The sequence below is a fragment of the Callorhinchus milii genome, unplaced genomic scaffold (genome assembly GCF_018977255.1).
Source record: "Callorhinchus milii isolate IMCB2004 unplaced genomic scaffold, IMCB_Cmil_1.0 Scaffold4, whole genome shotgun sequence".
Classification (NCBI taxonomy): Eukaryota; Metazoa; Chordata; class Chondrichthyes; order Chimaeriformes; family Callorhinchidae; genus Callorhinchus; species Callorhinchus milii.
This window is the reverse complement of record NW_024704745.1, coordinates 70,701,676-70,823,571: the sequence shown is the minus strand read 5'-3', so window position 1 is coordinate 70,823,571 and position 121,896 is coordinate 70,701,676. Positions and strand designations below refer to the sequence as shown.

The window sequence follows — 121,896 nt, the reverse complement described above, 5'->3', positions numbered from 1 at the left end:
GTTGCCAGGGATCCCAGGTCCAGTTCTGCCCCAAGGTAAAATTGTCTATGCACCTCAGGGTTTCCAACAGTCACAATCCCAGTACCAAGCTCCGGCGCGCCAGATGCTTGCGATATCGGAAGAGTTTTCACCACAATGAAGTTTAGCGGCCCCACTGACTCCCCAATCCCAATCCCGTGGCTTTTCTAAACACTCAGATATCCCGGATCCCTGTATTCGCTTAACTGTAGATGGGGAGGTAAAGACGTTGCTTGTCGATACTGGGGCCACTTATTCAGCTTTGACTCATTCTAACTCCGTCCAGCAAAGCGGGACTGTAGCGGTTGTTGGCGTATCAGGAAAGCCTGTAGAGATGGCTACGACCCATCCAGTTGAGGTGAGGGGAGACATAGGGGAAAGTAAGAATGAGGGTTACCACCAGTTCCTAGTAAACAGTGAATTGCCGATCAATTTGTGTGGACGGGATTTGCTGTGTAAAATGGGAATAATCATTAAATGCGCCCCAGATGGAATCACCTTGCTGACGCCTGAGCATGAATACCCGAGACTGTGCTCCCTTGTTTCTCCCAGTTCCCCAAAGTTACAATCCCCAGGCTATTTCCGTTGGACATTGTTAAATCCTGAAGTATTAATTCATGTCATGCTGTTTTATAAAACAAACTTGCTCCTTGAATGCTATTACTTGGAGCATACATTGTACTTCCCCTTTACATTGTACAGCTTTTTACGTAAAAAGTGGAGAAGTAGATATAACTCGGTTCGAAGACCATGTGAGAATTGCTTCCACTTTACAGGTTCACTCCCTCTATTTAGGGCCAGAGGGTATTGCGGCTGCATGCACTCTGGAAACAGACGAGCAGCCTTACTTTAAAAGTGAGAACTCTAACCCTCATGTGACATTGCGGGTAGTTGAGGGATACAGCCCAAAAGACTTAGGAACGATGGTTAGAAGGGCGAATTGGTCTACAAATTTTACTGAGCTTCGCCCCGACGTGTTGTACGACCCGTGCCTACGGGTTTATAAGCTGTGCGTCGGTCTGCTCTCGCTGTTCTCGGTATTTGAGTTTTCTCGCCACACTCTGTCTCACCACATCCTGCCTGTTTTGGCGGCAGAGCCTAAGTGGTTGAAAGACATAGATTCTGCTCTATGGACGTTACACCCAAATGATGTGGGGAAAATACTAACGGCGCCCCCCTTTAAGGTTCAGGTTCACCCAGAAAAACCCCTTCCCTATCGAGCGCAGTACCCCCTGAAAAAGGAGGCTGAGGGGGGAATACGATCAGTTGTAGAAAGCCTGTTAGATCAGGGAATCATAATAATAATAATAATAATAATAATCCTTGCATTTGATATAGCGCTTTTCACGTCGGGAGGACGTCCCAAAGCGCTTCACAGAACACACTGTAAAGTGAATTGACTGTATATTTGTGGGCGAACGCGGCAGCCAATTGCGCACAGCAATGTCCCACAAACAGTCGTAGATTGAAAATGACCAATTTAATTATTGTTTTTGGTTTTTGAGGGATTATTATTAGGCGTGTGGAGTAAGGAAACTTGCCCAAGGTTTCGCCCTGCCTGGAATTGAACTCAGGTCTCTCGCTTGCAAAGCGAGTGCTCTAACCACTGAGCTACAGGACTCCACAAATCATCATAAAATACCGTAGTCCTTGTAACACACCCATCCTGCCAGTACTCAAATCGGATGGGAAGCAATGGCGTTTTGTGCAAGATTTGAGAGCTATTAATAATGTAGTAATCCAGTGCTGCCCTGTGGTGCCTAATCCTGCGACTATATTAACAGCCATTCCTGCTGATTCAGTTTGTTATTCTATTGTAGACTTGTGCTCTGCGTTCTTTTCAGTTCCCATCCACCCAGAGTCCTATTGTTTGCCTTTACATATAAGGGTGAACAATATACTTAGACAAGATTACCCCAGGGGTACTGTGAGAGCCCCACTATCTTTTCCCAAACTTTGCGGAATGACTTGCAGGATTTAAAATTCCCAGGGAAGTCTACCCTGATCCAGTATATGGACGATCTACTGATTGCCAGTCCCTCTGTGGAAGATTGCGAAAAAGACACTAAATACTTATTACAACAATTGGTTGTGAAGGGACATAAAGTGGCTAGGGATAAATTGCAACTTGTAAGACCACAGGTCCATTATCTGGGACATGACTTGTGTCAGGATACCCATCAGCTATCCCCCGATAGGATAGAGGGTATTAGGAAAATTCCTAAACCAATCACGATCAGATAAATGAAACACTTTTTGGGGATGGCCAACTACTGTAGACAGTGGATTAGTGATTACGCCCAGTTATCCAAGCCATTGACGGAGATGACTAAGCCCACTATCACAGTGGAGCCTCTGGTGTGGACAACGGAGGCAGAACAAGCCTTTGACCAGCTCAAAACAGCTTTGCAAAGTGCCCCCGCTTTAGGCATTCCTAATTATGAGAAGGTATTTAACTTGTTTGTGCATGAGGTTGGAGGATTCGCGCAAGCGGTTCTCACTCAAGAGCACAGGGGTGGACAGCGACCGGTTTCATATTTTACCACAAAACTGGATCCGGTTGCTAGTGCTCTGCCGGGGTGCCTGAAGGCGGTAGCTGCCACTTACTATGCGGTTATGCAAGCTGAGGGATTAACGCTGAATCATCCCCTTGTTGTGCATGTTCCACACTCGGTTGTCATGCGACGCAACATTTAACGAGTGCCAGAAGTAGCAAATACGAGGTGGGTCTGTTATCCAATCCAAATTTGACTATCAAGCGTTGCACTGTTTTGAACCCGGCAACTCTTGTGCCCGTAGAAGACGAGGGAGAACCCCATGATTGCCTAGAGGTTATAAACCTAGAGACAAAACCGCGACTAGATTTGAAGGAGAGTCCCTTACACAATGCAGAGTGTGAGTGGTTTGTGGATGGATCAGCATGCAGGAACGAGTGTGGTCAGCCCTGTGCAGGATATGCTATAGTGTCAGCTGCTGCTGTCATAGAAAGCGACTCATTACCCTCCACCACATTTGCGCAGGCTGCAGAACTAACCGCCTTAAAACGAGCATGTGAGTTAGCAGAAGGAAAAATGATTAATGTGTTTACTGACTCTCGCTACGCGTTTGGGGTGTGTCATGATTTTGGTCAACTTTGGAAGAATCGAGGGTTTCTCACCTCCAGTGGGTCTCCTATTAAACATCGAGAACTTATAGTTAATCTCCTTGCCGCATTATTGCTACCAAGGGCAATTGCAGTGATAAAGTGTGCAGCCCACACAAACCAAGCTGACCCAATTTCTAAAGGTAACGCTTATGCAGACGCAGCTGCTAGACATGCTGCTTTAAATAAACCAGCGAAAATGTTGATATTACAACAAGCTGTCGAGTACCCCTCTGTAACTGATACAATGCGGGATGAGATCTTTCGGATTCAGTATGAGGCCCCTCTGGAGGAAAAACAAAAATGGGCCCGTCTAGATTGTTTTATTAATGATCTGGGAATTTGGGTCTCAAATGAGTTAAAGGTGGTTCTGCCACGAAAAATGTTCCCATGGATGGCACATGTATTACATAACTTTACTCATGAAGGAACACAATCCATGTATAATTGGATAACGAAGTCGTGGTTTGCCCCAGGTTTAACCCCCTTCCTCCAGCAGGTTGTAAAGCATTGTGTTACATGTCAGATATTTAATCCAGGTAAGGCTGAGGATGTGACTCCGGCGTCTCATCCTCCCCCTCAAGGTCCCTTCGAACACCCGCAAACGGATTTTATTCAGCTACCAAAGGCTGACGGATATCAGTATGTGTTGGTAATCATTGATATGTTTTCCAGATGGATAGAGGCTTTTCCCTGTAGGAAGAATGATGCCACAACTACTGCCAAAGTGTTATTAAGAGACATCCTTCCTCGATTTGGTATTCCATCACGCCTTTCCTCCGACAATGGGCCTCACTTTATTGCTGCGGTAATAAAAGATATATGCAAAATGTTGCAAATCAAGCAGCATTTACATTGCGCGTATCATCCCCAATCTGCGGGAGCCGTAGAAAGGGCAAATGGAACATTAAAATTGAAATTATCAAAGTTGTCCGAGCAGACAAAATTAAGTTGGGTTGCCGTGTTGCCACTAGCTCTAATGCAAATGAGGAATCATTCAAATGCTAAAAATAAGTTGACTCCTCACGAGGTCATTTTTGGAAGAAATGTGCCTATGATCTTTTCTGCACGCATACAGCCATTGCCTGATGTACATGCCCTCGAGGAAGGGATGATGCAATATTGTATAGCATTGACTAAAACCCTGTCTAGTTTTCATTCACAGGTTCGAGCGCTCCAACAACCTCAGGCATCTGATCAATGCCACAAGTTTCAACCGGGTGAATTTGTATAGGTAAAGACTTTCAAGCGTAAACACGGACTAAGCCCACGTTGGGAGGGACCATTTCAAGTCCTGTTGGTGACTCATACCGCTGTAAAGGTTCGCAAAAGATCTACGTGGATTCATGCCAGTCACTGCAAACAAGCCACAGTGGACTCCGGCCAAAGTGAAGAACTGTGAAATTGACACTTCCCGCCCTACTCTGAACAGACTTTGTGTGACTATGAAGTGGCTTATTCTGTGTTTGTTTTTGTTTTCAATTTTAAGCCATGTTTGTTGTTTTGCTTCTTGGGACTAGGCGCCTTGGGACGTCCTCCTGACGTGAAAGGCGCTTTATAAATGGAATCTTGTTGTTGTTGTTGTTGCTTCGAAAGTAGGTGATCACCAGCTCTTGCTGTCTTTTCACCGAGACCATGTCATACTGTACAATGCGAGTGAGCCTGTGCGCTGTTCTTCTGCCATATGTTACACTAATTTACCTCTAGAGGAGCGAACTTTATCCTCCCATTTTGTGTTGCATCCTTTTCTGGCCTATATGTCTTCTGCCTCTATACGCACTCTCAATTGTTCCCGGAGTTCTATTCGCTGCACCCTTACCAGTAATCTCATGATAATGTGTTATTGTACCGGTTTATATGCATGTAAGTTTAATAATTCTTGTTCATTTTGGAATATGCTTTCGCGATTCCCCAAAGCTTACCAATTTGTGTATATGAGTCTAGATTTCAATGAGACGGCAACTAGGATTTATAGCGAGCTACCACCGAGTTGACGCCCAGCTCTTAGCTCTTCTGAAGATCCAGTTGTTCCCGTGCGCAGAGGAATTTTTGGCAATTCTCTGCCTAAAATTACTTCCCCTCCTTTTCAGTTGCAATGTTTACGTTCAGATGCTCCTGACTGTGAGCCAGCACAAAACTGCAACCCAGCATCATGTGTGTGGGTTATCCCCTCCGTCGGTCCACATGGGGTATCCCATGATGGCGTTCCCGTTGTCTGAATGTGAAATTTGTTCCCTTTTCTACCTACAAATAACGCAAACTATTCCTTGCCCTCCATTACATCCTCAGTTGCAAAAATTGCAGTGTGGTCACCAGCCCTGAAGACCGCGAATGTGTAATCGTGACTGCGGAAAGCCCCCTAAAATTGGTGCGGCCACTACAGTCTACAGGATTCGCATTCTGCGTTGAATCTCTTACTGGGACTGAGTCACTTGGGTTTTTGGATTCTCATTTCTGTAATACCACCTACCCTTACGCGGCGGAGGATGTTCCATCATCCAGTTTCAGGGATTGTTCGGGTGGCTCTACCTTTAAGGGTTCACTGGATGCTGACTTATTCAATTACTCAGCGTTGCGCCCTATCCCCGATTCATAAGAATTTTTATTGGGTTTGCAATTCTACTGTTTATGCTTACCTTCCGGCAAATTTTAAAGGAAGATGTGCCCTTTCTCATTATTTTCCCATGATCCGTTTGACTGAAACCCTGCCATCTGCCCCAGGCCCACAGGTGTTGAACGTTTCGAATCCGTCTGTTCCCCGCCATGTCCATCGCTCTCGCAGGGCTGATCCCTTTCATACGCATGCCCAGACCCAGTGGAATCGCTTTCTTGGGGCCCTTCTTCCCTTTTACGGGGTGATGTGTACCCTTGATCAGATTGCTATCCTGTCTCAGGCTGTCTCTTCCTTGGCCGCCGAAACATCCGCGGCGTTGGCCCTTATTGGGAAGGAAATGTCCGAGATTCGCCTTTACACACTACAGAACCGCAAGGCCCTTGACTATGTCTTGGCTGCGATGGGAGGAGTGTGTAAGGTTATTGGCCCTGAATGTTGTATAACGATAGATGATTTTTCTGTGAAAATTTCAAATATCACCAGAGATTAACCAAACGGGGCAGGATGCGGGTAATATCATTATTCATTCGGGCAGAGGACTATTGGATTGGCTGAGTAATTGGTTGCAGAATATGGGAGTGGGTTGGTTAGGAAGTATAGTCAGAATTTTGTTAGAAATAAGTTTAGTTATTGTGTTAGTCTTTGTTTTTGTAAAATGTGTTCTCATATGTTGCACCCAGTGTTGGCGAAAGACTGTGAAATCAATGATCCCCCAGTGCCTTCGCCTTGCTTCCTCCCTTTCCTCCTTCAAGGCCGGTCTCAAGACCTTTCTCTTTGACCGTGCCTTCAGCTCCCCTCTCGACTCTCTACCCCCTCCTCGCTCCCTAAACTTCCCTCCCCTCACCCTGACCATTTCCCCCTTGCTCGGGTCCTGACTCAACTGTACAGCGCCTTGGGACGTCCTCCCGACATGAAAAACGCTCAATAAATGGAATCTTGTTGTTGTTGTTGTTGTTGATGGCTATGCATTCAGTCCGAGTTAACTACCACCTCACTCCCACCCCCTCATGCGATGAGCTAAGTTATGAGATGGAAAGTTTTCATGCTACTTTCCCGGATTCCTTCTTGGAAATCGAAAAGTTCATCCTAGGGAGCCTACCTGGTGCCCTGTTACTGAGGGATGGTGAGTTATCCCAGGGATAAAAGGGAGGAGTGTGGAAAGTGTGGGAATGTAACATCTTTGGGCAATCGCAAAAGTTACAGAATAAGCAAAGGCAATGAGACAAAACATGTTTTCGCATTTGGTGTAAGCTCAGCTTTGTTTTGGTTTCGCAACTATCAATGTATATGTTATTGTGCTAAGGAACCCGGGACCCATATCTCTTTTTATGAAAGAAAGACATCCAATTATGGGAAAATGGAACATGTATAAAGGTCAGATGTTGTTTTTCTCTGGTGTGCAGTGTGGGGAGCAGTACCTTGGGAGAGTTGTTGCTACCGTTCTGCACCTCATATATATATGAAATAAAGCTTTTTGAATGTATACCGCACTGACTCCGTGTTGAGTTTTCAGGTCTTTAAGAGCAATCACACATCGCAATCTGGGTTTAACGAGTAGCTTTACTATTTCACTACGAATTGCGAGCTAGTTGATTTATGAAATTTAATTTACTTTAACTTTTAATACCATTTTTTTTATGTTAAATATATCTAATACTTTATGTTTTCCTTCTGTTTGCTATCATTCCTATAATGCTGTCATTTTTCTCTTTTGTAAATGCCTGCACAGCTTCTATTTTCATATTTCCTTCTATAGATTGCCTTCTTGTAAGTAATCCACCCCACTCCTCGATTAGCCATTTGCTTTTGATATGCTTATTAAACCTGTCATTACTCTTTTGGATGGCTATTAGGATATCCTCTTACGTAATCTTTCATTTAATTTTTAGAAATTTAGAATTGCTTTAGAATTTCTGCTTGTTTGCCTCTCTACAACGACTCCTAAGTATACTGAATACTTCCTTTTAAGTATTTACTTTTCACCTCCCTATTTAATGCATGCAACTTCATCCTTTGAAACAATCCCTTAATTCCTGTTCAGAACGTTTTTAGTCGGTATGCTTTCCTTGCTTATGTATATGCTGCTACTTTATCTACTAACATTTGCTCTGAGATTTGTTCTTTTCCAGTTGACCTGTGACTTTGTTACCATTTCCTTCAAAAGACTGTACTATTGTAAATTCTGTTATGTGGTTTACAAACGGTCTTACCTTTTAAAACTGATGTCTCATCCAAGGTATTTCAACCACTCATATTCCAATGATGTAAGCTCTCTTAATTTATACACCTAAACAAAATTGTACAACATTAAGCATAGTTGGAGGGTGGGTGGTGCTTCAAAATGTGGATGTAACCTACTTTCATATCTTTAAAATTAACATTCTGCATTTTAGAATTAAAGGTTTTAAAAAATATATAAAGGGCTTTCTAATCAATGTACTCTCCCTTGATATGAAAAAGATTTATTTTATTGGTGAGCGAGGTGAGGCCTGCTTACTCCCATTAGCCAAATTAGACAAAAACGAGTCCTATAGCGGAGTGGTTAGAGCACTCACCTCACAAGCGAGAGGGGCTATCAAATGCAAGGATTATTATTATTATTATAAGTTAAAATAGGGAAAGAGGGTTGTCTCTGCAGACAAGCCCTCATCCACCTCAACACAATTCTTCTAGGCTCCAAATTATCAAAGCACAGTGCAAATCTGAAACTGTCTTCATGACCACTTCATGACTTCATGACTCGGGTGAGCAAGTCATGTGACTGGATCGCCTCTCAGGCCCGGCCTGAGCCTTGCGATCAAGTACTTAAGTGAGCTTTGCATTCCAGTATCTCTGATTCCTCTTTGTGAGGGCAGATCAAACTCCTCAGATGGAAATTACTGCAATACTGATCCTAACCAACAGAGGATTGAAGGCATAGCTGTTGCCAGGAGCTCAATGTGGATTCCAGGGATGATGCTATATCCCTTGTAATGAAAAAACACTATAAAATTCTACTTTTACTTGCCTCATTCATGCCATATCCCTGGAACCCACCTCCTCATGCATTAAGTTGTCTTTGATTTCATCTGATTTCAAGTGAATTCCGGAGAACCTTTACTGAGTTTGGTGAAGCTTGAATTTCAAGGGAGCCTGACAACTGATCTTGAGGCACACCCCAGGTAGTTAAATATTGTACCAGCATACTGTGTACTCACTGATAATGAACTTTCCTAGACTGCACAGGTCTAGATCTTCCAGAATGTAGATGTAAAAGGGCAACAAATCTTTCCTGCCCATAGTAATTCTGTAAGGCAGTTTATAAGGGAAGCCTTTTTTTTATTGAAGAGTATATTCTGGCATTCCTAAGTTTTTCTTTTAAATTATATAATTTATTTCAATAAAGAAATAGTGGCTGCAATGCTTTTTTATTCCAAGGGTGTTACTATACCACAACAATTTCAAAGTGATCACTTGATCAGTAAGTAGAAATGACAGATCACTTCCACAATGTGTAAAAAAAATTGTTAGGCGACATAAAGATACTTTGGTGAACAGAATAAATAACAAGGAGTTAGTACTTTAGTACTTTACTACTGACAATTCAAATGTATTTCATCTCAGATTTCAAATTATGTTGGAATGGGATTGGGGATTATAAAGATGGTATGAGTTTGGATCCCCGGATAACATACTCGGGTTATACAGTGTGTCAGAGGAATGAAAGGTGGTAAAGGGTAGGATGCTGAACTCATTTAAAAATAGACTCATTTAAAAAGCAGATTGATGCTGTGTGTGAGTGTGGGCGGGGGGGGGGGGTGGGGGCGAGCAGCAAGGTGGATGTTCTGGAAGGATTAAATTGATTGAGTCGAAGGGCCTTCTTCATCCAAATCAACCTTGCGATAGGTGAAATTGATCAATATTACTTGAGACACACAACATTTTATATAAGAGCCATGGAGCATGTTGTACGTTGACAATTGCACTGAGTATCTTGTATGTCAATGGAATTTGGGCTATGTTCATCAAGAACAATGTAGTTCCTATACCAATTGCAAAGCAACAGTGCTCTCTAGATGGTGTGAGCTTCTATGTTTAATGCTTTAAAATGCTCCTTAACAATAATGACAATAATAATCATTGCATTTGATATAACACCTTATCCGGTCTTCAAGACATCTCGAAGAGCTTCACAGAATATACCGTAAAGTGAATTGACTGTATATTTTGTGGGTGAAATGCAGCAGCCAATTGAATACAGCAGTGTCCCACAGTCGTGGATTGAGTGACCAAATTCTTTTTTTTTCTTTTTTTAAGAGATTGTTACCCCCGGAAAAGCGATCTACCAATGGACTAACAACCGAATTCCTGCTTACTGCTAGGTAAACAGAGCCATGTGGAGTAACTTTTGTAATGCTTCACCCTGCAAATTTTTATGTAAGGTATTTATCTCCCACTTAAGATATCGTGGGAGAAGGGAACACGAAACACGAGTCACTGGTGGGCTGAGGAGAATGTACAGAACCATACAGTCTCGAATTGCAGTCCTGTTTTAAACTGAGTAATTTATTGTGCTCCGAGCAACCTGCTGCTGCACAGTATAGTAACTCAATGAACCTCCAGCAAAAGTAAAGACTGCCTTAAACAAACTCTAACTGAAGCTGGGAAGCTCATTAGTAAAGGCCAATGAATTGGGTGGCATGCAGTACTTCTCTGGGATTTGTGCAAATATGCATAATGAATCCACAATGGATGAGAGCTAACTTTCTTTAGTCAAACGTTAACAAGACCAAGGCCCTCCTGATTGGCTCCCATCAACACCTGCACACCTCAGGCACAGACAAACATCACCAGCCAAGGATGCTCACTCCACCTTACTAAGCTAGTCTGGAACCTTGGCGTCTTATTTGACCCTCAACTATCCTTTCTACCCCACATGCGTCCCCCACCTCCGCAACATTGCCCGTCTCCACCACTGCCTCACACCACAGGCCACCGAAACCCTCATATACGCATTCATAACATCCAGGCTTGACTATGCAAACTCACTGCTTGTCGGCCTCCCCAACTCCTCCCTCCATAACCTGCAGATCATCCAGAACTCTGCAACCCGTGTCCTCTACCACACCAGGCTCCATGACCCTATCAACCCCATCCTCGCCCATCACACAGAGGATACAATTCAAGATCCCCAAACCCACAACCCACTGTTTCCGTTCCACTATTGGTGGCCACGCTTTCAGCCATTACACCCCAAAGCTCTTCCCCATCTTCAGGTCTTGCCTGAAGACCTTCCTATTCGACTGTGCCTATGGTCACTTCCCCTCCCACCGGCTCGGCATTGTGCTCCGCCACTGTCAAGCGCTCCAGGGAGCTACCCTGCATGAGGGGTGCTATATAAATGCAAATTGTTGTTGAAAAAGAGCTTTCTCTTCTTTTTGGGGGTCAACAACAGCTTTTAACATTCAGTTCCAGGTGAACTGAAGCAAAGGTATAGCTGTTGGTATCTGAGGGAGATCTTCTTTTGGTAACAGCCACCAAAAAGTGTCTAGTTAATCTCTGAATGAATGTCAATGATTTAGAACGATATTGAGGCTTTTCCAGATGGTGAACTTGTGATGCTAAAGGCATTGTATTGTGGTTGTCCATTTTAAACATGTTCGATCTGGTGATGAAGTCAGGCAGGCATGATTTGCGGGTAACAGGCAGTGTTGCTAATAATCCCTGAAGCACAGCTGGTGACTTGCAGAACCTGAACCATCTGATATGGTAGTGTGGTAGTTTCAGTAGTTCTGGAATAGACTTATATGGTACAATCTTGAGTAATTTTGAATTTTATCTTCAACGATTCATGGTAAATACTGAAAACATTCACTCCAAAATTTTGTGTACAATCTATTGCTTTCAACAGCAAACAATTAGGCAATAATCATGAGAATAAGCTTCCAAAATGCTCTAGAATATTTTGATCTCAATATTTTGAGATTTCCAAACCTGGTCATTTGTTGTGTCATTTATCTTCTGAAATTATTTTTATACATGAATTAGATAAACCATAAATAATAATAATCCTTACATTTGGTATTGTGCTTTTCACGTCAGAAGGATGTCTCAAAGCGCTTCGCACAATAAATATACTGTAAAGTGGAGTGGCTGTTTTATAAGCAAATGTATATATTAGATTAAATATTACATAAAGAAATACGGATCCATAATAAAAATAATAAATAAAAAGCAGAGATAATTTTAAAGGTACTTGATGGGCACACAAAGCAGCAGCACAAAATTAAGGCAGAGTAAGAAACTAACATATTTAGTATGTATAGAGGAGGTAGCATTGAAGAAAACACGGGGAGTGATATCTTCTACTCCATCTCGAATATGACACTTATTTATGATGCAGGTCAACTTCGGTCACACCTCTTCCTCCGCTACCTTCTCAAGCCCCTGCATTCTGGTTGTCGCCCTGCCCACAGAACAGAGACAGCGCTTGTCAAAGTCACTAATGACTCTGCCTTCCTCTGCCTCATCGTCCTCCTGGATCTCTCTGCCGCATTCGACACAGTCGATCACACGTTCCTCTTCCACCACCTCTCCTCCCTCATCCACCTTAGAGGGACCACACCGCATGGTTCGAGTCCTACTTAACCAACTACCTCCCACCCCGCCCGGTCACCTGTGGGTACCCCTGGGCTCCATACTTGTCCCTCTTCTTTTCCTTATCTATCTACTCCCTCTGGGCGATGTCATCTGCAGAAACGGGGTAAACTTCCACATGTATGTGGATGACACACAAATCTACTTTGCCTCCTCCAGTACCAACTCCAGGACTGCCAATGTTCTATCAGCTTGTCTGGCAGACATCAGGGCCTGGACAAGTATAAATTTCCTTCAGCTGAATGTGGACAAGACGGAAGCCATACTCCTTGGTATTCAGTAAAGCAGCAGATATCAGAATTGGATATTGAGCATTTTACTTAAATGGCATTCAGTATTCATAAATCAAATTTGGTGCAAGTCTCCTTTAATATTATAACAATCTATACTAATGTTAAAGTAAGGATGACACCAATATTTATGTTTTCCTATAACAGTTATCCTATGAATTTCTGGAATGTCCAATCAGTATCAACTAAAAACGGGGTCGAGATTACAAAAGCTCATTCAGGAACACTATCAGCCATCAGAGAGTAGCGGCTATCATTATATCAGTCTGGCCTACGTACAAAGCATTCCAGAGATGAAAGGATCGTGACCAAATCCAATGCAACACTTGAAGATTCTTGAAGGGTTTTAAATCATTCACAATGTGCTTTTTCAAGAAAAGCTGGAAACTGCTTAATGGCTTATTTGTGCATTTATTAATTTACTTTACCAGAGTGAATACACCTCCAGAGAATTCACACTGAGCATTCACTTGCAAGCCAACATGTGTGTTCTTTACATATTAATTGCTGCCTTACCATATATAGCATATATAGTTAGGATCTAATGCACAAAATTAATACATTTGGGAGAATCCAACTCTTTACTCTCCCACCTACCTCCATATACAGTATCTATATATCAACAAAATTACATTTTGTATAGCGCCTTTCATGTCGGAAGGACATCCCAAGGTGCTGGACAATCAAGTGTTCTGGACCCGAGCTGGGGAGGGGAGGGATCGGGGAGGGTGGAGGGCAAGGGGGAACGAGGGTAACCGAAGGCACGGTCGAAGAGGACGGTCTTGAAGGAGTCGAGAAGGGATTTGAAGGAGTCAAGAAGGGTCTCGAACAGGTCTTGAAGGAGGCAAGGGAAGGGCGAGGTGGAAGGATTGCGGGATGGAGTTCCAGAGGGTGAGGGCAGAATGGCTGAGGGCCCACCTGCCAATGGTGGGGCGGGCAAGGCGGGGGGCATGTAGCAGGCTGGAGCCCACTGACTGGAGGGAGCGGGTAGGTTGGTAGGTGGCTAAGAGGTTGCAAAGGTAGGGGGAGCAAGGCCATGGAGAGCTTTGAAAGAGAGGACCGGGATCTTGAACTGTATCCTCTGTGTGATGGGAAGCCAGTGGAGTCGGGCGAGGATGGAGCTGATAGGGACGCGGAGCCTGGTGCTGGAGAGGACACAGGCTTCAGAGTTCTGGATGATCTGCAGCCTATGGAGGGAGGAGTTGGGGAGGCGACAAATAGGGACTTTGCGTAGTCGTGCCTGGATGTTATGAATGCGTGTATGAGGGTCTCGGAGGCTCTCATGCGCTGGGAGACAGTGGCGGAGCCGAGCGATGTTGCACACGTGGAGAAAGGCGGAGCAGGTCATGGCATGGATGTGGAGATGAAGGTCGAACAGGACACCAAAGTCCTGGCCCCGTGAGATGTAGAGTGCATCCATCTGTCTATAGATAGATGCACACGTACATTTTTAGCTTTGGGTAGAAATTAAGAGAAAAACATAAAATGACATTTAAAAAAAAGCTTTGCTTTTCTCTTCCTTTCTACAGACATCAAACCAGACATACCTGGATATAGACAAAATGGAAGCCATTCTCCTTGGCTCCCACCAATGTGTTCTCACCTGTGGATCCTTCACCTCCCCGGCCTACCCTCAGACTCACTAAGCCTCTGTGCAATCTAAGCATCAAGTTCGATCCTCATTTGTCCTTTCTATTCCACATTTGGTCGCTAACTAAGACCACTTCCTCCCCTCAACTACTCCAATCCATCAGCAGCCTTCAGATCACACCTGAATATTTTCTTCGACCGTGCCTACTCTTTCCTTCAACCCCTCCCTCTCCACTTTCAATTACCACCTAAAGACTTTCCTTTTTGATCGTCACCTCCCCCTTCCCTCTCCCCTGGCTCAGTGTCAGACTCCGACACTGTCAAGCACTCCGGTACTCTACCCCGCGTGAAGAGCACTATATAAATGCAAGTTGTTGTTGTCACCCCCCCTTTCTCCCCGGCTCAGCTTCAAACTAGTCCATTCCTAAATACTTTGAGACACAGACCCCCACATGAAGGTCACTATATAATTGCAAGTTTTGTTGAAGACTTATCCCCGCCCCTCTGCTTCCCTCCAATGGATTTAAATAATTATTATGTTTGGTGATGAACTTTACTGTATTTAGTTTTGTTGGTGTTCAATTCAATATGATCACCACAAGTGGCAAAAATGGGGGATGATAATGAATAAATTAAATGGCTATACATATTTATTCTTCAGAAGATTCTGCACAATGATTGCCAATGAAAGTAGCATGTGGAGGGCAGGGCCTCTGCCTCTTTGACTCTCTCTGGCTGCGTCTTTCTTCCTCTCTCTTTGGTTGCCACTTTCTCTCTCTCCCTGCCTGCCACTTTCTCTCTCTCTGGCTGCCACTTTCTCTTTCTGACTGCCTCTTTCTTTCTCTCTATCTGGTTGTCACTTTCTCTCTCACTGGCTGCCTCTTTCTTGCTTTTTCTCTCTGGCTGCCTCTTTTTCTCTCTCACTCTCTCTCTTTCTCTCTGACTGCCACGTTTTCTATCTCTCTGGCTGCCTCTTTCTTTCTCTCTCTGGCTGCCTCTTTTTCTCTGTGTCTGTCTCTTCTCTGTGTGTCTGAGTCTTATCCCCTGAATATACCTGTAACAAATTGACACTTACCTTTGCATTGCTGGTTCAGTCATGCTGCATGGTTAAATAATACTCCTGGTGCCCTGATGAGCATGGGTTACACTAGATTGTACTAAACATCCACTTGGACTAGAATGCAAGTTCCTGCCTACAATTTTCTCCCTAATCCTCTGCCAAGAATGCAACGGTATGCAAGTTTCTACCAACAATTTTCCACACAATTTATTGTCCATATCATTAGTGTATCATGTCCAAAGGAACAAGTATTTCTCCACAGGCAGGAAACAATAACCTACCAGGGTATAATAATGATCCTTGAAAACATCTCAAAGCATTTCACAGGTAATTGCTATCAAGTGGCATCACGGTATTATTTATAGACAGATACAATGGCTAATTTGCACACAAGGCCTGCAAATAGCCAAGAAGAGAATGAGCAATTATCTAGAGATTGTTTGGCTAGGAAATCAGCTGACACTCTCCTTTTAAATTGTGTCATGGTATCTTTAACATCCACCTAAATTAGTAACTGAATCTCAGTTTTCTAAAACACAGTCTTAAAGCCAACAATGGAGTAGACCGTACCCGACTTATCATGAGTAATAAGGTGGAAATAGTTAAAAATTGGGGGGAAAGGGAGCAACAACTTGCATTTATACAGCGGCATTCACATGGGTAGTGTCTTGGAGCAATTAACAGCGGTGTAGTTTGAAGCTTATCTGGAAAGAGAGGTGTGGTGATTGCAGTTGAAGAGGAATGTCTTCAGATTTCAAGATGCGTAATGACGGAGGGATTGAGCAGGGCGTTCCAGAGATTTGAGTATAGTGGTTAAAAGCACAATCGCCAATGGTGGAAAGGGGATGAGGGACATGCAGAACACCCAAGCCAAGGTAGTAGGTAGTGTAAGCAAATCGGAAAAGGGAGATGCAAGGGTGTGAAGTGATTTGAAACAGTGAGGATCTTGAAAATGATAAGTGAAGCCTGGCAAGAACTGGGGAACATCTTGGGAATATAAATTATGTAGTGACCATAACATTATATAATTGAATATCGAGGGGAGGAAACAGCAGCTTAAATCAAAGATTAGTACTTAAACAAGGCCAACTTTGAAGGGACAAGCAAAGAATTAGCCAGTAGGTAAATCAACTGACAAACAGTGCAATCTATTTCAAGAGATAATTAGTAATAATAATCCTTGCATTTGATACAATAGCTTATCACGTTATTGAGGCATCTCAAGCCCTTCACAGGATATACTGTGAAATGGATTGATTGTGTATTTTGTGGGCGAAACGTAAATACCAAATCCACTATATATCCGTTTGCCCACAAATATACAGTCAATTCACTTTCCAGTGTACTCTGTGAAGCGCTTTGGGACGTCCTCAACGACGTGAAAAGCGCTATATCAAATGCAAGGATTATTATTATATAAAAAAGTTGTACTTCTGACATGAAGCAACCATGGTCAAAATAAACTACCATCGGATTTAAACAAAAAAAGGCCTACAAAAAGGCAAGGGGCAGTGACCGAGAGGCCCACAAAGAGCAGCACTTCCTGCAGATGGCAAGCAATGGTTAAGGTAGTAATTTTGGTGATAACCTGGTAAGTGGAATTTTTTTATTGCAGGAGGTGGCTTGATCTGTGCCAGAAGCCTGGTGTGGAGCGATTCCTGTACAAGTACAGACTGACATCAGACATGTGGAGAAACGCACCCGTGCTCAACCGGAGTGTGTTGTAGCAGAGGTCGCCCTGTATTTAAAGAGTCAGTGCAAATACATGACATAGTATTTTCTCTTCAACCGTGCCTTCACCTCCCCTCCCGACTCTCTACCCCCTCCTCGCTCCCTCCCCTCACCCTGACCATTTCCCCCCTGCTCAGGTCCCAACCCAACTGTCCAGCGCCTTGGGATGTCCTCCCGACGTGAAAAGCGCACTATAAATGCAATCTTGTTGTTGTTGTAGTATAAGTGAATCGCAGATTTTAATGCTAAATTATTCAACTGGATACTACAGCAATGTATTACAATATCTTTGCGAACAACCTATTCTAGAAAAGAGAAAATGTTACAACATTTTAGATTTGCAGGCATTGTGGCTTTTAGTCCCAAGACTTACTTTATTTGGACAAGTTTTGTTAATCTTTATAGGTACAACGGTAACAATAACAACAACTTGCATTGATAAAGCAGCCCTCATGCAGGGTAGTGTCCCAGAGCGCTTGAAAGTGGCGGAGCAAAACTCCAAGCCGTGGAGAGGGGGGAGGTAACCGTAGGTACAGTGGAAGAGAAAGGTCTTCAGGCACAACCTGAAAATGGGGAAGGAAGGGGCAAGGCGGAGGGATAGAGGAAGGGTGTTCCAGAGTTTTGGGGCGTAGTGTCTGAAAGTGCGGCCACCGATGATGGAACAGAGGACACAAGGGACATGCAGAAGGCCAGAGCCAGTCGAGCGGAGGCAGCGGGTTGTGGGGAAACCGGTCGGAGAGGTCTGCCAAACATTTGCTTACCTTGCGTAGATGTTACTGTATTCACTGCAGTTTTCTTCTGGAGCAATTACCGCTAGACAGACGATAATATTTCTTGTGCACTATGTGTTTCACATGATAACTGGCAAAGGAAAAATACATACATACAAGAATAAGCAAATAAGTATGAGAAAAGATTAACAAGTACTCACTTGCCAAAGGTTTAACACTAACCTTAGCTGGATTCCAGAAGATTGTTGCAATTCACATTCCCTAAGAAATGAGGGAAAAAAGTTCAAACTTTAGATTGAACAATCACCAAGCCATAGTTCAATATAATATTTTGGACAAACATAAGACATCAGAAAATTAATAGTTTGTTTGACAACTGTATTGAAATGAAACATGCCCAATATTAAAGTTAATGCTAAAGAGAGTGGCAAATAAGAGAAAAGATGCAAAACAATATGTTAAAGACGTTATAAATGAATGAGTAAATCTGCCCATTTCTAATTCAGATGTTTTGATTTTCAAATCTGCTTTGGTCAAACTTTTTTGATGTAACTGTACAATAGGTTGTAAAAAGCATGATCCTAGATGTCTCCACAGAATGCAATGTTAATCTAAAAATTTTATATTGTTGATACAGCTCTTGAAATGTTTAGAACTAAAGGAACAAGAATATGATACAAAAATCTACCTTACCCGAAATTTTTTTTTAGCATCATTACATACAATTCTTTGGAGGTGAACAAAGATGATTTGAAAATATTTAATCCAGTGATTAACCAGGATCAAATTCATTACTATACCTGCATTACTAAGTTAGACTGCAGCATTAATATGATATGCAACAATTTGATGTTTATTGCTTCTTTCAAATGATACCATAATTTCACAAAATCAACCCTCATACTAATGCAACTCTATCCATAAAAATTAAAGAAAAACTGGAAAATTTGTTGCAGCTATCCAAAGTGTTATTCATTCAATAAATACTGGCACGTCAAATCTTGTTAGTGTGTTGGAAAACCACTCGTACATTCATAATAAATAAAAATATCTTTTGCATTTCATATAGTACCTTTCAAAGATTTTAAAAGAATGTGTAACATAGAAACAAGCCACTCGGCCCAATCAGTCCGTGCTGGTGTTTCTGCTCCAAACAAGTCTTCACCCACACCTTACTTTCTTCCATAAACTTCTACACCACTCTCTCTCATCTGAAGGTCTTGCTTCCTCTTGATATTTACCTGCTTCAAACACCGCTTCAGGCAGCGAGTTCCACAATCTCATTATTCTGTATGAAGAAATTTCTCCTAAATTCTTTTAGTTGCCCCAGTCACTATCTTTTATAGTTGTGTCCCTTGGTTATAGACTCCCCAAACAGTGAAAACAGACTATTTTTATTAACCTTATCAAACACTTTTATAATTTAGACACCTAACTTAGGTACCCCATTACACATCTCTTTAGTGAAAAAGGCCAAACCTATCTAGTCTATCCAGATAGCAGTAACCTGCCAACCCTGGTTTCTTCTTCATAAATCTACGATAATAATAATCTTTGCATTTGATACAGCGCTTTTCACGTCAGGAGGACGTCCCAAAGCGCTTCACAGAACACACTGTAAAGTGAATTGATTGTATATTTGTGGGCGAACGTGGCAGCCAATTGCGCACAGCAATGTCCCACAAACAGTCGTGGATTGAAAATGACCAATTTATTATTGTTTTTGGTTTTGGAGGGATTATTATTAGGCTCTGTGTGGAGTAAGGAAACTTGCCCAAGGTTTCGCCCTGTGCCTGGAATTGAACTCAGGTCTCTCACTTGCAAAGCGAGTGCTCTAACCACTGAGCTACAGGACTCCACACAAACGATGTGCTCTTTCCATCACTGTTGTATCCTTCTTATAGTGTGCAGACCATAATTGAACACAATGCTCTAAATGTACTCCATTCGAGGTTTTGTATAAATTCAACACTACCTCCATACTTCTATGTTATATCATTCTGGATATAAAATCCAAGACCTAGTGGCCTTTTTATCGCCTCATTCTCTTCTGTAGCTACATTTAGAGTTCTGTGGATCTGAATCCTTTGCTCCTCTTTAGGTTCCTCGACTATAGATGGTTCAGTTTTCCCTTCAAAGTGAATTATTCACATTTTGCTACATTAAATTTAATTTAGCATCTGTCTCCCCATTCTGCTAACCTGTTTATGTTTTCCTACATTCTTCTGCAATACCCTTCAGTTTACCTTGCCCCTCAGTTTGGTGTCATCTCAAGTTTTGACACATTTCCTATATCTAAATCCAAATCATTTATGTGTATGGTGAACAGTAGGGCTCTTAACACGGATCCCTACAGAACACTACTTGTTACGTCTTGCCAGCCCAAGAAGATATACTTAACTTCTATCATTTGCTTTGGATTTCCTAACTATTCTTTAACCCATTCAGCTACCCTTCCCATGATTCCACGTTCCCCTATTTTAATCATGAGCTTATATATATACTATTACAGTATCACATAAGTCATCAGTTGGGACCATACATTTAATATGACTTATGCAAAGTATGAGTTATATCAAACTTGCATAAGTCGTATCATATATGACTTACGTAATGTATAAGTCAGATTTTATATGACTAACAAATAACAAATACACAAGTACTGAACTGGCTGGTGACATTAAGGCAAGGTTTCAAATTGGACTTTTTCGGACCATTTTCATATACTTTTCAACTTGTTTTATTATCTGTCAATGTTTTATTTGAATGTTCCTTCCCCACCCTCTCATTCACCACGTGATCAGGTTACGCTTTTTACTCTCTCAGCCTCCCGCCTGCCGGGCATGACGACGTTGATGTTACACCCTCGAAAGGGAGGGCACGAAGAAGGTCGGGGTGGGCATATGCGGTGTTCTGTTTGAGTAGGTGCGGGAAACAAAGTTCTAACCCGGAAGCCAGTAAATTTGGGAGCGGCGTTACCTGGTACCTATGGAAACGCAAACGACGATCACCCACCATCCCATACGTTTCTTGGAGAGCGAGAACTCAAAGTCGTCCTTGGGAAAGGAAGAGGCTGATCTCAGCCTTTTTGCCTCCCAATGAATTGACGTTCCACGTGACAAGGGAGAAACCGAGCTTCTGAGATGTTCTTACGATTCTGATGTGGCGAGACAGTCGAGGCAGGTTGAGGATGTTGGTCAGTCCAGCGTCCAGCTGGGTGCATACCACCCGCACTCGCTTCCTGCAGCCTGAAGTCCATTGAGGACATGGGGTTCCATCCCCCCCAGAACCCCAATCTCAAACCGAACGTTTCGAGGTCCCGGTGCCAGTCGACGGCACTGGAAGGCAGCCTTTGCGCCGAGGTCTGGGTGGTTTCAAGGTCATCCACAATCAGATCTCTCACTTTTGACCCAGTTGCAGACATGAGCCCATCAAGCGTAGCCTTGTACCATCATCCGACCCGGCCTTCCACTGAGAGCTCGCCCCGTCCGAAGCTTCCCTGGGGGAGCCGGTCCAGGGCGAGGCTGTACATTTATTAGGAGGGGCTGCCTCCGAGCAGTGTTCTCCCTCGATAGGGCTGCTCGTTAGGGGCAGCAGCTTTACCCGCCTCGCCGTAACTCCTGCCCTCCCATCCCCGCGACGTAGGTAGTGACTCACGATGTACTGAATTTCCGCAGTGGAAGTACACCCTTGACCCATCCAATGCGGTTACAAGGTGTACCCCCCACTTGTAAATGCTTGGATCCCCAGTCATACTCTATCAGGTCCAGGGATCTTGCCGTTATTCCTCTGCTACGTCCCCCCCCCTCCCACCCCCGCCCCCGAGGTGGTTGTATGGGTAAAGGGGGGGACCCCACCCAGAGAGTGACAGGACCAGGCTACAGCATAAGCTTTAGCAGCAGGAGCCGCACCGGGAAGGAAAGCACCAGCAGTAATAGCAATAATCCTCGCATTCGACAGATTCACAGACTACACTGCAAAGTGACGGGAACGGACTGTGCATTTTGTGGCCAAAACACGGCCGCCAATGGCACGCAGCGACGTCCCACGACGCGGGCAGTCGCGGATCGCCTGACCAAAACATTATTTTTTTTGGGGGGGGAGGGGGGGGCGGGTTTACTAATACCCTGGAAAGCGATCCGCCAGTCGACCCAACACGAACAACGGGGGTTCTTCTTACTTACTTAACAACAATAACAACGATAATAATAATCCTTGCATTTGACATAGCGCCTTATCGGGGTCCGCGAGACGCCTCCAAAACACTTGACAGGATGTGCTGCACAGTGAACTGACCGCGAAGTTGTCCCCCGAGGTAGACAGCGGCGCGTGGTGGGGGGGGGGGGGGGGGGGGGGAGGAAAACACGGTGGGAGACCTCGAGCTCCTCCAACCGCCCCCAGTACTTGACTTTCCCGCCGGGGAGTGGGGGACGTTGTTTGATAATGACTTAAACCCACATTTCAAATGGCTGCGGCGCCCCGTCCTCTCCTCAAACGCATGAGAGGGAGAGGGGCGGCGAGCGCGGCGCGGCGCGCGCGCGTGACCGGGAGCGGGACACTCACCGCGCTCCACCTCGCCTCCCGCCGAGCGCGCGCGCGCACACCGACCCCCCCCCCGACCCGCGCGCGCGCATCGCATCGCATCACCAACTGCCAATTGTCAACAGCGCCGCGCGTCACTCACGCGCTCCCCCGCCCCCCGCCGTTCCCATGGTTACGCACGCCATTCCTCCTCAACCTCACCTGACCCGACCCGGCCTCGCCGCAGGTGCCCCGCCCTCTCCCACCATTCGCTCACTCTCATTGGTGTATTGGAACGCCCCGCTGGGTCTTAGCCGTTCGCTTATTGGTTCACGGTCACGTCAGTTACTCATCCTCCCCCCCCCCCCACCTTTCTCACGTTTGGTTGCGTGCGGGACTCGCTCGAAGCTCCGGGGTCCTAAGCGCCCACTCACTCTCCTTTCCCCCCCCTCTCGTGACCTGAAGACGGGCAAAGAGGGGGTCAAGGCGGAGGGACTGAGACGGGGACTTCCAGGCTCCCAAAGTGACAGCGGAAGCTCGGAGCCGAGCCAACCCTCCGTGGTGGTCTCGGGGGTCCGCACTGTCCCAGGGCACCGCTGACCCACAGCCAACCCAGGGTCAGCGTCAGGCCCCGGAAGGGCAGCCCCGTCGCGCCGCTCGCTGTTGGCGCAGCAGTGAGCGGGAACCCGGTTGTTGGCCGACCGGCGGATCGCCTTCCGGGGCTGATAATCCCTTCAGAAATGGACGATCCCAAAGGGTCGCTCAACCCACGATGGTTCGCGGAATACCCCTGTGCACAACTGACACCGAGTTTCGCCCGTAAACTCCACTTCACGACGATGTGATCAGGCGCTATGTCAAATGCGAGGCTTATTATAATGACATAAATTGGAAGAATTTGAGATCGGTGGAGTTTTTTTTTGAAAACCAGTACTATATGTATGTATAGATGTAACATGATTTGATTTTAATTAAGAATGTAGACCTTTTATCCGAATGCAAGTTATGAAATTCATAAATATTTTCATGTAAGTGCCCCATTGGGTAGAATTATCACAGATTAGGGCTGATGCGTGTTCTGTTGTGATTTACCACTTAACGAATTCCACTTGAACCACTCCTCTCGCTATCTGATTTTCCTCTCTCCGTGCCCACTCTGCTGGATTAGATCACTGCAAAATAACTTACCTTGGTAACAAGATAGGAAACTGATAGATTGCTTAATTAAGTGTGCCTCACCTGCCAAAAAGCTAACCAGCCGTCGTTAATTTTTAATTTAATTTTATATGACAGCAATAATACTTGCAATTAGATCCACAACTTACTGAGTGTTAATATGTCACCACTTTCAGATCGTCTCACAGGACAAACTACCCGATGAAGCTATTAGGATTTTTAATATTAATAAAGTGCCGGGCGAATTCTCATTTCTTTAACACATTAAAATAAAATTAAATGACAACTTGCCAACAGAGAGAAGGGAATTTCTCCAACAGAAAAGTTTTCCTTCAAGTCATGGCTGTCTGTGGGACACTGCTGTCCATAAATTGGCTGCCGTGTTTGCCTACAAAATACGCTACACTTTAATAAGGATTATTATATGTTTAAAAAATACTGTTGGTGAAGTCATGAAGTTACTGACTAATGGAGAATCGATTATTCAAAAGTTTTTAAAGTTTTTGCAGGATTTAAACTAACTAAAAATGTTTTTTTAAAAAGGAATTCAAAAACGGCATTCAGCAAGCAGAGAAAAACTGGAAAGTCATTTTGAACTTATCCGTGTTTTAACTTGTTCTAAAACTGTTTATTCATTAAATGTTTGTTTTTAATTACAATCATAGAAATAAATACAAAAACGGTGTACGAGTACAACATGGGTTTAAAACTAGCCACAGCCAAACATGCTTAACTTCTTTTAAAGCAAAAATATATAGATAGAACTTGGTACAATTGTTAAAAAATAATAGTAGTCATAAAAATAAGAAGGAAAAGGTTATAGGACTAGCTCAAATCTTTGGTATTCAAAATTTTAGGAATGCAGGTTTTGAACCCATTTAATTTGGCAAATAATCCAGAAACATTACCTTTACACTAACGTGCAGTAGAGTCTGTTCGTGTTAATGAACAATACCTATCTTTCCATTGTATGAGCTGATATATAAAACAAGACTTAGTTTTTTTTAGAACCAATAGATCAGTGGTGATCAACTTTTATGGTCGGCCAATAAAATAAATTTTCTTGATTGATTTGTGCCATGAATCAAGAAATATTCGATCAAATAAAACTGAAATCACAACTACCGATCGAACACAAACTTACCTAGACTCATGCGAATGTTCAGGGAAATGCTCCTTGACGATCCCACGGGCCATTTCTGGCCCGCGGGGTCACAGGTTGGCCACCACTGCATCAGATGTTTTCACAAATCTATTTTGCGCCCCCTTTATCTTTATTCTTATTTATCTGTGTTCAGCACCTCTCTGCGATTACATGGATCACAAGCAGTAGAGAGAGGGAGCGGAGACTGTTAAATGAACTCACAAAAACGCATGCTGGCAACTGGTCTTCTCACTTTGCAGTAAAAGGAAAAACAAGACAACGAAACAGAGAAAACAGACTTGAGAGAGGGTAGGAGAAAGATGTCTGAAAGCACAATTGAAAAGGTAAACCATATGGCATGTTTTGAAGGCAGGGAGGAAGGGGACAAATTGGATAGACTCGAGGATAGAGAGTTTAAGAATGGGAGCAGAGTTTCTGAAGGCTCCTCGTTGATGGTGGGGTGGATCAGGCAGGCGATATAAAGCAGGCTGATGTATGCTGAGTGGAAGGACAGTCATATTGCAGGAGGTCGCAGAGCTACGCTAAGCAAAGTCATGGTGGCATTTGAAAGTGAGGATGAGAATCTTGAATTTGATTCACTGAGAAATGATTGAGTTGAGCAAGGATGGGAGGGATAGGTTTGTGAAGTCTAGTGCAGGAGAAGATATGGGCTGCAGAATTGGATAGTTTGCTGCTTGTGTAGCAAATAGAGAGTCCAGCGAGCAGGGTATTGGAGTAATGAAGCCTGGAGTTAATGAAAACATGGATGAGGGTCTCAGCAGCCCGCAGGGAAGAGAAACATAAAGGCAGGCCATATTGCATAAGTGATGGAAAGCAGAGCTAGTCATAGCCTAGGATTAAGGTTTGAAGGATAGTTGGGGGTCAAAATACAAATTTTTCCTCACCAGCTTTGTGAGGTGGAGGGAGCACCTGTGAAAGTCAACGTGGTTAGTGACTGAAGTGAGAAGGTGCTGACAGGAGCCAAGCAGGAGAGCCTTAGTCTTGAGCTGAGGAGATTTAGAATTTATACAGGACTTGATGCCTGATAGGCAATCAGTCAGAAAAGCAATGGTCTTGGAATCAAGATATCACAGGTAGAATTTTGGCCCTCCATCTGTGTTTCAAGCAAATCTCAAAACTAAACGGCAATACCTAACCAACTTCAGAGAGATAAGCACGTAATAAATATCAAAGGGATAATTCAATTTTGGACATTGAGTGAGGGAACTATGTAAAATAACCACTATGCATCCATATCTTGACCAGTTATCCTTGAGACACCCAAAGGTCCAATGAAGTATCAGAGACTCATCCGACCGATGAATATCACACTTCCACAAAACCCTTATGAAGACAACAACAAAATTACATTTGTAGAACACCATTCATGTTGGGCGGATGTTGCAAAGAGCTGAACAATCAAGAATTTCGGACCCGAGCTGGGGGTTAGGATTGGGGAGGGTGGAAGGCAGTGGGGGAAGGAGGGTGATCGAAAACATGGTCAAAGAGGAGGGTCTTGAGACAGGTCTTGAATGAGGGAAGGAGCGAGGTAGAGGGACTGTGGGATGGAGTTCCAGAGAGTGGGGGCAGAGTGGCTGAAGGTTACAGGACCTAATAGGTGTGCACTACATAACAATAATAAAAATTATAATAATATAATAGGTGTGCACTGCCATGTGACCTCACAGATAGTAGATGGAGAATTCTGTAAATATTGAGATGAATTCGGAGCAGATTCAAGCATGGTGCTGCATGGGGAGCACAATGTTCTAGTCCAGTGTTGTTGAACCCAGATTTATTTTGAGTCACAATATATACAAATCATCTGTAGCTGCACCAGTTGAAAAATGTGAGCCACACCAGTTGAAAAATGTGAGGCATACGAGTCGAAAAATGTGAGGCATACCAGTCGAAAAATGTTACACCAGACACGCATGAGTGACTATCCAATTACATATGACGTGCATCAAACAGTGCAGTAGTAGTGGAATCGCTGCAACAAACACATTACATACGTGCATATACGTAAATAAAACATTGGCCATTTTCAATGATTCCACAATTTAAACTTGCAGTGATTAAGCAATAATTTGTTAATTTTCAAATGTAACTTTGAACCTGTGCACAACTTAGGTGTCAGGTTTGATCCCCAGTTATCCTTCCTGCCCCATATCTGGTCATTGACCAAAATCACTTTCGTCCATCTCCGCCACATTGCCAGTCTCCGACAATACCTCACCCCAAAAGCTGCCCTTGTCTATGCCTTTGTCACCTCTCGGCTGGACTATTCTAACGCCTTCCTCCACTATTCATTCAAAACTACGCCACCTTCATTCTCACCCGCACCAAACTTCATACCCTGATTACTCCAGTCCTTGCCAAACTCCACTGGCTCCCTGTCACAGAGCAGATCGACTTCAAGATCCTCACTCTAGTGTTTAAATCCCTCCATTCCTTGGCACTCCCCTATCTCTCTAACCTCCTCTCTCCCCACAGCAGTACCCACTGCCTTCGCTCTACTGGGTCCGGCCTCCTCCACATCCCCCGAATTCCCCACTCCACCATCAGCGACTGTGCCTTCAGCCACTAAGCCCCGAAACTTTGGAACTTCCTCCCTCAACCCCTTCGCCTCGCCCCCTCCTTCCTGAAGACCTTCCTTTTCGACTGCGCCTACGGTCAACTTCCCCCTCCCCTTGCCCAGCCTTGAGTCCACCATTGTTACACGCTCTGAGACGCCGCCCGGTGTGGAGAACACTACATAAGTGCAAGTTGTTGTAACTTTGTAAATTAGCTCTTGACACTTGTTCAGTCGCACATGGAAGCTGCTAGTATTTATCTGACTACATTTACACAAGAAGAGAGTAAAGACATCATGAGCTGCAAGTTATTCATTTAAATGCATGGAAAACAGTTCCTGGGAATTGTTTGTTTAATATACAAATCTACACCATTATATTGTGATTCAAAAAAACATGTAGCAATTGAGTAAACGCATTTTGTTCAATTATTCAGAGTGCTATTATTTTAGATGACTATTTCAACTGAATATTCAAAAAGCCTGAATTGTTTTTACTGTATACATATAACACATTTAAATAGCCATGCACACGTCTCTGTAACCAAATTATCAGCAGGAAATATATGAGACATATGTTTTCTGCTGAAGCTGAGGTGACTGAACCAGACCAATATCCTTCACGAGGCACATGTGGCTCTATGGTTCAAAAACACTGTTCTAGTCTTTGCAGTATTAAAATTCATTTGTTTGTTATTTAATCTGTCTGAGTCTGACAAAAAGAACCCACAACAGCACATCTTGTAGTTCTGCAGAAGTCCCAGCAGTTCAAGAATTAAAAATAATATCTTGTATTTTTGTTCCCACAGTTAAAGATCCTTGGACTTGTGTATGACACAATTGAGTAACCATTGCACAGGATTTCCAATCTTTTTTCAATAACCACGATTCATCTTGAACACACATTTAACAAAATACGAAAGCTCTGTCAAACTGATTTGAAAAAGTATGTTGTTAATAGAGTGAGTCAATTTTCTTGTCTTGTTTCACTGTAGAGCTTTCTTTTCAAGTATTTCAAAGCTCCAAGACAAAATGATTATCAGGTAGTAACTATCACTACCAAAGACTTTAGCCTCCTGCAATATTAACATTGCTGATGTCAAGACAAACTTACAGCACCAACTATTGTATCTTACATCCTCTTGAACAATAGCTGAAAGCTATGCTTCCATGTTTTGTATGAATATATGCTCCAAAGTCAACGATATTTTGAATTCTCTAATATATTCTCTACTACAGGTGGCCTCTTGAAAAACCCAATGTTAACTGATGAAGTTGACTGTCTTGAAGAACTCTCTGTCCACACAATGGAGGTGAAGAAATGTTTTCTGTGTTTTGAATTTCTTCGTTGATGTTTGCACAAAAGCTGTTTTACCTTTTCCTTGAAGTAGCTGGTTGTTAGAGTATAGAGAATTGGGTTCAAGGCACTGTTTATTGGGAGTATGAATACCACCATCCATGAAGTAATTGTGTCTAAAAAAAGAGAGATTTAAATAATTATATATTCACCTTAGCATAACGTTAATGCACCGAGTAAATCATAACTAAAATACTATCCTTTTGGAGGAAAACATTATGATTATATGATTGCAGTTGGTAAAATGATGCTATGTCATTACCTTAAAGATCTAGTCCAACTTCAGTATCTATTTTTTAAAATAAATTTAAATATTGATTGAAATATTAGTTGTTTAAATGCCTCTAACTTTGCCGATGTTTACCCAGCAACACAAATTACCAGTCTATTGGTATTTTTGTATGGGGGGGTTGAATTAATGGATATTGTATGGCATGTTGCACTAGCAAATGGCATTTTTTAATCCATTAATGATTTTTCAGGTGCAACACTACCACCCATTGGCTGAAAATGAAAACTACACATTTGAACATTTAAATTTTTGTGGTGAATTTTCCATCCAGTCTTCTCTCTTACCCCTTTGCTCCTTCTCAAGATGACACTTTTAAAACCACTGTGAAGTGCTTTGAGACGTCTAGAAGACGTGAAAAGCGCTATATCAAATGCAAGAATTATTATTATTATTACTACTATCCCAAAGGAAATCACACTTGATGCACAGCTACTGATGTCACCTTCAGGGGGTCATTTCCACAGCAAGATCAATTTGCTCCTTTGCAGCATAAATCAGTGGGCACTAATTGATTCAAGCACTGCTAAATGGCTCTGCAGTTTTCTGAACCAATTGAAAATAGATACAAATACAATTTTTTTTATTGAAGGAATAGTACCTTTGTTGAAACTGGTATTAATCATCTTTTACATAAATAATGTTAATGGCTGCCTTGTCATGGACATTCCTTAAATCTGACAAAAATGCATTGTGCATTATCACCTTATGGCTTCCACCTAGTTTATCATCATTAGTTATCTAGTTTTCTCTCATATTTCTCTGTCTGTCGTGTAGTTTAAGTTTCATCCTCAGGCTCATTTCTCATTAATTCGGAAGTTCTCAGAGTTCTGTTTCCTCTTCTACTTTGTTCCTTCGCAACATTAATGGGCTCTTTCATTCATCATTCAGTATTACAAACCATATACCCAGCTTCTTTTCAGGCCAGATATGTGTACATTTCATTTTTCTAGCAGTGCATTGGCTCAATTACTCAACCTTTATCTCTTCTATGGACTTCAGTGGGAGAAATTATAATCTTGCTATAATCCCAAATCAGGATTTGAACTCACATAGTATAAAATGACACTCCAATGCAGCGCTGGGGTACGTAGCATTGTCAGAGGTGCCATCCTTCGGGTGAGATGTTAAACCGATGTACCATCTGCCTGTTCAGATAGACGTTAAAGATCCCATGGCACTATTTGAAAAAGGGACGGGAGTTTTTCCTGGTGTTCTGACCAATAAATCGCCTAAATAAAAAAAAATTGGTCACTCACTCGATGGCTGTTTGTGGGACATTGCTGTGTGCAACTGGCTGCTGCGTTCGCCCACAAAATACAGTCAGTCCACTTTACAGTATATCCTGTGAAGCGCTTTTAGACATTATGATGTAATAAGGCACCATATCAAATACAAGGATTATTATTATAATTATTTCTTTCAATTCTTCAAAGGTACAATTTCTACAACTCAGCTCCAAGGAGACCCCACTTTTCTACCATCCCCACCACCACCACCCCTTTCCCAAGAGGGACTCACACTGCTCACCTAACCCGGAAAGTTTTAGATGCAGGCTAGCAAGCGCAAAGGCTTGGAGACCTAAGAGCGCGTGTTGGGGTTGTTCTGCAATTTATCCAGCTAAAACAATACAGCTTGCTACTACAAATGATGGCAAGCTTCCCACACCTTGGAAATCTTGGAACACCTAACTCATTAGGCTTGCTGGCATTAACAGGAGCTGAGTGTAAAGAATCCCTGCCACAGTGACTGGTCTGCCCTCTTCAAATCCTGTTTTACCTTGTTATATGGGTTAATATTACAATTAAACAAGCATTATAGATTGATATACTATAACAGCTTCAGCCTGCACAATTTCTAATGATCCAACATGCATACAGAGTCAGATAATTAGGCACATTTGTAAGCCAATTAAAGTCATTACTTCTTGCTATAACTTGCTAAAGTAACATTTTAAGAATAATTGCCACTATAATTTAATATTTTCCTTTCAAGATCTTCATAAAATCTGAGCAAAATATATCATGTACAATTACAAGTACAATGTGGTTCACATTTGTTATGTTTATAATAATAATCCTTACAATTGGTATAGGGCCTTTACCATCAGGAGGATGTCTCAAAACTCTTCACAGGACATACTACAAAGTGCAGTGACTGTGATTTGTGAACAAATGCGCAGCCATTTTGCGAAAAGCAATATAATAATACTTGCATTTAATATAGCGCTTTTCACGTCTTCTAGACGTCTCAAAGCGCTTCAGAGAACAAACTAAAGTGAATTGACTGTATATTTGTGGGCGAAACGCAGCAGCCAATTGCGCACAGCAGTGTCCCACATACAGTCGTGGATTGAAGTGACCAATTTATTATTGTTTTTTTTCTTGAGGGATTATTATCAGGTGTGTGGAGTAAGGAAACTTGCCCAAGGTTTTGCCCTGCCGGAAATTAAACCCAGGTCTCTCGCTTGAGAGGCAAGTGCTCTAACCACTAAGCTGCAGCACTCCACAAGCAGCCATGAAGTGAAAGATCAATCTTATTTGGGAGATTCTTGGCCAAGACACAGGGAGAAACTCGTTTCTCTTTTCAAGTAGTGTCATGGAATCTTTCACATCAACCTGAACAGGCAGACAAGACCTTGGTTTAATGTCTTATCTGAAGGACAAACCCTCTGCCAATTCAGTGCTTTCCCAGCACTGCAGTGGAATGTCATCTTAGCCCATATAAGTTCCAATTCCAGATGTGGGGCTTGAACCCACAACCTTCTGACTCAGAAGCGAGAGTGCTACAAACTGCACCCGGCTGACAAAACAGTATTTATGACAACAGTTCATCAAGAGTGTCTGTTACACTCTGAAAGATTACACAAATCTCAACACACAGTTGTCTCCCAATAATCTTAGGACTGGGTCCCTCTTCGTTACTCTTCATTAGATATCATTGCTCTAAAGTAAAGTTTTACCTCTGACAAACTCCTGTCTACAAGCTGCCATTCCTCTTCAATAGGATCATGATCGCTGCCTTTCCCCCATCGCCCAGCTCTGCCACTGTCAGAACTCTGCAGCTTGCACCAGGCTTCGGGAACACATCACTCCCACCCTCACTCGCCTCCACTGGCTCCCCATCCCCCAGAGGATCGAATTCAAGATCCTCACCCTCACCTACAAGGCCATTCACAGCCTTGCTCCCTCCTACCTCTCCGACCTACTATCCCCTTACCTACCTACCCGTACCCTCCGTTCCTCTGGCTCCAGTCTGCTCCACATCCCCCGCCCCAACCGCCCTACCATCGGTGGCCGGGCCTTCAGCCTCTCAGCCCCTAGGCTCTGGAACTCTATCCCCCAGTGCCTTCGCCTTGCCTCCTCCCTTTCCTCCTTCAAGGGCGGTCTCAAGACCTTTCTCTTTGACCGAGCCTTCAGCTCCCCTCTCGACTCTCTACCCCCTCCTCGCTCCCTCCCTTTCCTCCCCTCACCCTGACCATTTCCCCCTTGCTCGGGTCCTGACCCAACTGTACAGCGCCTTGGGACATCCTCCCGACGTGAAAGGCGCTCAATAAATGGAATCTTGTTGTTGTTGTTGTCTCACACCTCAGGCCACCGAGATACATGCATTCATAACATCCGGGCTTGACTGCAAACTCCCTGCTTGTCGACCTCCCCAACTCCTCCCTCCAAGGCTGCAGATCATCCAGAACTCTGCAGCCCTTGTCCTCTCCAACACCAGGCTCTGTGACCCTATCACCTCCATCCTCACCCAACTCCACTGGTTTCCCATCACACAGAAGATACAATTCAAGATCCTGGTCCTCACCTTCAAAGATCTCCATGGCCTTGCTCCCCCCTACCTCTATAACCTCCTAACCCCCTACCAACCTGCCCACTCAGCGGGCTCGGGCCTGCTTCATGTCCCCCACTTCTCCCTCCCCATGATTGAAAGGAGGGTCTTCAGCCACTCTGCCCCCACTCTCTGGAACTCCATTCCGCAGTCCCTCCGCTATGCCCCCTTCTTTGCCTCCTTCAGCGCCTTGGGACGTCCTCCTGACGTGAAAGGCGCTTTATAAATGGAATCTTGTTGTTGTTGTTCAAGACCCATCTCAAGACCTTCCTCTTCAACCGTGCTTTCGATTACTCTCCTTCCACCCCTGCCCCCCACCCTCCCCAATCCCGATCCCGAGCTCGTGTCCGAAACACTGACTGTCCAGTGCCTTGGGACGTCCTCTCAATGTGAAAGGCGTTATACAAATGTAATTTGGTATTGTGTTGTTGTTACTGGTCCTCAACCATAGCAAATGGTAGAGATGAAGACTTAGCCTTTCTATTATCTTAAATGTGTGTCCTCTCTAAATATGCTGCCAAGATTCTTAAAGGTATAAAATTACAGCAATAACCAGCAGTATGCATCTTTTAAAAAGTTTTATTTTCAGCCAATTATATCCAAAAACAATTATGGAGTATAATCAACTTGCCAGAGTTGTCTTTCTCATGGTCCTTTAAATTAGAGATCTTCTGTAGACTTCTTGTCAAAGTTCCCTCACTTTTCTTCTCTCTGAAGACAATATATTGAGATTCTATTGGTCAAGCACCATCGTTGATGGAGAAATCCCAGAGATTGTTTTGGTTGCAGCAAAGCTGAAGAACCTGTTTCTCAGTGCTTTTTAAAATAGTTTGCCAAAATGTGTAAGTGTTCTGGTTCCATTGAGTTCAATAAACATCTGTTAGCTATTTGGTATGTCCTTAACCCTGCAGACTCGAGTCCTAAAGGTAGAAATACTATTCTATGTGATTAACCAGTTTATAATATATATAAAACTGTATATGTCTTCTATGTCCACATTGCTCCTTCAAAGACATTATAACAACTTTTAATTACAATCGGTTATATTTTGGGGTTGAATAGTTTACACAATGCTTTCCTCCTTTTGTAATGTTTCCAGTTTCTTCTTTCAACAGAAATTTCTGCAGTGGAAAGCTGATGTTCAGGCACACACCCTCCATTCAGGGTCAATTGTAGCAATCTGGAGCAAGGACCTTAGTTGATTTTCTCCCTCCTTTATTCAGGAACACTGAGGCCAATTGTAGTACCCCAACCTAGTGCCAATGTGAGATCTGGTATCTCTACACAGACCAGGATTTGAACCATCAGTCTGTGTTGCACTGGGCAATACCTTTACGTACTGTAGCCCAGGATATCAATGTTTACAATACTTTAATCATGCTAAATAAAATCCAACTTGTCGAATACAGTTTTTCATGACAATCTATCAAATGTCAGCAACATCCATAATGCCAAATACCACAGAGAAGTGATGTTTTTGTCCACATTCAAACTGAGTAAATGTTCCTCTTTTGTATTGACTTAAAATTAGTACAGTGTGCTGTAAATTTGTGTTCGCCTCAGTTTACAAGCTTTTTAGAATCTTATTCAGTGCTTTAGTCTATATTCACTGCACCTTTGGAACCTCAACATAAGTAATGCACTTCTTTAAAAAAAATCAGAAATGATAGGAATTGGCTCTAAAACTATCCAAATAAACATTCTTACCAAGCCTGCCCTTTACAACTTGTTGATATGACCATACTAGCAATTACTGGCACTTGAAAAATATCCTCAAGCTTTAAGTGTGATGCATTGTTATCAAATAAATGAATTAGTTCTTGACATTTATGCTATGCAACTAAAAATTCTAGGACTATCCAACATGCTACAAGATGTAGAGAAAACTGAATGCATGTGTGATCAAGAAAACTCTGATCCTACATTGCTATAACAAACAGTATTGTACAATGCAGTCTTTCAAGAAATGTGGCTTTCATACATACCTGGAATCTCTACCTGAATCAATGAGAGGATCTTCAGTAGAAAAATAGGAATCCAACAGAGGGCGTCAGAAAACACTATGAAGAAAAATCTATAGGCCACAGCAACTTCACTTCGAAACTGTCTTTTCATCTCAGATATTTGTTTTCCAGTCTTGTGGATGGAACAAAACATGCTGGAGTAAGAGAAGACTATTATGATGAAGCCAATGAGATTCAAACCTATCAAGAGAGAAAGAAAAATACAGCATAGTTTTGCATGGATGACAATGATATTATTTCCCAGCAATTTGTATATAATGTATTTGTTTTCTTCTATTTAGGTCCTTTCTTGTTATCCAGAAGGCTGGCCATCTCCTCCCAGACCTTTAATAATATTGTCATTGACCTAACTATCAGGATGAATGTGAGAGGAGCAGAAAATGATTGGACCCTCATGGTTTTCTTCCCATTGGGAAGCTCTTCACACTGACCACAAATTTGCCATGTGTATAATTTCACAATAAACTGGCAAATGTCTTATCATTCTGTGGGACAATTGTTTAATGTATAAAATACATGGACTTCCATTATTTTACTGTATATTTTAACAATTTTAAATGTTTATTATTAACAATCCTTCACATTTCATATACAATAATACCTTTCACATCAGGAAGATGCCTCAAAGCATTTCACAGGGTTCACTGAAAATGCAGTGACTGTGTATTTTGTAGGTAACCACAGCAGCCAATTTGTGTATGGTAATGTCCTTAAAACAGCAAAGAAGTGAATGACCAATTTTTATTTTGGAGAATAATGGCCAGGACACCAGGAGAAACTCCCTTCTCTTTTTGAATAGTACTTTGGGATCTTAGATGTCCAACCTGAAAGGCAGACAAGACCTCAGTTTAACATGCCATCTAAAGGGTAGTACCTCAGATAAATCAGCACTCACTGGCACTGCATTGAAGTGTGAACCACAACAATCTGAGTTCCAAGTCCCCAAAATGCTCCTGACTGATGAGAGTGACACTAACTGAGCCAGGCTGACATCTGTACAGTATTATAGTACTTTGCTTTCTATTGACTATATAAATACAAGTGTATTACTTGTTAATTGCTTTACATGTAGCAACAATTTACACTCATGCAACCACTTTTGTGGGGGGAAGAGGGGGCATGTTTCAAAACACTTCACCCAACTAGGGGTGAGTGAGGGGGGCAAGCTGAGGAGGGGAGATATAAGATGACCAAAAGCATGGTCAAAATAAAACTAGATCTTGAGGGTTGTAAACAGAGTAACACAATAAGCAGCTGGTATCCCTTAGGTCCAATTGGTACCTTTAAAAAGACAATTTATTGTAAATTCAAAATATGTTTAAATTATTTAAATTGTTATAGTCTCATGTAGGAATACTCATGATGGCTGTTCAATAAACTAACTCCTCCCCATCCACTTCACCACCCACACTCCCATCCCCACACCCCCCCCACTCCCTCCCCCCTCCACCACCACCTCAACCCAGTTACAAAGTAGTATAAAATCATACCAAGAAAAATTCCAGTTGTGTAGCCTTTTGCAGCCTCTTTCTCTGTTTGGTCAGAGTGTAGAGGGAAGCAGACGCCATTTCTTCCATAATAATTCCCAAATATATCCTCGTTCCAGAGTGGAATTACAGCAATAATGAATCCAACAAGCCAGATGGTGATGATTATGGCAAGAGTCTGGTACTTGCCTGGTTTAATGTTGCTGAATGGGAAGACTATGACAATATACTTCTCCAGACTCAAGAAGGTCAATAATAGCACTGAGACCTCAGTGGAAAGCATGGCCAGAAAACCAATCATTCGACACTGAACACTTTCCATCCACAGCTGTGCATATTTGTTGTACTCCCCACGATACTTCATATCAGAAATTGCAACAAAGAATAGATACACTCCCATCAGGCAATCAGCACCTTGGATGGGAAATGAGACGAGATTATTACATATATTTTCAAACATAAGGCAAATATGTGTACTGTGTACCTCAAGCATCAACAATGCATTGATTGTGTGAACTTGCTTAGCAATGGAAAAGGACCTTCAGATTTTACCTTGTTATTGATCTCCCTTTCATTGTTGTTATTTTTTTCTATCAATTCTAAAGACCCTCAAATTATAATCACTGCATCCCCTATCCTTGAGCTGTTGCCCAAACTGCTTGGACCAGCTATTATCCAGGGAACACGCCTTGTGTCTGCCTGCCTGAGAGATCAGTAGCTCTCGGGCAATTACGAAGAAGAACCCTGTACTATCACTCGAAGACACAGCATGTGAATTTCACTGAAGCATCGTGTTGCTGTGGCTGAACAAGCATTTGAGTCTTAAACTCTGATATATACTGTGCAGTTTACAGCAAACTGCACTGTGAACCCAAAGCAAATCACACTGGAACCCACCTGCTCAAAGTGACTACGAGAACAACAACAGTAACTTGGATTTATATAGCGCCCTCCACGCCAGACGACGTCTCAGGACGCTTAACAGTAACGGATCCCGGGACCGAGCCAGGGGGAGGGGGGGGGGGGGGTGGGGGGGGTGACCAAAGGCAAGAAGACATGGAGCAGTGGTTTTCCTGAAATTAGGTTGAGCAGATGGTTTTGCCAGTGCATGGATGTCTACCTCTGCAGTATAATAACAGTCCCTTTAAAAAAATGTAATAATCTTTTTGTTAACAGTCATGTGACACTGAGGAAGTTTCTCCCAGTGCCCAAGTTAACAATCCTCCAGTTAGGTTGGTCATTCACTTCATGTTTGTGGGACATTACTGTATTTAAATTGAAACCTCAATTGATAGCAATTCCCTGTGAAGCACTTTGAGACATCTATTTTACATTACAGGCACTATATCAATTCAAACTTTATTTATTAACACTGTATAAAGAACACTCCAGTATTGCTGTTCTACACATATATTGTTTTCCTCAGTCACTGGCCCATGATTAGGAGTGAGAAATAGAAATGAGGCTTCCCATTCCTAATCGTTTACAGATGGAAGTGATATTTCTTAATACATTAGATATGTATTTCTTCATTTACAGCAGAATTAATTGTTCAGATACATAGGATGAATTTTAGGCAGTAAATCTTTTAAAAGTTGTACAGAATCCTGCTAAAATTATTCTACGCTGCAACATTACATTTAAAATGTAGTGTAATGTCAGGTTACAGATGGTTATCAGGGACATGATGAGGTGCCAAAATCAAAGACACATCAGCTGTCCAACCTGTTATTAAAAGACAGTCAAAGCTTCAGAAACTAAAGATACTTACAGCATAAAATTTTAATACACATTGTATGGATTTTGTTTTCGGCTCTGATAAGCGACCTCATAAAAATGACAAAGAGATTCCCGAAGCAGGTGAGGCAGGCCATAACCCAGACAAACACTCTAAGGATGATGTTTGCGAGGAGATCTTCAAAAGACGATATTCCGTCTGTATTCGGTTTACAACTGCGCACGTGAGGGGAATACTTACAATACTGAAATTTATTGAAGTATCTGAAGAAAAAAGGCAATCAACATTACATCACTCTGAGGAAGCGATGGCTTCCTTCTATTAATATATCCAGTTCTCCAAAACTCATCACTATTAGTGCAGAAGTGTTTAAGTGCAAACTGTGCCACTGCACCTAAGAATACGTGAATATTGATTTCAAATATCAAACTGCACAAATTGTGGCAAGTAAATTCTGATTGCCAGAATTCAGAGGTAAGGCCTCTGAGCAAAACAATAATTGTTCCCCTTTTTAATAATTGTGGCTCTTTTCTCGGGCACTACCATCCTGCAATCAACAACTCACAGGCAATGGCAGAGATAATAGACCACCCTGGCAAGCTTCAGTGTATGTATGGTGCTTTCACCTCCCACTCTGCCTCTCTTCCCATCACTCTCCTAGCTGCCTCGTGTCTCGTACAACTTCATGAGAGGCAGGACTGGTGGAGAGGTGGAGAGGGAGGTACGAGGTGAGGGGACAGTGAGGGGAAAGTGACTCTGGTAACAACCCATTGACCCCCTCAGTTGCAAACCCTGCTCACTGGGCACAGACATTGCTGCAAAATTTTGCACAGCAGAACAAATTTGGTTTGTTCAGATGATAATTCTTTCATTTGGGCACATTTTGTGTTTTGGCAAAGACTGGCTTAAACATAATTTTAATAGTAAAGTGGCCAATTTAACTGTGAGAAGCTCTAAGGGTTATTCCACCAGTGAAAACAGTGTTAAGTCCAAAACCCATCGTGAAGGACAGATTCTAATTGATAACTTCCAGGAATGAAATCCCCAAATTCACCCACTTATGAGAAACTATTTCTTTAAATCTCTTATTTTCTGCAGCATTGTAAGGACAGGTTATACACCAACTCGTTGTAAATCTTTCTAAGAAAGATAAAATATTGCTAATGGACTCACATATATGATAAATTTGTCATAGGTGTGAACATCCTGTTTTCGATGTTTGGGATTTTTATTCCTTCTAGGCTTCTGCAAAAAACAAAATAAACCAATTAACTACTACAATATCAAAGATGATAGATGGACAAGACAAAGTAGATGAGGGAGTGGGCTACATTTATCCATCCATCTTATTGATGTGAGATGATCCATTGCTCTAGTTCTAGAGAAAATTATCCTTGCATTTGATATATGCATTTTATCACGTCTTCGAGACGACTTAAATCACTTCACAGAATATACTGTAAAGTGAATTGACTGTATATTTGTGGGCAAAACACGGCAGCCAATTGCACACAGCAGTGTCCCACAAACAGTCGTGGATTGAGTGACCAAATTATTTAAAACTTATTTTGAAGGAATTATTACCCCCGGAAAAGTGATCCACCAATCGACTAATAACCAGGTTCCTATTTACTGCTAGGTAAACAGAGGCATGTGGAGTAAGGAAACTTACCCAACGTTTCGCCCTGCCGGGAATCGAACCCAGGCAAGTGCTCTAACCAATAACGTACAGGACTCCAACCCTGTACACATTTGGGGGCAGATGGGGGCAGATAGACTGAAAGCCCAACTGCCAATTGTGGGGCGGTTACAGCAAGGGACAGAGACGCAGGCCTGACACAGATGGAGTATCAGGGTTGGTACGGTTTGAGAAGGTCACTGAGGTAGGGTGGGCCATGGTTGTGGGGGGATTTCAAGATGAGGACGAAGATCTCGAACTTGATTTATTGGGACAATGTAAAACATTAGAAGATACATTAAGTAATAAGTTATAGATAGAAACTGACATCACATTAAATATAAAAAGTGTTGAACTTATTTTTAATGTAATAGCTTCATGCTATTCATTTTATTACTTCAAACTGAAGTAATATATTAGACATGTTATGTCTTCTCTGCGTGTTAAAGGTAAGACAAATACAATACCAAATGATTAGATTATGAGATAAGTCATTTTAAAGAGGGTGCACAGCATTTCACTTCATCACAAAAATATAACTTGCTATTAATCAAAGTGTGGTAATTAACTTACAGTGATGCAAGCTTCTTCAAGGGGTCAAACTGATTCAAGTGGATAAGCCTGATGGGATTATGAGATATATTCCTGAAAGAAATCAATATAGATTATTTTAGGTCATAGAAATAAAGAAGTTATTCAAACTCTATTATATAATATAATAAGTTCATTAAGTTCAGATAAAAAAGGAAAACATGCGACTTTAATAGGTTTTGCTTACAAACTGACTAGCACTTGAAGATTTCTGAAAAGTTGTTCAGGGAGTTCCCTAATTTTGTTTGATGATAAATTTCTGAAAAATACAAACAGGTTATCCATGAAAAGAATGATTAATCAATTCCACATCAAGACAAGATACTGGAAAAAACTTGCATGTTTACAGTGTATTGAAATGCCTCAAAATGGTTCAATTTTGTACAGTGCACAATGGAATTTAAAAGGCTGCAGGGTAGAGGAGGAAATGGTTTAGGCAGGGGTTTGATATCCTGGTTGCACTATAATGCCATGGGTTGCCAATTGATATAGTATAATAATAAATATAAATAAATATTAATCCTTGCATTTGATATAGCGCTTTTCATGTTTTCTAGACCTCTGTAAAGTAGATTGACTGTATATTTGTGGGTGAAACGCGGCAGCCAATTGTGCACAGAAGTGCCCCACAAACAATCCTGGATTGACTGACCAAATTTTTTTTTTTAAGGATTATTATCCTCGGTAAAACAATCCGCCAATCGACTAACAACCGGGTTCCTATTATCTTCATTTCGCCCACGAGTGTACAATCAATTCACTTTGCAGTCTGTTCTGTGAAGCGCTTTGAAACATCTAGAAGACGTGAAAAGCTCTATATCAAATGCAAGGATTATTATTTTTAATATTATTACAGAGGAGTGTGAAATAAGGAAACTTGCCCAACATTTCACCCTGCCGGGAATCAAACCCAGGACTCTTGCTTGCGAGGTGAGTGCTCTGCTTCCAATGGTCCAAACAAGCTTGCTTCCAATGGTCTATTTTCTTAAAGGTCCAAATTCTTGCCGAGAACTTTAAAAAGAGTTTCTAAGTTCCACATGTGCGTTTCTTACCCCCCTACCCAATGTGATGAGGATATATAAATCAATCCCCCTCACCTTACTTCCTGCAGTGGAAGATTAAAATTCAAGCAAGCCCAAGGCAAATTAGATAGCCGGGCAGAAATTGTCTCAGCAACAAGAAGCAGATGGTAATGAAAAATAAAACGTTTTGGCTGGAAGCAACAAGAGTAAGGAAGTTAGGTAGCAGTCTGTTGTGGATCCTTCGGTGTTGAAATTTATTATCAAATGCCAGCGGAACAGGAACCTTGTGTAACATTATAACATGTATTGGAGATATTAGGCTATGTAGCCAGTTGACAAATATAAGGAAAATAAATAGAATCAAAAAGACTCAAAATGATAAAGCAGATAGCCAAAAGAATGACAGATGTTTAATGCATAGATAAAAGCAACATAATGCATAATGGCCCAGGAATATAAATGATCCAGCCTTTGAAATTCTGAAAACATGGGTCATGCAGAAGTGAACATGTTATTTTGTTACATAAATATTTGCAAACCTCTTCAGTAGAGGTACAAAGACCAAAGATGATGGGATTGAATAAAAGCATTACTGGGCAAAGCGTGTGCTGTTGGATCTCTCCTGCTCTGAAAGAATCCTTCATTACATTCTCTGCTACAAGCATCCAGCAGATGGTTTGGCATGGATAGCTTGCATTATTCTTTTTCTTGTAGCAGTTTAACTGTTCAGCAGTCATAATTATAATTAAAGCTCAAACTGCCAAGATTGTAGCTTCATCCTGAGGAATATCTCACTCTGGATCATTTAAGATAATCTGGCTTTGGGACCTAAATTCGATGCTCCCATTCAATAACACACCTCCGCAGAACTTAAATCAGATCAGGACTAGAAACCTGACGATTATTTTGTCTCTTATTATTAAACAAATTTATTCTGCCTCCTTCAATGGTCTTTTGCTCTTTGTGCAGAAAGAAAGTACCCACCTGAGTAAAAACAAGCTCAATGAATTGTAATTTCGAGAGTCAAGACTTTTTGAAAATCTGTACGAATAAGGTGTAATGTATAAAAGATGTCATTAGAAAAAAATGGATAAACTTACAAATCTCCCAGATTATGTAACGGAGCAAATGTGTTTTCTGAAATGGTGGTAATTTCATTCTTGAATAAAGCCCTGCCAAGAAAACAAAAACATTTCTTTCAAAATAAAACCAGACAAATTCCTGCTTAATCACAGTGTTGCACATTTTTTTCATAGAGATGAGTACTGAAGGAGATATGGGCAGTGAAGGGGCTTTGTGCTTTTGTCTTCACATCTAGCTATTCTGGGGCACGATACCACACATTCAGCTCTTGTCCAGCTCCCAACTCTCCATTCACAGAAAAAGGTGCCCCTCCACACATAAACACACAATAAATATATGGGTAAAGGCATCTATGGGCACACGCTAGTGGAAGTGAATGCTTTATAGCCTCCATCTAAAGACTGAGAGATATGAGGTAGTATCGACTCCCTTCCCGGGGGGATGTATCAGAGGAAAACAAAAACCTTTACAATTATATGAAAGGCCATGAGTAAGAGGTCTGGAGAAATATGCTCCCAAAACTCCAAGGTCCTGTAGAAAACAATAGCTGACCTCACTGCCATTCCAACTATTGTGAGATGAGCCATGGCATTGCCTCACCAATGTGGCCATATCCCTGAATTAATGATGATAAAGTCCTTGATCCTGAAGTGCCCAATGTCTCAACTAACTCTGCCCAGTGATGCCAACAGTCCTAATGCATCAGTGAACACTCCAGGTGAACAAAATGTGCAGCAGGGCTAAATACCACTATACCAACCATTAGCAACTCGGAAAAATGAACAAAAACAAATACACATCCACCAATTACCTAACTTAACATGTTGAAAAAAAGAACAAGCCAATTACTTCTTTTAAATGTTTGTATATTCAAAGCGCCCCCTCAATTCGGCTTGAAATAGTGCCCTTTACCTCTATAATTTTGAAATCATGATTAATATTCCCTCCAAAAACCAAAAACAATAATTAAATTGGTCATTTTCAATCTACAACTGTTTGTGGGATATTGCTGTGCGCAATTGGCTGCCGCGTTCGCCCACAAATATACAGTCAATTCACTTTACAGTATATTCTGTGAAGCGCTTTGGGACGTCCTCCCGATGTGAAAAGCGCTATATCAAATGCAAGGATTATTATTATTATTATAATATATTACAATTCATTGTTCAATCTGAAACTACCTTAAGAGGTTACTAAAGCTTTAGCAGACTTGTTGGCATTGACATTCGGGTTTACTTTGTCACCTTTGCTATTGTGAATTCATTTCTTCCACCATTTGCCTTCTCACGGATAAATGCACTCTTTCACAACTGTTATTTCATCCTTTACTAACAATGCCAGTCTATGCAGTGTCTCGATATGTTTACCTTTGCAAAACATTCTGTTCTCACTTAGCATAATCTCTTGCCAATCTCCTGCATTCAGCAACCTCTAAGATCCAAACAAGTTGGATATTTTCACAAGCTCGGCCTCCACTTTCAATATTCTATGCCTATTGCTCTCTCTATTACCAAAATATATTTAAAACTATTTATTCAAAACTCTTATTATCTGAATTCCACTCAGTCCCCTTGGTTTACCAATTGATGCCTGCGTCTGCCAAGATGATTGAATTGAAGAAACCTCATTTTTGTTCAACTCTCAACTGTCCTTCAAATCTTCCGTCTCTGCTCTGTCATAGTCTGTTTTCTTCCATTTCTACAACATCGTTTGGCTCCACCACTGCCTCACTCCCAACATGTTATCTATAATTTAGATTGTGCAAAACTTTGAAAAATTCTAAAATGACCAGCGTGGACTAGTTGGGCCAAATGGCTTATTTCTGTACTCCACAGTCACTGTATGTTTTAATTTGGAAGCTGGTTTTCTATAACTTTTTTAAAAAAACCCTCAAATTCTGCACAATGTTAAATTTAAGGGTAAGGCCTTAAGAAATGTTGGGCCTCTGATCTTTAGGAAAACAAAGCAAATAATGTGGTAGAACAATCTGCAATAATTATGAGATTCTCTCACTCTCTTTCCCACAGAAGCACAACTATGCTGTATAAATATACTTACAGCACTGTAAGCTTATCACATCCCACGAAAGATGAATAATTTAATGATTTGATTCGGTTACCTTCAAAATCCCTATAAAAGCAAATTAATATTGAAATAAATACATTCGAGGCCTAATAAAACAATATATGTAACAACAATACTGATTGCAAATCAGTAATAAATGATAATGTATGAAATCAGAAATATAAGCAAGTATAAGAGTATTCACTCACAGCCATTGTAAATTTGGAGTTTCAGCACATATAGAGATATTTGGAAATTCCTCTATTAAATTGTATTGCATGTTCCTAAAAACAAAAAATGAAAGCAGATTTACTATAGAATATTTACCATAATTTGGGGGCAAATATATAACAGCCCATTTCTTTTGTAGGCTTATTTTCGGTCCTCTCCTTTATCTCAATTATATGCTCCCTCTTGGTGATATCATCCACAGACATGGGGTCAACTTCCACATGTATGCGGATGATGCCCAAATCTATTTTCCTACTCTAGTTACGACTCCAGTCCTACCAATGTTCTGACTGCTTGTATCTGACATCAAGGCCTGGATGAGCGCCAACTTTCTGCAGCTGAAAATGGACAAGACGGCTCCGATCAACATCTCACCTGCAGTTCTGAACTCCTTAACCTTCCCTGCTTATCCTTCAGACTCATTGAACCTACATGCAAACTTGGTGTAAGGTTTGATCCCACGTTATCCTGCCTACCCCACATCCGGTCCCTGACCAGAATTGCCTTCCTCCACACCGCCTGCTTTCTTACTTCAAATCTTACTTCAAATGCTGCTGAAATTCTCATTCATGCTTTCGTCACCTTCACCTCAATTTTTCCAATGCCCTCCTACCAAGCTCAACTATTAACAAGGTTCAAATTATTCAAAACTCTGCCACCCATGTCCTCACCCAAATCAGGCTCCATGCTCCCATCACTCCAGTTCTTGCCAGGCTCCCTGTTGCAAAACAGATCGATTTCAAGGTCCTCACTCTCACTTTCAAATCTATTCATGCCCTAATACCTCCCTACCTCTCTGATCTGCCCACACCACACTCCTCTACCCACTGCCTTCGCTCAGCTGGCACGGGTCTGCTGTGTGTCCCTTGTTCCCTCTGCTACATTATTGGCAGCCATGTTTTCAGTTACTATGTCCCAAATCTCTGGAACTCCTTGCCTCAAAACCTATGTCTTGTACCTTTTTTGCCTATCTTCAAATGACACCTCTTCAATTGATTAGCTGTGCTTCTCACCCTCCCCTTTCCAGCTCACTATCAAACCACATTGTTGTTTAGCACTCTGAGATACTACCCATTGGAGGGCTCTAAATAAATGCAAGTTGTTGCTCTTTACTCATGCTAAGGTCAAACAATACTGGATAGAAAAATAACTCTGCCTTGCATCCATTGCAACTGAGAGATGGAACATAGATTTGCTTAAAATTATATAGCAGACAAACAGGCCATTTGGCCCAACTTGTCTGCCCCAATGTTTGTTTATACTCCACACGAGTCTCCACCCACTCTTTACTCCTTCTTCCTCATGTATATCTAACTCATGTATATAAATGTATCTATATTATCTGATTCAACCGCTGTGTGAAGTAGTTCCTCCTAATTCTCTTTTAGATCCCCTAGTCACTATCTTATACTTGTTACCCAGCATGTTGGGACAACCTGTCCTTAGCCTGAGTGAAAAATGACAACAACTTGCATTTATATACAGCCCCTCAAGTGGGTAGTATCTAGGAGCACTATATAAGTAAAATTGGTTGTTGTTGTTGTCCCAGGTTACAGACTCCAACAAGTGGAAACAGCCTATTCATGCTAACCCTATTGAACCCTTTTATAATTTTGAATACCTCATGCCAGAGCATTTTGACCATGCCAGAGATATTACAACAGGAACCATAGAATGGCCATAGTCAATATCAATCAGTTCTTGGAGAGCATTCCTATCCTTACATGCTCTCAGATAGTTTACAGAAGATTTGATCATTTGTGCTATACTTCAGAACATTTTGGTGACTTATGCCACAGTTCTATCCTAGGCACTGTCTTGATTTTTCTCTTTGTCTCCTGGGGTTTTGATAAAGTCAACAGGGAGACATCTTTACTAATAGGTGAATCAGTGGTGAGAGGCCATCCACTTAAGATAGTTGCCAAACGAGAAAATGGGGAATTTAGGGAAAAGTTTTCACAAATACGGATTAGGATATGGAATCCCCTGTTGGGAGCAGTGGTTGAGGCAGAATCCATATTGGCTTTCAAAAGGGAACTAGGTAAATATCTGAAAAGGAGTAAACTGTAGGGTATTGGGGAAAGGCAGGGAAATGGGACTGTAAGGATTGCTCTTTAAAAGAGCCAAAACAGACATCAATGCAGTACATTTCTAACGTTCTACTGTTCTATGGCTCCTAAACCACAGTGTCATGAGCCAAAGTTATACTGCCAACAACAACAACTTGCATTTATATAGTGCCCCTCACACAGGGTAGTATCCCAGATTCATATTGCTCTGGCTATGGGCTTGGTGAACGCAGAGGTCAATTTCTGTACAGCAATGCCCCACAAATAGCCATGAAGTGAACAATCCATTTTATTTGGATGATTGTTGGCTAGGACAACTTCTCCCTTTTCTTTTCAAATAGTGCCGTGGGATCTTCCATGCTAACATGAACAGGCAGATGGGACCACAGTTTCATGTCTCATCTGAAGGACGGCACCTCCAACAATGCAGCACATCCCTAGCTCGGGTTGCCAACTGTCCGGTTTTGGACCAGAAAGTCCAGTTTTAAGTGAATATGTACAATATCTGTCCAGTCAGAAGCATTGACCAGATACCAATAGTCCGGTTATTGTTCTCACAATAAAAAACAAATGCTGGAGTGAGAACACTCGCAGGGCTGGTATATACAGGCACACAACTCAGCCATTTCCCAACTTCACAGCTAAGGTTTCTTTATTGTGTCCCACAATGAGTCAGGTCCCGTTTTCCATTGGCACGGCAGGGAGAAGAGAGCAGCCTGTAGCTGGAGGACAGTGACGGAGAGGCACTATAGGGAGGAGGAGTGGGCAGCCGTCGGGTTGGGAGAAGGTGAGGTGGCTACAGTGGCCTGCAGGCAGAGGGGAAGGGATCAAGCGGCCAAACGCCCAGCGTCCCCAGCATGCGCAGAGCACAGAGCATGCTCATAAAAACATGCAGTGTAGTAATGGACCCTGGTGTCCGGTTTTGAGAAACTGGAAAGTTACCAACCCTACCCCCCAGCACAGCATTGGAATATTAACCTAGATTATATGAGATCAAAATCCCAACGTCGGGTTTGAATCCCCAAACTCTAACTGTGTGGAGAGAGTGCTAACAACTGAGCAGGCTGATGTATCCAAATAAGAGTGAGAGTTCCACATGTATATGTCACCTATGCAAGGAAACTTCCGAATCTGGAATGGAGTACACTCTTTTTACCCAGCAGGGACAGACCCTGCTTACCTAATTTCAGCAAATATTAGGTGCAGGTTGGACTCCTGAATGCGTGTTGGGGTACTACTGGAGTTTAACTAGCTAAACCCACATAGCCTGCTACTGAAAGCACATATGGGAAACTTTCCGCTGTTTGTACAGCTAGATCACCCAATCCATTAAGGCTTTGGCTTGCAAGATTAATAGGAACTGAATGGAAAGAATCCCTGTTCCCTCCAAGAATTGCCAATGACAGTGCATTGCTGTCATCAGCAATGCCTTGAAGTCAAACACAACCTTCAGATACTGATGCAAATCAACAATTGGGATGGATATCTTTGTTCACTTGCCCTGTATTTCATAGCTGACTCATTCGTTCTGTATCTCAAACCTGGCTGGCATATACTTCATCTAGTAGCTGGCTGATACATCCTACATCTCATAGCTGGCTGGCACATTTTGTACCTTATTGCTCGCTCACTTGCCCTACATCTCTTACTCACTGGCACACTCTGCATTTCATTGCTGGCTCACTCATTCTGCATCTCCGAACCTCCTGGCTCACACCTCATTCCATAGCTGGCTTGCTCATATTCACTTAAGTTCATTACAGTTATTTAAAATGAAAAACAAAAGTCTCAAATAGTTACTGAATGGAAAAAAAGAGTTTGTACTTACAACATAGACAAAGACCTCAATCCAAAAAATACCCGAGATGTAATTTTTGATATTTGGTTGTCTTCAACAATTCTGAAAAAAATAATTAACAGTAGTTCAAAAGAGAATGCAAATGGTACAAGTGTACTAAGTGTATAAGTGTACAAGTAAACTAGTGTTTACCCAATTACAAATTGTTCATGGGATCTTCAAGGATTTCTTCAGATGTTTGGGGAAGCACTTGTATTTGTAAACATTATATTTATTCAGAAAATTGAAATAATTAGGTTACTATGTCAAATTAGGTTTTGGGATTCAATGACAACAACTTGCATTTATATAGCTCCCTTCAGGTGTGGCAGTGCCTTGGAGAGTTTAACAGTGGCAGAGCCTGTCGCAGAGCTGGGGGAGCAGGTGACCATAAGCATGGTCGAAGAGGAAGTTGTGATCTAAAAGAGTGCAAGGAGCGGGTAAAGCATAGAGATTGAGGGAGAAAGTTCCAAAGCTTTGAGGCATAGTGGCTGAAAGCGCAGCAAAGCCCCCCACAAAAAAAACATTAGGTTGTTCAGTCTAGCTAAATTGCTATCATTTTAAGGAATAATGTATTCCGTGGCAAGATAGACAAGTGAAGTGCTTTGATACATTGCTGATATTTTCAGCACCATATCAAATGCAAGGATTATTTGTTTGTATATAAATGGTGTACAGAACTATCAGGTGCCTTCAGTTCCTCTCTCGACTCTCTACCCTCTCCTCGCTCCCTCCCTTCCCTCCCCTCACCCTGAACCCCTGCTCGGGTCCCGACGCAACTGTCCAGCGCCTTGAGACGTCCTCCCGACGTGAAAGGCGCTCTACCAATGCAATCTTGTTGTTGTTTCTGCTGCAAATATACCCAGTTAATTAATATGGATTAAAAATTATCTTAAATGCTGCAAAAACATTGTATAATGTTTCGCTCATAAAATAGACAGTCAAACCACTTTACAGTATATCCTTGAAGTACTTTGAGCTGTCTCAATGATGTAATAAGGTACGATATCAAATGCAATGATTGTTATTATTTTAATCATTGATGATTCTGCATGACAGTAATAGATGCCATTAGATGGAAATGTTAAGATACTTACAGCCATTCCAAACTGTGAAGATCTTGAAATACACGTGACTTAAACATTGTAATTCGATTCCCACTCAGGTACCTGGAGAGCAAATCCATACAGTTGACTAACATTATTGTGCATAAAATTAAAAGCTTAAAATAAAATTGTCAAAAATTGTAGTTTAGAACAGCAAGAATAAACTGTTCTCAATAAGAATGGGTTAAAGTTTGATGTGATTGGTAAGTATCATCAGGTTTATGTTAATGAGTTGTTGAATTTCACAACCTTATTTCAATCTTTCACAAACTATCTTGTGAAATGGAAGAAAGACCACTTTTGGAAGCTTTACAGGTGACCTATCATTAATTAGCTGATTATATTGTCATAAAGAGCAATTATCTCTCTGCTTTTGTATAAAAAGGCAAAAAGAACTGTGCTGGAAATTATACTTGTCTACTTAAGTAGGAGAAGCAATGTTCCACAGTTAAATTGTGGCAAATATTTAAAGTACAATTGTGACTGAGAAAAACAACAACAACAACAAGATTCCATTTATAAAGCGCCTTTCACGTCAGGAGGATGTCCCAAGGCGCTGAAATGTTGCAGATGGCAACAATTATTTTATTTGAACTATTTTGAGGGCAAACTATTTTGAGGGCAAACACAAACTAGCGACTCTGTGAAAAATAAATCTTCCTAATCTCTTCCATTCCTCCCTTGCTAACTATTTTAAGTTGATGCCCTTTCATCACTGACTCACCAACCATTAAAAATAATTTATCCATATGGATCCTCAAAACCTTGAGTAATGTAAGAACATCTATGAGTTCTGCCCTCAATCACCTCTGTTCCATCTCATGTAACATGAATTCTTAGTATGCTTTACAGTATACCAAATAAAACACTCTTCATGCTTTGCTGTGACACAATGTGGAATATCAAATTTGTATATGTGATTTTGTACATCGTACTTACCAATAAACTCTCCAGTTTTAATGTTAACGAATTAACCTGCTCAAAGAGTCTCTGTGATTAAGCACACACAAAATAATAATACTTACATTTGGTATAGTGCCTTTCATTTTGAGAGGATGCCCCAAAGCTAAAACTGCATTGTTTGCTATCGAGAGCATTGTTTGGCAAGCTTTCCCATTGCTTGTCCAGCTAGGACCACACTATCCATTAGAGTTTGGTCTTGCAGAGTTAATAGGACCTGAGTGGGAATATTTCCTGCTCCCCAGTGACTGCTTTGCCTTTGCATATCCTGCTGATGAGCCAGGCTGGCTGTGCTGTTATCAGCAGTGCCTTGGAGTACTTGGACCCACCTGGCTCAGGAACCGGATTACCAAGCCCCCCCCAGAGGGTTGAACTTGATTCCCATATTGCCATACATGTCACCTTGGAGCCAATTCAGTTCCAAGGAGACCTGCATGCCTCTTGGGGTGGGGGTGCTGGGAGGGTGTTACATTGTTAACGATATTGTCTTTTGGCTTAGAATTTAAACCGAGGTTGCGTCTGCTTTTTCAGGTAGATGTCAAGGATCCCATAGCACTATTGTAAAAGATTCTATTCTTCTAGCGTCCTGGCCAACAAAGCAAGCCCCAAGTAAAATTGGCTATGTATGCAAATTGGCTGCATCAATTGCCTATAAAGTACACAGACACTATACTTCACAGTTGTGAAGCACATTGAGATATCCTCCTGACTTGAAAGGCACTATATCAATTGTAAGAGTTATTTTTAGCATTATCACTGACTATAACTGCAAACTAACTGTTTACTTACAGTTTTGTGAGTTTGTAAAGTCCACAAAATGCTCGTTTTGAGATGGATCTTATCTGGTTACCTTGCAGAAATCTGCAAAGGAATAAAACAACATGACTTAGTTGTGTTATTAAAAGTTGTGAACGACATTTGTAAGCGTCTACCAGGTGGCCAAAGAAACTTTTGGGTTGAAAAAGTTCTCATTGGGAAAACAGGTAAATGACCCCTCAACCTGGAAAAGCACCTCGGGACAGAAAATATATCTCCTCCAGGGAACTCCATTTGTGCCATGTTGATGTGTGCAACACCTCCACTGCAATTCAAGATTTGATCGGCAATGAGATCCCACATGTTAGTGAGACATATGAAGGGTTCCCAGCGGGAAGACACATTTTAAGTGCCAATTGGAATTTGTAAGGTATCATTTGCACCAATGTTTTCCTGATGAGGGTCTTTCCAACCCCATCATTTTGTAAAGAAACTGATAAGAATGATCAAGCAAGAGGTGGTGCAACAGGCATTGAGATAATGTTTTAGCGAGCTGGAAGTCTGACATACGGGGAAACCCAACACCATGCTTAAGAGTATCCAAACCAAACCGAGTTCCATGAGTGCCAAATTGCACATATAATTTCCCTTGTATTGGAGTGGAATGCAGACTCTCTTCCTGGAGGGTTGCATCCTTCTTACCCAATTCTGAAGAGCACTAGCCTAACAAGAGCAAAAGCTTGGGAACCTCAGTATGTGAATTGGGGTACTGTTAGAATTTAACCCAAACAAAGATAATTATTTCCCACTCCCCCAGAGGATAATCACACATTGATAAAGACAACTCATTTCTTCTTCTATCTATATTTTTGCACTGGGGCTAAAATAATGCATATGGCATGTTAAAGATTTCAATGACTTGGACAAAAAAAATTTATAAAATATTTGATATTGTGTCCACTTAAAATCAAACTTAGCATATTTTCCTGAGATACTAACATACTGGACAATATGGCACTTGGGTTACAGCTGGATCCAGAACTCAGCTTTGCAATGAAAGCACAGTATAATATTGCTGTACTCTTGCAGGATTTTGCCACTGAATATACATTACAATATAGTTTACAGTACAATTTACATTTATATAGCACCTTTCAAGCATATTGGGTGTGAATGTGTTAAAAAATTGTAATCTAATGAAAGGCATTACTGGCTGGTCAACACAATGACACTGGCAAGAGCTGTCAAAAGCTGTCTAAGTCTGTGATCAGGAAATGTTGTTCGGTTGAGTATTCAAGTTGCTAGTGATAAAAGTGCATTCAGAATAATGTGCAGAATAATATAAATGGTATCCCTAAACTATTATAATGTACTCATTATACTCATGCTGCTCAATCTCATTGCAACAATAAAACAATAACACAAATAATACAAAAATAGAATATCCCAAAATACTGCATTCAGTGCTTGGGACTTAGCTTTCCAAAGGGAACTAGATAAATACCTAAAAAGAAGTCCAAAAACAAGGCAAGGGTCAAGTAACTGGGACTGAAAGGATGTCTCTTAAAATAGCCAATGGGCTGAATGGTCTTCTGTGTTGTAAATGTTATGGTTCTAAGAAACTCAGTAGTTAAGTACTTGGGTTGGGCAGGAATGTTTTGGATTCAAAACCACTCAGCCTTCAACAACAACTTGCATTTATATAGCGCCCTACATGCAGGTTTGCTTATCACAGCATTGCACAATGGTGAGGTTGTACATTTCCAAGGTCAATAAAGAAAAATATATTTTCTTTATGGAAGAGGTAAGCAGGATCTCCCATGGACTGAAAAGGCTTTGAAGAGACCTGTCTCGCTGGTCTACAGTAATCCAAGGAGTTAAAGTTAAGCACTGCAAGCCAAACCTCTTGTAAGTAGAGTGATCCCAGCTGGGATTATTTTTAGCATTATTAAAAACACATAATCAAATGGGAAAATAAGAATAAACACCAAATCTGGAAGTAATAATACAATCATATTTGGTGAAGATAAATGAAAACGTTACTTACAGTCCCTTCAGTTCTCTGTACTTGATAAAAACATTAGCAGGAAGGCTTTTGATTTTGTTTTGCTCCAGAGACCTAATGTTGGACAAGAATAGTTTTAATATTAAAGGTGAAGTTGGTATGTAGTGAGATTCATTTTTATTGAATCAACAGCATATAAGAGCTCAAATAACAATAAATGGACAACACATGCATGAAAAGGGAGCTTGATAAGAGTAAGGCTGTAGATGCTGTATATCTGGATTTCATTAAGGCCTTTGATACAGTTATAATGTAACAATAAAAATCCTTTTATTTGATATAGCGCTTTTCACGTTTTCCAAACGTCTCAAAGCGCTTCATGCAATATACTGTAAAGTGAATTGACTGTATATTTGTGGGCGAAACGTGGCAGCCAATTGCGCACAGCAATGTCCCACAAACAGTCGTGGATTGAAGAAACTGATTTATTATTGTTTTTAGAAATCAAGAGAAATCCAATCACGGAGAAATCAAACCCAGGTTTCTCTCTTGCGAGGCAAGTCCTCTAACCATTGAGCTAAATACGGTTCCTCTTGAGAGGCTGGTACTGAAAGTGAAAAAAAGCGGGAATCAGTGGAGGTATATTACAATGGACATGCAATTGGTCGACCGAAGACCCAAAGGGTGATAGTACAGAGAATGGCATCACACTGGGAAAATGTTACCAGTAAAGTTCCACAAGGGTCTGTTTGGGACATCTTTTGTTTAATCTTTTTATAAATGATCTGGAACTAGGAGTCGCAAGTACAGTTGCTAAGTTTGCAGATGACACCAAGCTAATGAAGGTGGTAGATTGCGAAGCTGAACAAGATAGGTTACAGGAGGATTTGAACATACTTGGGAATTGGGCAGATCAGTGGCAGATGAAATTCAATGTGGAGAAATGTAAAGTACTTCACATAGGGACAAAAAATCCTGGAAGGGACTATTATTTGAATGGTAGGAAAATAATATGTATGGAAAATGAAAAGGACCTGGGGGTCCTGATTGACAATAAATTGAAGCTCTCCCAACAATGCTCTGTGTCAGTGAGTAAAGCAAACCAGAAATAGTGGGGTAATCCTGCCACTGTATAAATCATTGGTGAGACCAAACTTAGAATACTGTGTATAATTCTGATCGCCGCAGTACAAAAAGGACTTTGGAGAAATTGAGAAGATACAGAGGAGGCCAACCAAAATGAATGAGTCAATGGAAGCACTGGACTATGACGAGCAACCAAGTAAATTAGACGTGTTCATGCTGGAAAAAGGCAACATGATTGCTGTCTTTATGATTCTAAAGGAGCTAGACAATATAGATCATGACAGGCTATTTCAAAGTGTCCAGAATAGTAAAACCAGAGGACACGGCCTGCGATTGAAGGAGGTAAATTCAGAACCAATCCAAGCAAAAATTATTTCAGTGAGCGAATAGTGAACCTGTGGAACAGGCTTCCTAGGGAGACGGTTGAAGCAGGAAGTTTTGATTCTTTCAAACACAGATTTTCTTTTAGGAAATAACATTATGGGATATAGTGCATAGGTAGTTTGGGACATATGTGCATGCAACCGCCAGGAAGGTGGAAGGCGAACTAGATGGACCTTGATCCTTTTTCATTTAGAGTTTATGTTCTTATGCACAGTTGACATAGAAGATAAATACTTTCTGTCATCTTCTCACAGAATCATGGAACATTACTGCAGAATGAATGGCTGTATCTATTTTAGGTATTTAAAGTAATAATAGGAATTGATAGATTGGATTGTAGATGACTCTTCCCTTTGGTAGTTGGTAGCACTCTTACCTTGGAGAAGGAAGGTTCTGGGTTCAAGCACCACATCAGGACTTTGAACCAAAAATAGGCTAGGCTGACACTCTAATAGATATTCGGAAACTCGATACATGCATAAAGGGCAACGGAATAGAACGGATCATTTACCAACTGGCCATCAAGTCTTGTGATGTGAATATGGACTAGGATTCACTTTTCTTGGTCAGCTGGGTGTCAGACACATGTGGAAACCCATCACCAGCTTAACAGTATCCAAATCAAATGGAGTTCCATGCATCCCACCCACCCATGAAAATTCCTGAGATATTTATTCGGAAATGTGCACTGGAGGGATGCATCCTGCTTGCCAAATTCCCAGAGAGTATTAGGCGCAGGTTGGCAAGAGTTAAGGCTTGGGAACCCAGAGTATGCATTGGGGTACTACTGGAATCTATAACAACAACTTGAATTTATATAGCAACCCTCATGCAAGGTAGTGTCCCAGAGTCTAACCAGCAGCTACCACTGATAGCACTGTCTGGTAAGCTTTTCCACTGCTTGTTCAGCTACGAACACCCTACCTGCTAAACTTTGACTTGCAGGGTTAACAGGAGCTCAGGGGAAGAATACCTATCCTCAGTGACTGGTCTGCCCTTCCAAGTCCTACCAATGACCTGGGTCAATAGAAAAGTGTGGCCGCCCACCTTTTCTGCATTCTCCGCTACAACGACCCTCGCCTTCTACAAACCCGTCATAAATTAGTTTCTGGCCGTTCGCGCTGTTCACCTGACATCACTGTGGGCAGAGCAGCTCCGGATGCACATGCGCAGGTGCAGCGCAAGCGGCAAATGGGCTTCACTCGAAGGTCTTGCTGTTGTAATTTTCTGTGCGTGTCTCTTTGTGAGTGTATCTATGTCTCCTCTCTGTGTGAATGTGTGCCTCTCTGTTTGTNGTATGTATCTTTGTGTCTATGAGTGTGTGTGTGTGTCTCTCTCTGAGAATGTGTCTCTCTGTGTCTGTGAGTGTGTATCTCTCTCTCTGTATGTCTCTGAGTATGTGTGTTTTTCTCTCTCTCTCTGTCTGAGAATGTGGAGTCCTGTAGCTCAGTGGTTAGAGCACTCGCTTTGCAAGCAAGAGACCTGAGTTCAATTCCAGGCACAGGGCGAAACCTTGGGCAAGTTTCCTTACTCCACACAGAGCCTAATAATAATCCCTCCAAAACCAAAAACAATAATAAATTGGTCATTTTCAATCTACGACTGTTTGTGGGACATTGCTGTGCGCAATTGGCTGCCGCGTTCGCCCACAAATATACAGTCAATTCACTTTACAGTGTGTTCTGTGAAGCGCTTTGGGACGTCCTCCCGACATGAAAAGCGCTATATCAAATGGAAGGATTATTATTATTATTAATGTGTCTCTCTGTGTCTGTGAGTGTTTGTGTCTCTCTGTGTCTCTGAGTGTCTGTGTGTCTGTCTCTCTGGGTCTGAGTATGTGTGTGTGTCTCTCTCTGTGAGTGTGTATCTCTCTCTCTGGGTCTGAGTGTGTGTGTTTGTCTCTCTCTGTATCTCTGAGTGTGTTTCTCCCTCTGGGTCACTGTGTCTGTGAGCGGTACCGGCCCTGAGGAGGCAGGAGGTGGTGAGCTCCTGCAGCCTCGCAGGTTTCCCGTCCTCAAAAAAGGCCACCCAGTTTTTGTTAAAGAAGCAATTAAAAATTTTTTTTGCAACAATCTAATATGTGTTATTTCCATATGTTTACTTTTTATCAATAAAGTGAAAAAAGTAACAGTAAAATGTACCCCAAAGGCACCAACCACCAAAGGCAATTCTAGCAAAGCTCTCCACAATCCCCTGCAAGATTTACGAAACGCTCTGCAATTTTCGGGAAAACGTCTGCATTTTTCTGTTGGCCCAGGCAATGACCCAGGCTTGTCGTGCTGTCAACGCAGTGCCCTGGAGTATTGCGGAGCTGCCTGGCTCAGGAACTGGATTCCTGAGACCGCCACAGAGGGTTGGCTCGATTCTGATATTTTGTTACCAAACACATTACCTTGGAGCCAGTTCAACTCCAAGGAGACTCCAATTATCACCCCCCTCCCCCACCGAGGATAATACGTGTTCACTTCTTCAACTGCTTTATGGTCTCTAAGTTTGCTTCTAGTTTAGATTCTTACATTTCAAAATTGATGAACTCAGATATGAACATTTCGAAGAGAAATGACGATCGCTCACCATTGTGAATTAGCTGAACAGACATCATCTATTCTAACTCCTTCAACTTCCCCTCAAACCAGAGTTGCCATCTTCTCTTACAGTCCAGAATTGCAAGCAATGAGGCAAGAAATGATGTAAAACTACCTGATGAGGTTGAATTATTTCCTGTGCTAAATTTATATACTCTGTTGCAGTCAATTTCAGGATACACTCGGGCAAGAAATGCAGAGAATGAGAGCAAGTCACTGAATTAAATCACAAAAAACATAAAATAGTTTTTGAGTACTTCATGGTTAATATAGAGTTATGCTGCCACTTAATAAATAATAATCCTTGCATTTGATATTTTGCATTTGATACTGCACTTTTCACATCTTCTAGACGTCTCAAATGCTATAAAGTGAATTGACTGTATACTTGTGGGCGAAACGCGGCAGTCAATTGTGCACAGCAGTGTCCCACAAACAGTCATGGATTGAAAATAATCAATTTATTATTGTTTTGTTTTCTGGAGGGATTATTATCAGGTGTGTGGAGTAAGGAAACTTGCCCAAGGTTTCGCCCTGCCTGGAATTGAACCCAGGTGTCTCGCTTGCAAGGCTGAGCTGCAGGACTCCACACTTCCAAATAAGTAAATAATAATCCTTGCATTTGATATAATGGTTTCATGTTGAAAGGACATCTTAAAGCTCTTGACCAGATTTACTATAAAATGTAATGACTGTATTTTCTGTAGGCAAACATAGAGGCCAATTTTCAGACATCTTACAAATACCCCTGAATGTTATTTTGGGTCACCTGCGGGGTACCCCAGGGCTCCATCCTTTGGCCCTCTTCGTTTTCTTATCTATATGCTCCCTCTGGGCGATGTCATCCAGACAAGGGGTAAACTTCCACATGTATGCGGATGGCACACAAATCTACTTTGCCTCCTCCAGTACCAACTCCAGGTTCGCCGATGTTCTATCAGTTTGTCTGGCAAACATCAGGGCCTGGATGAGTGTAAACTTCCTGCCGCTGCATATGGACAAGACGGAAGCCATACTCCTTGGCTCCCATCAACGTCTTCACTCCTACAGATCTAAACTCCTCAACCTCCCTGGGCTCTCCCTCACATTCACTGAACCAATGCACAATCTAGGCGTCCGGTTCGACGCCCATTGGAGGTCACACTTTTAGCCACTACACCCTGAAACTCTGGAACCCTCTCCCTCAATCCCTCCACCTTGCCCCATCTCTCCCCTTTTTCAAGTCCTGCCTGAAAACCGTCCTGTTCGACCGTGTTTATTTTATAGTAAATCCTTTGAGACATCACCCCACCACCTCGATATGAAGGACTCTATATCAAATGCAAGCATTATTATTAGACATAACAGACAGAGCTGCACAAGGTAAATACGTGAATACTTACAGAGTAGTGACATTTGCTGAAACCTGCGGCACAAAGTGTAGGTTCACATCTATACATTCCAGGTGTGTGTTCTGGCAATCACATATTGGAGGATAGCGGGGAAGTACTGGAAAACAGGCAGACAAAGCTGTTTATATCCAACAGACTTATCTTCTATGCACCAGTTAAATGTTGCTGTTCTTTATTTAGGTTTCATTTTAGTAAAAGAGGAGTAAAGTCAGTAAACTAGAACATTTGAAAAATCAACAATATTTACTGACCAACAATAATAATAATAATCCTTGCATTTGATATAGCGCTTTTCACGTCGGGAGGACATCCCAAAGCGCTTCACAGAACATACTGTAAGGTGAATTGACTGTATATTTGTGGGCGAACGCGACAGCCAATTGCGCACAGCGAAGTCCCACAAACAGTCGTGGATTGAAAATGACCAATTTATTATTGTTTTTAGTTTTGGAGGGATTATTATTAGGCTCTGTGTGGAGTAAGGAAACTTGCCCAAGGTTTCGCTCTGCCTGGAATTGAACTCGGGTCTCTCACTTGCAAAGCGAGTGCTTTAACCACTGAGCTACAGGACTCCACAAATGCAAAATAAAACATGCTCGCATGTCCAGGTTGATAAATATACCAACAACTAGAAAAATACTCAGATGTAAATTATTTACTCTACCACTGTACTATATCTTATGTGTCATGTGCACTTCTGATTGGCAGTTACAAGGTTAAGGCTGTTTAAGTAGATAGTTTACACAAAAGATTTTATGACTTTTTTTTACTTCAAGTCACAAGGATCCTGAAGAGGTCAATTATACCAGAATGATTATATCATCACCAGGACATTTTAGGGACAAATTTTATAAGGTTTAATATTTTTCAGTGAATATATTACTTGAAAGTGTAAGTGAAATTAAAATCCTATAGACAGTGTGTGTCTATAGGATTTTAAGCATTTGGGATGTCCTCCCGATGTGAAAGGCGCTCTACAAATGTAATTTGTTGTTGGTATTGTGTGAGAGAATGAACCAGAGAAGAAGTTGATGGTGGACCTGAGAAGACCAATGAGACATGCCTAAGACAACAGCAGACTGAGACTAACGTACTTACTGCATTCAGTTGATTGACTTTCTTTGTAGGACAACCAGTATCTAGTTGCGGAAATAGTATCAAGCATATCTGCCCAGCCATTATTATCTTCTAAAAAAGTAGCAACAACATGTTTTAGATACAAAAATATTGTATAGGAACCCAACACAGTAATTAAAGCAATGTAATAACAATTTACAAGCAATTTCAAATTAATGGTTTCAAATTGGCTTTGCAAAGAATGATAATAAACCTTGCACTTGTTGCGCCTTATCACATTGTTGAGACATCTCAAAGCACTTCACAGAATATACTGTAAAGCGAATTGACTATATATTTTGTGGGCGAAATGTGGCAGCCAATTGCACACAGGAGCGTCCTACAAACAATTGTGGATTGAGTGACCAAATCATTTTTAAGGGATTATTGCCCCAGGAAAAACAATCAAATAACAACCGGGTTCCTACTTACTGTTAGGTTAACAGAGGCTGCCTAAGGTTTTGCCGGGAATCAAACCCGAGTCCTCTCATTTACGTGGCAGAATCTCCGTGTAGAGGGAGTGGGCCATCAGTGATTAATATCTTGTGTGAGACAGGGTAAGTCTCAATTGTGTGTCCCACTGAAGGTAACATTCTAACTGCATTTGTTCATGGAGTGATCCTCTTGTTAGAAATCATGGTCAGTCTCCTCCACTGCACAGCCATTCACCATTCTTACTAACATTGGTGTGAAGTAAATGGGTGGAGGAAAACAAATGAGGCCACAAATCTTTATACCAATAGCACTAAGAAGAACATAACAGCCATAAAGAAGCTGCTGTCCACAAAACTAGGTTGCATCTCAAAGGCATTTAACTATTAGTTGAAAAAAGATATTTTAACTGTGTGCAGCAGATCAATAGTGAGGCCACATGTAGAATATTCAGTTCAGTTTTGGGTGCTCTACCTTCAAAAGGGCATCAACACATTGAGAGGAATCAGGAAGAGTGACTAGGAGGGCTACAGGTCTTTGAGCTCTAAGTTATGAAAAGGGGCTGAACTTGTTTCTGTTAGAAATACATTTGAGGGTGGCATGGTCCAAAGGTTTAACATTGCGGAAGCAAAGATGAGTTGTGATGAAAACTAATTGCTGTGGACATGTGTAACAGACTTCCAAAAGTGCTGCTGAAGTTACATAAATGTACTTTATCAAAAAAGAATTGGATAAGTATCTGCTTGAAAACCATACTTGGGGATATAGAGCCAGCTGCATACTGAAATGAAGAAATACCCCGAGGGCCATAATACCGTGTGTGTGTGTGTGTGTGTGTTTGGAGGGGATGTTTTATATGATGGGAATAATCCTAGGATTGAATTTGAATTGTGGAGATTTGCAGATTGGTGAATAATGTGGATCTGTGATTGATACTTTTGGACTTCAGGGCAGTGGTTTTGAATTGCTTTCCCCAGGGGATAGAGCGGGAGAGGTAAAAATAATGAAACAGTAGATTTTTGTGGCTGTGAAAGGAATGGGTTCGATTGGCTGCTTGACATTTTGACATTTCACATTTTCTTATGTTTTTATTGGCAATTTACCAAAATGCTAACTTCACACACAATGTTCTGCAATTTTTTGGGGGAAGAAAGATTCATGCACAATGCTTGTCTCATACTATCTGAGTCTACTACTTTTTTCACAGAGTTTCATAACCCTGACGACTTTGACTTCCAGCAAATTCCACCGAATAAGCAAAGTAATTTACACAGAAATGAGTTGTGTAACAATGGTTTCACAATGTAAATTTGCATTAACTACATGTCTGACATACAATAACATTTGAAAATATTAAATATTACATTACCACAGTCTTCCTCGTCGGCTCCATTTGCACAGTCCTTAATATTATTGCAGTGAGATATCTGTGGTACACAAATTGAGAGATTGCCACATGGAAAATATCCAAGAGGGCATCTCAGATCCTGAGCGACAGCTTCTGTTATAGTGAAATCTAAATAAAAACGCAGAAAATGAAATCTAAAAAAAACCAGAAAAAAGCACTTCACTCCTAATTTTTTTAAATTTAAAAATGTATTCTTTAGAAGAATTCTAAATTCTAGAGTTTAATTTAATTTAATTAGTTTAATTTAATCAGACCTACAGTTCTTAAATAAATATATGAATGGAACAGAGGTTTCACATGACAAACTGGTACACAAGGAACAAACTGTTTGATATTTAAATTACAAGCAATTCTTCCAGATCTACCCAATGAAACATTTCATTCCATTTTCCATATTCTCCCCTTTGCTGTTCTTCCCTGAGTAACTACAACAACAACAAGATTACATTTGTATAGCGCCTTTCATGTCAGGAAATACAGGAATAGAGTAACACAGGTTCCACCAGCCTTCCAAGAGGCCACTCTTCTCATGTTAGCCTGGTCTGTGAATGTTGGCAGGAGAGCATCATCAGCATCAGCATCATAACAACAATAATAATAATCCTTGCATTTGATATAGAGGCACCTCATCAAGTCATTGAGACGTCTCAAAGTACTTCACAGAATATACTGTAAAATTAATTGACTGTATATTTTGTGGGTGAAACGCAGCAGCCAATTGCGCACAGTAGTGTCCCACAATAACTTTTGGAATTAAGTGACCGATTTATTATTTAAAGTCACCCAACTGACCAAAATGAAATGGAAAGTAAGATTTCTGGTTTGAGGCACTCCTTTTTGCTATTGGATTGAGCATTTTAATTTGAAGGTGTTAGATTGGTTTGCTTAAACTGGTTACCTGATGCGTCTGTGTGAAAAAATAGCCTTTGGCTGCCTTTGTTTCCAGATGAGGTTGCAATGTTTTTCTGTCTGGCGGTTATATTAGATTGCCTTGACCTCAATATTATATAATAATAATCTTGCATTTGATATCGCGCCTCAGGTCATTGAGTTGTCTCAAAACACTCCACACTGTAAAGTATAGCGACCGTACATTTTGTGGGTGAAACACGTCAACCAATTCCGCACAGCAGTGTTCCTACAAACAGTTGTGGATTGAGTGACCAATTATTTAATTTAAAGCAGTAAGTTCCCACTTACTGCTAGGTAAACAGAGGCGAGTGGAGTAAGAAAACTTGCCTAAGGTTTTGCCCTGCCTAGGAAACAAATCTGGGTCCTCTCGCTTGCAAGGCAAGTGCTGTAACCACTATGCTGCAGGACTGTAACTGAGTGCAGACCTGTCGTCCCCCATATCAATGTGCTCAGATTTTCCAGAGTAGTGGGTAGAGAGAGGTGGGTGGAGGGGAGAGATTAGGCAATATTAGGACCAGGAGGCATGACTGAATTCTCTAATCTCTGGTCTGTAGCACCCTCAACCCTCCCAACCACCCACCCGTGCTCTGTCTGAGACCTGCTAAATTAACAAAGACTGTGTATAGAACCTGGGACCTTGCTGTTCTGTATGAACAAGCACCCAAAGATGAGGTGCAGTTAATTATCAAGGCACTCCAAAACAAAATGAGTGAAGATACACATAATGTTAACCATACTGTCAACCATACTGTCGGGGCGAGCAATCAGGTCAGAGCGGAGGCAAAGCCTGGTCCTAGCGATCAGCATAAAAGGAGCGGCGGAGGTAAGCTGTCTCTGAACTGTCAGAGCGACGAAAAAAAGGAGAAAAAGAAAAAGTGATGTAGGTGTGACGTCATTTTTTTCAACAGCAGAACCAGGGATAAACATCGACAAACTGTCAGAAACTACAACACTGACAGCAAATTAAAACAACAAAAAAGATATTGAAAACACTGTGTAAGAAGATGATGTGGCAAGTTAAATGTGAGGTCTGTGATATGTGGGAGTTAATGGAGGGCGCCCTGAGCCCGGGCGACTTCAACTGCAGCAAGTGTTTGCAACTCAGGAAGCTCCAGCTGAGAGTAGCTGAGCTGGAAGCCGAGGTGCAGACACTGCACTGCATCAGGGACAGTGAGAGGTTCTTGGAGAGTATGTTGGAGGAAACCATTCAACGTGAACCATACTCCCCTGAGGCTCGGGAGATGCTTGCGTCCGGTTAATGCTCAGGGACAGGATGTTTTCATCGGTCCTGCAGATAATGGGACCCCTAAGAGAGGGGTGATCGAGCCTTGGTCTTCAAACTTGATCAACGGATGTGAGTATTTGATGGACCAGACACCTCAAGAGGTGGTCACCCCACCCCACACACCGAGGGTTCAGATGGAAAATGACTGGGTGACTGTCCGGCATGGTAGGAAGAGGGGATGGGCAGGGCAGAATGCCCCCCATAGTGTAGCACTCTCAAACCAGTACTCTATTGAACATTGAGAGTGTGGATATCTCCAGGGAGGACAGTATAAACTAATTGGTGGAACAGGGGGACATAAGTAACAGGAGTATTGCTGTTGTCATGGGGATACAACAGTGAGAGGTATAGACTGACGTTTCTGTAACAGAAGATGGGAGTCAAGGATGGTATGTTGCCTGCCTGGTGCTACAGTCTTAGACATCGCAGAAAGGGTGGATAAAATTCTTCAGGGGGAAGAAGAACATCCAGAAGCGGTGGGGATCCATGATTTTGGTAAAACAAAAAGGGCTGAGACTCTACAGGGTCAATATCAAAAGCTGGGGAAGATACTAAAGAATCGAACATCCAAGGTGGCGATTTCTGGATTGCTCCCTGTGCCTTGGGCGAATAAGTACCTGAATGGCAGGACCAGGATCAACTCCAGAATGTTTGGCTGGAGAAATGGTCCAGAAAAGAGGGCTTCAAGTTTCTAGATCATTGGGACCATTTCTGGGGCAGGTGGAACCTGTATCATATGGATGGGTTGCACCTAAACAGGGCTAGGGCGAATGTGCTTGCAGCCAGGCTATCTAATGCTGTTGGGGAGGGCTTAAACTAGTTTTGAGGGGAAAGGGAATGCAAAAAACGAAGAGCTAGAAAATGGAGAAATAAAACAGGGGGGAAGCGCAGAACAGGTCAAGTCGGTCTTGGGAGTGCATGTGCCTAAATGCATAGAGTTTAGCAAACAAGATTGGTGAGCTGCAGGCTCAAGTGGTCATAGGGGGATACGATGTAGTAGCAGTAACAGAGACTTGGCTCAAGCAAGGACAGGAATGGGAGCTGAATATTCGGCTATAATGTATTCAGGAGGGATAGGGAAGGAAAAAAAGGAGGAGGTGTGGCAATGTTAGTCAAAGATACGGTTATAGCCGTGGAAAGGGTCGAGGTGCTGGAGGGCCCCAAAACGGAATCTATCTGGTTAGAGTTAAGGAACAAAAAAGGAGCTGTTACGCTGGTAGGGGTATACTATAGACCACCAAATAGTGGGAAGGAAATAGATGAGCAGATCTGCAAGCAGATCTCAGACAGATGCAAGGCCAATAGAGTCGTGATAATGGGGGACTTTAATTATCCCAACATAGACTGGCAAAACAACAGCGCAAAGGGCAAGGAGGGGGAAAGATTCCTAAAATGCATACAGGACAACTTTCTTGATCAGTACGTTTCCAGCCCAACAAGGAAGGAAGCAGTGCTAGATCTAGTTCTGGGGAATGCAGAAGGACAAGTGGAGCAGGTTTCAGTGGGAGAGCATCTGGGCAATAGTGATCATAACATCATTAGATTCAAGTGCATATGGAAAGAGACAAGGAACCATCTAAGGTAAAGATATTCAACTGGAAGAGGGCAAATTTCAGTAAGTTAAAAAGGGACCTGCCAAGGTGGACTGGAAAGAAAGATTGGCAGGTAAAACAACTAAAGAGCAGTGGGAAGTCTTCAAGGATGAGATAACTCGGGGACAAAATAAATACATTCCCACAAAAGGGAAAAGTAGGGCTTCCAAACCTCCGTGGATGACGAAGATAATTGTATCTAAAAAGAAGCAGAAAAAGGAGGCGTATGACAAATGTCAAACCCAAGATACAGACGACAACCAAATAGAATATAGGAAGTGCAGAAGAGGTTTGAAAAAGGAAATAAGAGGGGCAAAAAGATTATACGAAAAAAGGTTGGCGGGTAACATTAAAGGGAATTCTAAAATATTTTACAAACATATCAAGGAAAAAAGGCTAGTCAAAGGTAGGGTGGGGCCAATTAAGGACCAATGGGGAAATCTTATTGTGGAGGCAGAGGACATGGCTGATGTGCTGAATGAATACTTTGCATCTGTCTTCACAAAAGAAGTGGATGCACCAAATGCCACAGTATTGGAGGAGAGGGTAGAGGAAATGGATAGGATAAGTATAAACAAAGAGGAAGTACTGAAAAGGTTGACTGCGCTGAAGGTAGATAAGTCGCCCGGTCCGGACGGGATGTAACCAAGTTTACTATGGGAGGCACGGGTACAAATGGCGGAGGCTTTGGCTATAATTTTTCATTCTTTGTTGGACCCAGGAGTGGTGCCAGAGGACTGGAGAGTGGCCAATGTGACTTCCCTGTACGAAAAGGGACAGAAGGACAAACCTGGGAACTACAGGCCAGTCATCCTAACATCAGTTGTGGGGAAACTCCTGGAGACTATAATCCGAGACAGAATAAATCTTCACTTAGAAGAATATGGGTTAATTAGGGACAACCAGCACGGATTTGTTAAAGGCAAATCTTGTCCAACAAATCTATTAGAATTTTTCGATGAGGTAATGGAGAGGGTGGATAAAGGTAGTACATTTGATGTAGTTTATATGGACTTTCAAAAGGCATTTGACAAAGTGCCACATGAAAGACTTGTAAGAAAGATAGAAGCCCATGGTATAAAAGGGACAGTGGCAGCGTGGATCCAGAACTGGCTGGGAGACAGAAAGCAGAGAGTTGTGGTGAATGACTGCTTTTCTGACTGGAGGTAAGTGTACAGTGGTGTCCCTCAGGGATCGATATTAGGACCACTGCTCTTCTTAATATACATAAATGATCTGGACTTGGGTATAGCAAGTACCATTTCCAAGTTTGCGGACGACACAAAGTTAGGTAGAGTGGTAAACAGTGAGAAGGATAGCAGCCAACTGCAGGAAGACATAGACAGAATGGTAAAATGGGCAGACACATGGCAGATGAGTTTCAATGTGGAGAAATGCGAGGTAATGCATTTTGGTAGAAAGAATGAGGGGAGGCAATACAGACTGGTAATACAATCTTAAGGGGGGGGTAAAAGAACAGAGAGACCTGGGGGTGCAAGTAAATGAATCCTTGAAGGTGGCAGGACAGGAAGATAAAGCTGTATAAAGGGCAAATGGGATACTAAGCTTTATAAATAGGGGCATAGAGTACAAGAGTCAGGAGGTTATGATTAACCTATATAAAACACTGGTTAGGCCTCAGTTAGAATACTGCGCCCAGTTCTGGGCATCACACTATAGGAAGGATGTTAAGGCATTGGAAAGGGCGCAGAGGAGATTTACGAGGGTGGTACCAGGAATGAGGGACCTTGATTATGGGGAAAGGCTGGAGAGGCTGGGATTATTCTCATTGGAGCAGAGAAGGTTACGAGGAGACCTAATAGAGGTCTTCAAAATCATGAGGGGATTTGATAGGTTAGAAAGGGAAAAACTGTTTCCACTGGTGGGTGTGTCGGTGACTCGAGGTCACAGATTCAAAATAGTCTCTAAAAGAAGCAGAGGGGAGGTGAGAAGAAATGTTTTCACGCAGCGAGTTGTTTGAATCTGGAACGCATTGCCTGAAAGGGTGGTCGAGGCCGATTCAATAACTACTTTTAAAAACGCGGTGGACGGGTATTTGAGGAGGGCGGATTTGCAGGGTTATGGGGAAAGGGCTGGGGAGTGGGATTGACATTAATTGCTCTATTCAAAGAGCCGGCACAAACTCGATGGGCCGAACGGCCTCTTTTTGTGTTGTACAATACTATGTTTCTATGATTCTATGATTTGCTTCGTTTATATTCCAGATTAATACAGTGTAGAGATTTAAGATAGCAAGCTGCCCACTGAAACAAATTAATATCTACAGAAGAATGATATTATTAATAATCCTTACACTTGATAAAGCACCTTTCTGTGAATATTGGCAGATTATTATGCCATGCGTGCCATCATAACTACTTGCATTTATTATGCTGCAGTTTTGCAAAGGATTCCTCAATAAGGGACCCGGAGACACACCGTACCAATTTGTGGGTTGCCCACTTTACACAATCTACTCTTGAGGCAGGAATCCTGCAAGAAATCCAGTTATAAATTGCTGCATATTAAAAGTAAATCTGTACATTTGGCATTGTGCCTTTCATGTCAAGAAGATGTCCCAAAGCATTTAATAATAATGATGATCCTTGCATTTGATACTGTAAAGTGAATTGACTGTATTGTATGTGTGAAATGCAGCAGCCAATATATATGTGTCAGCTACTTCACAAGATAACAACAACAACAAGACACACTGTAAAGTGCAGTGACAGGGCAACCTCCAATTAGTAGTCCCATATCAAAAGGGCCAGGGAACAAAACTGCAGTTATATTTACATTTTTCAAGTTAAAATATCTGCACTGTCGTTTGAACATCTTGATCTGTCAGTATAACTCTTTCCCCAGAATGTACCACCATCTGGAAATATGTCTCTACCATGCAGTAACTTGAATACACTACTAATCACTTGCTGGTTGTTGCAAGATTGATGGAACACACTTTAAGCAGTGAGAAGGCTCTAGGCAAGAAATCTCTGAGATTTATTGTGCTCTTTGCAGCCACCAGTATTAATTGTCAAGAAAAAATAAATGCAAAATACGGCAGATACTGGAAATCTGAAACAAAAACAGAGACTGCTGGGAACACTCAGCAGATCAGGCAGCATCTATGGAGACCCTTTGTCAGAACTCGGGGATGTTGGGAAGGAGAGATTTTAAGGATTAACAGAGAGCGGAGGCAAATATTAATTGTCAGACTGCTGAAGCGTTCACATTTTACCATGTTTCGTGTATCTTATCTTCAGCTACAGCTTGTTGGAGTTTCAAATATACACAAACATTTTCAACTATTTTATTTACAGAGCTGCATATTTGGAGAATTACAAACGCCAGTGAAAATTGAAGATGGCAGCTTTCGCAGCTTTTTCCAATTTTCAGTCTTTCTTTGCTATAGGCAGCAACTCACTGTTCAGGCGGTACTTCAAGTGGCTAACACGCACATTTTAAACCAGACTGTAAATGTCAAGTAATAATAATAATAATAATATTCCTTTCATTTGATATAGCGCTTTTCACGTCGGGAGGACGTCCCAAAGCGCTTCACAGAACATACTGTAATGTGAATTGACTGTGTATTTGTGGGCGAACGTGGCAACCAATTGCGCACAGCAATGTCCCACCAACAGTCGTGGATTGAAAATGACCAATTTATTATTGTTTTTGGTTTTGGAGGGATTATTATTAGGCTCTGTGTGGAGTAAGGAAACTTGCCCAAGGTTTCGCCTGTGCCTGGAATTGAACTCAGGTCTCTCGCTTGCAAAGCGAGTGCTCTAACCACTGAGCTACAGGACTCCACAGTGTTTGACTATGGAGCACATCGCAGCTGAGTCTAATTTTGTCCTCATCCAACATTTGCACACATGCACATTTCAGTGAGGAGCGTTGGGGGGTGGGTGGAGGACGTTGAGAAAAAAGAGAAACAGTAAGCGCATAACAAGCAGTTGTGATAAATTTGGCTCATTTTTCTGCTGATGAATTCAGTGACATGGGTACCAATTGAAGAACTCCAACTAGCTGAGGACTCAGTGCAGACCAATGAGCTTCCTGGTCTCTATTCCTCACTACCTCATTCCCTCCATTTCATCTCAGCAAAATGGTTTCTCCTCCCGCCCCAGCCCGGTCACCTGCGGCTACCCCAGGTCTCCATACTTGTCCCTCTTCTTTTCCTTCTCTATATGCTTCCTCTGGGCGATGTCATCCGCAGACACGGGGTAAACTTCCAGATGTATGCGGATGGCACACAAATCTACTTTGCCTCTTCCAGTACCAATACCAGGTTCGCCGATGTTCTATTAGCTTGTCTGGCAGAAGTGTAAACTTCCCGCAGCTGAATATGGACAAAACGGGAGCCATACTGGTCCTATCAATGTCTTCACTCCTGCGGATCCAAATTCCTCAACCTCCCTGGGCTCTCCCTCAGACTCACCGAACCAGTGTGCAACCTAGTCATCCGGTTCAGCTGTCCTTCCTCCCCCACATCCAGTCCCTGACCAAGACCGTATTCTTCCACCTCCGCTATATTCCCCACCTCCGACCATACCTTACCCCAATCACAGCTGAAACCCTCGTGCATGCATTTGTCACCTCCCGCCTGGATTACTCCAATGCACTCCTCGCAATTCTCCCCAACTCCACTATTCACAAGTTCCAGCTCACTCAAAACTCTGCTCCCTGCATACTGACCCAGACAAACCTCTGTATCCACATCTCACCTGTTCTGGCCGGGCTCCACTGGCGACCCATCACTGAATGGATCGACTTCAAGATCCTCACATTTGTGTTCAAATCCATTCACTCTTTGGGACCTCCCTACCTCTCCGATCTCCTCACTCCCGCTCGACTGGCACTGGCCCCCTGCTCATCCCTCGCACCCTCCGCCTCAACATTGGAGGTCATGCTTTCAGCCACTATGCCCCAAACCTCTGGAACACTCTCATTCAACCCCTCTGCTTTGCCCCCTCTCTCCCTTCTTTCAAGTCCCGCATGAAAACTTTCCTCTTCAACCGCACTTAAGGCCACCTCCCCCCGCATCAGAATCAGGCTGTGCCGCTGTTAAGTGCTCTGAGATGCTACCCTGCGTGGAGGGCGCTATATAAGTGCAAGTTGTTGTTATCACACCAAATGATATGTTTACCCATACAGCCATGCACAAGATCACCTTCAGAGCGCCTGTTTACAACACATTGAATAGCGCCATCTTTAACGTCAACAAGATAAGCAGATAGGACTCGGATTTAACATTTCATGTGAAGAAGGCATCTCCGACAATGCATTCCTGAGCATTGCTTTGGAGTGTCAGCCTAGACTGTGAGTTCAATGTCTCAACATAAACGTACATTTTTCTGACTCAGAGATGAGAGTGCTACCAACTGAACCAAGCTGACACCTTGGAGAGCTAGATTTCCTGTGTCCCAGGTATATTGCACAGATGTGGATTTGGTTTCAAACCAAGTCTAAATGCATAACTCCAGTCCAAGTGGCATTAAATTACAAAAGGTACTTTACGGATTCAGTTGTCTAATATCCCTGAGTTGACTATGATTACCTGCTCCCTGCGTTATTAACAAAAGTTCTTATCATTATTTCTACATATGTTTAGATTTGCAGAGGACAATTTCAGGACAGACACCAGGAACTATTGGTCAGGAAGGGTGGTTGAAGCTAAAAGATGCTAGACTCTTTTAAAAAAATGTAACACTATGATGGAAAATGATAGAATGGGTAATGTGAAAGGAGAAGATCAAATCTGCCAAAGGCCTTTTTCATACAAACCAATCTTGCGATCTTGTGAACATTGTAATTTCAACACCCAAACTTTGGGTAATTCATAAGATTCTTTCAAAGACCATGTCTCCTAGTTAGCGGTTTGTCCTCTTATGTAACTTATTTCTGGATTGGATCATTTCTGGTTGAATAAAAAAAATTGGTTGAATTGGTTAAAGACAAGGTCAGCGATGGAAAAATTTGGTTATCCAAACTGAGATTGGTTTTAGCAACAGAGTACATAGCGATGTACTAAATTACTGAGCATGACAATGGTGGAACCCATTAAAAGTCATGAAACGATGCATTCATGTGTCAGCTTGGCACAGTGGTAACACTCTCACCTCTCAGTCAGAAGGTTGTGGGTTCACATCAATGTCAGGACTTGTAATCACATAATCTAAGATGACACTCCATGTTAAACCGAGTTCAGGTAGATGTTAAAGATTCCATGGCATTCTTCAATAAGAGAATGAAGTTTCTCCTGGTGTCCTGGCCAACAATGCCTCAAATAAAATTTGTCACTCACTCCATGGCTGTTCGTGGGACAGAGCTGTGCGGAATTGGCTGCCGTGTTTTGCTCACAAAATACACAGTTAATCCACTTTACAGTAAATCCTGTGAAGCGCTTTGAGTTGTCTTGACGACGTGATGAGGCGCTATGCAAGGATTATTATTTTTATTATAACTTAAAAGAGGCTGTAATTTAAGTGTGACATGGTTTTAATTTAAAAATTCCCGAAGTCTTCATAAAATCTTAACATTGAAAGATTTTGCATGACACCTTTTGTGAGAAACACAATGAACGTTGGTATAGTGAAAAATACTGCACCCAATTCAATTCTTAAAATAAATAGATGTTCCATCTTTGTGACATGCCACCATCTATATTAATGACAAGTTGACCTTTTTCTGTGAATACATTTAAATGGAATGGTGCAGTTTCATGAATCATGACTCAGGCCAATAAGTGTAACATTGTCACTAGTACATTTGTTTTGTTCCCAGTCCTTTATACCATTTCAGTGACAAACTGAAAAGTAAACACATCATGCAAGATTAATGAATCTTCAGGGATGTTGGTTCCTCCACTCAATAATCCACAAAGGTCACATAGTCTATTGAGTGAGAGAATGTAAATTTAACTCACAACCATATAACACAACATCCCCCAACATGGAAAAGCGCGATTCCAAATGCAAGGATTTGGATGCTGAGTAAGGGAGATGGTGGGGAAGGTGGTCAGAGGCACGGTTGAAGAGGTAGTTTTTAACGCAAGATTCAATGCAGCTATAAAAATCCTTAAATTTGGTACTGCTCCTTTCACGTCAGGAGGACTTACCAAAGCCCTTCAGTAAAGTGGAGTAACTGTATTTATTTTTGTGGGTGAAACAACGCAGCCAATTTAAGCAATATCCCATAAACAGTCATGGAGCAAGTGATCATTTTTTTTTTCCAGGACTCCAGGAGAAACTCCCTTCTCTTTCAAATAGTGCCAAGGAATCTTTAACGTCCACCTGAACAGGCAGGCAGACAAGGCCTTGGTTTAACGTCTCATCCGAAGAACTGCACCTCCAAAAATATGTCACCTCCTTAGTTCCGCTTTGGAATATCGCCTTATCAACCTTTTGGGTCGGCCAACCAAATAAATGTTCTTAATAGAATATTTCTTCATTTATGGCTGCCTCATGGGGATCGCTGCTCGGTAACAAGGTATTGATTTGGAACAGACTCGACTGGACTAGTGCGAATGTTCGGCCAGCCACATCCTGATAGTTGATCACGATTGATTATTGTAGGTTGATCAACGTGGCTTGGTCACCATCTCACTCAGACTGGACAAGTTCCAAGTCCAGATGTTGGGCTTGAACCCCCAACCTTCTGATTTAGAGTCTAGACAGCTTCCAACTGAGTCAGGCTGACACATAATGCAGCTAGATAATTCAATGTATTCCTTTCATTCTATATTTTGCTAATGTTGAACAACTATAATAATAATAATCTTTGCATTTAGTATAGTACATTATTGAGGTGTCTCAAAGTGCTTTACAAGATTTACTGTTAATTTGTGGGCGAAACGCAGCAGCTTGTTTGCACACAGCAATATCTGACAAACAGCCATGGAGTGAGTGACCATTTTAATTTGAGGGATTGTTAGCCAGGACACTAACCTTTCTGTTAATCCTTTCTGTTTTCGAATAGTGCCATAGGGTGAAACCTTAGGCAAATTTCCTTACCCGACACGCTTCTGTTTACCCAGCAGTAAGTAGAAACCCGGTTGTTAGTCGATTAGCAGACCGCTTTCCAGGGGTAATAATCCCTTCAAATTTTTCTGAAATAATAAATTGGTCACTCAAACCACAAGTTATTGTGGGACACTGCTGTGTACAATTGGCTGCCACATTTCGCCCGCAAAATATACAGTCACTACACTTTACAGTAGTGAATGCTATTAATCCTGTGAATGCTTTGAGACAACTCAATGGCGTGATAAGGTGCTATATCAAATGCAAGGATTATTATTACTATCATAATTACAAGGCAATCGCTAGACAGAAAAACCTTGCAACCTCACCTGGAAGCAATGGCAGCCAAAGGCTATAGTTTCACACAGACCCATCAGGTAACCAGCTTATACAAACCAATCTATCATCTTCAAATTAAAATGCTCAATCCAATAGCAACAAGGATTGCCTCAAACCAGAAATCTTACTTTCCATTTTATTTTGGTCAGCCAGGTGTTTGGCACATGCACAAACCAAACACCATGCTTAAGAGTATCCAAACCAAACTGGAATTTCCATCTGGATGCATGGAATTTTTGGAGATAAACTGTTGGAATGGAATACGCACTATCTCCCTGGAGGGACGCATCCTGCTTATCTAATTCCACAAACTATTTGCCACAAGTTGGCAAGAGCCAAGACTTGGGTTCCCAGAGTGTGACTTGAGATACTGCTGGAGTATGACCAGCAAAAACCACATAGCTTACCATTGATATCACTGTCTGGCAAGCTTTCCCGCTTCCTGTCTAGCTAGGACCACCTTACCCGTTAGGGCTTTGGTTTGCAGGGTTAACAGGAGCTGAATGGCTGATTCTCTGCCCACAGTAACTGGTCTGCCCTTCCAGGTCCTGACGATGAGCCATTCTGGCTGTGCTATCATCAGCAGTGCCCTGGAATACTGAGGACTGGAGACCACAATAGAGAGCCCAAACCCCGGATTTTGAGGGCTCCCCCAAAAAGTTGCAACGTGATAAGGCATTTATCAAATGCAAGGAATATTATTATTATTAATAACACTCTCACCTGCAGAGAGATTTTTAATGGAAAAAAAAAATTTTCAGCTTCTCATGTATACGCATAGCGCTCTGAGAAATCCCGATATCTCCAGAGGTGGGAACACTTTTGCATAATGGAGTGAGGGACAGCGATTGAGAAGGCCATTCACACAAACAACTAAAAAAAGGAGCAAAATAAATAAATGTGTGGGGCCGAGGAACAGAAGTTGAGAAGAGGCCAATCACACAATACAAATCAGTTGTGCAGTCTGGTGCCGTTTTATCAGTTGAGCCGTGGCATGAACGTGAAGCCTGTAAAATCTGTAAAAATGTCTGACAAAGCACCTCGGAAGTATGGGAGTGGTGCTAAAAAATGGAAAGCAAAAGAGTCTGCATTTCCCAATGTAGACACCGCTTTACCAAGTTTTTTTTGACACTGCCAGTGACTAATGCTGGAGGCGAACACTCATTTTCAAAACTGGCGCTAATCAAACATCGACTCAGGTCAACTCGGGATCAGCCAAGATTCAATAATTTGACACGAATGTCAATCGAGTATGGCTTGCTTCGCCAGCTGTAATTTCAATGACATTATTGAAGACTTTTCGGCCATGAAGAGTAGGAAGAAACCAATTTTAACAGCTGTTCTAACGTAAAGCTCTTGTTTGATTTTACCTTTAAAAATCACTAAGTGTATTTGTACTAGTTTGTCCTGAAATTAATAAGATTTTGTTTGTTTTAACTTTGATTCAGCTTTACAATTCTTATACCACATTTAAAAACCGACATTGAATTAAATTAACAATAGAGTGTTTGGCATCACCAGATGGTGGTAAAAGGGAAGGAATTAAACATTCAAAAAAAGGGGCCTCCAAAACTATACTAGCCCTGGGCCCCCCATCAAGCTTAATCTAGCCCTGCTTAAACCCATAACCTTCTGACTCCGAGTGCTATCAACTGAGCCAGATAGAAACATGGGTAGCACAAGCACTAAATGAATTGAAGTGCACCTACAAAAATAATTGTTTCATTTAGGTACTTATTGTTCAATATACCATTTCCTAAATTTTGGCTGAATGTATCTTCCAATTTGCTGTATACTTTTGATCCATCTTGACAGGAAAAGAAGGCAAAGAAAGTAAGTGCATTTTGTGCAAACCAATATTAGAATAACAGTGGAAGGACTGGCCCAAGGGTATTCTAAGAGAATGTGTCATTCCAAACCTTGAGACACCAGCTCATTCATGGAATCCTAAAACCATCATGGTGATACTTTTTTATATATTTCAGGCTGACCAAACAAAAAGTCTTCTAAGCAAGGCAGCCAATAACTTCCAAAACTTGGAAGATAGGAGCATAGGAACACAAGGAGTCCATTCAGCCCTTCAAGCCTGTTCCACCATACTATAAGATCATAGCTGATCTGTATCTCAACTCAAAATACCTGGGTTTGCCTCATATCCCTTGATACCCTTATCTAACAAACATCATTCCACCTCAGTCTTGGAAATTTGAATGGATCTAGCTCCCACAGCCTTTTGGGGGAGAGAGTTCCAGATTTCCATTACCCTTTGCGTGAAGAAATGCTTCCTGATTTTACTCCTAAATGGCCTAACTTTCATTTTAAGATTATGCCTTCTTGTCTGGATTCCCCCACCAGAATTGTTTGAGGATAGTTTCAGGAAGAAGCTCAGGCATTTGTGGATACCCTGTAGTTCTTGTAGGTCACATTTAGTTCAACAACGCAATCTTCTGGTGTATCAGAACAGTTCCCTAGTCAGTGTGATGTACTCTAGGTGAATAGCTGGATTAGTAGCAGTGAATTCTATAACCACTTCAGTTAGAATATTGCATTTTAAGCACATGATATGCAGAACACTCCAAATCTTGAGCAACGTGGAACAAGAAGTTCAGCCCCCTATGTTTTTTGCGGAAATCCATCATCAACGACAATTACATCGTATAGCGTCTTTCACGTCGGGAGGACTTCCCAAGGCACTGATCATTAGTGTTTTGAGAAGGGTTTGGGATTATAATAATAATAATTCTTGCATTTGATATTGCACTGAATTACATTGTTGAATTATCTCTGAATAGCTCACAGATGTTTTAGGGTGAAGTTTAGTATTAGCCTAGCCTGAGAGTTGGTAGCACTCGCACCTCTCTGTGAGAAGCTATTGGTTCAATCCCAATGTCAGGAGTTTCAACTGGTATAGCCTAGGCCAGGATGGTCCAACTTTTTGGCTGCTGAGAGCCAGAGGCTGGATTTGAGAAACGTTCGCTGGCCACATAAGCAACATTTTTGTGTTTCCCTTCCAGAAACATAACCCACAGGAACAATATAAAAATCTTATCACTTAATTTCCCTATATCTTAGTTACAATAATAATAATCCTTGCGTTTGATATAGAGCCTTATCACGTCTTCGAGACATTTCAAAGCTCTTCACAGAATATACTGTAAAGTGATTTGACTGTAAAACTTTAAATTGGGAATGAAAAATTTATGGAAATATTAAAACAATAATACAGCCTACAAAGAGGCATCTGTCCCTGTGTCTCTCTATATCTGTGTGTGTCTCTGTATCTCTCTCTCTCTATGTCTTTGTATCTCTCTCTGTCTGCGTGTGTCTCTGTATCTCTTACTCATCGCTCACTCTCTCTTTCTGTCTGTCTGTATCTAATAATAATAACAATCCTTGCATTATCACGGTGTTGAGATGTCTCAAAGCTCTTCACAGAATATACTCTAAAGTGGATTGACTGTGTATTTTGAGGGCAAAACACGGCAACCAAATATGCACAGCAGTGTCCACAAACAGTTGTGGATTGAGGGATCAAATTATTATTACTTACTTGTCTCTTGTGTTACCATTTGAAAGTACAAAAATTATCCTTTATTATGTGTAGCAGTAGTAATTGAATATTTGGATAGGAATAGGAGGTTAATTATAATAGATAACCGCTCCCTCCATATGTTACAGCCTTCTAAACATGGCAGTATTCAAAAGAAAAAGAGGATTTCTCCTGGCCAAAAATTCTCTGGATAAATTTGTCATTATTTTCAAGGCTGTCTATAGATCAATACTTCACACAAATTGGTTGGTGCATTTGCATACAAATACAATCATTATACTACAATAAAGCCTCTGGTTTGAGATATTCAACGTTGTGATAAGGCACAATATCAAATGCAAGGATTATTATTAACAATGAACAAATGCCAAGACTAAATTACAATAAAATAACTGGTTCTGGGATAATATTCTGCATTCTGCTTAATTGCCTGGCTGACTTAATTTTCGTTTAGAAAAAAGTGTAAAATATAATTATTTCAAATGGGGATGGAAAGGAGCATTATTTTATTAGCTGTGGTTTGAGTTTGCACGTGGAGTTCAGATTGGAAAGCAATCTCCAGGAAGCAGTTCTTTCCATTTTCACTTACAGTTAAAGCAGCTGATGGATTTGCAATGAGGACTGTAATTGGTATAGAACAGACTGTGCAGATTTCAAGAGCTTCTTACAACAGGAGTAATTCATTATTCTTGACAAGTCCTTTTTCACAGTGCAACTTCCAGTCAGTCTCACTACCTCTACTGTGCCTTCAAATTGCATGAAAACAAGTGGAATAAATTGTTCTATCCCCCAGACAAACCGATTTTTATTCTGGCTATTTACAGTGTATTTTCCTGGAGTCCTGTAGCTCAGTGGTTCGAGCACTTGCTTTGGAAATGAGAGACCTGGGTTTGATTCCTAGCAGGGCGAAATGTTGGGCAAGTTTCCTTACTCCACACGCCTCTGTTTATCTGGTAGTAAGTTGGAACCCAGTTGTTAGTTGATTGGCAGATCACTTTTCCGGAGCAAAAAACAATTCCTCAAAAGATCCCAATAATAATTTGGTCACTCAGCATAAGATTGTTTGTGGGACACAGCTGTGCGCAATTTTCTGCCGGGTTTCGCCCACAAATATACAGTCAATTCACTTTACAGTATATTCTGTGAAGCGCTTTGAGACATCTAGAAGACGTGAAAAGCGCTACATCATATGCAAGAATTTTTTTTGTGCTATTAGCAGAAACCTTTGGAAAAAATCCTTAAAATGATCATTTATCATATAAAGGAAATAAAATGTTCCCACGATAAAGAGAATTATCTAATTAAAGCAATTGCTTTATGTGTAATTTTAAAAAATGTTCAATATCAGTGGTAGCAGTGGTGGCAGCGATGGTCCAAGAGGGGGCACCACAAAGCTAGATCTGCACAGCCACTTCTTTAATAGACAATAAGAGAAATGCTAGACAGAAAATCTTCACTTATTACCACGTTAGCTCTTCCAGATATTTATTTAACGCAGAATATCAAAACGTTTCCTTCATAGAGAATTTAAAAAAACTTGAAACATGTTTGTAGCGTTACAATATTTTAAAATATTAATTAAAAAATTCTACGGGTAGCATCAAACAGAAAATTTAAAATAAAGAGTCTGCATTGATTGAACATTTATATTTTGCTCCATCTAATTCTATTGATATGCACAAACTGTCATTGGTTTTGTGAATATTGCTACAATGTACTTCATACAATAACTCTGTAATGCCATGTTTGAAAAGGGAAGACAGAAAATGCCATCCTAGAAATAATTAGTCTGCAATTTACTGAAAGAACAAATGTTATGAATAAAATGGAACATATACTGTACATAACTTTGTAGACATAAATCAACAGTGGGTACTGGATAGAAATGTTGGCGAGCATTATATTGGTAATGGTCGTAATATTATGTTTGAATAATAGAATTTAAAATAAAATAAAAATATAAAAAATATTTAAAAATCTATTAAACCTTAAAGAGTTGACATGTGGAATTACTATATATTACTATACACACACACACATATATATATACACACAGAGACATATATATCTAAATATATGTCTATATATTTATATAATTATAATATGCTAGAGAGAAATACCAGTTGCAGCTTCGCTTGCAACCAAAGGATCCAATATGAATGGTAGATTGACACACCTTCAGACACAAAGACAGACATTTCATCTTTATCCATCCTCAGCCGGGAGGACTCCTTTTGGGAAGACTCAGTGGGAGGACTCATATCAAAGCTACACTAACCCAAGTGGTTTACTGTGTGATCTGACATTTCCTCGAGTTATTGAAAGGCAAAAAACCTGCCATACATTTGTTGTAGAATATATTGGGATAGATGGATCTCTTTAGAAGGGTGTGTGCTTCCCTCTGTGGCTACTTTGTTGCAGAAACCATTCATATTTTGGGGCTTAATTAAAGCATTTTTTAAATATAGCTCATCAATGATAGGAGATCCCTGAAAAGAAAAATGCCCATGACCCTCCCGCATGCAAGACCTTTCCGATGAGGTATAAATCATGTCTCTACGTCAATTAGTTACTGGGTTATTGGTGGATACACAGGCAAACAGACACACACACAGACACTTCATCTTTATTAGTATAGACAAACCCCTGGGGGAACCATTTAATTAGTGTTTGATTACCTCACATACTGTGAAACTAAGAGATGACTGAATGGTTGCAGTGCTTGTATGAGACTCAGGTATCACTGAATACTGCAACAATGAAGATAATCCCATCAGAGAGAATTCTGTTCCCATTAAATAATTTTTTGCTACATTATATTGGTTTTCAAATTCCGAGATAAAACATAAAACACATAAAATACAATTGACATTTTTAAAATAATAATCAGCATTTGATATAGAGATTTATCGCGTCGTTGAGACATCTCACTTTACGTACTGTAAAGTGGTGTAATTGTGCATATTTATTTTCTTTTATTTCTTATCTAGAGCACTACCAACTGAGCCACAGTACTGCAGTACTGTGATCTGTCATTCCAAATTCTTTAACAAGTTGCACTACAACAACAACAACAAAATTACATTTCTAGAGCCCCTTTCACGTCGGGAGGACGTCCCAAGGCGCTGGACAGTCAGGGGTCAGGACCCGAGCATGGGGGAGGGGTGGGGTAGGGGTGAGGGAAGGGAAAAGAGGTGGGAGGGCGATCGAAGGCACGATCGAAGAGGAGGGTCTTGAGACCGGGCTTGAAGATGCAAGGGAGGAAGCAAGGTGAAGGGACCGTGGGATGGAGTTCCAGAGTGTGGGGGCAGAGAGGCTGAAAGCTCGGCCACTGATGATAGGGTGAGTTGGGCGGGAGACATGGGGCAGGCCGGAGCACGCTGAACGGAGGGAGCGGGCAGGTTCGTAGGGAGTCAGCAGGTCAGAGAGGTAGGAGGGGGAACGGCCATGCATAGCCTTGAAAGTGTTATTTGGACTACATTGTTGTTTGGATCTGGAATGCATTGCCTGAAAGGGTGGTGGAAGCCGATTCGATATCAGAAGTAGATAATTATTTGGGGAGGACAAGTTTGCAGGGCTATGGGGAGAGCACAGGGAGTGGGATTGATTTGGAAGCTCTTTTAAAAGAGCCGGCACAGACACGATGGGCCAAATGGCCTCCTTCTCTGCTGTATAATTCTATGATTCTACGATACATGAAATTCATGTCCATAGAAAACTAAGGAACAAATCTGTTTTACTCCATGATCACTGATCCCACTTCTGTTTTAGTAGCCAAGATCATCTCCCTGAAACCTTGCATCTGTTTTTTTTCTATGTGGCAGTGTGGAAAAAGTGTTATCCTGGCTCAGTTGATAGCTCTTTCACTTCTGAGTCAGAAGATTGTAACTTCAGTGCTTTCTATACAAATCATTGTGTTCAGTTTTTGGCAAAAAAAACATTATAGGCGCTATATCAAATGCCAAAAAAGGTCCACTCATTTCATGGCTATTTATGGGAGATTGTTGTGTGCAAATTGGCTACCACATTTGCCCACAAAATCATTGCACTTAGCAGCATATACCTTGAAGCACTTTGGAGCATCCTTCTAAAGTGAAAGGGGCTGTGCCAAATAATAATAATCCTTGCATTTGATATATCACCTTATCATATCGTTGAGACATCTCAAAGCGTTTCACAGAATATACTGTGAAGTGAATTGTCTGTATTTTGGGGATGAAATGCAGAAGCTAATTGTGCACAGCAGTGTTCCACAACCAGTTGTGGATTGAGTGACCACATTTTTTTTAAGAGGGTTTATTACTCCCAAAAAGCGATCCACCAAACAACTAACAATCAGGTTCATACTTACTGCTAGGTAAACAGAGGCATGTGAATTAAGGAAACTTGCATAAGGTTTCGCCCCGCCCAGGAATCGAACCTGGGTCTTCTCGCTTGTGAGACAAGTGCTCTAACCAATATGCTAAAGGAAATTACAAATTACAAATTTAAAATGACAAATATAAGGATTATGATTACTACATAAGGAATTTATGACTTGTGAAAGGTTGGAAATATCTGTTTCTGAAATCTCTCCTGCTCTACAATGAACTGCAAAAGAAGCTGCAAGAAAAGAGGACAGGAGTGAATCTCCATTCATTAGAAGCTTTACCCACCTTGGTGACATAACAACAACAAAATTACATTTGTATAGAGCCTTCCACGTCAGAGGACATCACATAAATTCACATTGTGATTTTTACTTATGGATTTCTGCCATGGTTGGCAAAGTAATAATTTACAGTGGATTTTTAGGCCAAATAAACATCCCAAAGCACTTAACAAAACAGAGTTGATTAGAAACTAAATGAATGTTGTTACATGGGCAAATACAGCAACTAATCTGTGCCAGAAATGTACCTACACCTCAAGGAATTGTCCCTTGAATTGAATACACATAAATCATGAATATTGCTGTCTATTCCAGGAAACGCAAAGGACTTTACTGAGTAAATAAACATGTGGAACTGAACACCCACCGTTATGCCAAGCATAAACTACCTAAATATGCAGTGCAATCCTGTGTCAAGCTAATAATTTGTACCCTTGATCTTTTGTCCAGGGTCAATAATGTACTTTATATTTTCAAACAGTAAAGGGTTGTGGGTTCAAGCTCCACTTCAAGACTTGGAATCACTTAATCTAAGATAATATTCCAAATTAGTGCTAGGGGTGGGGGGGTTTGTTACAGTGTCGGAGGTGCCGTCCTTCAGGTGAGACATTAAACTGAGGTCCGGTCTGCCTGTCAGATGGAGGTAAAGATCCAATGGCACGAGTCGAGAAGGGAGTTTCTCCTGGTGTGCTGGCCAAATATCCCCCAAGGAAATTGTCACTCACTCAGTAGCTGTCAGCGGGATATTGCTGTGTGCAAACTATCTGTTGAGTTTTCGTCCACAAAATACACAGTCAATCGATTTTATAGAATATTTTCAATGGCGTCTTAATGCCATGATAAATCGCTACATCAAATGCAAGGATTATTATTATGCACACTGATTGGGTTATGTGAATAACTGCACATTTGATGCTCTAATTATAAGTTCCCTTTTGCTGCATGTATGACAAGTGCAAGTGCCCTTGTGGGAAGTCAGGTCCATTGTGGTTGAACGTTGGGTGTTCTGCTCCAGGTCCCTTGTATTTGAAAGGCTCGGGTCAATCTTTCCTTTCAAAAATAAGAACAAGCTCAGTGTCTCCCCATAAATCAGAACTCCAGAATTACTGTGTGCACTTTCCTTAATCTCTCCATTCCTACTTGAAGAAGAACCCCCAGAATAAACAAGAGGGTTAAAACCCAGAGAAGATATAACTTAACTGATCGAATCAGGGCTCAACAAAAACTGCAGATTAACCTGCGAGTACAGAAACCTTAGAGTTTCCAGGTGCCACAGGAATTTAGCTTTGTTGAGACAACTGCCCCCCACACAGTATCTGCAATTAATAACCTGCTGAGAAATGCACAGTATTTGTTTAATACTAGGTCAATTATTGACCTAGTATTAAATGTTTCTATAATCCTCTTGGCTGAGTATACACAGCAAGACGGCCCAAACATCCCAGAAACATTCTGGTAAATACCCATCAGGAGCTTGTAATCCTTCCTCGAGATCAGGTTACCAAATGTGCAACATCATTAGGGTGACCTGAAGACCTGTTTAGTTAGGATACATCAATCACGTGATTTTACTGTTAGAAATAGGGATAATAGACAATGCAATTTAATTTAAGGCAAGGATTTACACAATGGCATTCTTAATATTAGGTTTAAGATCATCATAAACACACCGTTACTTTGGAGGTTAAAATTAACAGACTCATTTTCAGTTTGGGATTAAAAGACACTACAATTTAGCTGTCCAGCGCCTTGGGACGTCCTCCCGACGTGAAAGGCGCTCTATAAATGAAATCTTGTTGTTGTTATGTTTAAAGTACCAGATGCCAGGGTTTTCGTAATGATACATGAAACTGTAGCAGCAGAAAACCAAGCTATTAAATGACATTTGTTCTTTACATTTGTTCAAATTATGTCTTCTGAGGAGCGATTAATGTTTATGGATAAAATAGTTTCTCTGTACTTCAGTAGAACATTGATTGACATGGGAGATTGTTAAAGTTGTAATTAAAAAATATTCATACACTTGTGTTATAATTTTCATTATATGGAAATTCAGCCGCAGGCAACTTGCCTTTTTTGTGTTAACAAATAATAGTAACAATAATGGAAAAGTAACGACAATCACTGTCAGATCATAGTTTTAAATTTGAGTCTAGTCAGAATAATTTTTAACTGTTCAACTTCACACAACAAAGTTCAGAAATAGTATATATATGTATATAATGTGATTATTAAATATAGATATTATATATAGTTTATTTTAAAAAAATTATATTTTAAGAAACATCCCCAAGTTTAAGTTTCATGTTTACCCCTTCCCTTATAATCAAGTAGAAACAATACAAAATTACATTTGTACAGCGCCTTTCACATCAGGAGGACATTCCAAGGCACTGGAACGGTCAGGGATTTGGACCTAAACACTAAAACTACACAGAAGAAGTCAATTGCCTGAACTCTAACCTGCTGAATTCCACCTTGGGACCCCTTTTTTTTTTGCTCAGAATTGCAAAAGATTTCAATTTAGTGAAGTTGTGATTTTAAAACCTCGTTCTTGGTTTTTGTAACCATTGTCAGCGTGGAGTCCTGTAGCTCAGTGGTTAGAGCACTCGCTTTGCAAGTGAGAGACCTGAGTTCAATTCCAGGCAGAGCGAAACCTTGGGCAAGTTTCCTTACTCCACACAGAGCCTAATAATAATCCCTCCAAAACCAAAAACAATAATAAATTGGTCATTTTCAATCTACGACTACTTGTGGGACATTGCTGTGCGCAATTGGCTGCTGCGTTCGCCCACAAATATACAGTCAATTCACTTTACAGTGTGTTCTGTGAAGCGCTTTGGGACGTCCTCCCGATGTGAAAAGCGCTATATCAAATGCAAGGATTATTATTATTAAGTTGCATTTTACATTGTGTTTCAGAAGATTAAATCTGGAAGAGTTTGCCATCTATTGATGACCTGACTGACAGAAGTTCTAAGGTGACTTCAATGACTTAATGTCCCAATGAACAAGACACTCACTTACCGAGACATAGCAGAGGTTTACTATTTCATACATTTGAGAGGTTTTGCCTACAAACTATACAGTCAATTCACTTTACAGTATATTCTGTGAAGCACTTTGAGACGTCTCGAAAATGTGATAATCACTACATCAAATGCAAGAATTATTATTATTTTATAGGAGGGCTGCTTAAATGTTCAGACATATTGATAATTATACTCTCTCTAGTCATTGTTCATGGAGAGCAGCAGCCCAGGGTTGAATTACTATGTGATGGTTTGGAGATGGATGAATAACTTTGATTTATCAGCTTCAGAGATCAGGCATTATTTTTGGAGAAGGTTCCTTCCAGATCTTAAATGAGAGCGCTAAAGTTTATTATCTGTGCCGGCATAAGGGACTGATACGCATTCCTGTCCTTACAGTTTTGGAACCTAAACCATATGACTAACTATCTGTTAGTCTTGGCATTAACTCTAATCCTAAATGAGACTTTTGAGAGCTCACAATCCCTACCTCTATTTGTAGCTCTAATTCTAATACAGTATTGCCATATATGTGGGAAAAATTCTCAGTCTGGTTCTAAAATACATTACTTAGTCTACTAGTCCTTATTTTCTACTATTAAAACTAGTCAACTCATATCCTTACCAAGAAGCCTATGCTAATTTTCTGTTGATCCTACCGTGGGACATGACTTTGGTTTACTATCTCAATCAATTTAAACCCTAACTCTACAAGTGCACAAAAAGATTGGAAAGAAAATGACGATTCAGCATATTAGAGCCCATTGCTTCCAAAGCCTCTGCCTACCAGCAGAAAGTAGGAACCAGTTGTTAGTCAATTGGCAGATCGCTTTTCTGGGGATAATAATCCCTCAAAATAAATTAGTCACTCAATCTACAACAGTTTGTGGGACACTGCTGCGCACAATTAGCTGCCGTGTTTCGCCCACAAAATACACAGTCAAATCCATTTTACAATATATTCTGTGCAGCGCTTTGAGATGTCACAACAAAATTATATGGTGCTGTAACAGATGCAAGGATTATTATTATTAGCGACACATGGGTTTCCATCTGATTCATTCTTTGCAATGTTATCAAACCTTTTGGGGTGACACAAGGAACTTCCAAGAAGATAACATTTTACGAAATTTCTCTCTGAACACCTGCGGGGCGAAAACTCCAATGCCATCCATCAACAATACTGACCCCAAACACAGAATTAAATGAAAGAGTTACCAACATCATTGGAACTTGGGAACCCTTATAATAATAATAATCATTTGATGTAGCGCTTTTCACGTCTTCTCGACGTCTCAAAGCGCTTCACAGAATAGACTGTAATGTGAATTGACCGTATATTTGTGGCCGAATCGCGGCAGCCAATTGCGCACAGCAATGTCCCACAAACAGTCGTGGATTGAAAATGACCAATTTATTATTGTTTTGTTTTTTGGAGGGATTATTATTAGGTGTGTGGAGTAAGGAAACTTGCCCAAGGTTTCGCCCTGTCTGGAATTGAACCCAGGTGTCTCACTTGCAAAGCGAGTGCTCTAACCACTGAGCTACAGGACTCTACAATTTACCTTAACATCTTACCACATTTTATGATTTCTCTATTGTTTATCCTGTTAACTTCCAGCGACTTTTGATAGTCCGGTATTAGTTAATGTATTGAGTCGGCTTCTAAAGGGGTTTTACAGCAGCACCGAATACAACAAAATTCCTTCTTATAATTTCTGCAGTAAAAATTCTACAGTAACAGCCTGCTTTAATGTAATGTCAACTTACATTGATCAACACAAATCCAATGTATTAACAATACAGAGTATTGTTGCTAACGTTCCCTATAACGATTTGCTCAAAGCTCAAGTTGATGTAAATCAAATCCCCAGAATCGTTTATCGCAAAGCCAGAGATGAATGGTTGCATTGTCGATGATTATTTACATGTGGCAAAGGTGAACAGTCTGTGCAAACCGTTATGAACAGCCAAGGGAGGCAAAGTCGCAGAAAGAAAGAAAAAACATTGCAGCTGCGATGTGCTGTACCTTGGAGCCTCCTCAGCGGCGTTCATCTGAATTGATTTAGCCTGTTTTGCAGAGAAACAGAGGGATCTTGAGATAGAAAGACGCGGTCGATTGAGTCGGCGCTAATTGGAAAACTACCCATCTCCTTTATGTTCCTCAATCGCTTGCCCCAATAGACAACTTTTGATCTTACATTTGCCCCCTCTCTCTCTCTCTCCCTCTCTCTCTCTCTAATGAGGAGAAGTGAGTCAAATTGGTCAACACAGCCTTTAGTTGTCACTGCCACAAAGCACTGATAACCAAAGGCAATGATTGATCCCCAATGCGGGGAACTGTGTTACTCACCAGAAAGTGGAGGCAGCAACTTTGCAGATGCCCCTGAATAATAGTCCAGGTTCACTGGTGGGTGAGTGGAAGCGCTTTGATCGCTGAGCGCAAGCGAAAGCGAACCCTTATATTGCGCTCCTTCAGCCACCAGTGGTGCACACTCGCTCCCCACAACTCTGAGCAAACTCTCCCTGAACAGAGGCAAAGGCTTTATTAAGGAACCCGACAAAGTGCAACCAGTCGAAATGCAACGATAGCACATCTTAAATAACACACACACACATATATATACACACACATATATATATATATTGATATAATTATACCAGAACAAAAACCTGATTAAAAAATGCAAACAGTTTATTTGAACCACAATCAGGAGACACACACGTCTCGAATGCAACCCCTAACCCACCCCCACCAAACCCCCTTCTTTTTTTTTTGCCAAGACTTTCAGGCAACACCAAATAATAATAACCATGGAATATTACAGAGAGTTTACTCAAACCCTTGACCACCCTGTTTTGCAACAAATAACTCTCGATGCAATCCAATGGAATAAAGCAGAGAAATTTGCAAGAGGTGTGTGTGTTCTGTGTGTGTGTGTGTGTGTTTTGGGTGAAATAAAACGAGAAGACTCACCGTTGATGTGAGTGAGCAGGAGCAGCAGGTAAGAGAACACCATGGCGAGGCACTGGGAGCTCAGCTCAGCTGCTCAGCTCAGTGTCTGTGTGTCTGTCTCTCCTCTATTCCACCTCCTTCTATTAAAGCCCAGGCACAGAGCCACGCAGGAGTCTGTCCCACCCTTGCCAGCTAAAGCCCTGGACTGCCAGGCAACCAGTGGCCAGTCTAGTCTCTCTGTCTCCCTCTTTATACACAGCCAGAGCTCCCCCAGCTCCCCTCCAAAGCCAGGGCACCATCAAAGCAACAGGAAGCCCCCAAGCTAAAAGCCACAACAACCTGCCCTCTTCCAAACGTGTCACCACAAATCCTTGCAATTCCGTAGAGCGCCTTATCAGGTTATCGAGTTGTCTCAAAGTGCTTCACGGAACACACCGCAAAGCGTGGCGACTGGGTATTTTTGTGGGCGAACACCCGCGAAATACGCAGCTGGGGTTAGGGTTAGTGGTGTTGGTGATGTTAGTGGTTCTGTGGTAATGAAGGTGAGGAGAGAGAGAGAGAGAGAGAGAGGTGTGATGGCTTAAGGAAGGAACTGATGCGTGACTAAGACCTGTCAAGTCTTGCACTTATTCCATAATGAGCTCTGAAGGTGTGTGTGTGTGTATAGAGTCGATGAAATCAATAAGATGAGATTTGGGGGAATGAATGTGACTATACAGTAACTCTGGATTTTGGTGCAAATGAGTATATTACTGTAGTGTAAACTATCAGTGAGTCACAAACAAGCACCTGTGTTGCTGAGGGCGATGGCTGACTATTAACTAGAGGGTTTGCAGCCTTGACCACACATCCTGGCAAACGAGAAATGTCAGCGTCCAATGACCTAACACTTGCAGTCATCGCTATTTTTATACATGCTTGTTCTAGAGCCTCTCTGCCAAAATATTGGAACTCGGAAATAAAGAAAGGGAATAGAAAAATGTTCTGTGGAGTGTGCTTTTCCTGAAGTTTCTCAGCTATTGAGATTGGGTTTCACCCACAAAATATAATAATAATAGCCTTGCATTTGATATAATGCCTTATCATGTCTTCGAGATGTCTCAAAGCGCTTCACAGAATACAGTGTAAAGTGGATTGACTGTATATTTTCTGGGTGAAATGCAGCAGCCAATTGCACACAGCAGTTTCCCATAAACAGTCGTGGATTGAGTGATCAATTTATTATTATTTTCATAATATACAGTCATTTCACTTTACAGTATGTTCTGTGAGGCGTTTTGAGACACCTTGATGACATGATAAGGCGCTATATAAAATGCAAGGATTATTATTATGGGATTCTCCAAACAAGAAGTCAATACACATTCCACAGTATGGATAAGGATTTTAGTGTGGTGTCCTACTGCACCTTCTCACATTAAGTGTGATATTGTGCATTCAGTTTTTAAATATTGACATATATCTCAGGCACCAGGTTACCACCAAGAAAATAAACTCCATCTAAATTTTCCCTGCCCTAGGCAAGTACAGTGCAGTTTCTTCCTGGAAGCTTCCTGAGGATCTGAAACATTGACTGTCCAGCACCTTAGGACGTCCTCCTGACGTGAAAGCCGCTATACAAATATAATTTTGTTGTTATTGGTGTCGCTCTGTGACATTCAAATTGGGAATTAACTGAAGTGAGGAGAGTGGAGGAGAAATTAAACTTGTAAAATGTTCAAAATTATGTAAATAAGTGGAAACTGTTTCCACTGATGGGTGAATCGGTAACCAGAGGATACAGATTCAAGGTCATAGGCAAAAGAACCAGAGGGGAGATGAAGAGAAATTATTTTACGAAACAGGTTGTTACAGTCTGGAATGCACTGCCTGAAAGGGTAGTGGAAGCAGATTCAATAATAACTTTCAAAGGGCAATTCGATATTTACTTGAAAAGAATAAAAATTGCAACGCTGTGGAGGAAGAGTGAGATTAATTGGATTATCTCTTTCAAAGAGCCGGCACAGGCATTGTGGGCTCAATGGCCTCCTTCTGTGCTGTAGGATTCTTTGATTCTACGAGAGGTTCCGAGTTAATTTAGACACAGCAAGTAACGCCAGCACATTGCTAGCAACTGTATCAAAATTGTTTTGTATTGCCCCAAGCTATGACTGGCAGTGACAATACTATCATAAGTAACAGGCAGATGGGACTTTAAACGAGTCGTTAAATCCCAAATCCCCATCTGCCTGTTCAGGCGGACGTTATGAGGAAAGACTGAAGCAGCAGAGATTTTTTTCGTTGGAACGAAGAAGGTTGAGGAGTGATCTGATAGAAGTCTTTAAAATTATGAGGGATTTTGATAGTCAATAGGGAGAAATTATTTTCAGTGGTTGGTGAGTCAGTAACTAGAGAGCATCAATTTAATATAGTTAGTAATCAAGCAAATGGAGGGATTTTTTTTCATGCATAGAATAGTTAGGATATGGAATGCTATGCAGGAACCATAGTTGAACAAACATATATATTGGCCTTCAAGAGGGAACTAATAGCCTTCAAGAGAGAAAAGGGATTTGCTGCTGTTTCATTGACAAAGTTACCACAAAGGGTAACTTAACTGTTCTCTTCTCAGGGTTAAGGTTTAACAAAACAAAACCACCAGTAATTAGTACAGTAAATTCATGCAGAATAGACACAGGCCATGTCCTCTCCCGCACCAGACTCCGCCACCCAATCACCCCCATCCTCGCCCGGCTCCATTGGCTCCCCATCACTCAGAGGATAGAGTTCAAGATCCCAATCCTCACTTTCAAAGCCCTCCATGGCCTTGCTCCTCCCTACCTCTGTGACCTCCTGAACCGCTACCAACCTGTCCACTCCCTTCACTTAGCAGGCTACAGCCTGCTTCATATCCCCCGCTTTACCCGTCCCCATCATTGGTAGGTGGGCCTTCAGCCTTTCTGCCCCCTCCCTCTGGAACGCCATCCTACAGTCCCTCTGCCTTGCCCCCTCCCTTCCCTCCTTCAAGACCTATCTCAAGACTCTCCTCTTTGACCATGCCTTTCATCACCCTCTTACCCCTACCCTCCTCTCCCACCATCCCTCTTGGTCCCAACCACCAGCTTGGGTGTGGTTCCCTGACTGCCCAGCATCTTGGGATGTCCTCCTGATGTGAAAGGTGCTACAAAAATGTAATTTGTTGTTATTATTATTATTAGTCCGGCTAGCCGGAGTTTAAATGGAATGATATCATTAACAATCACAAAAGCTCATACTTATCAATAGGTTTAGAGTTAAAGAATGATATCTGAGATGCATAATGAGAAAATATCATTGAGCCCATCAAGCTAGTTCCTATGATGACTGACAACATGCAACCTATTCTGATATAAATAATAATAATCCTTGCATTTGATACAGCATCGTGTCATGTCGTCGAAATGTCTCAAAGCACCTTACAAGATTTTGCTGTAAAGTCTAGTGACTGCATTTGTAAGCGAACTTGGCAACCGATTTTGTATCGTAGTGTTTTACAAGCAGCTGTGAAGTGAATGGCCAATTTTGTCGATGGGGTTGTAAGCAAGGACAACTTGAGAAACGCCTTCCTCTTTTGGAATTGTGCGAACCATTTAGTCTCCTGGTGCGAAATTCTGCACCTGATCTCAAAGTTGAAGCACCAAAAAATATTAAATATCATTCATCCATTCTTATAGCTTCACTATTTAAGCTTAGCTTGTTGCTCTCCACAGACAATTTTTCTCCTCTCTCCCTGCTAGTCTCAACAGGAATCAATACACCTGCGAAATATAAGCTGTTCTCCATTGAAACCTATTCGTGTCCTCCCGACATGAAAAGCACTTTAGAAATGTAATTTTGTATTTTGTATTTGCACTGTCATAAACTCTTAATACTTTTCACAGTGACATAATTTTATCTGATTTTAATGTCTTAAATATTCACAGTATTTATCTCTTCATTTTAACCTGCAGTCTCGCATAAGGTATAATATATTTAAACCTATAATATTCAGTTCTGTACTGACAGTCTAAATCAAACAGACTGTTTATATCACAATAGATCTTACCCCCTAGTGGTTATCAGGGCTATCTCCCCAAATAGTGTACTGTACAGCAATACATATATAATTTGACTGATGTACCCAGTACAGAACATGGAGTACAGTTCTACAGTTGAAACAATTAAATGGCAGCATCCAGATTGCATTTTAAATTAATTTTATCAATATTTTGCAGACAAATACAATACAATAAAAATTTATATTTGTATAGTGCCTTTCAAATCTGGCAGATGTCCCGAAGTGCTTAACACTAATGGCTTAACACCCAGCAGGGGATGGGAGCCATGAGGGATTGAGAGGGGAAAGATGACCCAAAGATCGGTCAAAGAAATAGGTCTTGAGACAGATGTTGAATGAGGTGAGGGAGGGAACGAGTCCGAGGCACTCCAGGATGGAGATCCAGAGAGCGGGGGCAGCCAGGTCCTGTTTGCCTGTTCAGGTGGATTAAAAAAAAACTATCAAAAAAGAGATGTCTGGCCAATATTGCTTCAATTAAATAGGTCATGTTCTCTCTGAATGGCCCCTTTGATCGCATGATTACCTGCTCCTCATCTCAGCAGGTGAGTTTTGGCTACAGCCTCTGATCTGAGCTAACACCCCCCCAAACACCTCATCTTGTCCCTTATCCTCCATTAATCCCGCTCGGTTCTCCTTTCTTGCCCGCCTCAAGAAGAAGAACAACAATCTGCATTTATATAACGCTCCTCTCGCAGGGCAGCGTGCCAGAGCGCTTGACATGGCAGAGTTCAACGCCGAGTCAGGGGGAGTGGGAGCTGATCATAAGCAGGGTTAAATAGGAAGGTCTTCAGACGCGACCTGAAGATGGGGAACAAAGGGGCAAGACCGAGAGATAGAGGAAGAGTGTTCCAGAGTTTTGTGGCGTAGTGGCTGAAAGTGTGACTGCCAATGGTGGAATGGAGGGCACGAGGGACATGCAGAAGGCCGTAGCCAGTCAAGCGGGTTGTGGGTTGGGAGTTAAGCAGGTTGGAGAGGTAAGGAGGTGCCAACAACAACAACAACAAGATTCCATTTATAGAGCGCCTTTCACGTCAGGAGGACGTCCCAAGGCGCTGCACAGTTGGGTCATGACCCGAGCAGGGGGGAAATGGTCAGGGTGAGGGGAGGGAAGGGAGGGAGAGAGGAGGGGGGAAATGGTCAGGGTGAGGGGAGGGAAGGGAGGGAGCGAGGAGGAGGAAGAGAGTCGAGAGGGGAGCTGAAGGCACGGTCAAAGAGAAAGGTTTTGAGACCGGCCTTGAAGGAGGAAAGGGAGGAAGCAAGGCGAAGGCACTGGGGGATGGAGTTCCAGAGCCTCGGGGCTGAGAGGCTGAAGGCCCGACCACCGATAGTAGGGCGGTTGGGGCGGGGGACGTGGAGCAGACCGGAGCCAGAGGAACGGAGGGTACGGGCAGGTAGGTAGGGGATAGTAGGTCAGAGAGGTAGGAGGGAGCGAGGCCGTGAATGGCCTTGTAGGTGAGGATGAGGATCTTGAAATCAATCCTCTGGGGGATGGGGAGCCAGTGGAGGCGAGCGAGGGTGGGAGTGATGTGGTCCCGAAGCCTGGTGCGGGACAGTACACGAGCTGCAGAGTTCTGAATGACCTGCAGCTTGTGGAGGGAGGTGCCGGGAAGGCCGGCGAGGAGAGAGTTCCCATAGTCCAGCCTTGAGGTGACAAAGGCGTGAACCAGGGTTTCAGCAGCGTGAGGGGTGAGGGCGTAAAGGGATTTGAAAATGAGTGTGAGGATCCACCCTGAGAATCCTCCGCTGCGCTCATCATGGAACTGCCATTGGCTGTCCAGCAGCATTCACCATGACTGCTCCATCCCCCATTTCTTCCACAAGGCTCACCGATCCCCAGAAGCGAACCTTTCTTCTCTCATCCATATTCCCACCCTTCCTATCAATCCTCTTCCTCCCCCCTCCTCCTACAAACAACTCTGCTGTCTGTCCCCTCTGCATCTCCCTGCAAAATGTTTGCTCTCTCCAATAAAACCCTCACTGTCCATGACCTCATTGTCCATGAAAATATCGACGTCACGGTCCTCACTGAAACTTGGATCACCCCAGATGACACCTTCCCCTTCACTGAGGCCACACCACCCGGTTACACCTTCCATCATACCCCACAACCCAACCGCCATGGTAGTGTGGCTCTCATCTCCCGGGCTTCACTCCCCTTAATCCTTCGGGTCTTTCCCCTCCTTCAAACACCTTACTCTTTATCAGCCCTTCGATCTTTCCCTTCAAATTTTCCTCATCCATCATTCCTCCAAGCCCTCTAGCGCTTTCTTCTCTGACATCTCCATCCTCCTTTCTTCTCTCTGCCTCCGTTCTGAATGCCTTCTCATTTTGAGGCCACTTAAACCTCCATTTCATCCCTTGTTCTTCCACCTCTCCTGACTTCTCTTCCCTCCTCTCCTCTCACAACCTTTCCCTCCACATTAACTCCACCGCTCACATCAATGGTCACCGACTCAATTTAGTGATTACCTGCGGCCTCACGGGCCCGGACATCACCATCACTGATAAAGTCATCTTGGACCATTATTTCATCTCCCTTAACTCCTCCATTCCACTCCCCGCCACCCAACTCACTCCTATCCCGTACAACTTCTGGAAGCAAATTACCCCCAACTCCCTCTCCACCACCCTAAAGTCATCTCAACTCCTGCCCCTCTAGGCCTCAACCTTACATCTTCAGTCATTCTCCTCCACAACTCCTGCTCTGCTACCCTCGACATCCTTGCCCCTTTCACCACACGTATGGCCTCCTACTCCCACAAGTCCCCCAGTACACCAGCCACCTCCGCTCCCTCTAGTTACAGGTGTGTGCTGCTGAACACACCTGGTACAAATTCAATCTAATGGTCCTCTGCCAGATTTGGCTGGACCACATCAAAATCTATCACTCCACCCTCGCCTCAGCCAAATCATCTTTCTACTCCAAGATCATCCAAGAGACCAACCCCAGACTCCTCTTCTCCACCACAAACCAGCTCCTCCCTCCACCTTCCCATACCTCGCCCATCCTCTCCTCCAACTCCAAATGTGAGGAGGTGATGGACTTCCTCAAGTCCAAAATCGAGGACCCGCTCTGCAGCCTCTGCCCTTTCTACTGCCAACACCTTCCCACTTCCATTCCCCAGCTTCCACCACTCCCTCCCTCCATACTGTTGACCCTGCCCCCCCTCTTCTTTCACCTCCATCATTTCCCAAATGAAGCCCACCATCAACCTGCGCTTGGTGGGCACTGGTCTGCTCCATAACCCCCGCCCGGCCGGCCCACCATTGGCAGTCAAGTCTTCAGTCTTTCTGCCCCCACCCTCTGAAATTCCATCCCAGTGTCCCTCTCTTGCCTCCTTCAAGGCCTGTCTCAAGACCTTCCTCTTTGACCGTGCCTTCGATCATCCTTCCACCCCTACTCCCCTTGCCCTCCACCCCTCTCGATTCTAATCTCCAGCTCGGGTGCAAATCCTTGACTATCCAGTGCTTTGGGATGTCCTCCCAAAATGAAAGGCGCTATATAAATCCAATTTGTTGTTGTTGTTGTTGTTATTTAGTTCCTGACTGTTTGTGGGATGCTGCTGTATGCAAATTTCATTATTAAATTGGCTGTTATATTTTCCCTGCAAATACAATCATTAACAGTGCTTTGAGATATATCAAATGAAAGTATTATTGTTGTTGAAATGCTTGTTAAAGTGAATTGAACACTCTTTCTTTGCAGTAGTTAGTAATAAATGCGCTTGTTAGCAAGGTTTCTCGTATGTTTCGCTTTGCTGTCAGTGTACATGAAGGCAAATAGCAATACGATAAATAAGAGAAGTTTATTTACAAAATTAAGGGACCAACCAACATTCCTCAGATCATCAGAAGATCAGTGAAGTTCATTTGTCAAACTTTCTTAATAAACTTACTAGAAACACATAACACTTACATTTCAAAGTGCTTAGTGTGAGAAATGCAATTTAATCAGTTTTGACAAAATTGCATTTTCCAGTCAGGAGGTACCTACTTGATATTTGAACAGTCAATCTGCACTGTCGAAATTAATAAAATAGTAGGTAATCTCTTGAGGTAAATTTGTATTAAAATTACATTACAATTTAGAGGTTAAAAAATGTGGGATGAGATAATAATTATCACATGATGGGATATTCCCTCCTGGTGATATCGCAGTCAATGAACTGGCCATGACTATATGTTTGTTAGCTATCCCACACCCGCTCTCTATTCAAATGTTTGCAACTAAACCCGATTATGGCAATTGATATTCTACAACTGAAGTGCTGGGATCTGTGTGACAGCAGCTACATAAGCAAAAGGAGTTGTCAGCCCAATGACAACCTGAAGCAGATTTGGGCTCATCCATCTGAACAGAGTCAAGAGTGGTGTCCATCAACAAGGACATTGCGCTATTGGCATGCCACTTGATACTATAATTATCACCAGTGATATTTATAATATCAAGAGATAATTGCCACCGCATTCGCCTATAATTTCATACTTCACAGTAATTATTGTGTCAGCCTGGCACTGTGGTAGGACTCTCGCTTCTGAATCAGAAGGTTGTGGGTGAGACGTTAAACTGGGGTCCCGTCTGCATGTTCAGGTAGACGTTAAAGATCCCATGGCACTATGCAAAAAGAGAAAGGAGTTTCTCCTTCCTGGTGTCCTGGCCAACAATCCCTCGAATAACATTGGTCACTCACTCCATGGCTGTTTGTGAGCCACTGCTGTGTGCAACTTGCTGCCACATTTCGCCTACAAAACACAGTCAGTCTACTTTACAATATATCCTGTGAAATGTTTTGAAATGTTTGACATAAACACTCTAACAAATACAAGGAGTATTATCACATCATACATCACATTATTGCCACCAACGTTTGACCAAAATACTGTAGCAGATAATGATGGAGATAGTGTCGCCCTCAAAATCTATAGTCAATTCACTTTACAGTATATTCTGCGAAGCGCTTTGAGACGTCTCGAAGAAATGATAAGGCGCTATACCAAATGTTAGGATTATTATTATTATAAAGATAAAATATAGTTAGTATGGAAAAGGAAAAGTGCATGTGAAAAATAAACAAGACTTTACAGTACTCTCTGAGTAGCTCACTTGGTTGAGAAAAGAAGACATTTAAGATGACTTGGGATCAGAAAGATCTTGGTTTAAATTCAACATGGATTCATTTAGTTGTTAGTTATTTATTGTTTTTAAAATGAATACTGATGGCTGAACCACTCTGAGTGGATGAGGACATGCGAGCTAACTTTCTTCAGTTGAATGTCAACAAGACCGAGGCTTTCCTGATTGGGTCCTGTCAGCGCCTCCTCACCTCAGGCGCTGACAGCATCACCATCCATGGTTGCACACTCCACCTTACTAAGCGAGTCCGGAACCTTAGGGTCTTATTTGACCCTCAACTATCCTTTCTACCCCACTTCTGCGCCTCTGCCTTTCCTCACCTCCACAACGTCGCCCGGCTCTGACAATGTCTCACACCGCAGATCGTGAAACCCTCATACATGCCTTCAGTATATCGAGGCTCGACTACGCAAACTCACTGCTTGTCGGCCTCCCCAACTCCTCCCTCCACAGGCTGCAGATCATCCAGAACTCTGCAGCCTGTGTCCTCTCCCACACCAGGCTCTGCAACCCTATCACTCCCATCCTCTCCCGACTCCACTGTCTTCCCATCACACAGAGGATACAGTTCAAGATCCTCACCTTCAAAGCCCTCCATGCTCTTGCTCCCCCCTACCTCTCCGACCTCCTGAACCCTACCACCCTGTTCGCTCCCTCCACTCAGCGCCTGCTTCACATCCGCAGCCTTGCTCGCCCTACTATTGGTGAGGCGGGCCTTCCACCACTCTGCACCCACCCTCTGGAACTCCATCCCGCAGCCCTTTCATCTCGCCCCCTCCCTTCACAAGACCCTCCTCTTCGACTGTGCTTTTGATCTCCCTGATTCCCCTCCGCCCTTCCCCCTCCCTCGCACCGAACCCCATTCATAGAATCAATATGCTTTTTAAATGAGTCTTGCGACTTAGCCTCTACCACCTTTCCTGGCAACCTGTTCCACTCATTGTGTGTATATACCGTGAGTAAAGAAAAACTTCCTCATATCTGTCCTGAAATTGTCTTTTACAGCTCTAAACCTGTGTCGTCTTTTACTGTCATGATACGACCTGAAGTATTAATCTGGGTTTACTTTTTTGTACACTTCTATTAGGCCTCCGCTGTGGTGTCTTCTCTCAACACTGAAGAACCCTAGCTTATATAATTGTTCCTCATTGCTCATAATAATAATAATCCTTGCATTTAATATAGCGTCTTATCATGTTTTCAAGATGTCTCAAAGCACTTCACGGAATATATTGTAAAGTGATTTGGCAGTATATTTTGTGGGCGAAACACGGCAACCAATTGCTCACAGCAGCATCACACAATCAGTCATAGATTGAAGTGACCAATTTTATTATTATTATTTTGTTTGAAGGAATTATTATCCCCAGAAAAGCAATCCGCCAATCAACTAAAAACCGGGTTCCTGCTTACTCCTAGGTAAACAGAGGTGTGTGGAGTAAGGAAACTTGCCCAACATTTCGCCTTGCCGGGAATGGAACCCAGGTTACTACAGTCTACAGGACTCCACAAGAGTGTGGAGCAAGTTTCCTTACTCCACACGCCTAATAATAATCCCTCCAAAAAAACAAAACAATAAATAGTTGGTCATTTTCAATCCATAACTGTTTGTGGGACACTGCTGTGCGCAATTGGCTGCCGCGTTTTGCTCACAAATATACAGTCAATTCACTTTACAGTCTATTCTGTAAAGCGCTTTGAGACATCGAGAAGACGTGAAGAAGCGCTATATCAAATGCAAGGATTATTATTATTATTATAAGACTCATATCTCTAAAGCTGGGGATCATCTTTGTTGCTCTCCTCAGCAGTCCCTTTCCCAAAATCCTTTAATGCTTGCTGCTTGCTTCTCATTGTCAATGTCCAATTGTCAATTAAGTAATTACAGTAATATAGAACATCTCCCTTTTAGTTTCTTCTTTTTTTCAATCTTGTTCTATCATTCTTTGTGGGTCTTTTTATTTCTCTTCTACATCTGGTTGTTCTTGTCGCTTCTGCCACTCCTTGATCTTCTTTCTGCTTTTTCCTCTTCCTCCTGTATTTTCTTTATTTTCCTTTGTTTGATCTCCCATGACGGTCATCTATATATCTTTTACCCAATAGGATCTCAGGTTCTTATTTTTCCCCAAAATGTTTCCTTTTATCCATCCTTCCATTTTTAGGTTTTTGCCACCATCCCATTGCTTCATGGACATCCTGGTGACGATCCTGGTCTATGTCCCACTGTTTTGTGAATTTTTTATATTCAGCACATATTGTTTAAATCTCTTGCATCCAAATACGACTGCAAAGCATTACTTCCCTATCTGTGCATAATTTTTTTTCTATCTCTGATAGAGCTCTCAATGCATATACTATAGTCTTTTCTTCTTGAGTTAGTGCCGCTCCAACCCTGTTTTACTTGCATCTACAGATATTTTAACTGGCGCATATACATCATAAAATGTTTATACTGGAGCTTTTATTTGCTGAAATGCTTTTTTCTGTCCTTTTCCCACATGAACCCTGTTTTATAAGCTCCCTTATCAGTTTGTCCAGTTTTTCTACGATGACCACTGCACTCACCCACTCAGTGAGTTTGTCCACCGTTTTTATTATTTGTTCCCTTTCCATTTGATCTAATTTTTCTTTTTGTCTTTTTTTTCCATTGCCTCTGATACTCTCCTTAATGGCTGAATTACTTCTACCACTTGTCTAACAATATCTATCCACCTCAGTTTTGAAAATTTGAATGGATGCAGCATGTAACTTTTTGGGGAGAGAGTTCCAGTTTTCCACTACCCTTTGTGTGAAAAACTGCCTCCTGAATTGGCTTAGCTCTATTTTAAGATTATGGCCCCTTGTTCTGGATTCCTCCACCAGAGGAAATAGTTTCTCTGTGACTACCCTATTAAATCCATTCATTATTTTAAAAACATCAATTGGATCACCCCTCAACCTTCTAAACGCAAGGGAATACAGACTAAGTTTATGCAACCTGTCCTCATAATTTAACCCTTTAAGCCCTGCTACAGTTCAAGATACTCACCTTCAAAGCCCTCCACAGCCTCGCTCTCCCCTACCTCTGTGACCTTCTAACTCCCTACCAACCTGTCTGCTCCTTCCACCCAGCTCTGGCCTGCTTTACGTCCCCGCCTTACCCCCTCTACCATTGGCGGGTGGGCCTTCAGCCTCTCTGCCCCCTCCCTCTGGAACTCATCCCACAGTCCCTCCCCCTCGCCCCTCCCTTGCCTGCTTCAACACCCATCCCAAGCCTCTTCTCTTCAACCATGCCTTTGGTCATCCTCTTACCCCTTCCCTCCCCTCCCTCACCCCACTGATCCCAACCACCAGCTCGGTGCGGTTCCCTGACTCTCCAGCACTTTGAGACATCCTCCTGATGTGAAAGGCGCTATAAAAATGTAATTTGTTGTTGTTGCTGGTGGTATCAAGCAAACGGACATTAAAGTTTTAACATCTTGACCATGCAGCATTCCCCCAGTACTGCACTGGAGTGTCTAGACTGTGAGTTCAAAGCACTGACGTGAGGCTTGAAACCACAACTTTCTTACTCAGAAGCATGAGTGAGTCCTGCAAATGAGCCAGCCTGACACTTATACATGTATGCGAAGGGCTAAAGTTCAACAATTCACTCAACTATTTCACATCAACAGCAGCTTGCGATTATATACACCCTTCACATGGTAGCGTCTCGGAGCACTTACATTCAGCAGGTTGAGAGAGAGTAGATTCAATGTAAAAGAAAGATTTGGCATTGTCACTAAATATTAGTGAGTGCTGACAACAAAGGAACATTACGTAATCATAAATTTGAAATTACTGTCAATTTTGAGCTTTAACGAGATCTGCAACACAACTCTGATGCTGGTGATTATCCTGAGCAGTGGGCATATAGAAATGAAAGGAGGCTTTAGCACAATAGTTGCACATCTCAGCACTTTCACACAGCGTGTTAGGCAGCAAGCCTGAAAATCAATATGACATATTTGAATAATTTCTTTTAATACTTGACAAAGTAGCATGTGGAAATAACAGAGTGAACAGAAGAAAATTAAACATTTGACTATTGAATGTTGGACTCCATCTCAAGATCTTCCTCTTTAAATGCATCTTCGGTCATCTTCCCACCTCCCACCCCCATCCCACTTGGCCCCCATCCCTCTTGAATCCAACCCCCAGCTTGGGTTCAAATCCTTAACTGTCCAGGATTTTGGGACGTCCTCCCAACGTTAAAGGCGCTACATAGAATCAGAATCATAGAATCATACAGTATTACAGCACAAAAGGAGGCCATTCGGCCCATCGTGCCTCTTTGGAAGAGCTACCCAATCAGTCCCATTCCCCCACCCACTCGTTCCTCATATCCTTGCAAGTTTTTCTTCTTGAAGTACCTATCCAATTCCCTTTTGAAATTTGTTATTGAATCTGTTTCCACCAACCTTTCAGGCAGTGCATTCCAGACCAAGGCTCTGGGACACTATCCTGCATGAAGGGTGCTATATAAATGCAAGTTGTTGTTGTTGTAACAACTCTGTGTTAAAAAAACTTCTCCTCATCTCCTCTCTGGTCTTTTGCCAATTATCTTGAATCTATGTCCCCTGGTTACCAACCCACCTGCCAGTGGAAACAGTTTCTCCCTATCCACTGTATCAAAGCCCCTCATAATTTTGAACACCTCTACTAAATCTCCGCTTAGCCTTCTCTGCTCTAAGGAGAACAATTACATCTTCTCTAGTTTTTCCACATAACTAAAGTTCCTCATCCCCCTTCCATTCCAGACAAAATACATAATCAATTCGCTTTACAGTATATTCTGCAAAGCACTTTGGGATGTCTCATTGATGTAATAAGGCGTGATATCAAATGCAAGGATTATTATTATGATTATTATTAAGCCCGAACATATCAACAACATTTTTGGTCTTCTTCCCTCAATTCCGCCGCCCACAAATTCCGGAGACATCCTCCAAACATCAAAGACATTAGATAAATGTAACAATGTTACTTATAATGGAAATGATATTTGAGCAAATTCATAAATCATATATATTGGAATTTCCTATTACCATTTAGCTTATTAAAAAAAATGATTGTGATTTGGGAAGAAAAATAAAATTGCACTTATAAGTTTAATACCTCGGGTCCGTTTCATGAAATAGTTTGTTTTGTTTTTTGAAAGCTGATCTGATGAAAAGGTAATCATTGGGGTCTCCTTGGAGCTGAAGTGATCCCGAGATGACATGTTTGTCAACTGAGTGCCAGAATTGAGCCAACCTTCAGTGGTGGTCTCGGTGCTTTGGTTCCTGAGCCAGGCGGATCCGTAGTACTCCTGAGCACATTGCTGATGACAGCCAGGCTCATCGGCAAGACCTGGAAGGGCAGACCAGTCACTAGGGGCAAGGAGTCATCCTACTCAGCTCTGGTTAACCCTGCAAGCCAAAGCCATAAGAGGTAAGGTGGTCCTAGCTGGACAAGCAGTGGGAAAGCTTGCCATGTCAGAACTTTGTCTAGGCTGATACTACAATGCTGGGGGTGCATTATTGGAGGAGTGTTCCTTTGATTGAGATATTTGGAGATATTAGGAGTCCTGCAGCTCAGTGGTTAGAGCACTCACCTCACAAGCGAGAGACCTGGATTTGATTCCCAGTAGGATGAAATCTTCGGCAAGTTTCCTTACTTCACATGCCTGATAATAATCCTTCAAGAAAAAAAACAATAATAATTTGGTCACTCAATCCATGACTGCTGTGTGCAATTGGCTGCCACATTTCATCCACAAAATATACAGTCAATTCACTTTACAGTATATTCTGTAAAGCGCTTTGAGACATTTCGAAGACGTGAAAAGTGCTATATCAAATGCAACAACAACAGCAAGATTACATTTATAGAGCGCCTTTCATGTCAGGAGGACGTCCCAAGGGGTCCCAAATGCAAAGATTATTATTATTATTATATTTGGTTGAGGTTCTGTGTCTCTGGTTACGTGGGCGTTAAAGATCCCGTGGCACTATTTGAAAAGAGAAGGCAGTTTTTTCCCGTGTCCTGGTGAACAATCCCCCAGAAAAAGATTCTCTGTCAGTTTGTGGGACATTATTGGGCATGAATTAGCTGCCACATTCACTATAAAATACAATTCACTACACTTTACAATAAATACTGTGAAGCACTTAATATGTGAAAGACACAATATTAGATGCAAGGATTATTTTTATTATTGTTATTTTTTTATTGGGTAAATACTGAAGATTTCCATAATTAATACACTATGTCCAGAAAAATATAGAATAGTGATAGCATGTCTAATGAGAATTCTAATAGAGCTATGCTCCCAAGGACAAACCTGATTAGTAACATTAACTTTGTTTTTTGCCCTACATTGTTTTAGGATCAAACAAAATGTTGTGTGCTTGGAACAGACAACAGTTATTATGTGCTTGTAATAGAAAACAGCGATTTGTAACTGCCAAAGATATTTTGAATTTTTTTCCGCATTAAATCTTACTTGAAAACACATTGTTGAGACATTAAAAAGGATTCTGATTTAGAGCATTCAATAATAACATAGGATCTACAGGTCCAGAAAAGACCATGACACAATCTTTAATTTTAAGTAAAGGTCTCATAGCTGAAACCATCATTTTTTTGAGCATTAGGCATACAAAATATCAGCCGAAGACATGTTTGATTAATTCTTGTAATATTGGAATGGAATGTGCACTGTCTACTTTGAGAAATGGTCCTGCTTACCAAATTCCGGTAAGTAAAAGAAGAACAGAGTTGCGACTTTTAAAGATAATAATAATAATCGTTGCATTTGATGTAGTGCTGCTCTGTTATCAGCAGTGCCCTTGAGTACTACAGATGTGTCTGGCTCTGGAACAAATCTACCGAGACTGTCTCACACACACTTGATTCGATTTCGATATTCCATTGCCAAACAAGTCACCTTAGCAGGAGACAACAACAAATTACATTTGGATATCGTCTTTCACATCAGGAGAGTGTCTCAAGATGAGACATAGGCAATGCTTCAGTTAGTTACTTATTGCCACTTCCAAGCTTTCACCAATCAAAAATTCCAGACAACAGTGTTACTTGAAAGCGCTTACAATAATTTAAATGAAGCATTAAAGATTTGTAATACTGGAAAATGTTCTTGCAGTACTACAATTCCTTAATGCTTCATTTACATTATTATAAGCATGTCCATGTAACACTGTTGTCTAGGCTTTTCTATCATAATTTTTTTATGAGTTAAAAAGCCTTCTTCTTTCCCAGTGCTTTATAAATGTTATCCTATAATCTATAATTGAATTGTAAATTTCATTACATTTTGGAGTCCAATATTACACAGTTTGTACATTGTACAAATCATCTTTTGATCCGCATGTCCATAATTTTCTAGCATTAATTTAAAAAAACAGTCATTCATTTGTGATCAACATGCTTAAGAGTATCGAAACCAGATTGAGAGTTGCGGGATACATAGCGGGGCTGCACTGTAAAATAATACAATTAGGTATGTGAGAGAATCTCATTATGTGTATATTGATCTTTCTATTATAGAACATATTTTTACAATTTTATTTTAAATTAAACAATCTACGCTACTGTGATTGGACCTATCAGATGGAAAAGGGTGAATTAATTTTCAGTTTCCACGAACCAACATTTGTACCAACACAGTTACAGTCACTAACACATGTTCCAACATAACCCCCTGAGAGCTAAGTCACAGCTGCAGACAAGTGCTTGTTTCTTTGGTGCTTCATCAAGTTGTGAAAATGTTAGATGGAATATCATCAGGCATCGCAGTTTACGTAAATTGCTAAAGGAGATTAAAATGGGCAAAGCTCTAAGTCTCTTTGGATACACTCACAGATTGGAATCAAGGTGCTATAGTGAAATATACAACTGGAACAAAAAATGACATATCTGTGGAGTATCCATAGTTGCAGAGAAGACAGTGCAGCTTAAAAAACACATCACTGCAATCATGACATTAGAAATAATAAATTATCCAAGCAAATGAGACCAACTGGGAGGATACAGACCGCAAACAAAACACAAAACATTTAGGCAAGCTGTAATTCTTTCCTTTCAAATACATTTGGGAATATTCTCCTTCAAAATGGCCATGGTGGCTTACAAATGAGGGTCATTATTCATCTATTGTACCAGAGGTATTTGATGAGCCAACAGAATGAGATGAATAAGAATGTGATGAAAAGACGATTCTGACCAGGTTCAACAGGATGACGAGAGAGGTTGAGTGAAGAAGGCCATTTGATCTCATCCTTATGGAACGCCAACACATTACATAAAACTGTTTCTTAAATGAGTCTAGTATCCTGGCCTCCCCACCCCTTCCTGGTAACCTATTCCAGTTGTGCAAAGAAATGCTTCTTGATGGCTGCCTTAAAATTACTCTTCACAACCCTTACTCGCTCGTCTGGCTGCTTTGGCACACATATAGAAGTAATGTTCTGTGCTTACTTTCTTTATGCCACTTAGCATATTAAATACCTCTCTAAGGCCACTATTTAGATGTCTCTTAAGATTTCTATGGAGCTTAACCATGACATCTGGGGATTTTAACTCAACCCATACGGCAATATAGCTCAGCATCTTATTCAGTTTGCTTAGTGTGGCCTTAAACCATTTATTATGGCCACACCACCATAAAATTAAAACCCGCAGTTCAACCCACCAATCCATTATTGTCAGCTATCTGGGTAACTCATTTTAAATGATTAAAGCTGATTTTTTAAGTACCTTCCTATTAATCTTCATATCCATGTTTTCCTACAAAAATACACGACCTGATTCCACTAGTGCGGCTGGTGCTCTCCATGCTGTCACTCATCATTTCTCAGGGTGGTGGGGGGGGAGTTCCTCTCTAGTGACAGGATTTATTTTATCTTGAACTTAAATCAGCAGTTTCAATGTTCTTTATGTTCTTTCTGCCACAATGCTTTACTTTCCTCCATTAGGGATAATCCTCCCTACGGTGCTCTCTGTGCCTGCTCCATTTGTTTGCAAAAAATGTTTCTAGAATTTGAAGAATCATTAGTTACCTTGTTTCTAATAAACAAAATTCCGTACCCTCATCACCCCAGTCCTTGCAGGCTGCACTGGCTCCCAGTTACCGAATGGATCGACTTCAAGTTCCTCTCACTTGTTTCAAATCCCTTCATGCCCTCACACCTCCCTACCTATCCGATTTGCTTAGCCACCCTCCCCCACCCGCTGCCTCCGCTCGGCCGGCTCCAACCTCCGGTTCATCCCTCGCCCCCTCCGCTCCACCATCGGCAGCCATGCTTTCAGCCAATACGTCTCAAAGCTCGAGGCCGTTTTTATAGCCTTGTCTACCTGTATAGTTAAGTTTAGAGATCTGTGGATCTGAATCCCCAGATCCCTTTGATTCTCTAATCCTCTTTGGTTCCCTCCATCTAGATGATAGATGGCTTCTCTATTTTTCCTGCGGAAGTAAATTACTTTGTATTTTCCCACATTAAACTTAATTTGCCCTCGATCTGCCCAATCTACTCATCGTTTTATGTCTTCCTGAAGTCTTCTGCAATCCCCTTCACAGTTTTCCATGCCCCACCCACCCCCACCCCAGTTTTGCAACTTCTGCAAATATTAACACCACACCTCCTATACCTGAATCCAAATAATTTACAAATCATAGTGAACAGTAGTAGTCTAACATGGATCCCTGCAGACCACTACTTCCTACTTCTTTACAGTCTGAGAAGATACCTTTATCTTCTACCCTTTTCTTTAGGTTTCCTAACCATTCTTTGATCCATTTTGCCATGTCTCCCAGGATTCCATACACCCTGATTTTAACACTTTATCAAAGGCCTTCTGGAAATCCAGATACTGACATTCACTGCTTGTCCTTGTCTACTTATCAGTTACCATAATTCAATGAAGATTAGTCAAGCATGACCATCCTTTCATAAATCCATACTGGCTGTTGTGAATTATATTCTCCTCCAGATAACTAGTTACTTCATCTTTTATTATAGATTCTAATACCTTGCCCACAACCAATGTTACATTGACTGGCCTATAGTTTCCTGGATTAGGTAAAATTAGGTTGACCATTTTTAAAAATAGGTATTACATTGGCCATTCTCGAGTCCTCTGGCACGATTCCTTTCTCTACAGAGTTCTTAAATATATATACTAGAGCCTCAGCTATCTGCTCCCTAGTTTCTCTAAGGATCCTTGGATGCAGTCCACCTGGGTCAGATGCTTTGTCCTCATTAATAGTAAATAATAATAATAATCCTTGCATTTGATGTAATGCTTTTCACATCTTCTAGACATCTCAGAGCGCTTCACAGAATATACTGTAAAGTGAATTGACTGTATATTTGTGGGCAAATTGCACACAACAGTGTCCCACAAACAGTTGTGGATTGAAGTGACCAATTATTGTTTTCTTTTCTTGAGGGATTATTATCAGGCATGTGGAGTAAGGAAACTTGGCCAAGGTTTTGCCCTGCCAGGATCCAACCCAGGTCTCTCGTTTGCGTGGTGAGTGCTCTAACCACTGAGCTACAGGTCTCTACCATTAAGCTCGTGTAATTAATTTAATGCCTCCCTTCTCCCTATCTTAACTGTACATGTAATTATCGTTGCATTTTATATAGCATCAATAAGTCAAAATGTCTCCGATCACTTCACATTGAATTGCTGTCAGGTTTAAATGAGATTTGAAACATTGAGATCGGTTGGAGCAGAGAAAATTAAGGTGGAATCTAATTACCTCATATATAAACCTGTTATTACTTATGGCTGGGAGGATCGTGTTTCTAGTTGGATTAAAGGCTATCCAGCTTGCTCAGATGCCATATTATACATGGACCTATGTTAACATTGTACAAGAGGTTACAGTTAGAATATTGGGTCCAATTTTGCACACCTCATGCAGAACAGACATCTTTCTCATCCATGGAAAGGACACAGTGGAGATTCTCCAGAATAGTGACAGTCAGCAGATGATAATTTTATTGGAAAGATTTGAAAAGTTGAGACTGTTTTCCCTGGAGCAGAGAACATTAGTGTAGAATCTAACTGAGGTTCTGAACTGAACTGTCTCCAAAGTGATATGTTTGGCAATGGAATGTTAGAATCGAACCAACCCTCTGTGTGGTCTCGAGAGTCCATTTCCTGAGCCAGGCAGGTCTGCAGATTTCCAGGGCACTGCTGCTGATGACAGCTCACCAGCCTGGCTTATCGGCAAGAATGGGAAGGGCAGACCAGTCACTGGAGGCAAGGATTCTTCCCACTACACCTCTGTTAACCCTGAAAGTCAAAGATGACTGAGGCATGATCAAAATGAAAGTCTTGAGATGATGGGGCTCCTGTACGAAGTTTGGGAAGAGCTCTTGTTTGACTAATTATTGATCATATCTTACACTTCCGATCAGCCTTGTTTTCTACTCTGGACCGCCTCAAGGGTTAAACAGTCCCCTTATGTTGTATTGGCCTGAGGAAGAGGAGAGCTTGGTATGAGGCTATCGCCTAAATGACTGTTGTCCCTAACATTCTGATGACACCCTCTCCTCATCCCCATCTACCTTGAGACTAACTACACAATTAAAAGCTTCCGCAAAGAACACTGAGAAGAACTTCTAACTGAGTTTAGCTTCACTTTATTTATGTAGCATTTCAGAGCAACAATAACGGGAAATTACATTTGTAGAGGATGTCCCAAGGTGCTGGGCAGTCAGGGATTTGGACCCGAGCAGGTTTGAATTTATACATTGGAATTTATCAAATTCCTAAATGCATCCTTAATTTTGATGCCAGGGTCAAGCTGATACCTACTTAAATAGAGCATCTGCTACATAAATCAAGTAAATAATAATAATAATTCTTGCATTTGATATAGCTCCTTATGACATCATTGAGACATCTTAAAGCACTCACAGAATAATATATTGTAAAGAGAATTGACTGTGTATTTTGTGTGCCAAACGCGGCAGCCAATTACACACAGCAGTGTCCCACAAACAGTCGTAGATTGAGTGACCAATTTTTAAAAATCTAGACCAAGGTGAAATTCTTCCAGATACAGTACATAATTTATTGCTCTCGATGAGGAGTACAAGAATCAATGAAAAAAAATTAAATAACCTTAACACAATTGCAGTGAAACTGAATATGTGATATATACATTGGTGGAAAAGTAAATCTTACTGCTTAAATGTTAGGAGATACAGATCACAATGAAGAACATTTGCTGATAATATGGCAAACCAGGAAGCAGGGTTCAGACAGAGCTACCCCTGATAGTACTGTATACAAAGCTGTATTCAACCTCTGTGTGATTTATGGGATGAAATATGTTCACGGTTGGGGTGAAGGAACAAATAATTGAGCATGGCAAGGCTGCATTTGTTGTTTGCTATGGCAGTATTCCATCTTTCAGGGAAGCACTCAAGATTTCTAATGAGATGCAGGGGGTCAGTTTTTAGACAATTATGTTAAGGATATCCACTGCATCACATACGCCAATGAAAAGACGTACCACTGCCAAGATGAAAAGTGTGCAACAGCAACTTATTGGCCAAAGTTTTCAGAACAAATGCTGGCCCATGCAGTGTTGCACCACATGCAACAACAACAAATTATATTTATGTAGCCCCTTTCACATCGGGAGGACGCCCAAGGCACTGGTGCGAAATGCAGGAAGTAGCCATCCTGTGTCTGGTACAATTCCTCATTTGGGTCCTGAACCATCCATCAGTAATAATAATAATGATAATAATAATAATAATCCTTGCATTTGATATAGCACCTTATCATGTCTTCGAGACATCTCAAAGCGCTTCACAGAATGTACTGTAAAGTGAATTGACTGTATATTTTGTGGGCAAAACACATTCTACAAGCGGAGTACAGAGTAAATAAAGTGTCACTCAACCCAGGGGGATTGTATCTTTTATTTCAATATTTTCTGTGTATTTACAGTCACTACATTGCCAGGTCACTCATAATGGACTTTTCAGCAGGTTTGTGCGCTTTCATTCAATGTCACACTAATTATGTTCACCCATGGAACAGTATGTGCCACGGTAAATGAGTGATAAAGAAACAAGTTTACAGTAACAGTTTACCATTGTATGATATCTTAGGAAGATCTATGCATTATAATTATGTAACTTTATTACATCTGCAGGTTTAAAAGTATTGCCTGTTGAATTTGGTTCTAACGTTCAGTGGCACTCTTATCTTACGGGACCTGCTGTTGCTTATGGATTCATGAGGCTATTCCTACCAGTTGCAATAGATGAAATATTCCTTCCACGTGAATTGAAGCATTTGAAACCATGGTGAAATGTCTGGATTCAGCATGCAATACTAATGTAATACAAAGGTGGTTCATTGTGCATGTTCCACTTCATGACTGTTTGTGGGACATTTTTATATACAAATTGACTGCTGCATTCACTTACAAAAACAAATATTCACCACACTCTACAGTGGATCATGTGAAGTGCTTTAAGACATCTTCCCCATATGAAAGTCACTATATCAAAGGCAAAGATTATTAATATTGCATTACAAGACTATGGGTGAAAATCATTATTAATAGTGAATGATAGTATTGTATCCATGCTCATTTCCAATGACACATTCCAACAGATGATAAAAAGACTTAATGTGTAAGTCTTTATGTGATTATTTTTATGTAAGAATAATTTACATGAATAAGCTATGAATGAGTTTACTTGTCAGACATAACTGACTGAGTATAGTCAATGCTGCCCAAATGTATGGGCAAAGAGATGTTTAGAGATATATCCAGAGAAGAGTGTAGTGGCTGATAGTGAGATTATTATACCCAGGTTCTAACATGGATTGTGGCATGATTCACTTGTCTAATGTTGACCTGCTCAATCTTTAGAGTTTGGGGTTTTTGATTAGCTGGAAAACTGACTTTCAAAGTTACTTTGGATACAATAATCTAGTATTTGATTTGGTGTCTGTAATGTTAAAAGTTTTAAATGTGCTTCACAGGGAATTGCTGTCAACTGTAGTAACCATATATTGTAGGCAAACGCAACAGCCAACTTGCGCATAGCAAATTCCAATTAACAGCCACAAAGTGAATGATCAATTTACCCAAAGGATTGCTGGCCGGGGCAATTGGAGAAAAGCCTTTCTCCTTTCAAATAATGTTTTATATTCTTTAAAGGTTTCTGAAGGTCAGGATACAGATTGTTTATCCACCGGGGTACTGGGAGCCAATGGACCCTAACAAGGATGGAGTTAGTGGTGTGAAGAGCTTAGAGTGGAAGAGAATGTACAATGCACAATTTTGGATGAGTTGGAGCTTAAACGGTATGGAAGAAATGTTATTGAATGTCCACCTGAACAGCCAGCTGGGATTTTTGGTGATCAACGAGGACACACATCTATCTATGCCATCTCCTCCAGCCTCTTCGTCCGCACGTGCTCTCCACAGCGTTATTCTGGTCCTGAAGTCCATTGTCACAATATCAGCTACTACTCCCTGCTTTGTGGACTTCTGTCTAAATATCCCTTTACCTTGGTCCTTCTCACTCTGATTTCAAACCATCTTATAAACACATCATATATGGCCATGTGGTCAGTACCCTCAAATTCTTCCTTCTCTCCCCCATTATCTCTTGAAGTACTTTGAGATACTCATCTTATGTGAAAGATGCCACAACAACAACTTACTGAGATACTGCTCATGTATGTTGTGTTGTGCATTGCTGGAACAGCTTATATAATAATAATAATAATCCTTGCATTTGATGTAGTGCCTTATCAGGTCATTGATATGTCTCAAAGTGCTTCACAGAATATATTGTAAAGTGTAATGACTGTATATTGTGTGCGTGAAACGTGACAGCCAATTGCGCAAAGCAAGGCAAAAAGGCATGAATTGAGTGACCAATTTTTTTAAAAAGGATTATTACCTCTGGAAACCGATTTGCCAATCAACTAACAACTGGGTTCCTAGTTACTGCTAGGTAAGCAGAGGCTTGTGAGTAAAGAAACGTGCCTAAGGTTTTGCCCCACCCAGGAATCAAACCCGGTTCTCTCACTTGCGAGGCGAGTGCTCTAACCACTAAACTACTGGACTTTTAGTTTAGGAAGCCAAAGGGAGAAGAGTCAAAGTGAAAATGGGAGGAAATGATGAAGATCCTGTTTATGGACAGAACAAGAATATTTGGCAAAGCTGGCACCTATTCTTGCTCACTAACATAGAAGAGATCACACAACAAGCAACACACATGCACAATATGATAAAAAGATTTTNAAAAAATTGAAGGAGATCCATGCTAATTAGTCTTTCACATGGAAATGGTATTCAGGATCACTGAGAACAATGCACATAGAGTGCTGGAACGTTAAAGAGCTTTAAAAAGGAATTGGATAAGTTTGTGGCAATGAAAGGATTCAGGGATATCAGGTAATGACACAAATATGTAGAAGGAATCTTTTGGGACGTTGGATGGGTTGGATAAATGAACCAAAGATCTACTCCTGTTTGAATGTATTACTGTGTTTAGGTATCACACACCCCTTGGCCATTGGAGAAGATAAACCTATGATGGGAGGATGGATCAAGGGTCAAGAGTGATCAAGGGTTTGATGAAGGCTGGTCTCTCTGGGAAAGGAAGATGAAGATGGGTCTAATGGATGGGATTATGGTGGAGATGGCAGAAACAGCAGCAGACAGTCTGGCAGATTCAGAACCAGTGGGATCCTGTACAGTAGTTTAATATCTCGATTTAATATTTTGCAATCTGGTACTACTTTTATCTATATGTGGTTAATAATTCTAGATGGTTAACGTCTAACACCCTTTTTCCTCCGTTTGAACTAACTGCCTGCTACAATTCTGTCAGGGAACTTCTCTAATGTAATTGATCCAGTTCTGATAGAATTAACCTGTTTATCTGAAGCTGACTACTTTACTCTGCCGTGTATTTCCAGCATTTTCTGTTTTTAATTCAGATTTCCTATTTTGCTTCCTTTAGGAATATACAAATGCACAGGCTGGAAAAAAGATCGCTGGAGTGCCTCTAGCCCAAAGTAAAAATCTTATTTTATGCTCTCTTTCTCATTATATCCCTTAATCGATTTCCTCGCCAAACTTCAATTCCCTCTTTGAATATGCTGACACATCTGCCTTCATTGCCTCAACATTATTCGAGGCACAAAGCTGCAGAAGTAGAATAATTGTCGGGTGAAACTTTGCTGCTTTGCAATCCAAGGTGGCAATTGTTGTGGGACATTAAGGTGCAGCTGCAACAGCTCTTGTGTCCTGGCTTAAGTGCTACCAGTTCTTTTGGTGTCAGTCCAACCATAACTTTAAGGAGCACTGAATCTGATTATCATTGACAGCACAACATCGAGCTGAGCATTCTCTTACAGTCCACTGGTCTGTATGATTTTAGATTGTTTTGCATGCAAACTCAATATTTACTTTTTTTGATAGCCAGCCAGATATGATATTCAATCACTTGTTCGAGCTGCTACAATGAAAATTATATTAAACTTCTTGCATTCGATTCAATGCTCATAATGTTAAAATGTCTGAAAATGTTTAACAGGCAATCAACTAAGCATTTGTAGACAAATACAAAGAAATTTCTCTCGGTGTCCTGGCCAACAGTTCCCCAGATACAAAATTGGTCATTCACCTCCTTGGTGTTTGTGGGACATTCCTTGCACAACAAAATGCACAGTCACGATAATTTACAGTGTAACTTGTGAAGAACTTTGAGACTTCCTCCTGACATGAAAAATGCTATACCAAATGTAAACATTATTATTTTTATTGAGTTGACTGGCTGTGCATTTCAAGCTGTTTTCAGTACTTATTTTATGGAATATTGAATTAACTCAACTATTTAAGGGATTATAAAAATGCATAGGATTTATTTCCTTTTATTAAAGGTTGGGGTATGGGAGTTTGTTTTGGGATTTTAGAGAGAATGGCATGATCAGACAATTCGATAGTTAAATAGGCTATGAAGCAACTAGTTACTGAAATTCAATCCTAAATCCTAAATCTCAAGAATCAGACCGGGAAATGGTGAGGGGGAAGAGAGTAGTCTAGTTGGAGGCACAGAGAAACAAGAGAGATGGAGATGGACCAAACCCAAGACACAGAACATGAGAGCCTGCGGAACTGTAAACAAACAATAAGAAGATAATAATAATAATCGTTGCATTTAATATCATGCCTATATGATATATAAGTGTGGAGTCCTGTAGCTCAGTGGTTAGAGCCCTCACCTTGCAAGCAAGACACCTGGGTTCAATTCCAGGCAGAGGGCGAAACCTTGGGCAAGTTTCCTTACTCCACACGCCTAATAATAATCCCTCCAAAACCAAACAATAATAAATTGGTCATTTTCAATCCACGACTGTTTGTGGGACACTGCTGTACGCAATTGGCTGCCGCGTTTCGCCCACAAGGAGGTGAATGGCCAATTTTGTATCTGGGGAACTGTTAGCCAGGACACTGAAAGAAATTTCACCCACAAATACACAGTCAATTCACTTTACAGCATATTCTGTGAAGCGCTTTGAGACGTCAAAAAGACGTGAAAAGTACTTTATCAAATGCAGGGATTATTATTATTATTTTGGTTGGGAGGATGTCTCAAAGTGATTTCCAGGATTTACCATAAAGTGGACGGACTGTGTATTTTATAAGTCACCACACTACTTGGTCTGGGACTTCAGAAAGAGAACTCTTTCACTGTGTGCCCAGGCACTCGGAACTGCTTGGATACATGTCTTAATGGGAACTCTATGAGAACGAACAACTGGACAATCAAGTATTGGTCTGGATGATTCATAAAAGTGTGGGGAAGGGGGGATTTGAATTGGGATCAGAAGAATAATGACTGGAGGGTCACAGCGTAATATATCTTTCTATTTCAATAAAGGACGCAAGCAACAAACGGTTGTACCATCTCTGTAGATTATTGAGATAACAATGCCTGCAAAGATTTGAACGTTAGCCTCCTCTAACCAACATGTGGTATAAAAAAAACTTTGTTGCAAAGATACGGTCTGAGAAAAATGATTATCTTAATTACATCTCAAATCCTCTGTTAGCTATTACTGTTCTCTGTTTATCCGCATACTCAGAACATCCAGGCTCGACTATACAAACTCCCTGCTTGTTGGCCTCCCCAACTCCTCCCTCCACAAGCTGCAGATCATCCAGAACTCTGCAGCCCGTGTCCTCTCCCACACCAGGCTCTGTGACCCTATCACCCCCATCCTCTCCCGACTCCACTGGCTTCCCATCACACAGAGGATACAGTTCAAGATCCTGGTCTTCACCTTCAAAGACTTCTATGGCCTTGCCCCCCACCCCACCTCTGCGACCTCCTAATCCCCTACCAACCTGCCCGCCCCCTCTGCTTAGCAGGCTCCAGCCTGCTTCACGTCCCCTGTCTTGCCCATCATTGGCAGGTGGGATTTCAGCCACTCTGCCCCCTACCCTCTGGAACTCCATCCCGCAGTCCCTCCACCTCGCCCCCTCCCTTGTCTTCTTCAAGACCCATCTCAAGACATTCCTCTTTGACCGTGCCTTTGGTCACCCTCCTTCCCTCTTTGCCCTCCACCCTCCCGATCCCAATCCCCAGTTCGGGTCCGAAACACCTCCTGACATAGAAGGCGCTATACAAATATAATTTTGTTGTTTTTGTCGTTTGAGATGAATGCTCAGGAATCTGCATCAGTCATCTAGACAACATGTCAATTAGTTTCCAACTGAATAAGCAATTGAGAATGTCATTCCTAATAATTAGACTGCAGGAGTCAATCAATTCCTCACAGCAAAGGTCTTGCCATATGAAGTTGACAAATTAGTGTTAGCAGCAGAAGATACTGGCAGCTCTAAAGGGGGATTTTATGATTGATGAAAAGATGAAACCAGGAAAATGGGCTTGGTGTTGCTGTGTTCATTTGCTATGCCAGGGGGAGAAGAAGCTTGCCAGGTAGTGTTCTCAATGGCAAGCTATCCTCTTTTGCTGGTTAGACTCCAACACAAACTCTGAGGTCTTGGCTCTCACCATCCTGCATCGCTCCGTACTTAGCTAAGTAGGCTGCCCCCCACGCCATCTCCCAGGGAGAGAGTGTGCATTCCATACCACACATAGGGAAATTTCCATGTGTTGGTATTAAATGTATGTGGAACTCAGTCTGGACAATGGTTCTATTTCCAGCAATTCTGCCAAGGTTATAATATTAATAATAATCATGCTTGCATTTGGTAAAGGACCGTTCATGTCCAGAGAAGCACTTTTCATATATAATAATAACAAACCTTGTATTTGAAATAGAGCTTTATCAAATCTTCGAGACGTCTCAAAGCGCTTTACAGAATATACCATAAGGTGAATTGACTATGTATTTTGTGGGCAAAACGCAGCAGCCAGTTGCACAAGGCAATATCCCACAAACAGCCGTGAATTGAGTGACTAAATTATTATCATATATATATATTTGAAGGGATTAATTCCCCAGGAAAAGTGATCTACCAATCGACTAACAACCGGGTTCCTACTTATTGCAAGGTGAACAGAGGTGTGTGTTTGGAGTAAGGAAACGTGCCTAACGTTTCACCCTGCCCAGGAATCAAACCCAGGTCCTCTCGCTTTGAGGCGAGCGCTCTAACCACTGAGCTGCATGACTGCTTCATGTCCCGCCATGTGGCTTGCACCCCCAGGTGAGAGTCCCAACTCAGTCAGGTTGACACATGTTTCTTGGGTGAAGGAGACAATCACATTCCTCTGGAAATCTTCAATTGTTCACCATGTGCAGATGGTGATTCATTGATCAGTTTCTGAGACTGTTTACTTGAGCACAGAGTACCCACTCCCAACCCAATAATATTCTAACTGCCTCCCTGTGTACTCATGCTCACAAACGTGACTGCTCACAATTCCACACTTCTACAAGTTCATTGTTGAAAGTGGTATTTTTGTATGTTTGGTTCCCAGAATACTGGGTAAGGCTAAACTATGCTCTAAATTTACTTCACCTCTCACAGAAAGGTGGTTCCAACCATAACAACAACAATAACAAAATGATATTTATATAGCGCCTTTCTCGTCGGAACAGAGTCCCAAGGCACTGGACAGACAGAGTTTCGGACCCGAGCTGGAGGTTGGGGTCTGGGATGGTGGAGGGCAGGGGGAGCAAGCATGGAAATCGAAAGCACGGTAGAAGAGGAGGATCTTGAGATGGGTCTTGAAGGTGGCAAGGGAGGGGGGAAGGCGGAGGGACTGCTGGATGGAGTTTCAGAGGGTAGGGGCAGAGTGGCAGAAGGCCCGCGCACCAATAGTGGGGCGAGTGAAGTGGGAGACGTGAAGCAGGCCACAGCCCGCTGAGCGGAGGGAGCAGTCAGGTTGGTCGCAAAGGTAGGGGGGAAGTAAGGCCATGGAGGGCTTTGAAGGTGAGGACCAGGATCTTGAAATGTATCCTCTGTGTGATGGGAAGCCAGTGAAGTCGGGTGAGGATGAGGGTGATAGGGTCACGGAGCCTAGTGCGGGAGAAGATGCTGGCTGCAGAGTTCTGGATGATCTGCAGCTTATGGAGGGAGGAGTTGGGGAGGCCGACAAGCGGAGAGTTTGCATAGTCAAGCCTCGATCCAATGAAAGCGTGTATGAAGGTTTCGGCAGCCTGCGGTGTAAGACAGTGAGGGAGCCAGGCAATGTTGCAGAGGTGGGGGAAGGCAGAGCGGGTCATGATGCAGATGTGGGGTAGAAAGAATAGTTGAGGGTCAAACAAGACGCCAAGGTTCTGGACTGGATTAGTAAGGTGGAGTGTGCAACCATGGATGGTGATGCTCTCAGTGCCTGAGGTGAGGAGGTGCTGACGGGAGCCAATCAGGAGAGCCTCGGTCTTGTTGACGTTCAACTGAAGAAAATTAGCTCTCATCCAGGACTTGATGTCTGACGGACATTCTGTGAGCACAGCAGGGGTCCTGGAGTCAAGTGGAGGCAGAGAGGTAGAGTTGTGTGTCATCCGCATGTGCAAGTTGACCCCATGTTTGCGGATAATGTCACCAAGAGGGAACATATAGATATTGAAGAGGAGGGACCAACGACAGAGCCTTGAGGAATGCTGCACGAGACAGTGCAGGGGCTAGAGGAGAAACCATTTGTGGAAATGAAGTGAAGGCGGTATGAGAGGCATGATCTGAACCAGTCAAGGATAGAGCCGTGAAGGTTGAGGTGAGAGGAGAGGCGGTGGATGAGGATAGAGTGGTCAACGGTGTAGAAGGCAGCAAATAAGTCAAGGAGGAAGAGGAGGCAGAGGGAGCCCTGGTCACAGATGGACAGAATGTCATTTGTCACTTTGACCAGGGCTGAATCTGTGCTGTGGGCGGCATGTAAACCTGATTGAAGGGGTTCGTGAAGGGAGTGGCAGGAGAGGAAGGAAAGAAGCAACAACTCATTCCAGGACCTTGGAAGGGAAAGGGAGGTTGGAGATGGGGTGGTAGTTTGGGAGTAGAGTTGGGTCCAGGGAGGGTTTTTTTAAGGATAGGAGTGATGACGGCAGTTTTTACTGGGGTGGGAACAGTACCAGAGGTCAGGGAGAGATTTATGATAAAGCTTAAATCTAAGGGACGATCAAGACCTATTTCTGGGCTTTAAGATCACAGTCCTTGCTGACACTCCAATCATTGCTGGGAGAGCGTTGCATTGACAGAGATGTTGTCCTTAAAATGAGACGTTAAACTGAGATCCCATCTACATGGTCAGGTGGATGTTAGAGATCGAAAAGAGAAGAGAATTTCTCTTGCTGTTCTTGCCAACAACCAACCCCCCCCCCACCCCCACCCCCGATAAAAATTGTCATTCATTTCCTGGCTCTTACAGGACATCAACGTGTATAAAAATGGCTGCAAATACAAGGATTATTATTATGAATAAAGATCCAACAATTGGTAAGACTGTCTCTGCAACAAGTTAAACTCTGTCATAACAGTATCTGCAGAACATTCTTTGTGAACGTTGAATCCAACATAAAAAATATCCTCCCTGAGAGTTTGCATCTTAAATCCTGCTATTAGCTGTGATTGGTTCTTGCTTTTTCAGCAGGGAACCCAGGAGCTCACAATTCCTTTATTCTATGGTAGCTACTGTCTAACCATTGTTTTGACAACCCACTCAACGTCCCCTTAATTTCAAGCAACTGCTAAGGATTGCATTTGTCTATTCAATTCGACTTGATTGCTGTCTTTAAGATTCTAAAGGAGCTAGACAATATCGATCACAGTAGGCTGTTTCAACTTGTCCAGTGTAGTAAAAGCAGAGGACACAGCCAGCAATTGAAGGGGGGGAAATTCAGAACAAATCTACGCAAGCACTATTTCAGTGAGCGAATAGTGAACCTGTGGAACAGGCTTCCTAGGGAGATGATTGAAACAGGAAATATTAATTCTTTCAAACACAGATTAGATTGTTTTCTTTTAGTAAATAACATCACAGGATATAGTACATAGGTAGTTTGGGACATATGTACATGCAACTGCCAGGAAGGTGGAAGGCAAACTAGATGGACCTTGGTCTTTTTCCGTCTAGCATTTCTTTTGTTCTTATCTTAATTACGTAAGATTTAATTTGCTTGTTTTATTCATGGCAGCCGATCAAATTCTGCACTGAAACCCGATCATAAATGAAGCAAAATTAAATGATGCTATGAGAAATACCGCTGATAAATACAATCTGATTTATATGGGAGGATTTCACATTGGGAGGATGTCTTAAAGTGTTTTACACAGCTGGATGGACACCTGAACAGGCAGACAGGGCCTTGGTCTCATCTGAAGGACGGATGAGAGAATTTTGCAGGAACATCCTTACATAGAGCATGATGAGAATGTTAAATTCAGTGCCAGAAGCCATGGTTCAAACAGAAAGCATCGATGTATTTAAGAGGAAAGGATTGGAGTCGCACTTGGAATATAAACACCTGAACAAATTATCTGTTTCTATTCTGTACAGTCTTTGCAATTCAATGTGATTCTATGTTAAGAACAGTATCTTATGGAATAAAGCTTATCAAATTCCAGGCTGTATATCAAGAACATATAGCTAATATAACAATAATCCTTGCATTTGATATTGCACTTTATCAAGCATTGAGCTGTCTCAAAGCGCTTCACAGCGTATACTGTAAAGTGATTTGACTGTATATTTTGTGAGTGAAATGCGGCAACCAATTGCGCACAGCAGTGTCCCACAAACAGTCCAAGGAAGTTTTTCTAATAAAAATAATAATCCTTGATATAGGTTACTCTTGGAGCCAAACTTAGAACATTGTATGCGGTTTTGTATACCCTATCTTTAAATTGACATTGAAGTGATATAGTGCTGCATTTCTTAGCCCAACAAATGTGTGTAATAGAAGATAAATATTGAAGATAAAAATGTGATATCAATCACAACAGGTCAGTGAAAATGTTAACTGTGACATTGTGCACTGCAGCTTTAAACCCACTCAAAGTCACTAAATTATTGTTGCAGATCCTGTGCCAACATGATGTAGATAATAAATGTCTGCAAGGAAATTTTCATCTAAATAGCTTATTAAAATAGATAAGATGCTGAGGGACTTTCAGGAATCAATCACTCTGGAATTGTCAGAAGAAAATGCAGTATCTAGTTATCTGCGCTGCTTGTGCGCAATTGGCTGCCGCGTTCGCCCACAAATATACAGTCAATTCACTTTACAGTGTGTTCTGTGAAGCGCTTTGGGACGTCCTCCTGACATGAAAAGCGCTATATCAAATGCAAGGATTATTATTATTATTATTATTATTGTGCAATGAGTGAACCAGCATGTGAGAGTACTAGGGAACTCATAGGGAGTTTCTGGAACTTGCTATCTACCCATTGAGGGCTCAAACCTGCATTGGTTGGATGTAAAATGGCTAATTAGCTATTATCCTTTGGGGTGATGAGGTAAGTAGGGTCCCTTTTGGGCTGAGATGGTTCTACGCACTTTGGGACTCTACCCTGCATGATGGGTGCTATATAAATGCAAGTTGTTGTTCAAAGTGGCTGCTTGGATTGTCAGACAACATAGGACCAAAAATCTTGAGAGTACCGTAGGGATTACTGATGACAGACCAGCAGCAGCAGGATTTAGCTGTAGGAGGACAGCTATCCAGCCGGTTACTCTCCGAGGTGTTCCCCTGCCTCACCTGCCCTGCCAGCCTTCAGGGATATCGATTTTGACGCGGTTTGAATCCCGTGAGCAGAAGGTAGCTTTAAGCGCTCTGGGACGATACCCCACGTGAAGGGCACTATATACATGAAAGTTGTTGTTGTTGTAGCTTATTCACTCTCTTCTGCTTGCTGGATTCAAGCAATTACAATACTGGTATCAGCACTGAAAAAGGCGGGGCTGAAAAAGCTGGTAAATGCCAATACCTGCATCGTAATCATGTTTAGCTGGAAATTCCGTCAAGCTGGATGCCATCTCCCACTGTTGATCTGCTTAGCCAGGGTTTTAGTGCATCATTAACTCTAGCCTCCA

The 121,896-nt window shown here is 41.7% G+C and overlaps 1 protein-coding gene and 1 long non-coding RNA gene across 2 annotated transcripts; both read right to left on the bottom strand.

Moving 5' to 3' along the window:
• Positions 1-3,256: 3,256 nt before the first annotated feature.
• Positions 3,257-22,429, bottom strand: LOC103177209. Its single transcript, XR_006085035.1, has 5 exons — positions 22,376-22,429; positions 18,035-18,073; positions 17,843-17,942; positions 7,985-8,061; positions 3,257-3,963 (listed from the first exon to the last, which is right to left on the bottom strand). It is a non-coding gene; the product is annotated as an uncharacterized LOC103177209 (long non-coding RNA).
• A 5,997-nt stretch (positions 22,430-28,426) lies between these two features.
• Positions 28,427-94,704, bottom strand: rxfp2b (relaxin family peptide receptor 2b). Its single transcript, XM_007891321.2, has 18 exons — positions 94,650-94,704; positions 61,723-61,869; positions 59,904-59,993; positions 58,797-58,902; positions 53,402-53,473; positions 51,388-51,459; positions 49,630-49,701; positions 48,524-48,595; positions 44,605-44,679; positions 44,390-44,461; positions 42,349-42,420; positions 40,414-40,485; positions 40,209-40,280; positions 39,131-39,202; positions 37,991-38,220; positions 36,223-36,633; positions 34,694-34,912; positions 28,427-28,701 (listed from the first exon to the last, which is right to left on the bottom strand). The coding sequence occupies exons 1-18, from the start codon at positions 94,702-94,704 to the stop codon at positions 28,427-28,429; spliced, it is 2,256 nt and encodes a 751-aa protein (XP_007889512.2).
• Positions 94,705-121,896: the final 27,192 nt, after the last annotated feature.

Excerpts from the sequence above, each read along its gene's own strand:
- rxfp2b (XM_007891321.2), bottom strand. The coding sequence starts at position 94,704 with ATGGTCCAAGATGACTTTATCAGTGATGGTGATGTCCGGGCCCGTGAG. Across the intron at positions 53,474-58,796 it reads TCAGCAAATGTCACTACTCT|GTCTCTGGAGCAAAACAAAA; the intron begins GTAAGTATTCAC and ends GTCCAACATTAG. Across the intron at positions 38,221-39,130 it reads ATGACAAATTTATCATATAT|ATACTTCAATAAATTTCAGT; the intron begins GTGAGTCCATTA and ends TTTTTTCTTCAG.